Source organism: Marmota monax, unplaced genomic scaffold (genome assembly GCF_021218885.2).
Source record: "Marmota monax isolate L192 unplaced genomic scaffold, Marmota_monax_Labrador192_F-V1.1 WCK01_AAM20220418_F8-fsc00031, whole genome shotgun sequence".
Lineage (NCBI taxonomy): Eukaryota > Metazoa > Chordata > Mammalia > Rodentia > Sciuridae > Marmota > Marmota monax.
The window spans coordinates 10,571,010-10,715,188 of record NW_026695197.1 but is presented as its reverse complement, the minus strand read 5'-3'; positions in this window follow the sequence as shown (position 1 = coordinate 10,715,188).

Sequence of the window (144,179 nt, the reverse complement as noted above, 5' to 3'; positions counted from 1 at the left end):
AGGAAATGGAGTGAGAAGTCATGTCTGCCCAAGGGATAAGTGTCTGGGGAAGCTATTGTGGTAAGATGTCAGCGAAGCAAACTACTGAAGGTCAAGTTTGTTTCAATTCCCAACCATGAGTCACATATTCAAGTGAAAACCAAGACAAAAACATAGGAATCTAGAATGTGATGTCTGGTAGAAACTTGACAGGAAATCAAATTATGAAATTAAGATGAATCAAACTTTCATGTGAGAGGCAAATATTCAAGCAGAAATTACAACATAGTGTGATAAATGATCAATAGTTGTGTGTGCAGCAACAAGAAGAGGAACTGAATAATTTAGCACATGGGGATCTGGGATGGCTTCAACATGGAAGAGGAGGTGTGTCTGCCAAAGTTTCCAAGGAGTTCCCAAAGAGAAGAGGGAACTTGACTCAGGACCAGGGAGACCTTAGGTTACTTAAGGGAATGATATTTCCATATGTGCCAGTCAGAAGCATAGACAGAGTTTATTTAGGAAAGTAGGGCACGCATTCAAGGAAGAATAGAGGAAATTTCAAGAAAAAAGATAACTTTAAAAATAAAGTATTAAGAAGACAAACAACAATAAGTATTGGCGAGGATGTGAGGAAAAAGGTACACTCATACATTGTTAGTGGGACTGCAAATTGGTGCAGCCAATGTAGAAAGCAGTATGGAGATTCCTTGAAAAACTGAGAATGCAACCACCATTTGACCCAGCTATCCATCTCCTTGGTCTATACACAAAGAACTTAAAAACAGCATAATACAGGAATACAGCCACATCAATGTTTATAGCAGCACAATTCACAATAGCTAAACTGTGGAACCAATGTAGATGCCCTGCAATAGATGAATAGATTTAAAAAATGTGGCATATATACTCAATGGAATATTACTCAGCAATAAAAGAGAATAAAATCATGGGATTTGCAGGTAAATGGATGGAGTTAATGGAGATAATGCTAAGTGAAGTTAGCCAATCCCCAAAAAACAAATGCAGAATGTTTTCTCTGATATAAGGTGACTGGCTCCTAGTTGGGTAGGGAGGGAGAGCATGGGAGGAACAGAGGAACTCTAGATAGGGCAAAGGAGTGGGAGAGGAAGGGATAGGGAGGGGGTTAGCAAGGATGGTGCAATGTGATGGACATCAATATCCAAAGCACATGTATGAAGACGTGATTTGGTGTGAATATACTTTATATACAACCAAAGATACAAAAAATGTGCTCTATATGTGTAATAAGAATTGTAATGCATTCCGTTGCCATTTATTTAAAAAAATGTAAAAAAAATATATGTATATCAATTAAAAAAATAAAAATAAAGCAAGAATTTGTGTTCAAGAATGAAAACTATCTCAAGAGTGAGTGACATGCTTTTGAGATTATTGACTCTTCTTTTAAAGGAAACTTGGTGAGGGGCAGGTATGGGAAAGTATGTGGGAAAAATGATCTCAAGACAGGTTAGGGTGGTCTGGTCATTCTCAGGATTCTCAGGTTGATCCTCAGTACCCTCATTATCTGATCAACAGACAGCTCTGGAAAGTTCTCTGAGTGAAAGTTTCCTTAAGATGTCATATCTCTCTTTCCTTTACCTATTTATTGGGGTCGGGGAGATTAATTAACAGTACACAGGTAGTTGTATTGATTTACCAGGAATTTTGGATTGACAGAGTTGGAAAAGAGACTGGATTAGGAAGTAACAGGACTGAAAAAGTATGCAGAATTGCTGAATTAATTGTTTCCTTTTATTTCTTTTCTGTCTCCTTTTACTTATTCTTTCTTAGTCAATCTTTATAGGAGAGATAACAATGGTCTGGATTTTGAGGGGTACACAGGGCAATAAACATATATCACAGGATATCTGCAAAAATTACTGATGAGTAGGCCACAAAAAATAAGCTTGTAGCAATACCGAGCCCAAATAAGGAATGCTTATGTTAGAAAATGATCAGACAAGATTAAGCTGTTCTCACATATCATATTAGCAAGATAATTTTAATAGGATAATATATTATCCTTGAATCTGTTGGCTACAAATTTCACCAGTTGAATTCTTTCAGCCTTAACAACAACAACAAGAAAAAAAAAAGTAAAAAGAAAAATTAAGTCACAGAAGGAGGTTGATTTTGTTTTCTTCCAACGACCCTTCATGTGTCCTTCTTGTTCTTTATAACCCACTCTCTTCAGATTACACAACCCCAAGGAAGATGATACAATTGCCAGATAAATACATACTCCCAAGCATTGAATAATATTTAATATTTCTCCTCAGGTGGTAAGGGAAAAAAAAAAAAAGTCAGGGTGCCGCTTGTCACTATTCAGATCTGAAGAGTCAGGGAAGCTGTTTACACCCGGGAAAGACAAATGAGGTCAAAACAGCAGCTGAAAATAGCCAGAAGTTAAGAAGTCCCATAATAGGAAGCTGTAAAGTGCTACCCAAACAGATGAACAAGAGAAATCAAGCAGAGAGAGAAGCCGAAATGCTGCTGATTACTTTGCCCTAATATAAATCATTCTGCGTGGGGCTTTGTTGGTATTATGGTCTCCAGTGAGTGCTATGCTGGGGACCTGCGGTAGCATCTGATTAGAAAGGTGCAGTTGTCAGTGCTTTTCTACTCTTTGGAAATGTGAAGTGATGAAATATCAAAGTCAATATTTTTGCCAATCTTCCCTGCCCTTTGCAAATCTCGCATCTCTCCAGGGGCCTGAAATCTGCCGGTCCTGGAGCGGATCCATGTGTGACTGCCAACAAAGCCTCTCTGAGGAGAAGCCGAGTGTTTGATTCCACATTGGGCAGACAAACATGCTCCCCTGTGTTCTCCCCAGTGAGAGGAGGAAACTCCAAAGGCAGAGGCCGCGATGGTCTGCTGCAACAAAGCAAAGGATTCGGTTGTGATTTTTATTTCCTTAATTTGTTTTGTTTTCCACTTTTATTTTCTTTTTTGAAAATGTTGAATATAAATATGTGCTCAAGGAAATGATAAAAGAAAAAGTTGGTGCTTGGCACAACGCAGAGGAAGAAATTCTGGAAAATTCAAAGGGGGTAAAATTTGGCTGTCTTTTCCTAAATAATAATGCTAAAACCTGGATCTCTTACCCATAACCTTGGACCAGGGGTACACGCAGACAACTGTGACTTTTCTTATATTGGTCATTTTAAAATGTTTCCACTTCAGTGTTAACTTTTTTCCCCCTAATTATTTAAAATACTGTTTCTAACAATTTCATGATAATTGTCATTTTCTGCACTAGGGGGCTCCTTATATGACCTGTAGAGAGGAGGGACTCAAGTTTTCTATAGTAATTGAAATAGATGTTGAGCACAGACTCAACAAGGGTGAGTAAACAACATGATTATAATTCAAAAGTTTCCCTTAAGTATACATGTTCCCAGGAGAAGTCCCTAACATTCAGATTAAATATGCCTGTCTCAGAGCTCAGGAATCTGATTAGTTGCATCTACTCTAATTAATTCTGACACAGGTAATCCATGGATCCTAATCAAGAATGCTGATCTACAATGCCCAAATACCTTAGTGAGTCCTCCAAGGCACCTCATGATTGGCTGTCAAGTGTTAGCCCTGTTGACCGGTGAGGAGTCCTTGTTTCCCCAATGCTAAAGTATAACACCAGAGAAGCACACCCAGGCAAGTGTGGAATGGGAAGTGGAAGGCTTTATTAAAGGATAGCAGAAAAGACTTCTGCCTGGAGGAAGAAGGGGACCCAAAAGGCAGGCCTAATGGAGGAGATCTTCGCTTTTTTATATCTAAAGTCTTCATTTATTCCTCCCACTTTCCTGTCCTTTGTTTCCCTCTATTCTGCAGTGATAGAATGCAGGTGGGAAGGTCAAAAGGTTGGAGATAGGTAGACTGATGGGGCAGGGAGGAGTAATCTGGGAAGGAAGGGCCTGGGGTGGTTTGATTAGCACCTCTCTCTTTGCTGGGATCTACTTCATTAACACTTCTTTAGGATGGGTTTAGGGCCTTGGGGACATTAACATTTCAATTTCCCCAGGTATTGTTCTGGTTTCCTGGATTGCATTCTCCATAATGGTCTCATTTTCTTTATCCTAAAGATTTACCTAACTACACTAACTACCTATCTCTAAATCTGGCTTCAAAAGCTTGGATAGTTCTAAGAGATTGAAGACAGTGGGGTGAGGGGTTCAGAGCCATTTGCCCATCCTCTTATCCTTCCCTACACCTTCCTTATTTTTTTTCTGTTATTTTATCATATAGTATGAGGGTTAAAATGCAAGTTTTAACAGGAGGTATTCTTAGAATTTTTTTTTTTCCCACAACAGATTCAAACTTTACTTTTACAACTTTATAGGAGTCTCTATATACTTTTATTCTCAGTGTCCTAATTTGTAAAATGGGGATCATTTAGATTGTCATATGTGTCCAGAGCCAGATTCCTGGGCATACAACCAGTACAGTCACATGGATACCCATTAGAAGAGCCCACACTTTATTCTACTTTTAGTGTCATCAATTTCTTTTAATATATATTTTTAAAGCCATGCCTTTTCACTTTGAACAGGATCTTAAAAATGTAGTAATTAGTTCTGTATGAATTAAGAGATAACTCAGTGACATTGAAATATCCCTGATGCATATTTAGTTGTTCTTACTTGTCTCTATATCTTAACTTGGATCATGTTGTAGCCAGTCTTGCTTTGAGAACATTGCTTTATGAATGGTCAAGGAATGAAATGCTGAAATAGTCAACACAAATGATCTTCAATATTTTTTTTGGGGGGGGGGTAATGGGGGATGAACTCAGGAGCACTTGACTACTGAGCCACATGCCCAGCCTTATTTACTTGTATTTTATTTAGAGACAGGCTCTCATTGAGTTGCTTAGTTCCCCCACTTTGCTGAGACTGGTTTTGAGCTAGTGATGCTCCTGCCTCAGTCTCCTGAGCTGCTGGGATTATAGGCATTTGACACTGCACCAGGCTGCTCTTCAGTATTGATTCAAAAAACAAATTAAATAAATAAATACATTGCCAACTTTCTTTCTTGAGAATAAATTATCTGTGTATATATGAATGCAGAATATTCTGTTTTAGATATTTGATCTTGAACCCAATAAATTCCTTATGTAGAACTATTAGTTTCCATGAAATATATGGGGTAGAGGAACAAGCTCAACAACACTTAAAAGTCCTGTAAAGGGGACTTTAAAAAGATGTAACAACCTAATCTAATAATTGACCGAATTTGGATGTTAATTCCATTAAGCATTAAGGACAATGTAATTGATGTAAGCAAAAAAATACAACAACAAAAACAGAATGGAGAATACAGAAGTTAGACCAATACATACATGGCCAAATGATTTTATGACAAAGTTGACACAGTAATTTAATTACAAGTGAATACTTTTGTCATCAAATGATACTGCAGTATTTGATTATTCTTTAAAAAGTAGCTAAGTCTTAATGATTACCAGATAAAAGATCTACAGGTAAAAATCAAAACTGTGACATTTCTATAGTATACTAGTTTCTAATTACTCATGGGCACTATCTTCTAAGACCCTGTCATGATTCTTAAACCGAATTCTGTGTATCTAACAACCAGGATAGCTACTAAGTGGACAAATGGGCAGGTCCTGTCTATCCTACAAATGCAGTGTGCAAGGGGGCGATTCTCATCACAGGAAGTTGGGCAGCATGGTTTGAGGTATCATTAGGTTACTCAGAATAGCACATCGTTTGAAAATCATGAACTGTTTATTTCTGGAATTTAAGTTTAATATTTTGGACCACAGCTGAATCTGAGTAACTGAAACTGTGGAAACAACACTTGTAGAAAGTGAAGCTGTGAATAAAGGGGATTACTATAAAACATGAGAGAAAAAGGTGACTTAGGACACAGAAACTCTGAACCATAAAAAAAAAGTGAATAAATTAGACTCCATCCATTAAATTAAAGACTTCTGTTCTTTGAAAAAACTCAATGACTTAAGATGAAAAAGTGACCTGAAAAACTGTATCAGTAATGATCTTTAACCCCCAAACAAGAAGACAAACTAAAAAAAAATTGGCCAAATGTATGAGCAAATGCTGCATAAAAGAATATGTTCAAATGGCCAATAAGCACTAAGATCTCATCATAATTAGTAATCAGAGAAATGCAAATTAAAACAACAATGGATAGCACTATACAACTACAAGAATAAGTTAAATCCCAAAGATTCGCCATATGATGGTCAGGGTAAGAGTTAAACAGATCTTTTATATTTTATTGGTGGGAAAGTAAAATAGGTAAAACCATTTTTGGAAAACTACTTAGCAATATCCCATAAAGTTAATTATTCATTCAGCATATAATCCAAAAATTTCTTTTAGGAATGTACTTAAGAGAAATAAAAGCAGCTTTGAATGTTTACAGTAGTTATATTTATAAGCTCCCACCTCAAATATACATCAATAGGTAATTAGAAAAAATATTGTACATCTACATGGTGGAATGCTACTTACCAATAACACATCAAACCACTGATACATGAGGAAATATGATTGCATCTTTAAAACATGGTGGGAAGTTAAAGATGCCAGATACTAAAAACATATATATGATACAATTACAATTGCATGAAATTACAGAGAACATAAATTACTGCAATTAGATCATTATTTGCTTTGTGCCAAGTGTCCAGGTGAAGTAATTAATGCAAAGATGTAAAAAGACAATTTGGGGGTTGATGGAAATGTTCTATAAATTAATTATCATTAAATATATGTACACAGTTGTCAAAATTCACCAGATGTATACTTCACTTTATTTCTAATTTTACTTCAGTTAAAATGAATTCTCTGTAATTGAGTAGAATTCAAATAAACTGAATTAATTGGCTGTTACTCCAAATCAAACATTTTTATATAACACATAGATTGTGTTAGTCCAATCTTTTATGTAGGGATAACTATGTTAAAGACCTTAAGGGAAGTTTGAAATTAGTTCTAAATATAATCAAGAATAATCAGTTTGGTAAAATTTAAGGCTAGGTGATAGTACAATAAACTTTTCTTCGGGAGTCTGGTGCACATGTGTTGGTGGGTGCCCGAGCATGTGTATTCATTTACCAATATTTTAGAAATTGGTAATGGAAGAAAGTTTATGGGAATTATAAACTAGAAAAGGATTAGTGCTGATAAATAAGGTGTCAAAACAAGGAGAAAGCAAGTATACTCTAATAGTTGAAGTTTAATTTGGATTAAAAAGCACAATTTGAGGTACCAATTTTACCCATCTGCAACCATTCACACTGTATTATCAATGTAACTAATGGAATCCAAGCCTGTGAATGTTATGTGACTTAGTGGATGAAAATTCTGATCATGGTAGTTGGTAATTTTGTAGCTGTGGTTTTAGGTGCAGATATGAATAGAATGGCACATAGTTTGAAACTCAGGAATTCTTGTGAGCAAAAGTAAAAGAGAATTATAGGCTGTACTGAATGAAACTGGATCATCAACTTATGGGTGTTTAATTTTGCTGATTGAGAATTTCTTTTACATACTTACACTTTTCTATTTAATTGACCTCCATCTAATTTTTCTCAAAATGTGCTTCGTACAGCACCTGCAGAGAATCACATGCCTGTTAAAAATGGGATTCCAAAGATTCCCCCAAGCACATTCAATTGAAATCATGAATTTTATATTGGGGAATCCACAAGAACCCCAATTAACTGATTTTTGAGTACCCTAAGGTTTGAAACCTCAGCTAAGAATACATCCATTTAAATACTGGGGGCATTCTGTCAAGTTCTGTGGCCCACATTATACAAGTTAAGTCCTAGTTTTGGTCATTTAATTCATCCAATTTCCTGCAAAAGAAGTGTGAAAAGGAGATGAAGGAACCCTAGGAAGAACACCGGAGGAGCCCTTACGGTTAGAGAATGACATTGCAATTGTTTAATCTTGAGGCATGAAATGGCCTCAGAAAAGGGGTAACAGATGAATTATAGTTTCTGAAACTGCAAAAACAACATGAAAGGGAAACTAAAAGTTTATAATATATATACATATTCTTTTAAAAACTAAAAATAAAACTCTTCCAATTATTACCTGCAGTACAGCCCTATTGGTGAATTCATTCTTTGTTTCAGCCATTCCTCATACATTTCCTACCAATGCTAAGATTAGTATGCTGAGGATAAAACTAGATTCATATCTCATGACCAGCAGAGACTATACTCCTCCTGATGAGACCAGGCTGATACACAGGTCTTAGAAGTTTGTAGAAGTCTGTATAAATCGTATACAAATGGAGATGATTGGGAGTCAAAACACTGGAGAATATTTCATAGAGAAAATGAAGGATGGCCTAATCTTTAAGGTTGGGTTGAATTCAGATCAAGCTCTGTGTGACTGCTAATACTTGGAATGGGACATATGAGCAAGGTGTGGAATGAAGGTCAAAGAACATGCTCTGTGGATTTTATAGGAGCAAAGGGTGAAAGGACACTGCCATTTTGTGTTTAAAATAAGACACCAGCCTCTACTGCCCCAACTTTTAACTTATTGGAGAATCAAGTGGGTAATAAACGTGAATAGTGAGTAATCCTCTTCAAAAGGAATAAAGTTATCTTGGAGGAGAAATCTTCAAAATAATGAGATTACAGGTGAATCTACAGAAAGGAATGTTGGGGGACAATGGAAAAATTGGAGGGCAAACCAGATAAAGACATTAAAATAAACCAAGTCCTGGAGATCTGAGTAGGTCCCCAACATAAGTTGTCACAGAGCTCATCCTGAAGAGTTTTCTCTTATCTGAAAAACCTGAAGAAGCTTGATTTTTTTTTCATTAAACATTAAAAGAGACAGATTTTGGAAAGACAGTTCTTGATGAAGCCCAGGTGGAAAAACTAATGTGGCATCATAATTCCTATCAGGAATGCAGTGATTTCACTAGGGGGGAGATAAACTTTAAGGGGAGTGGGTTGTAAAGATGTAGGGATGGAGAGAGAGCCATGGGAAACAACAGCAGTGATGTGTAGAATTTCCTATCATCCCTCTGCCTCCACCCTGAGAGACACTTAACAATCCTTATTCCTCCATTTTTTTTTAAATAGTGTTATCTCTATTAAAATAGGTAAATTATCTCATTTGTTTAATTTGTGGTACGATTAATTTCCTGGTGCCCATACTCAGGGGTGTGTGTGTGTGTGTGTGTGTGTGTGTATGAGAGAGAGAAACAGAGAGACAGACAGACAGAGATGGGGTAGGGTGGGGATATCTCTTCCAAGTGCAGGGGCATTCTTAGACTGGGGTAACATCTTGTTGGCTAAATGGAGATGCCTGTCATCCTTCATTAATAAAAATTAACTGTAAATCTCCCTGCTTCCCACAGGAGGGCCTTTTAAACATTCTATCAGGGGCCTGCCGAGGACGTCTGGCGGCGAGTCAATCAAGAAGCAGCAGGAACTGGCAGCAGAAACTATGAGGATGTTTTAAAAATATATATTTATATATGCATTTGTATACTCTTTTCTGTCTGTGAGTCCTAGGCAACCCTCCTCTGAATGTATTTCCATGGTGTCTCCACAGACAGCCAATGTTTCTCCCCCCTCCCGCCCCTATCCCCTAATTCTCCCCTCAACACCCTAGCACCCCACCCCCGCAGTCCCCCTAGTGCTGGAGACCTGTGCAATATCATTTTCCGCATAATGAAATCTGGAGTGACATTAATATAAGTGTAATTTTATAGAAGGGAATGGGCCTGGCTGATAGTTTCTACCTGCTGTGTTTTGATGATAGACATCGGGATGTCACCATCTGTGTAATGAAATTTCACCTCCGTAATGGTTCAGATTATCAAAAGTTCCTCCAAGCTGGCTCTGGGAATCACTTATTTATTTATTTACTTATTTATTTATTTTTCTGCAAACAGGGGCTGTAGATCTGCTTATCATAGAAGGTACTGGTGAAGAGGGTATTGAGTGCACCAGGCAGAAAGTGAAGAAGAAGCAAATCTAAGCATTTGCTATTGTACCACAGATGCTTTGATCAGGAGGAAACGTTACTATTTTCAGTCTTGGAAAGAAGTTTTTTCCCCCCATTTTAACCCCATAGCTCTCTATTGAAATCTATCATCTAGTTTAATTCTAGGTGAGTGTAAAATTAAGAAATATGCGTGAAGTGCCTACTATGTAGATGTTTACACATCATCTCAGTTCACTTCCAAGCTATGTTATCAAGATGCAATACGGTGGATAGGTCTAAGATTCTGGAACAAACACAAGGCAAACAGATCATACTCACAAAAAGTGGGTGCCTGTTTTATTAAGTAAAGAGCAAGATTCAAAGATAATTAACAAAGGGATAAAACATACTTTTACTCAGAACTGTCTGCCCCAGAAATTCATGGTTCTTCCATTACACTATACTCTATTCTAGGCACTGAAGCCATACTGCGCCAGGTGGGGTGGATTCAGAAAGGAAAATCTCAAATACTTCCAGCTGCTTCTGTAAGGCTCAATATATCCAAGTTGTGATACTATTTGTGTGTCCACTTGATAGCAATAACCTATACTTTTCTTGTTTTCTGTTTCCTGAATGCCCAGTTAAGATAATGTTATTAAGAAGATAAAGAAGAAAGGACAGAGAATAAATATTGATGTGTCAGTTAGATTGCCTACTGCTTCTTCCATTATATAACAAATCCATTTATGCTTGAATAGTTAGAACTACATTTCAGCCTATATCAAGACACCAAATGATATTTTTGATGATCAATTTTCAAATTGTATGGTTGATTATGTTCTCTCTTATTTTCATAACTGCTAGAAATATTAAATCATGATTACTCAGTATTTACAATCTTTATTTATGACCTTTATTTCTAAAGTAAGAAAAACTCCAGACATTCTAAACCCTGTCTCAAGTTTGTTCAAATAGTGGGAATTTTTAATTCTGAAGTGTGTCACAAATGATAAATCATCAAAATTGTAAATCATCTACCCCTAATGCAAATATGTTTGTACAGATTCAAGAGGACACTTCTTGAATTCCTTAAATTGGAATTCTCATGTGACTTCTTGATTAAGTAAAAAAAAAAAAAAAAAAGATAGTCCGTATTGTTTGCTATGTAAAATCCAAGGTCTTTCTTGTGTGTCATGGCCTATGAGGAAGTGAAATCCACTTAAAATTTGCATGTGTCCTCACAAAAGCTTGAGAATCTTGTATCCAGTTAGTTAAGTGAAACTGGTATTCCATCATCTCCTCAAAAAATGTCAGATTGTTTTTCCTCCCACCCCTTCTGCTCAGTTCTCTTTTTAGGTTGGCTTTGTTTATATCCCAGAAGGTGTATTTGTTTCACACCCTGATACTATTGAAACTTCTCCTCAAAGTGAGGGACCAATTGTACTCATCTTTTTCTCTTATAACACCTAGTATAGTGCATTGAAAACTCAGAGACTCCACTTACATGTGTTCAGTCACCGTCTTTCAACCATTAAAGCTAAGACTACAAATTTAGGGAACACATTTCAACTTAAACTCAAATTTTCGGGCTTTGATTGTAACTCCCACACGGTCTTTCTAGTTTTACATTATTCCTGGTTTCTAGATTCTTTGGCATTAAAGCATTGAGTCTTTCTTCACCACCTTAGTTAGGAGTCTCTGTGGTTGGAGATTCAAAAAGATCATCCTTGATTGCCATTTCATGTGGGTTGAAGGAAAAATCAAAATACTAATACCTGGACAGATGGCCTAAGAGTCACTGGAGTGTGACACTGGCAATGTTTCATTGGTGGTGAGCACATGCTTATCCATTTCCGAATAAACAAACCCAGTGGTATAGGTTTGTTTAACAACAGGGGGTAAGGATAGAGGTGGGGGACAAGTTTATTTTCTTGACATCTTCCATCTGGGTCTTGGGCAAAAACCCCTGCTAATTCAAGATTAGCATATTTCCCATAAAATCTGTTTTGTAGCTCTAAAACCTTTGCTTGAACCAAAGATCAGAATTTGGGGCACTTACTCTGTGTTAAATATAGCCCCTTAATAATTTTGCCTTTATTATGGGCAGCTATTTATTACCTTTAAAGTCTCTCCTTGCATTTTATATTACCCTGTTTGCTCTCCTGTCCAAATCATATTTAACTCCACCCAGGAGGATGACAGACATACATTTGATTGTCATTCACATTAAACAAGATGAATTTATCCTGATCAAGATTTGTTAACAGATGCTTAATCTTATCTACCATCCTTTGTCTTAGTTTACCAATTCTCCAGAACCCCTCATCTTTCCCTTTTGGGAAAATTTCACTTTTCAAGATTGAAGAAAAATTATTTACCAATACTTCATCACCAAGATCATAAGAGTAATGCTCATTGAGTTTCTAATACAGAATATTCAAGTTTCAACACTTACATATGCATAAAACACAGTGCAGACTCACACAACATCTAATCTTTACTTCTGGCTATATTTTTATGGAGTCACTCTCAGTAAAACTTCTTTGACTGTGTTGACTTGGTTGTCTCTTTAGAGGCTAGGATAGGAAAGATGAGCAGTTCAGGTGCAGGCAATTTCCCTCACACTGGATTAAGAGACATATCAGGAAGAGAATTGAAGACAAGGGTTGAGTTTCATTTAATTGGAACTCTGCTCTATAAGTTAACAGTTATAAAATCTGTCTTTACTAGAGATTATGAACAGACACAATCAGGGTAAGTTGGGAACAGTTAGGAGGAACAGAATGAATCTGTGGCCAAAAACTATATGAGCAGATGGGCTTCTAAGGAACAAGAGGCCTCAGATTTCAAAATAAGCAGAAGTCCAGGCAGTAACACAGGTACTGCCTGTGACAATGAAGGTGAAGTAAAATGGTCATAGAGGGAGAATCTTTAAGTTGCTGGAAAGTGGAGCAAGGGCCAGTGTCACAAAGGTCAAATCTTTGGGAGTTTCCTAATTATACAAAGTGTATTCCCTTTAGGAATGATGCAGTCACTTTCCCCACTGCTTTGTATCTACAAGTCAGTCTGAAAAATGTATTCAGGTTTGGCATAGCCTGTTCTCACCACTTTATTGAGTATGCAATCTGCTCAGCCACCGATTGGTACTAGTTTCCTGTTTTTCAAAGGGAAGCCAGCAACCTAGTTATAACCATAATAATGTGACTTTTGTATATCTGAGTTACAATGGAGAAAAAGTTCAGACACAACAGAAAGATAAAGAAAAGGGCAATGACACACATTGTTTCAAATTCCACCATGTGCAATGAATCTTGATTAGAAGAAAACTAGAAAATTAAGACTTTAATTGGTCTGTAATTTTTGAATGTTGTTTGGACTTAAGAAGGCATAGATAAAATAGGTACTACAATAGGGGTCACTAAGAGCTTCAAAATCATCTTTCCAAACTGTTAAAACTATGGAAGTCCTCATACAGAAATCCCTAGTGATCTCAAAAGAGCGCTGTGTCCAACCAGAATACAGAAATGAACAGATCAGATTATAAGAGTTAGCAGTCTATAGCTTCTGCACCCAAACCAGTAAGCGGACTGCTTTTATAAATAAAGTATTATTAGGACAGAGCTGGGATTATTTTTATGTATTAACTGTTAAAGTTGCAGAATTAAGTAGTTAAAACCTTTGCCCTACAAAGCCTAAATTATTTGCTATTATACTTTGGCAGGAAACAATTTGCTGAAGCCCAGGTTAGAGAATATGGATATTAGAAAAGGGTGTCATGTAAACATACTTTAGGTGACTATATGACATAAAGATAATATCTAAATAAAACCAAATAAACAAAAATTGCATATCCTTTGCCATCCAGGTTTTATTTATTTATGTTAGGTTTTTTATTAGTACATTATAATTATACATAATAGAGGGATTTTTTGTCACATATTCATTCATACCCTGAACGAATGTAATTTGACCAGTTTTGTTCTCATGTGTATTGTTGTATAAAATAACTAAGTAATAAAACTTTGTGTCATCTGACAAATAAATTGACATTAATTATGAAGAGGAAACAAAATGACACTAAAATTTTTAGTTTCAAGGTCTTCCACAAAGATAGAACTTTGACAATTTGTCTCAATTTATAGATGCAAAAGAAAATGCAACTTAATTTCTAGAGAAAGGAAGAAAAATAATTTTGAGCTATTTTAAAGGAATAAGAAAGTACTAAAGACTTATTATCTTCATAGTGACCAAAAATTCATTCATGATGAATGGAACATAAATGTTACATACACAGAAAAGAAAAGAAAAAAAAAGAATTTGGAAAATGATGGGTTTTAAAGTAATATTCTGCATCTAACTGAGTGCTTTTTGAATAATTTTTGCATTATTAGATGATCAGAATACAGTTATAAACACTGCAAAACCACTTCTGAGTCCTTCTATCATAGTAAACAAATGATGAGCTAGAAATAGCTGCAGAGATTATTACAGAATGCACAGGCACCACATTACTGGAGGGATGATCACTGAGATGGTTTACATGTTACATGTTACATCATGTCTGCTAGAGACACTCATATAAAAAGCAGGTACAGGTTTGGGCAAATGGTGCTCTCTCTACCTGTCACATATTTTTCCCCCTGTACTGGGGATTTAACCCAGGGGATCTTAACCACTAAACCATATTACCAACCCTTTTTATTATATATATATATATATATATATATATATATATATATATATATATATATATTTTTTTTTTTTTTTTCTTTTTCTAAGTTGCTTAGGTCCTCACTAAGTTGCTGAGGCTGGCTTTGAACTTGAGATCCTCCTGCCTCAGGCTAAGGGGCCACTGGGATTGCAGGCATACATCACCATGCCTGGCTGTGTTTTTAATAAGTGACTTTTCTTCCTTTTACTTTTAAAAAGCAAGAAGAACTATCCCAGAAGAGCTTCTCAGATATCACCTTCCATTTCACCTGCCAGTTCTGTCACTCTCCTATTTTTGAACGAATCACCAGCAAGGGAATGGAAATACTATTCTTAAAATAATCCAAATTCAAAATCCAGCGCCTGGCCAGGATCTGGTGAGAAACCCATCTTTTCTAAAGCATGACATAGAAAGATACCTGATTTGCAAACAAGGAAGAAAGGCAAGGAGTGTTGCTAGGTAAGAAATCTCCTTCTAGCCTTCAGTATCTCTTACATATTACAACGTGCTGAAAGCAATAGTGCCAAGTTCACAGACATGGCTTGCACTGGTTATGACATCTGCCTGTTTTTCTCATTCTGTAGATAAATAAAAACTTTAAACTGTGACCACTTTTGATTTACATGTGGATTGCACTTTTAGTTTTGTTAGATTGGCTTTTAACAGACATCATACTTCAGAAAGAAAGGAAGAGTAAAACGCTAAATAAAAAATGAAATGGGGGGGAGCAGGTATTAAGAAAATAATCAGAAAATAATTTGAAAGCTTAAATTTTCCTGAGTTTTTTAAAAATGTTCTTTCCATCTAGTGACATCATGTGCATACTAGTGCTTGAACCTAAATAATGTTAATTATAAACCTGTATGTCAGGAACTGCAATAGAAACTCTATGGTCTTAATTTCCTTTAAACCTCATGATTAATCCTGTACAGTTGATATAATCGGTTTCATTTTGAGGTTTAACAGGGTTAATTTAAGTATCCCATGTCAGAGTTCATAACTGGAAGAGGTAGGGTTTAACTCCACAAGTTCTTGTTAATTCTAGTTCTTGTGCTTTACTATTACTTTAATAAGATGTAATATAGTTGGTCAACATCTACTTTTGAGTAAATGCATTTTTTTTAGCTGAGATCTTATGACTTTACAAGGTGGTAAAATTTCAGAAATGGTTTTAAGTACCTACTATTAAGATTTTATGTACAATTGTTATTGACTTTAAATATTCCACACTTGCATCACGTAAATAGGTCTAAGTCACAATTTATTAAATTCCAAGCTATTCTGGCTCCTTTTCCTGTGCTCTCTGGGTCATTAAAACATGTCACTATTCACCTGGTTTCCTATGTCCCATTTTAGGTTTTCTCCCTCTGCCCATCCTATACCCATAATCCATTTTCAAATCATGTAATTTCCTATGTGTGGAATCACAAACCCACTTATATTTCTCCCATCACCAATGTCCAACATGGCTTGAATCATCACTGTCTTTCAGCTGGATTACCATCACAGATTCATAACTGCTTTTGCCTATTTATATTCATTTCCCACAGTTTTGACAGAGTGTCCCTTCTATGCAGATTTGATAGCATCCTACTTTTACTTAAAATTGTTAAAAACCTTCCACTTGCACTGAGGACAGAGGTTAAAATCCTCAGCCTGACCTACAAGGACCTTCCTCATCTTTCCTTCTTTAGTTCATATCCTGGGTATAAACATCTGTCATATCAACATTCATCCTTATCATGGAAATAATTAACTGCACTTTTACAAATGGGCTGCTCTAAGGTCTCAATGCCTTCACAGTATCTGCCTTTACATGTTCTTCTGCCTGCATGTCCCTTTCCCTCATCTGGTCTAATTCTTAGTAGGGCTGAGCTAGATGTGAATCTTCCAATAAGCTTTTTGTAGATGCCGACTCAGTTTTCCATGAGCTCCTGAAATTTTTCCTGTTATAATATTACTATCCTGCTTTATTAATTGTTCACTCTGCTCCCAGTAAGTAGAATCAATTGAGAACATAAATCATGGCATCTTTATTTTTTCTGATTAGGTTTCGGTATGCCTCACACAAATTCGATGTTCAATAATCCATATTTATTATGTTATCAAATAACTTAATAAATGAATAGATAAACTAAAAGAAAGAAGTAAGGAAATGAAGTAGAAAAAAGAAGGAAAAGTTTAAGTCCTCTTATTCAAGAAGAATATAAAAATAACACATTTGGTTTTCGGGGTTTAGGGATGGAATCAAGCACATGCTACTGTAAGATGCAAGTGTATTTTTAGAGAAAATAAATTATAGTGTGTTTCTTGTATAGAAAACTGTAAACCTATCACCTCCTGCTGTAAATCTGACCCTCCATGGAATAAATCTGTCCTATAATCTCAGTGTCTTTCATAAAAGAGCATTCTATTCTTTAAAAGAGTAAAATGATCTAATCGGCAATTCCAAAACTTCACTTTTCAAAAAAAAAGAGAGGTGGGGAGAGGATTATTGAAATTTACAGATTTGGCTATGACAAAATGGCATTTATGTTTTTCAGAGTTAAAATGAAATAAAATATATAACTTGTTGGGTTTTGCTTTCATGACAAATAGGCACTGACAAATACATACCACATTACCATCCTTGATTGCTCTGATGGAACTCATTTTCATCTTGTGTTCCTCTAATTACATGAAAATTGCATACTTTTTATGCATGACACATTTTGCACAGCTTTAGCAAAGGTTGTGAAGAGAGAGGGGAAAAAAAACATTTATCAGTTTTTTCCCCGTTCACAGTAGCAATTGATCATCTTCCCAGCAATCAATCTTGCTTTATGGGCCCACTTTTCTCCTCTATTGTTGTAACCAAGTGGCAGCAGAAAGCCACTGTACACAAAAAAAATATGGTGGGGGTTTTTAGGTGTTTTCCTCTACTCTTAGTAGATGAGATTTAGGATGTCCTGCCTTTCCAGTGGTTGTTCCTATGTTTTATTTACTTTTTATACCCCTTTCTACTTGGATTTCAAGATTTTCATCTTAGACATCACATTCAAACCATTTTAAATTTATAGAAAATATTCTAAATTTTTAAACGCTTTTTTTGTTTTATAATTAAATGGGATATATTTTTTGAGAAGGTAACTTTAATCCATATTTTAGCAGATGGGAACACTGAATGTTCTGACTCATGTTCTGTGGTTTGCCTACACTGATGTCATTTATTCGTTTTGAATCCTGAAGCTGATTCAGAAGTCCTGGCTCCCTGGCCCAGCTTTTCTCAGACAGAGTAGCTTTTCTTTACTGAAGATCAGGGAAAACAGTTTTTCCTGCTATCTATCCCTAAAACATACAAAAAGAATGCATCAATAACAGATACGGGAGCAAATTATAGCCAATCAATTGGGTGTTTCTTTTTCCCATTCTTTATTTCTATTCTCTGAGAGAAAGAAGACATTGGCATTCACAGGAAGCTCAGCATCATTGTATTTAACTCGAAAGGGATTGTAGAAGGCACATCTCATTCCTTAATGACAAATTATGCAATTTTTGTTTTACCCAACTAGATTGAAAACGCCTGGGGAATAGCCAAGCTGCCTGGCAAAGGGAGGCATTTGATGTTCGGGGCTTTGGAGCTGAGGGAGCGACATTGCTTTTTAAACAGGGGTGGGCTCCTAAAGCAGTGCTTGCTTCCCTTTTTTGGACAGGCACAGCACCTGACCAACTTCAGGAGAACAAAGCCTCCATCTGGACGGAAGGGAAAGAGAGCTGGTTGCCTGTGGAGCAGCAAAGAACAAGGCTTTGCTTCTCTTTGAAGCTCTGGCGTTCTTGTTAATCACCTGGCAAAGTCTTAATTTAAAGAGGGACTTTTAGAGAAAGGGGAATCTCAAGAATATTTGACTTTCATATCAAATCTACTTACCTTTCATCAGGTTTATTAAAATTGGTGGTGCCTCATGTATTAATTGTGAACCCCGTTTGTATGGGAATATAAAGTATTGCCTTTAGGGCTTCCCTCCTTTGGTCCTGGGATACACTAGTGTTGCTACCTTTGTTGTGGAAAAATTGTTTCCAGGAATAAATACTGTAAGGTCAGGCACAAGGATTACAGTTGTTTCAGGATAAATATAAGGGGACTCTATGTTTTTAGAATTCTTAATTAGAGCATAAAGAATGCATTTGGGGTGGTTGAAAGTTCCAACCCTAGAAAGTACTGCATGCTTCACCACTGGGTGAGAAACTGATGTGACTCCATTTTTGAGAAACCAGCCTCTACCTCAGAGCAAAGCCTGTCCAAGGAAGGGGCGTAGCCCTTGTCCTTGGAAAAACCCACAGAGCACTAGCTAGGCACATACCCACCCTGCTGAATTGTTTGTCTGCAAATAACAGGAGAGTTCTGCTGCGCCAGGTGTCCCTGACTCAGTCAGGCTAGGTGAGGACCCATAGCAACCCCCTAGAAACCACTAATCAGCATGAGATAGGAGAAATACCTGGGATGTCAGATGACCCTCCCAGTAGTTTATGATGGTTGATATCACGTTGGGAAACAATGCAGTTCAGTATGTACTCCCCTCCTGACTTAAATCAATCAGTTCAAATGAATTCCCCTCTTGTACTAACCAATCACCCTTACCCAACTTGTTCCCGCCAGTGAATGTGCTAATCATGTTTTAGAGTTGTTTTATGATTTTCCCCTGGTGTGTGATTATTTGCTAAGAGATTCTATGATGTATATGAAGTCCCTCCCTTCCCCAAAGAGTGTATAAAACTGCTGCAAACCCTGGGCTTAGGGCTTCTCAGCATCACCAGTTGCTGTGTGCGCGTGGAGGACCAAGCTAGCTCACAACAAACGCCTCTTTCCTGCTTACATCGATCTCGGTCTCTGGTGGTGTTTTGGGGTCCCAAACTCGAGCATAACACTGGGGACTGGAGGCCTTGATGCAGTTGCCATCTTACTCCTAAAAAGTAAACATTGTAAAGGAATTCCACCAGCTTTTAAAAAAAAAAATCTGCAATAGTCAATTTATAGAAATATATGAAATCCATAAAGTCGTGTTCTTGAGAGGAAAATTCAGCTCCATGGTATAATATTTGATTTCATGTATTTCACCCAACTTTTGCATCAGAGTACTATTCAAAACAGATAACTAAAGCATACATTTAATACATGTGTCTCTGTGAATTTAGATGTATATACATCTAAAACATAGGGAGTGAAAGATTTCTTGCTCAACTACTTGGTATTATGTGCTGATGCAGTCATATGATAGAAATACAATAGAGGTAGCATAGACACTGCCTCAAAAAAGATTGTAATTCATCTAAGAAAATAAAAATAAGCCATGAACTCAATTACATAAGTAGAATTAAGCATCAATATGTTGTCAATAGGAAATCAGGGTAAAGTCATTTTAGTCAAAAGAAATGGGTAAAGAGGTTCATGAAATTATAGTTTAATAAACTATTTAAAAGATGTATATCACCAGGAAGGAATGAGACTGGGCAGAGTGTTCTGAGAATCAATGAACTGAAGAAAAGAACATATGCAGGAATAAACCAGCAGAGTTTCCAGTACAAACTTTGCCATGACATAATGAGAGTTTTGAAATTATTTCTGAATGACGGAGATTGGACTTCAGCCAGTTATCAGATTGGGAATTAACCTAAAGATAAAGGTAGGCTTTTGATGAGTGGCATTTCTGTTTGTACATGCTTCCACTAAATCCCTTTCTAACTTTTCTTCTACATCCATAGGGTGTCATACTCAAATACAGAATTCATGGTCTGTCTTCCAAATCTCCTTCTCTTTACCCATCATAGCAATCATCTTTCCCTTTACTGTGTGTTGCTGACAGTCAGGGTAGGAGAGTAACCAACAAAATAAATTTACACAAGTTGCATATATGTGACTGCAGAAGTAGATGTTACTTCTTCCAAGACTCTTTATATTTTCCAAGGATGCATCTAACTCAAAGAAGCAGTAGAATCTCTCTCCAAGGAGTAGACAAAAGAGTAGCATATTTGGGACAATAGGGGGACACCAGGGTCCCTCAAATCCCTTCACATAATTTTCAGTCTCCTCACTGAAATGCACTCTGGGACAGAAAAGGAATTGTTCTTCAGGCCTACAGACATTTCACCAGCCCGTAAACAACTGTGCCTGTCACATTGGGGGCTGGGAGTGGAAAGATGGGTGGGGAGGTAGCACTCGCAAAATCCCATTTAGAGAATTATTTATTATTCTAGTTTGTAGTTTATGCTTATAGCATCTGTAATAAATAAACACGCTCCAGAAGAAGCACAACTTAACAAGGAATAGATGAGATTGAATGTGACGACTCTAGCCCTGTACAAGAGGCACTGGCCCATTAAATGAATGTGCACAGCTACTTCTTAATGCTCTCCCCAAGTAATCAATTTCTGAAAATACCAAATAATTTTAAAACCGCCCCGTCTGACCTCACTCTCCAGTCATGTTGGACCAACCCTTGCTGATTTGCCTACCCAGTTTTTAATCAATCAGATTTGACATTTTGGGTTTTTGTTTCTTTCTTTCTTTCCTTTGTCTCCCCCTGTACCTTTTTTCTCTTCCCTCCACAATATTAAATGGTAGCTGCCCTCGCTCAAGGTTAGGGCCCCACACTGTAGCTTAATATTTATAGGTTTGGGCATCTTTTGAAATAACAACAGGGGAATCTAAATGTCCTTGCAAGGGGCTAGAACACTCTGATGCTACAGTAGGATTTGATTTCGATCCAGATAAAAAGACCTGGGATGCCCAGAGCCTGAACACAAATGGGACTTGTGAAAGAGAAGCTGTCAGACTGAAATATCTCCTATCAGACTTTCAAACAAGGTGTGATTCAGGCAAAAGGGTTAAAAAATCCAATTTGAGCCTCCTTTGCCTTTTTGACTGATTAAATTCTCCAGGTCAACCTAAAAGTAATTTTTTCAGTTTCCATTCTAATATGAGATAATATTTGTAAAAGGGTTTTATAGATTCTAATTTTTAATATATGTTACATAGGATAGCTCTCCCCCCATTCATTTGTTCATTTCTTTCTTTGTGGTCTCAGCTTTCTCTATTTGTTTTTCTCCCTGCTTTATTCTCTGCATTCTTTAACTTATTTCCCTTCCTCTCTGTCTTTTTTTTTGGGGGGGGGCATCATTTTTGTTTTGAATATAATTAGATGTCATGATGTATCTTGGTAAGTATAGAATTCTGGCGATGTAAGGGAGTTCCCACAGAATATCAGAGTTGTTCATGATTTCATATGGGGGAAGAGGAGACAGAAGTGTTAGTAGGAGTAATTTAGAAAGTTTAGTGAGATTAAAAGTGATGCTCCATTAAAAAATTAAAGAGCTTTAGATGAGGATAGAAATTGCTTTGACAGATGAGAAGACGGCAATTCAGGAAAAAAAAATGATTCTCAGGAAGTGATTTAATAGTTATAGAAAAATTCACTGTGATAATAGTGGATTTGCCCAAGGAGTAAATGGCTGTAAAACAATGGATCCCACAGAAGCTCTAAAGCTGATAGGAAGATTGGACCAATATCTTTGTATGCTCAGTATAAATCATTTTAATAAGAGTCAGTGGTCAATAGGCTAACTCACTAGGTTTATTTAAATATGTGAACTGGGAGAGTTTTGTCTGTTAGAATAATACAATGCCATTGAAAAGTGTTATGGTAAATGATAAATACACCAGTCAAAATGTAGTAGGGAAAATTCTAAATGTGATACACATAAAAGTAATCAGAATAGGAATGGCAGCAGGTAATGAGCTAGGTAAAGAAATCAAGAAAGAACTCCCAATGAACAAATCCCAAAAGGCTAAGAGTGTTTTTATGGTTCTTGAGCTAGTTATTTCATCAGTTTTAAATCTTAGAAAAAAAATTCTATTTCATGATCACTAAAGTGTAAATGAAGTTCAAATTTCAATGTCTAAATAAAGTTTTATTGGAACACAGCTGGGCTCATTCTTTTCTGTCTATGACTGCTTTCATGCTATGTGGAAGAAATCAGTTGTTGCAACAGAGATCATATTGTCTGCAAAGTCAGAAAAATGCACTATCTGGTTCTTTATAGAAAAGTTTTCTACTCCTAATCTGTAGGTTCTGATTTTGGGGAAACTGGATCTTTGTTTACATGTTTATTTCAATTAAACTTGTATGAACTGGTCTACTATTTCCAGTGATATTTCCCAATGACTGAGATTCCACTTAATGTCTTTTTCATTTAGGATTAATTAGTAAGCAAAAATTATCATGGAACTTTACCAAAGCCCAGCATTCAAACTGATATGAAGAAATAAACATCAAGACTCCACAAGAGTTACTCAGATTCAGAAAATGGGAAGGGCATTCAGAAAGGGGAGCTTTGGAAAAGAAGTGTCATCAAACACAGCAATGTTCCAGGAATGAGGATAGGTTTAATGGCTGTGAGCAAATTGGTGGCAGAACCAAGGAAAAAAAGAAAAATTGATTTGATCAGATTATGAAGATCCCTTATGTAATGCTAATAATTTGGATTTTTCTCATGAGGAGTGACCATGAACTTTTGATCTCAGATTTTATAAAGAACACTGAGTTTCTTAAGACTGAAAGAACCTAGATACCAACTGGATGTGGGTGAAGTAAGAAATAGTGAGATTCCAGGAAAGGGTGCTTATGTATATGATGATTGCCCTAAGGTGGTGAATAGAGGGGTGAGTAAGGGGGTGGGCAGGCTGAGATGTGAGGGTGCATTTGAATAGCCTGTGGAGTAATCAAAGAAATACACGGAAAGAGATGTCTCTGAGTGGTAAGAAGGGTTTAGAATTGTCAGTATCCAGGGAAAATGGAGGCCAAGGAGTGAATGGTAGTAAGCATATATAAACTAAGGGGACCAGGGAACAAGACTTAAAAAATATGCTCTTTTAAAGGGTCTTCAAAGGGATACAATATCCAATCTTTCTTAGGCCTCCTTCAAACTTAAATTCTTTGTAGAATTGAGAACTAGACTGTATACCCAAGAACATGAGAAAAAGGGTAAAGCGTTTATAAAGAGCTACTTACATAGTACTAAAGGTGACCCTGGTCACATTCATAGTTTTGTAAGCCTTCCTTGTGCCTCCAATTTCTAATTATAAAACTAATTCTATCAAGTTAACAACAACAAAAACCTTTCATAAAGCAGGGTGACGTCAACTTTCTCACTGCTCCAGGGACAGCAATTCCTCCTCCATCCCCAATTAGTTACATTGTCATTCTGTGATTCCTCCCCCTTCTCAGAGGCTGATCCTATTTTGTTTTCCACCATCTCCCTTTATTTCTTCCTTTGCCAGTTGCTAAGCACTCCCTTGTTGCTAAGTGGGATATGAGCACTTAATTTACTCCATTCTTTTTTCTCGTACCAGATTTTAGAAATTGCAGATCCTGTTTAATCAATGTGTAAATGCAATGCTTTTGATGTATTTTTCCTAAGAGCAATATTTTGATCATTCTTAATGATACTTAATGAAGTCACCGCATGATTTCTGATTGTACCTAATTGAAGCTTGTGACTTGCATTTCAATATTATCATCTTACAGCTTTAGGTCTATGAGATGAAATTTTTTCTAGGGCCCAAAAATATTAGAAAACTTAAAGAACTGATGTTTTATTTTAAATCAAAAATTATTCTGGAATATATGTGTGCACACGTGAATGTATACATATGAAATTAACTGAAAACTGAAACAAATTTTCTAAAATGTGTTTCATATGCTGATGACAGAGGAAGCAATCTCAGTGATGGTACAGTTTAACCACTGGTTTTAAGTCTTGTAACAGAATCTAATGGACCTTAATATTGATAATTTTTATTAAAACCACATGCTGAACTACACACAGAATTCAACATGAAAGTAAGGCCTGTCCCTTACAAAAGATAATAACTTGTTTTTTTTTTATTTTTCTTGAAACATCTTTTAGAGATACAATCTCAATGATTTAGTGTCTAAAAGCCATGGTACGAAAATTTTAAGTGGAATAAAACTTAGTCTCATTCTCTTCCTTTTGCTTCTGTTTTATCAAAATGTGTCCATCATGTGCCCCATTCCCCAGGGTCCCTTTCTTTGTTATAAGACAGTGGGTAGTAATGGCTTAATCAGAGACAATAACCCCTGCTAATATGTTAACTAGCTAATATATGAACCCTCCTAGGATAACACATTAGTGTTGACCCAGATCAGGAAAAAAAGAAAAAGAAAAATAGAACTATAGCTCCACTAGAAGCCCCAAGGGAAAAATACCATTACAGCAACTTAACCCCATAGGAGGCCAGTAGGGGAGGTACTTAAGGGCAGCTTTGAACATCCTTGGTATCATGTAGCAGTCTTCATGTTGAGTCAATGGTGGAAATAAATAGCAATTGTAGTGCTGACAGAAATCAATTTCACTACTTACTACAAATACTTGTCTTAGGGATTTCCATGAAAAATCATAAAGCAAGCCAAGCATAGATTTTGCATAATATAAGAGTAGAGAAGACTCTAAAGTGAGAGGGGGGAAATATTTTGGTCATTGATATTACTTTCATTTCTTCATAGTTATTGTGGATATTAAATGAATTTATGAAGTCATTTCTAATAAATTGTTTATTTTTATAGTCACCTGGTGGGTATTGATATTTCTTCCAGTTTTTTAATAATGAAATGAAGACCCAGATGATTTAAATTAAATAAAGGCGAAACATTATTAGCTATGAAAGCTAAGACTCATGTCTATGACTTTTTAATTTCAAGGATGGGGTTTCTCTATATACAGTTACTCACCACCCTACTTTTTCAGAGAGTTTGGGGAGGCCAAATATAACCAGTTGTTATGGTTTGGATTTGAAATATTTCCCCCAAACCTGTATGTTGAAGGCTTGGTCCTCAATGTAGCAACATTCAGTGATGGGGCTGTTGAGATGTGATTGGATGATGAAGGCTCTGACATCATCAGTGGATTCATTCATTGATAGTGTAATGGACTCCTGGGAAGCAGTGGAACCTACAGGCAGCGGAGCATTGTTGGAAAAAGTAGATCACTGTGGGTATGCCCTGGAAGGATATTTCTTGGCTGTGGCATCTTGCTCTTTCTCTGCATCCTAGCTGCTATAAGTTGACAACTTTCTTCTATGATACCCTTCTGTCATGACCTGCCTCAGGTCCAAAGCAATGGAGCCAGATGACCATGAACTGAAACCATTTCAAAATAAATATTTTCTCCTCTAAATTGTTTTGTCAGTTATTTGTTACAAAGTGAAAAGCTGACCAACACACCAGTGCATATATGAACTCATATCAGCAGGATGTGACCGGCTTCTGGAGCACTGAGCACCAATAACATCCTCTTCCCTCTCTGACCTCACAAATTCCTAGAGAAAGACACCAATTCTGTTAAAGTAGAGAGATTCCAAATGACAAATGAGAATGAACAGCAAACATGTTTTTAAAGAAATGTTATCATAAAGGTGGTGATTCACTGTAGTATGATTTCTAGTAGCAATACCAACTGTACAATGACTGGTACAAGTATCAATCATTATTACTTGGGTGTACATCTGTGAATTAAATTATGGTTCTACTGAAAAATGCATTCCAAATGCCAAAGTTTCTCAGGAATGGATATTAGACAAGCAGTCCATTCATGATTGAAAGAATACTTGTATAAAACAGCACTCTTTCAGCAAGGCATTGATATATTTAAATAATATATAGAGTCCATGAAACTAAAGCAAACTGTTAAAATAGCAGGCATAGTAAGAATTCAGAAAAAATTTTGTAAGTTTTGTAAGTTATTCTAATAATTAATTAATTAATTATTAATTAATTAATTAATAATTAATTCTAATAATTAATCATTTTGTCTGATTATCTCAACAAAGCATGGACCTCGTAATATTTTAATATTATTCTTATTTTAATATCATCATTTTACAAGTAAGAAAACTGAGATGTAGAGAGGTAAGTGAATCACTCAAGTCAAGGTTTGGATTCAGGCATTGACCTTCTGAACATAAACTATATTTGGCCTCCTTTATTTTGGTCCATATTTACTTATATTAAGAGATGAAACCAAATGAAGAAGAAATAAAAGACGGCATTTATTTATTTATTTTTTCAATCTATTCTGGGGAACTAATTTGATATGACTTAAATTATAATAGTAGTGGCTATGTTGTTATTTCTTGAGCCTTTGTTTACAAAGAAGTTATTAACTGGTAATTACTGACTTAGAAGCGATTTTCTAATGGGATTATATTGGTTAATATATTTCTCAACCCTGTGGGTAAAAATTATATTCCGATTCAACATAAATCAGAGGTAAGATCCTGAGAGTGTGCATTTCTAATAATCTTCTAGATGATGCATGAACCACTCTTTGAGTATCTGGAATGGGGAATATTGGCAAATGGTGAAATTCTCTTAGAAGAGCAAATGCTTGAACCATTTTGATATTTAATGCATTGAATAGCTTAACTAAGATTTTAAAATGTCAAGTACCCCAATAAAGTACCCCAATTGGTAAGATAGTATTTAACTGAGAATAATTCATAAAGGAGCCTTCAGACCATTAAAACCACAAACACACACACACAAAAAAAAAAAAATGGAAAAACAAATGGTGACAGATTAATAAACTTTCTTAAAGTCCCTTAGTTGAGAAAAGTCAAGCTACAATACAAACCCATTTAGACTGGGCTCCAAAGTTCATTATTACACTGACCCTGCAGACTGATTCTGGCAGGATAGAAAGTAGAACATGTGTACAAGGTACATTTTAGGACACTGAAGTTTATTTGATCAAAGCCAATAGTATGTGAGAGAAGAAATGAAATAGAATGCCAAGAAAAAAATTAAATAAAATAATAGATCTGTGGAGCCTTTGATCTCATCAGACTACACATGAACAATTATATCTAGTTTGAGGATCACAGTTTAGGTGTGATAGTGGCAATTTAAAATACATTCAAGGGGCTGGGGGTTGTGACTCAGTGGTAGAGTGCTCATGTAGCATGTCGTGAGGCACTGGGTTCAATCCTCAGCATCACATAAAAATAAATAAAATAAAGGTATTGTGTCCATCTACAACAAAAAAATACTTTTTAAAAAATAATACATTTTAATAAAAAGAAAAATAAGGGTTCTAAGAAATATGTTTTAGCAGCTATTAAAAGAACTAATGATATTCAAAGTGGAGTAGATACTCTCTTAAGACAATATCAGTAAGTAGAAGACAGTAAGGAGGGAATGGTATTGTTCTCTCCATCTTCTGAGAACACTGTTCCAACAAATGGAGGCAAGTTATAGCAAAGCTTTTTTTTCAATTATATATGAAATATTGGCATTAGTATATTATACTGGAAGCACAGCAAATATCTTCCAGGAATCCTGCAGCGTCCCAGTACTGTGTGCAGCACAGAAGTAGATGATCTACCTTGACATCTCTGCTACCTTAGTAGTTATATGGTCATCTCTTTGCGTTGTTGTACACAAGAAGCAGCTCAGGCACAGGAAGAAATTAAATAAGTAATTCTATTATTTAGGTACACGTTTCAAAGGACATACAGACAATCTAATTTATGATCCATTGAAAATTTTGAAAAAATTACCCCCTCTCTTCAGTGCTTCCATAGACCATAGATGTTTCAGCAAGTCCTGAATCAGAGAAAATTCTGTCCAGATCAGCCACATAGAGCATTATTTTCCCCTTGTCTCTCCTCCATTCTTCCAAGAAAGAAGAGGAAAAAGAAAAGGGAATCTTCTTGAGGAGGTGAAGAAATAGTTTCCTTTAGTGGGTTGGAGGGATAAGTGGACATCAGTTTCTAACTATTCTTAACACATATCCAGAGGTGGAAGACTCAGAAAGCCTTGACTCTGCTTCCCACTGATTGAAGTCTATCTTGGATCCCAGTATGAGTATATTTGGATAGAGGACTAGCATCACTGCAGATATCAGGGAGAGGCTTGTGAGGGAAAACTAACTTGTTTCCTTTCATATTTATGGGACAGAAACACAATTATCACTAAGGAAATAGAATCTCCATCCCCTTCAACTATACCACCTTATACACGACATGGGGGGAAAAAGACAAAATAGCAATCTAAAACCCAGGAACTGCCAAATCACCTTCCTTTCTTTTAGGATCTAACTCACTTCCTTGAAGAAATTGATCATTGTATGATGACCATAGAGTTCTGCTGGCTATAAAACAGAATCTGCAGAGTTGTTGACAGTTTGAAAAAAATCAATAGTCTGGTCAATTTGCTGAGCACCAACTATGTGTTTGGTCATTTGATTGGTGTTCTGAAAGGATGGAAGAGAAAAGAAAGATATGGCCTTATGAGGGCTGTATTCTGTGTTCCATACTAGCTAGCAGACTTAAATTCTATTTTTAAGACTTTGAAAGTGGCTGTGTTTCTATGTATGTTTGTATGTACTTAGTCTTATATGTGAATATGTTTAAGTATGTTGAATGGTGTTATTTTAACAATGACATAAACATTATAGGATTCTTTTATTAATGATTTGGTGCAAGACTTCTGTTTAAGGATTTGCATTAGAGACACTGGTTCTGGAAAATCTATTTTTCTCTTTAGCAAGAAGGTTCTAGTGTTTCCTGAAAGTATAGTGATGCCTAGTAAACTGTTGCAGAAATCTACATCCTATGCAACTATTTGGTAATGTACCCATGTGTGCCTCTCAGCAGGGGATGGGAGAGTCTTTTTATAATGGGTCTATTGATAATGGCTAATGCTCTATCACCAAAGCATCATATAGACCGTGATGGATACACCTACAGTATACATAATGCTTATTGGGTACTGCACACTGTAAAGGAAATGGCTCATAAAAATCCCAGATGTCTTTTTTGTCCTCTCCTCTTTCTCTTTTTCTCGTCGTGTTTGCTCAGTGTCACTGTGCTATGTAAATACCTGCACTGGGGTATGTGATGGATGAATGAGCAGATGGATAGATATCCCTGTCATTTTTGTTGATAGTTCTAGAGACAATTCCCTTGAACAGTGAAAAGTAGAAGTTTAGATGGTCCAATGAACAAAAATTGTGTGCCAAATTTAAAAGAAAAATGAAGACAATAGAAAACATATAGTATTCCTGCAGTCTAATTTGTTAGGCTCTGTGAGACAGCTCATGATATAATGGAGGATACTAGATTGGGAGTGAGACCACCTAAGTTCTTGTACTCAATGTCTACCAACTACTGGTGTGACCTTGAGCAAGTTGCTTAACTTTTCAGAATCACTGAGTCTGTGTGTGTTTGTGTGTGTGCGCGCGTGCACACATGCACACAAAAGCATGAGTGTGTCTGCAGAGAAGTCATATCAGTTTCTCAGCCTACTTATAGTTTTCTCATTCTTTGTTTCAATTTATTCATTTTATCAGGAAATCATTCAGGAAAGACTTACTGACTTTTAGAGGAAGCTGTGTTACTTAATGCGCTGAGAATATGAAGAGATAAGAGGCATTGTCCCTGTTTCACTTGAAATCTAATTAATTAGAAAAAATATAAATCCACTAACTTCAATGTATATAAACAAAAGCTTGTTCATGAGCTCAGACAGTATGATGAGAGACATGGACAGACTGGGATTCTGTGTCACAACTGGTTGAAGAGAATTACTCAGATGTGCAATTTCACTTTTCCACAAAGTCTCAACCTCTCTCTCTCTCTTTCTTACCTGCTGACCAAAACACCTTGATACTAATCACTAATCATGCATCCCTTATCTTGGAGGTTGGGGAAAATATTTCTAGTCTTATGTTAAGATACACAAATTGAGATAGTAGTAAATAATTAAGATTGTGACTTGGGAGCCATGAATCAATGAAGTTCTAGAAACCACACCATGAAGTTAACAAAGTATTTTTTTTAATAATCATGATTTATATTTGTTTATTAGAATATAATTTCAAATTGTGGGTGCAAAAACAAATCTTGTCCAGGATTTCTGTTCTCTCCCACGTTCAATGGCTAATCAACAGAGGCTTCCAATTTAGAGACATCTTATTACTTGGTAGAGTACCAGAAAGCTCACCCTGTTGACCCAGCACCATTGCAAGGCCTTCAGCATGGCCCTAGAAGACATATTGTCATGACCTTTTGGTGAGAGGCTGGTGGAAGCTCCCTCTCAGGACCTGTCAGAATGTTAGGCAACTGTGCATGTCATAACCATTAGTTAATAAAGCTGTACTGTTCATGACAACTCTTTTCTCCTACTGACTAGGAATGTCACCTAAATTTCATCTCTTCTATCATCTTATTCCTGGTTGGAGCAGAGAAAAAGGAGCAGAGAAAAACACCTTCAGAGGTCTCACAATAGAATTTCTAATAATATTTAGGGTCTTTGTCTTTGTTAAACAATCCCATGAGCAGAAGAAAGTGGTCCCATACAAGATCTCTGACATTAGCTCAACTTCAACTCTTGGCTCCTACCCCTTACTCGCCATGTGATCTTGAGGAAGTTATGTTTTCTACATCTCAATTTATTAATTAAAAATAACAATTACACATACCCAACTGTGATGAGGATTTGAAGAGGCTATTTAAATAATTTATTACAGTGTCACAAATATTGCATAACTTAGCAGTAAATGCATTAGAGAGGGTTATAATTGATTTGTAATCTATCCTGAGATTAGGGAATAATGAATCAAAACAAAGATTCTTTTCACATAGCAAAAGACAGTAGGTCATATTCATGTGGTCACTACTACTAAACCTTCTTTGTTTTTATAAATGTCACAGCATAATGGTGCTCTTGAGATGGATGGATAGCTTAAGGACGATTCTGAGAAGGGATAAACCATTATAAATGGCCTGAGAATCGATATGGAGAATAAACAGATTAAGGTTAAACAAATACAATAAATCAGATTAAAAGAATGTGCAGATATCACATGCTATGGTACTCAATGTATTAAAATAAATGATAAATAGGGGTTACATTTGTTTCTCTAATTTCTGATTGATGCTAAATGTGTTTGAAGGCAGGAGATAATAAACAAATACTTACTCAGGTAAGGAGGCTGAGAAAAATTGGGGGCATGCAAAAAGTGTCCCTGCAAAGATTGTTTACACTTCTCCTAAAAGCAAATAACCCAGTTACTTCTATGAAGTTCCCCAACTGGAATTTTCTTCAAGATATTAGAAAAGATTCTCCTGGTTAAAAATAATAAATAAATAAATAAATACACACACACACACACACACACTTGATATTTGATTGCAAATGAGGTCAGTGCCTCGTAGATTCCAGTTATTATAAATATAACATTAATACAACACCTGTTATTAATTTTTTTGTTTTCCAAATAATTAAAAAGAGAAAACTGTTATTCTGTTATGACTTCACAAGGTTTTTTGTTTGTTTGAGTGCTCTGCTGACATACAACAGTATATAAAAGGGAAGATATGGCTCATCATCTCCATCCCTGTATGGATAGTCCAGGAATGGAATCTCGAAGGATATGGCTAGAGTAAATGAAACACCACACAATATTATGATCTCTTAAGTAGAATCACAATTTTATCACACAATTTTACTCATTAAAATCCTGAAGCAAGAGAATAGAACTGACTATAATAAAATAGACCTAGTAAAGTGTACGGTTTTCCCACAAATTTGTTGTTCTGCTCTGAATCAAATGGTGAGCCTTCTGTTCTTGAAGGTATTCAAGATCAGATGTTCTGAGGATGTTGGTAAAAAAAAAGCAAATTTTATTACAATATACCCTGTACTGGATGACACTTTAAGTTGGATAAAAATATGGTGAAGGGATCCTGAAGAAACCTTGATTTTTCTGACCATGTTGAACTGACCCTAAATGGGAGATTTTGCAATAACTATTCAATTCAGGCAGCATTAACACAGCATGGGGAAAATAACCAACAAAATTTAAACAAAAATATAACACTGTTCTTAAAAAAACTTATCAAGTTGCTTACATTTTGATCTGATTTATTTAGATTAGATGATAGGCTTGAATTTACCAAATGGTAGTGTAAGATCCTTCCTTTGAAGAATGTAGACTTTAATAAATATTTTTGGGGGAGGGAAGTAAGGGCATTGAACATAGTAAGATATCAGAAGTCTCACAAATGTTCTCCCAGCTATCTTGAATCCATGTGTCCTGCTTCTCTTTCCTCATGTTCTCTGAAATCTGGCTGTTTCTTGTTGACCCTTAAGGTCTCACCAAAGGTCTTACACACATACAGATTATGGCACACTATACTTTCATTGGTTCTTAGTTCACAAGGCAATTATTTTCCATAGAGGCAGTATAGTTACTTGGGGGGCAGTTTTGGAATTTGGTTTGTAAGAGGAACTTTTATTGTTAAAAGTACTATCAGGACACTATTAGAATTTGTTGATTGGAAAATAAGAGACTTATATTTTATATATGTGGGAAACCTTGCACAGAAAGAAATTATCCCACTCCCTACACAAATTTTCATTGCCTAATCAGTCATTTATTGATAAAAGGTGCTGTTGGTTGATGGTGTCCCCAAAGTTTATGAACTGGAACATCAATCTTCAGTACAACAGTCAGAGCTAAGACCTAGAAGAGGTGATTGGTGCTATTTCCACAAAAGTGAGTTAGTTATTGCAGAAGTAGGTTCCGGATTGAAGGATGACACGTACCCCCTTCTTTCTTCTCTCACTTACATGTTTTCTTTTCCTTTTACCTTCACAGATACAGAACCCTCAACCTTGGACTTTCCAGTCTCCAGAATTGTAAGAAAGAAACCTCTGTTCTTTATAAATTACTTTTACAAGTATTATATAACAGCATCACAAAACATACTAAGATATAAGACTGGACTATAATTATTTTACACACAAAGTATTAATATACTCTTCTTCTATAAATACAAATGTATTAAATTTACAATGCTGTGTTGCTTTTTTGCGTTAGGGGCTGCAACCAAGTCAAGATAGCACCTGGCAATTTGCCAGGAGGAGTGGTTTGTGAAGCAACACCAGCGAGCCATTAAGATGATGAGGATTCCTTATTGGCTGACTGCTGTATCTAGATGATGTTAATTGAGTCAAGCTGTGTGTAATTAGTTAGGTATATATACCCCTGCTGCCCTGCAATAAAGCAGTTCCCGATTCAATCTTCAAGTTGCTTGTCACCTCCCAGTTATTTGCCCAGCTAGACTGTGGCATTTTTGGAAAAAAAATATTATGACAAGTTATTCATGAATTTCATTCCAGAATGCTATATCTGAGGCCTTCAAATATTAGTTAAGAACAGGGAACACTTTTTATTCTTAGCTTTGAGCATATCCACTCCAAAGGAGTCTTTGTTCCAGGTACAGGGCTTTCTGTAATCTTCAAACATCTAACTTCTAAGCCAGGGCTTCTTGGTCTATGATAATGGGAATCATGATTCTTATCTTAAGAAATAAAATCATGGAAAGGCTTCTTACACTAACATCCTGTCCAAATGAGCAGTCCTTGGAAAAAATATGGTATAGTCAGGCAAAGTAAATCCTGTACATACACACCACCCCCAACACATACACACAAAGTACTTTTTGTTGGCATGTTGTGCCTGGGGCCCAGTTATGTTACAGCACCAGTTTCAGATGAATCAGCTTCATTCCTGTTGATTCCGGAAAAAACAAACAAACAAACAAACAATGTCTGATATGGAGAAAATGATTCAGAACCACCAGATCTGAAGCATCATCTATCACTTTCTCCATAATTTGGGTAAGGTTCAAGTCATTTAGCAGTTAGTAAATGACATAAAAAAGAGAAAAGGGTGGGAAGGAAAGGAGAAATCTTCTTTTATGTGAAAATTTAAAGTGCACAAAAGCTTTTGTTTTCATGAGCATGGTAGTCCATGCTGACAGTGAATCTGTTTGAATTCTCCTCTTTGAATTTTGCCCCGGGGGGGTTGAGGGGGCACAAGAAAACATTGACTCTTTGCACTATTCTCTTATGATGAATCTTAGGAGAAGTCCTTCTTTCATACAGTTTTGAAAATCAGATTTCTCTCTTAGCTTTTATTCCTTGGTTGGTCTTCCTCCCTCCCCCACCCCTCTCTCATTTTTTTCTATATACATACACATACTAGATGTTCACATATTTTTACTTTAAAAGAAGCTTCATTCCCTTGCTTTGGGAAGTCTTTGGGGAGATTTTAATTTCCTTGCCCACGGTATATTTCCCCTTATGGTTCTAACATCCATGAATGGCCATGCGACCTCATTCAACATGCATCTGTGTTCATAAAAGTATGTGTTCAATAAATCAATAAATGACCAGTAAATATCATTTGAGGACCTATTAAGTACAGAACATTCTGCAAGATGCTAAAAGACTGAAAGATACACTTTATTTCTTAGAGACATTATGCTTAATTTGAATAGAGCTGAACTTATCTAAGAGAAGCAAATCCATTTTGCTGGTGATCAGAACGTTCACAGATCTTCTCTCTGTACATCACACAACTGTGAGGTAGGCAATGTTATTATTATGGTATTCCCCTACCGGGTAATATAATGAAGCTCAGAGAGGTTAAGTGAGTTTCTCAAGGGTGATGGACCAAACAGCTCAATCCCCTGTCATCTGATTCCAAGCTTTAAGTTAATCCCTCTTTTGAGGCCACTTCTAGAAAATAATAAACTACAACAAAAATCATACCAAAATGCACTCTGTATTAAGCTCCAGCTGAGGGATCATCAATAAATACTCTAAGAGCTCTGAGAGGAGAGGTATCACTGTAAATTCAATGGTTTCAGGGAAAGTCTCATGAACCCAAAGGAAATCAAATAAAGCATTAGTTCCAAGTGTACAAGAAAGAGAATTTTACAAAAATGAGAAGAGAGTGCAATAAAAAATATGGAGGCAAGAATGCCTGAGATTTACTTGAGGAAGAACGAATATCTAAAGGCAATTGAATCTTTACCATGTCCAGGCAATGCACCAAATACTTTACCTGAAATTATTTGTTGAATCCTTCCAATATGATCGCCTTTCTACAAATAAAGGCTCAAAGGAAAAACATCTTATTCAATGTTCCAAAGAAGAGAGTTTGAATTTCAGAAATCTGTCCTGAGAGTCTGGGCATCTGTTCAAATTGGGCAGGCCAGGCCAGAGTGCTTCTCTATCATTTTGGTGAGGAGGAAATGACGTACATATAATATTCTTCCTTTTGCGTTTTTAATTTATTTTGCCTTTTAGTTATTTGGACTTTTTTGTTTAAGATGTAGGAATGATTGGTTGGTTGGCTTTTGCAATCACCTACCCATCACATGAACGTATTATGCTTTGGTTGTTTCTCACTAGAATCCTGCGATACAGCCAAACCAGGTATATTTATATTTTAAATACAAAATAAACAGATACTCCCAGGGTGTTCTGCAGTTCAACATCAGTGGCTTTTCTGCTATTTCACACACTGCAAGTTGAGCTACTTGAAGATATCAATATCCCTAGTGTCTTTCATTGTCTTTTCATTCTCTATAGCGGGCTTATACATGGTCCTTAAAATGTACTGTGTGTCTAAAAAAAAAAGAAAAAAGAAAACATAGGTAATATATTCACTTAACATCTAACTCTGACATGTACATAACAGGAGAAAATTGGGGAAAATGAAACTCCACCTTCCAGAATCCTTTTGCTGATATTTAGGGGATTCAATGGCCCTAACATCCTCATGAATGTCAAGATACTACATCCCATGACAGTTATCTCAATGGGGAGGGCACAGCCCATAGGGATTATACAGAAAAAAAAAAGAAAGAAAGAAAGAAAAAGGAGGAAAAGGAGGAGGAGGAGGAGAAATAGAAGAAAATCTACTATTCATGACCAAAATAAACTGGATGGATGGATGCCTGAGTTTTTGACTTATGGTCCCAACAGCCTATATCCCCTACAAATATTCATATTTTAATTAAAAACTGAGAGAAAGATAGAGAAGGGGGAAAAGTATGAAACCTTAGGGGAATTTCAAGTATAATAGGCTTTTATCCTATGAGCTGCTCTAATTTTCAGGAACTTTATCATCTCCATAATCTGCGAGGGCTGTTTTCTTTCCTAAGCTGTTTTTAAACAATTACAGAAAGGCAGTCTGGAAGGGTGGCCAGGCCTGGTGGAATTGCACAAGGAAAATGAGGCTCCTTGTTCGAGGCTAAGCCCTGGACACTCAGCACTGGGCAAAGGTTTTCACCTTCACATCATAATGGCATGAGTCTCTTTAAAGCAAAAATGCCCGCCAAGCCCAAGTACACACGTCCCCTAATGAAGACAAATGTCCCCTTGAAGCAAGTTCAAACCGTGGAATTCATTTTGCTATGGAACTTTATTGCCTTCTAATTAGGGTGACATTTGGTCAGTCCAGTTATGTCTGATCTCAAGCCAGAGATTTGTAGGTGAAAGGGTGAAAGCCCCTCTCCACACTGCCTCTTTCTTCTAGAACAATTTTTCTCTTCTCTTCTCTTTCTTTCTTTAAAAAAAAAACTAATTCTGGATCTGAAAGCCTGATAATTTGGGGGGTTGTTTCTAGTCATTGATGCCAGGACTGAAAGTTATCTGCAATATTCTATACAGTGAGTTGAGTTTCTCTGTCTGCTTTCTAATCATCCTATGGGCTGCTTCCCTCTGCCACACTCTTCTGCCATGAAGTTCAGCCTCACCTTGAGCTCTAGGAATGGAGTCTGATGACTATGGATTGAGACCTCTGAAACCATGAGCCCCCAAGTAAACTTTCCTCCTCTACAGTAGTTCTGGTTGGCTCCTTTAGTTGCAGCAGTGAAAAAGCTCTGCAAGACAGGTAATGGGCAGTGCCCAATCTGTTGAGGGTCATGGTAACACAGTAGACATTTAATTTGGTGGCCTGTCATCTGTAGAACTAAATCACAGTGCCTAATTTATGTGGAAATAAGTATATAGAACCTTCCCACTGTGCAAATGTTACTTGACTTGTGACTCAACAAACCCATTATAATTTGCAATTGCCTTAAATTGGAAATACATATGGTGTTGAGAATACATATCCAACTACCTATCAAAACATCATAGCTTAGCAACACCATGCATAGTACAGTATCAATGGTTCACATTCATAAGCCTGTCATTGACTAGGAGTAACATTTCCAGCATCATGAGGGGATCATATTGCCTATCACTCTTTGAGTAAGTGATCAAAATTAAAATAGTCAAGTATGGTTTCTACTGAATCTATATTGTGATTGCACCATGCCAAATTAAAAAAGAAAACCAGAAATCAAGCCATCATAAATAGAGGACTGTCACTATTCTGTGGTATCCCAAAGACCATGGGGCCAAGTAGTAAATCTTCATCTGAACCTGGTAAACTCAAGACATGGAAAGGAAACTCTCAGAGGACAGAGGTGAAGTGTGCACCTTACAATTCCTGTACCTGTGAACCTGAACTCTTCTTGCTCCTAGATCATCCCCTCATGGCTGTCAGGTGACAGGTATCACTTCTAGACATAGGTTGTATTTAGCAGGATGATTTTATCAGCATATCTCTGGTGTATGGAGCCCATCTTATCTTGGTACCTTCACAATCTGGGATGATTTCTTCTCTGCCCAGTCTTAAGTAGCTCTTCTCCTTCCTCATTCTCTCTCTCTCTCTCTCTCTCTCTCTCTCTCTGTATATATATATATATATATATATATATATATTATATATATATAATTATATATATATATAATTATATATATATATATATATAATTATATATATATATATATATATATATATAATTTAGTTGTCAATGGACCTTTATTTTATGTATTTATGTGTGGTGCTGAGAATCAAACCCAGTACCTCACACATGCTAGGGAAGTACTCTACCACTGAGCTACAACCTCAGCCCATCCTTCCTCATTTTTCCATCTTCCTTTCCCTCCATAATGATATTTTGGAATTCAAGGTCTATCATATATACATATTGTAATAATACAATAGTTTTAGGTTACCTAACCAATTTCTAGAATAAATTATCAGGTTATTAAGCAACATCCTTTTTCATTAATGCCCTTGTCATATTAACTATAGACAAGGGTAAAGTTGTGATATGTTGATTTCTGCCATATCTGGTTCTGATGCTAACTTTTTCTCTCACAACTGTGTTTTCTTTCTTACTGACATACTTTGAAATAATTTTTTTGTGATTGTTGAAAACTAAATACGATATACTATATGAAAAGGAAATATTATAAAGATGCTTTTAGTGATATGCTGGTAGAGTAGATATCCTGGATACCTATATCTAAGACAAGGTGTTTAAATGAGCCTGTGTCCCTTGGCTATAGGCTTCAAAAACGTTCTAAAATTTTTTGGTTAATTTGAATTAATCCCCTCCACACCATAGGTGGGCAGGATAACTAATGTGGATTGAAGTTGGTCTCCAGGTGGTCTCCCAGGTTGGTTAGACTCGAATAAAACCATAGTAGATTGGGCTCTGGTACACAGTTTCTCTCGAGGAGAGAACTTATTAAGAAGTTGCTATAGTTTGGATAGGAGGTATTCTCCAAAAACACCTGTGTTAATGAAGGAAAGTTCAGAGATGCAATGATTGGATTGTGAGAACTGTAACCTAATTAGTCCATCCTCATTTGAATGGACTGGGTAGTAAATGTAGGCAGGTGAGGCAAGCCCTGGAAGGGTACATCTTCCCTGTGGCTCTGTTATGGTTTGGATGTGAGCTGTCCCCCACAAGCTCATGTGTGAGACAATGCAAGAAAGTTCAGAGGAGAAATGATTGGGCTATAAAAGTTAACCCAATTATTTAATCCCTTGATAGGGATTAACTGGTAACTGAAGTGGTAGGGTGTGGCTGGAGAAGGTGGGAATTAGGGTGTGACTTTGGTATATATATTTGTGTATGAAAAGTGGAGTCTCTCTCTCTCTGCTTCTTGATCACCATGCTGTGAGCTGCGTCCCTCTGCCACCCACTGCACCATGATGTTCAGCCTCATCTCAAGCCCAGAGAAATGGAGTCACTCTTCTATGGCCTAAGACCTTTGAAACCATGAGCTGTCAAATAAACTTTTCCTCCTCTGTAGTTGTTCTGGTCAGCTCTTTAGTCACAGCAGTGAAAAAGCTGATTAAAACAGGCCCCTCTGTCCCCCTCACCTTCCCCTCTCTGCTTCCTGGCTGCTATAAATGGAGCAGTGCTCCTCTTCCACACCCTTCCACCATGATGTTCTGCTTCACTTTGGACCTAGAGCAAAGGACTTAGCTGTCTATAAATTGAGACTTATGAAATCATGAGCTTAATAAACTTTTCCTCCTCAAATTTGTTCTTGTCAGATATTGTGGTAAGGTGATGAAAAGCCGCCTAACCAAAGAGCAGAATGCTCTGGAATATTTCAAAATGGTTACTTTTCCCCTTCTGCTGCAAAAACAAGAAACGTTTACTCCAACTTTTCCTATGAGAACTTTGTATAGCACTTCGATGTAAAACTTAAAAAAAGCAGCTCCTTTCACCAATGCTGGACCTTCACCCTAAGGTTTTTAAGTCCCAAATTGTCTAGACTGAGCTTCCGCTGATCTGTCAATTACAGTTCAGGCTTTTCTCTCCTGGTACTCGCTCCTGTGAAGGTTTCTGCTTATTGGTTTCTGCTCTCCTGAGTCATGACTCTGTATCTACTTGAATGTCCAATTTGACAGGGAAGGCAGTGGTTTACCCTGTGACCTCAATTCTCTGATGGATCTAAGAAGAGTTGTTGATTTTCAGCTTGTTTAGATTTTCACTTATTATTAAGAGGCTGTGACAACTTTCACCTTCCGTCAAGCTGATCCAAAAACTCCAAGTACAATATTATCTTTGAACAATCTAGCTGGATTGATCCTACAGATCCTCCACTATTCCTGCATAAGTTTCCCTACTATGGTTACACTTCTTCACCTTAAATGAGTATCAATAGACTCACACTAATGGTGATCTTCATTTTCTCCTCACTTATGTCTGTATCAGCAAAACCAGAATTCTTTCCATGAACAGAATAACTTGTCAGAGTCAAATACATTTGAAGGTGTGGGAGGAAAAAGGATGTGAGAGATGAATTTTCTCCAGGTATACCACAGTATTATTATTATTAAAGCACTCATCTTACATGCTATTAAATATAGACCTTTGACACTAAGACTCTCTGTGAGTTTGTACACTTGATTCCAGTTATGGCAAATTTCAACGCCTGGTTCCAGGCAGGCAATGAGTTATTTTGGCCAGAGGAGATCCCCAGGGAGAATCGTGGTACTCACATACTTTTGTCTACAGATAGCAGTGCTACTCTGCTTCCAAAGCTGTTTTCATGAAGATAGGTGGCCATCTCTGACTAGATTGCCAGGCTTTCAACAGAAGTTGCATATACACATTTTTGTATTAAATTTCTAATTTAATTAGTGATAGCAGCTGTTTTAAAGACATTTTGGTCCATGAAAACCAAATGTGCCTGCAGGCCAATGTGGCCTGGTGTGCTTTCTATCCCTGTGTGTGTAGGTACCATAGCAATTATGGAGAGATGCTCATTACCTATACCATGGAAGAAAACACTCTCCAGCTTTAATATATCTGTATAATTAAATCAGTCATCTTTTATTATGCAGCACAGTACTTAAGAATTCACCATCTGATGAGCGCCAACTCACGTAGACAAAGAATCATGTCACTAGATCATTAGATTGGTTGGTCATTAGAATTGTTGCCCATTCTGAGTAGGTCAGCACATATTTACCTAAAAAGAAATTTTAGGCAATAACTATGCTATACATAGCTGATTATGGTGAGAAATTAAACACAAACTCTTACTAAATATTTTATAAAAACTTATAGAGTGGAATACTACATAGGTGCAGAAAAGAATGAGGGAGTTTTTTATACCTTGATGTGAGACAGTTTTCAAAATATAATGTCAAAGGGGAGAAAAATAGCAGATTACAGGGCAGTAAGTTTACAGAAATTTACATTGAGAAAGAAACACATATATTTGTTTTTATAGATAAGAAACATTTCTTAAAGTGCACATCAGTTAATAAAGTCACAGTGCCGATGAAAATTAAGAGGAAAAGAGAGCACAGAAGGAAGAGTTTTTATCCTTGTTAGCTTTACTATATTGTTAATTATCCTAATAAAATGCCAAAGACAAGATATCCTTTAAAGTATTGATGGGGGTTCTTGTGGTTGTGCAATGAGTCACATAACATTGTTGCAGACAAAGAAAGAAAGAATAGCATTATATGCCCCCAACCAAATTCAAATTTTTAAGTCAATAAATAAATAGAAAATTAACACTATGCAAATGTATTTCAAAAGGAAAGCTCTCCCAGGGCCAGGCAGCTTTTGTTTGCAAGAAGCCAGCATTGTAAACTATGAAGCAAATCCCAAATTGAATTTTCTTGGTCCCCCCAAAATGTATTCTGGCTGCCCTGCTGGTGAGAGACCAGGAAAGCCACAGCAGAAATCTCTTAGTTATTCATAAATTCTTTTTCTTTCTTTTTTTTCTTTTTAAAGTTGTTGTTTTAAACAGAAGAGTGGAGATGAACTCCAGAGCCCAGAAACCATTTTCATGCAAAACCAGGCATCTCAGTATACAAATAAAGACCTAGCTGGGAACCCTGAACAGAGCAACATAAATACTCACATCTGGTATAAATAAACAACAAGATACATTGTTTTACGATTAATGCCCAGCTCATGAATAAGTACACACAATGGAGATAGAAATATTTAATTTTGTGTTGTAGAACATAATTAGAAATTATTAAACAAAGTCAGAACACAGAAGAGATTTCTCAAAATGCACAGGACTGGTACAGTCTTGGTGTGTTTGGAACCAGTTTTGTCCAACATAAGAAAAAAAAAAATTTTGAAGACAAATAATCAAGAAAAGCTGCAAGTAACAATGTTCCATTAAATAGTTCATGAGAGTCTCATTCACTCTCTTTTTTTTTCCTACTTCCTTCTGGGAGTTTAATGCACTGTGATAAGATAAATATCTGCCTTTTAATGATGATCACACCCTATTAAAGTGTCTCACCCTGTTACCGATAATGCATGAGATTATGAAAGATGAAAAAAGTAAAAGTCGCATTTGCTCCTTCCTGCTGATGCCATTTGTTTACCTTTAGCACTTCCTTGGCTTAGACAGGGAAACAACAGCAGCTAATTGTACTAGACTTCTGCTTATTTCACTTTGATTTTTTACTCAGATGAAATCCCTGCCAGTTGTATTTATTATTTTCTTCTTAGATGAAGAATAGTAATTTTGTTTCATTAAAAATTAACTGGACATATCACCACAGCTTGCTTTCATCATCCAGGACAGAACTTGGTAGAACTAAGACAAATTACCCAGGTTCATTAAGATATGAGAGAATGCCCAGTCTTGCATCTGAGCCCCCAGTCTCATGTAATTGCACGAAGTGAACAACACACATAGATATTGGGGTTCAAAAATCAGTGGGCTGATTTTCTTCTGATTCTAAATTTTCAGGACTTCTCTGAATCCAAAGAGGGTAGGAAATTTATGCAGACTGTATTTTTAAGTTTTAGGAGTAAGTCAAGAAGAAGAAAAGCTGAAGAATGAACAGTACAAAGAGTTCTATGCGGAGATAAAATAGGATCAAACCGGTGTGATTCTTGGCTTTGCTTTGTCCTATTATAGAAAGCAAAGACAGGGCTTTTGTCCTCAGAGAGTATTGTCCCCTGCTCTGACTTTCTGTCTGAATAACCTTTCTCGCTGATTTATCTCCTTCTTAGAGACCAAAATGATAGGGATGTTGAATCTCTTCATTCTGGCCTTTTCGTCCATTCCCCTGCCAGCAACTTAACTCTTATTTGTTTTGAAAATTAGCCATTTAACAAAGCATTGCCTTTCCTGGCTATTTGTTAGTCTGACCTGTGGGGAAAGCTGGAATTGTCGCTGCAAATGTGCTCCTCTAACAGGTCGCTTATTGCATTATTCCTTTATGGGGGCATTGACGGAATTACTCCAAATGTTGTTATAAATCCCACCGGAAGCCACCTCTCAGCTGACGTCTAGAGGACACTTGCAGTGTATATCTCCCTCGTTTGCCATTAGCACATCTCCATGTTCTTCCCAGTATGTTAGAGGACACACTGAACAGGGACAAGGACTCCATGATCCAAATGGAGAATGAATGATTTGACAAGAAGCCAACCAGCACTTAGAGTAAAACTAACTACCATCCGAACACTTCCTTCACAACAAAGGTTGAATTGAAACCTTATTCCCCTAGCATATGAATTAGAAGAACAATTGTCTGATTATGATTAAAAAAAAGAGCATTACATTTTATGTTCAGCCATAATTGGTATTTATGACAATTTATGTAAACAGTAATGAAGCCTATGTGATTTTTGCGGGGAAATTGCATTATGACACCAATGATCGTTACTGTTAATTTTCCTGAAGATGATGGCAATCAGCAGGCATAGTTTCATTGTAAATAGGTTAATTTAAAATTCAAACACTGCTGGTATTTCAAAATGAGTTCACATTTGATGTCTGAAAGCTTTGGCCCAGTCTTTTTCCATGTCAAGTTAAAAATGCACAAATGACATATGTCAATACATACAACTTTGTCATTAAGGGTTTGTGTGTATATAAACACGCATGCAACCTATATGTAAACGGGTGTATTATATATTATGCATCCTTTGAATTCTTGTGCTCGGTTTTGTTATAGAAAAGAGTTTCAAAAATTTACCACTTATGTAATCACAAAATATAGTTATCACAATCTAATTTACTAGCTTTGTTGAATAAGTGAGGAGTGACATATCAGCATTTTCTATTATTTCTAATGTGTATTTGAAAATTACCTAATCAAAATTTTAACAAGAAATAAAAACATAAATGTATCTCTCTTTATTGACCTTGGGTTTCTGGATAGTTATTGAGTTAAATTGATGTTCTGCCAGAACATATTTTTGGTTCAGTCCAACCAGTTAATAATTTCTTTTTTTCCTTTTAAGATATATACTTCCTGGGATGTAGATCAATTCCTGCCAACTTATCCAAGCCAAGTGAAAGTGTCTAATTTTCACCTTTTGATGCTTTAAAAAATGATAAAAAGTTTAATATTCTTTTATGTATTTATATTGTATCAACAAATGTCTGAGTAAAAAGGCATTTGGAATTTCAGAAAAAGTTGGTCAATAGTCTACTTATTTTTAAATAATGCATGAATAATCTCATATTTTCATACCATTTGTAACTATAATAATATGAAGACTATATGAATATAAGCTACTAATTTTTCTCAAAAAATGCATGGAATATGATTGTACATCACTGTAAGAGTTTATTGACAACAGAAATGAGCCAAGCTTATACAGAGCTCTCTATCTCTCATTTCCTTTATGTCTCTGACTCTTTATGTCTCTCTAAGGCTGATTTCTGGGTTGTCAATCATTTATTCAGTGTTGGTCATTCTGATGAGAGAATAGGTAAGCATAAATATTTAAAATATCTTCAAATTTTTCTATAAATTGTGCAAGCTTGATTATGAAAACTATTATTTTTTAAAAAAGTTTTAAAAGTTTTGTGAGTATGCATATTTTTATATCCAGCACTTTTAATTAAATGCCATCTTCAAATATATATATATATATATATATATATATATATATATATATATATATATATATATATATATGGAGGGTTTTACCCTGACCCACTCATTTGAAAAAATAGTGATTGGAAGATATTTCTCACATAAATAAATACATAGAAGTTCAGAAGCATTGCTTTCAAACTTGGACGTTAAAAGCCTTGAATTCAAGGAATGTGTTATCAATTTTTTTTTTAAATTCAATAATTACATATGAAGTTATATTTACTTGAAGAAAATATACATATGACTATAAGTAATGGAATTATAATCTCAGTCAGGTATACATTCTTCACCCAAGAGAGAGAATTATCAGATGTTGAAGAGGATTTTTCTGGTGTATTCTAGTTTTCCTTTTAATATTCATTTCACTCTTGTTCTTTCACTCAAATAGCTCTAGTGGCATACCAGTAGAACCTAACTCTGATGTTTTAGGGCAGAAATTAAGGAATACATTTTTAAATTCAGAAAACTATGTATATTTATTAAGTGTCCTGAGAATTAGAAGAAGGCTATTAGTTATTTTTTTTTCTTCAGTAGGTATCTATTCTATAATGAAGTTTATTTTTGAGAATTACTATCCTAAAACATAATTAGTGTGATGTAGGTTTGCTGATTAATGGATCTCTTTTTCTTACCACTTTAAGTTTGATCAGCAATGGTTTGCTATGAGGTCAAATACCTGTTTGGTTTCTAGAAGATTTCATTTAGTTTTTTTTTTTTTTTTTCACTCCCCCTCAGCAGAATAATTCCTAAAAGTAGACAAATCTTTTAGTTAGAGAGAATGAAGTACTTAATAGAAACCTGTCCTATACTTGGAAGACAAAAAAAATCAATACATATAAACAAACATACTGAAGTATATATCGTATTACTGAGAATTTGATAGCATTAATCTTTATTTTCCAATGAACAACAGGGGTTTCAATTATCTAGTTACCTCTCCACAGAGATTAATTAAAATAAAATCTCATATTATTCTTCAAATTTCAAATCTTTTGAAACTGTACATCTCATATGGGTCAAATATTAATAAAACCTACTTATGCAACCAGATTTGATTCAGTTAATGTAGACAAACACTAGTTGAATTACTAATAAAAGGATGGGATTCAATTTACCTGTTAAGTAAACATAATTTCATTTTGGGAAGAAGATATTGATTTCAAGTTGATTATGAAATTAAAAAGGAAAGGAATGGAAAAGAACACAAAATAAAAACAAAATAGGAAAAAATAAAGGCAAAACAAGTCATTTTCAGCAAAATATCAAACTAATCTTGGGAAGGGATCATTGGGCCAGGGTTTTCCTGGGTATTCCTGTGACTGATGAGTTGGGTTGGTTATGGTGCAGCAGGCATGGGTACTGATTGTTAGTTTAATATAGTTTCGGTGACAGTAATTATTTCATAAACTGTATCTCTAGTTAAGCTAAAGGTAGTGATACCCTGCCAGTCATGGGTGATGAGTTCTGATCCTTCATATCTCTCTAAGCATAACATTAGAGAAGCACACAGAGGCAAGCGTATAAACCAGGGTTGGTCAGTCGGGGTAACATAGACTTCTCTCAGGAGGAAGAAGGGGGAGGTGGCGGATATTGGCTGATATCCTGGTATCCCCAGAAGTGGGGACATTCTGCTTTTTTTTTTTTTTAATATGTCTGAAGCTTCCATTTTCTCCGGTTCTTTCTCCCTTCTCTCTTTCCTTCCTGCACCTGTGACTAGGCCCTGGAGATGTTCTGTGGGATGGCCAAAGGTGAGACGCAAATGGCCTGGAGGAGCCAACGTGGAGTGATCTAGGCAGGAAGGGGGCATAATAATAACTCCCTGTAGGGAGGGACAATCCTTGAGACAGGTTACTTTAGCAACAGGTTGGAGCAGGGGCAGGTTATCTTGATTAGGGTGGAGGAAGGGCTCTGAAGGCACTAGTATTTCAGTCCCTCTCCAACTTCCCAAATTGGCCTCCTTGATGGGACATGACTTTATTTACCTAACTAACTCACTGCCTGTCTAATTCTGGCTTCAATAGTTCTAAGTTTATACACCATTCTCATAAAACCGGTTTCTTAGCAAGTCTGAAATGTCACAGATTGGTCAACAAAAGAAGAAAGGGTGGCTTAATTATTCCACAACAATAGAAAAGAAATAAGTTATTTGAAAACAGTTAATGAAAATAAGTAAAAAACAAAATAACATGAAATTTAAAAAAAAAATTAAAAAGACTAAGAAGAAAACTTCACTGCTTGTGCTGTGTAGAATATAACTAGATTGCTTCTGTTAGATTTCACCTCCCATCCTCTCTATCCTTGTTCGTATTTAACCAGAATCCCACAGGGTGCAACTAGGTTTGTTTATACAAAATTAACAGTTCTTACCATAAAAAAGTGGGCCCTTTCAGGACCAGGTAGCTCACACTCTAATACCAGAAACTCAAGAGGCTGAAGAAGGAGGATTGCCAGTTCAAAGCCAGCCTCAGCAAAAGAAAGGCTCTAAACAACTCAGTGAGACCCTGTCTCTAAATAAAATACAAAATTGGGCTGGGGATGTGGCTCAGTGAGTGCCCTTAATTCAATCTATGGTACCCCCCCCCAAAAAAAAAAAAAAAAAACGAAGGTGAGCACTATGATGTGGAGCATGTAATCAAATAGATATTCATACAGTTGTCACTCATCAGTATATTTTACAATGATTTGTCCATATTAGCATTCAGAAATGTCCCCAAACAAGTCTGATGAATTTCACAGGTTCTACAGGATTTGGCTCATGATAGATCTCTTAAAATTCTGTATTTGTTGCTGGGCGCATTTAAACATGCTTGCAATCCTATGGATGGAGGCTGCGAAGCTAAGGCAGGAGGATTTCAAGTTTGGGGCCAGCTCAGCAACTAAGCAAGACCCTGTCTCAAAAACAAACTCAAACAAAACAAAACAACTGCTTATGTAGCTCAATGGAAAAGAACCCTTGTATTCAACCCCCCCTTACAAAAAATAAAAAATAAAAAAATAAGAAGAAAATAGAGAAAAAAATCATTTTTTGTTGGAAAGATGCTTGCTTGCACTTTTCCATATCCTCACTTTTTCAAAATGAGTACATAATCATTAGATACAGCATGTAGAGAGGATTACTGACAGCTTCTACTGATCATGTCTACACAGTAGAGCTTATCAGCTGGTATTTCAGACTCCTGATTATGTTGGTTGGGGTAGGAGCTTACTAACAATGACGCAAACCTTATGCTTTGTGTCCTGGTGTGGGAAAATGGCTAGCAAATTGATTTACCTCTAGAGTTTTTGATCTGAAGATAGGCAGGAAACTCTAATTCTATTTGTTAGTATCCATCTTTCATCACTCATGGCTGATGAGAAAGAAAGAAAATCGTACTCAAAAGAGCATTCTTTTATTTCTGAAAGGGAAAAGGAATTTGACCACAAAGATAACAGAGGTACAATTCTTTACTTTTAAGGGGCAACCTTTGGAGGATGGCTCTCTCATTCTAAAAATGCAGGCATTGCTTTTTTTCTTTTGTAGCCTATTAAGAATTGTGCATGAAACCACTCAGAGTAGATGGGGCTACGGGTCAACAGAACAGTTAGAAAGGTGACAAATAGCAATTCATTTCACTGTTTGTTTTCTTGATGACGGCTGCCTCTTTCTCCTGGTGTTCCCATGTTTCTGGGGTGCTACACAATGAGTTCTCTGTCCTTTTAAATGGGGGCAGAACTGCCACAGTGTAAACCAATAAATAGCACAATTGAAGTTTTCTTGGTCATGAAATACAATGGATTCCTCTCAGTTACTTTATTCATCCTTACAATTCTCTTTCCTAAAGGGGGAAAAAAAGTTATTTTGTGACTTTATTGTGACATTTATGGATTAATGTTTTTAAAACTAGCACTGCTCCTTTCTATCTTTCTTGCTGTACAAATTTAGACCAAATTTAGGCTTGTATTGTTTGCTTTGATTTACAACCTGCTATTGTGAAAAAAAATTCTAAAGTTAGTTCTTTATTTAGTAACTGGATTGTTCTTGGTGTATTAACCTAATATTTTACTTTCATTAAATATTAAAAAGCAAAATTTGATAATAAGTGAGAAACAAATGGAGAACTTTTATAAACTAGTGATTATAGAACTTATATTCTAGTGATTTCTATATGATCAACTCAGGATACCAAATCTCCATCAAAGATGAAAAAGAACTCTGCCTGATCAATACACTAATTTCAGTTGTCTTTACAATTAATATCCATCAATCCACTCAAATAGATATTCAGTGATCTATATTGATCTCTAAGATTTCCCGAAAACCACTTGGGGAAAACAACAGCATGCCAATAGGTGATAATTACACTCACATTGACATTTTCTAAGTGCCAGAATTTCTACGATAGTGACAAGTCAGATATTAGAATGCCAAACCCAAGAAAAGTAATAGTGTGATATTGATTTAATCAGAGAAAATTTCTTCCCCAAATGCAAATCATCTTTTTCTCTAATAAAATTCTCAAACATTTTCCAACTCCTTTGCTCAAATATCCCTATCATAACACATGCTGATTTTAAGTTCCCCTGTAGTTCACAAATACTTGGTTTAAGAATTCTCCCTCTGCTCACATTATACCTTTTCTTACCTAGCTTAAATTTCATAATCTGTCATTACACTCATGTGATGCTCTCTTTTTCCATAATGTTCTGAAGTAGAATGCATAATAGTTCAAAAAAATTGGCTTATGTCGCGTGAGGTTGATTATATTTTTCTTCCTCATTGGTGTCCAGTTAAATTATATGATTTCTTGCAGCCATTGAAATGGAAACTGAAATGACCTGTAGCACTTAGTGAAAACTTAAAAAAAAAACTGGTTTGAAATTATATTCTCTCCACTCCCATGAGCCTGGCAATATAACAGACAGAGGTCGCTCTGTCAACTAAGTAAGAGAACTTGCGATACACAGCTATCTGCACCCATAGTAAGCTTATACACTAAGCAAGAATGAAACCTTTGTTATTGTAGACTTATGAGCATTTAGGAATGGTTGCCTACTAAAGCATAACTTAGCGTAAGTTAGTGCTATATACACTGACCCCAGGATAGTTATATTCCTGTGCCATAATAACCTAAAAGATTGGGTATTTCTTTTTTTAATCTTTATTTTATTTATTTATTTTTATTTGGTGCTGAGGATCCAACCCAGAGCCTCCCAGGTACTAGGCAAGTGTTCTACCCCTGAGCCACAACCCCAGCCCTAGATTGGGTATTTCTTTTATGACAGAGTAACAAGACAAGGAAAAAATTATTGAAGGTATACTTTAGAAGTAATACAATTTTTGATAAAACTATCACTGGCAATAACTTAGAAGGTGAAATCTGTCCAAATGAGCCTAGATTTGAGCCTAACTTATTTTGGAAACTAGGATTTTTATTAACAGGCTTTTATTGATATGGGCTAAATATGACAAGTAACTACAATAAAAAGATCACTTAAAACCAAACAAGCTTACAGATAAATTAGAAAAGGAGAAGAAAAGAAAGGCTTAGAAGGCAGCCAGAAGTCAGGATCTTATAATATTAAAAGCCCAAACTGGTTATCAACTCCCACCATTATAAGAAAAAGCTGAGCAAGCCTTTGAAAAGCCAAATGTAAAAAGAGAAACCTCAAAAAAAAAAAAAAAACACACACACACACACACAAAAACATAGGTACAACTGAATTGTTGGTAAACAAGATTGTCTACAATTGAAATGTTAAGAAATAGAACACAAGTTTGAAAGGAGCAACCACTTAAAGAAACCCTGATAATTTGAGGTTGAAAATGACCATTTGCTCCCTGGTTTTGTAAATACAAAAAGCAGGGTAAGAGCACATAACATTAGAAATAAGGACATATTCCCAAAGAACAGTGTATTGACACTATTTTTAATGCAGTAAAATCTGCTATTTAAGGGTGCTACCACAGCTCAAGGTAGAGTTCATCATAATTCTGCTCAGGATTTCAGGAATAATATAGATTAGTGACAATGACATACCTTCCACCGTTCCCTTTCCAAATGGGAGTGTTTATTGCAGTCATCATAGCCCTGTCCCAACAATACATGTTGCTATAACAATGGACTAGATAATATGACTTTGGGGGATAGAAATTTCTGCAGACAAAGACTATACCTGGATCTGATATATAGGTCATCATAAAATCCTGGATTGAGTCTGATATTGTGTTTGGTTGGAACTATTCTGGTTTCTTCCTTGATGTGAGTTTAGTAGAGTGTTATTGTTTGGATCTGGAATATTCCACTCAAAGATTGTGTTTTGAATGCATGGCAACCACGCAACAAGATTCAGAGGTGGGCTTTAAGGCACTGATTGGATCATGAAGGCTCTAAACTCCTCAATGGATTAATCCATTTGGTGGAATAATAATTTGAATGGAACCTGGGGTGGTAACTGTAGGCAAGTGGCATGACTAGAGGAAGTAGGTCACTGAGGGTGTGGCCTTGGGAACTCTGCCTTGTCCTTCCCTGACTCCTCTCTCCCTCCCTCTGCTTCTCAGATGTCCCAAGCTGAGCAGGTTTTCTCTGCCATGTTCTTCTATTATGATGTGCTGCCTCACCTCAGGCCCAGAGCAATGCAGTTGGTTGACCATAGAATGAACATCTGGAATTCTGAATCCCAAATAAACTTTCACTACTTTAAGTTGTTCTTGTGAGGTATTTTCTTCACATTGATGAAAAGCTGACTAAAACATAGAAAGGTAAGACTGGTAAGACTGCCAGGAACTCTAACTGATTCCATCTCTCTATCATACAGGGTTTGCTGGACTTTTTCTGGTGTCCGACTGTAGGATTGCAGTTATCTTTCCCCGTGATGTAAGGCTTATCCATATGATCTGCTATAGCAAATAAAATAAGAACAAAAGTAATATTAGCAGAATATGTCATATCTGTAAAATGATGGTAAATCTCTCCAATGGGATTTCTTCATCACCATGATATTAGAGTAATACCAACTGATATTATAAGACACTGATTTAGATCTATCACCTTTTCATCCATATTTCTATTGACGCCATCTAGTTGCACATGATGGTGGGGTTCCTTGTTACATAGTCAATCATGTACACAATTTAGCAATATAAAATGGCCAAAATAATTCCCCAGTCTTTCCCTTTTCCCTCCCCTCCTCCATCCACATGCTCCCTTCTTTACTGATCTCCTTTTGATTTTCATGAAACCCCCACCTTTCTTTTTCCATCAGCATTTTAACAACCTTACCTGTTTTTTTTCCTCTTTTTCTCTTTCTTACTGTGTGTGTGTGTGTGTGTGTGTGCGTGCACGCATACGCGAGCACGTGTATGTCTGTGTGATTTCTGTTGAGATCACATTTAGATCCTCACACAAGCTCAACTATGGAGATACTTCACCAACCTTTTAAAATTGGAATGCATTGCCCTTTTTCTTCTCCTTTCCCTTTTTTTTATGCATTAATTCTATTCTAGAAAAAAATAAACAATTGTCTGATTTGTTATCACTAAAAAGTTCATGAACATCCATGTAAATGTCTTATAGTCTCCTTCTTCCATTTTTCATAGAAACTGCTATTCTGTGTATTTCTGTTTTTCAGCAATGGCTTTATTGAGGTTTAGTTGACATACACTAAACTATTCACAGGGAGCAGGTACGATTTGACAAGTTTTGACATATGTATACACCCTTAAAGCCCTCATCACTGACAAAACAGTGAACACATCACTCACAAAAATTTAATTTTTTTTTTCCCTTTCCCCCATTCCCAGTCCAAAGGCAACATCGTTCAGTCATCTATATTCAGTCAATAGATATTGGTTGCATTCCTTTAATTTATGAAAACAGAATCATGCAAAATAGAATTTTGTCTAGTTTGTTTTGCTGATAATTATCTTCAGATTTAATTATGCTATAGTTCCTGTCAATCCTTAGTTATATTTATTGGGGAATAGTATCCCATTGCATAGATATTTCACTTTTTACTGTTCATGTGCTGGTCAACATTTGTTAGGTTTTCTTCAGTTTAGTATATTAAAAATAAGGTAATTGTAAGAAGTCATATACCATTCTTTTCAAGTGTTTTTATTCTTATGAATTATGTGGAACAGTTGAATCATATGATAGGTTTACTTTTTCAGAAACTATAAAACTTCTTCACAATAATTGTAATAGTTTCACCAATTTACTTTCCCACCAGCAGTGTTTGAGAATTCTGGTTCCTCTCTATTCTCATCAGCAGCTGGTATGGTCAGTCTTCATTTTAGGAATCTTATTGTGTGTGTAGCAACATCTCATTGTGTAGTAAATTGCATTTCCCTGTTGATTTTGACAATGTGTTTTATTTGGAGTAGGGTTTATTGAAACCTTTTGAGCATTTATTTATTGGATTATTTGTTTTCTTTTTGTTGAGTTTTTATAGATCTTAATGTGTTATGATTATAATTACTTTTGATAGATACATGCTTTGCAAATATTTTCTTTCTATCTGAATCTTGTACTTTCATTTTCCTAATAGTGTCTTCCAAGAGCAGAAGTTATTAATTTTGATGAAGTATAATCTTTTCGGTACTTTTTAAAATGTATCGTGAGTTTTGTGTTACACATAAGAAATTTTTTCTTAGACCATTGGTATAAAGATATTTTCCTATATCTTTCTAGGAATTTTATCTTTTAGTTTTACATTTAGGTCTATAATGCACTTTAAGGTAATATTTAGCGTGTTGTGCAAATTATGAAGTTAAAATTCATTAGTTTGCATATTAATAACCAGTTACTCCAACATAATTTGTTAGAAGAATCATTCGTAGAATCATAGACCCACTGAATTTGTTTTGCAGCATGGTTAAAATTCAATTGTCTTGTATGTGTGGGTCTATTTCTTAACTCTGTGTTCCTATGCTGCTACCCAATGACACAGTTATAGTAACTTTATAATAAGCCTTGAAATCAACTGAGGTTAACCTTCAAATATTTCTTTGTTTCACATTTATTTTGAATGTTTTGTGCCATTTTAAGTTCCATATGTATTTTAGATATCACTGAAAATTTTCTAAAAACAAAGATTGTTGGAAATTTAATTGGTATTATTTTCAATTTAGAGATCATTTTGAACAGAGTGAACTCAAAACAATATTAAGCTTTGCAGTCCATGAACACAATACAGCTTGCATTAGCTGATAAATTATTTTGTTCCTCTCAGCAAAATTTCAATGTTTACAGCGTACTTCTACATATTTTTATATAGATGTGGAAATTAATTTTTTGTGTAGTAATCTTAATTCCTATAACTGTATTTATTTCACTTATTAGTTCTAGTTACTTTCTTGTAGTAGAGTCAGATTTACTATATATATATATATATATATATATATATATATATATATATATATATCATAGTTTTTGGAAATAAAAATAATTTTACTTAATCCTTTCCATTCTGAATATATATTCTTCCTTTATTGCAATGGACAGAGCTTCTGCTACAGATTGAATAGTGAGGTGAGAGCAGACTTTTTTTTTTCATCATAACAGGAGGAAAAAATTAATCTTTAAATGCAAAGTATAATTTTTCTGTAGACTTTCTACATACTAATCATTAAATTGAGGAAATGTTTTTCTAGTTTGAGGATGCTGAGATTGTTTTCATTATTTAGGACATTGGCCTTTATCAAATACTTTTCTGCTCTTAGTAAAATAATCAATTAAGTTTTCAAGTGTTAAATAAACCCAGAATTCTAGTAATAAACCCCATGGAATTATGCTGTTTTACAAATTTTGTATGTACATAGGTATTTTTCAGTGTACTAAAATTTAGTTTGGAAATTTCTTACCTGTGTTCATGAGGAATGTTTTTCAATTTTACTTTACTGGTAATGTCTTTGTGACATTTTCCTAATAATTATAGTAATGCCAGCCTCATAAAATAAGTTAAGAAATCTTCATTTCTTTTATTTTTTTTCTGGAAGACATATGTAGCATCAGTGTTATATTTGTTTTAAAATTTTTGTAGATTTTACTAGTTAGATCTGAGTCTGCAGCATTATTTGTTGTGTAATTTTAAAATAAAATTAAATTTCTTAAATAGAGATGGAGTTAACACATCAAAACTTTCTCCTTTTGGTTTTAAGTGATCTTTAGTAATTAGTTTTTTCAAAGAATTCATTTTATGATCTAGACTGTTATGTATATTTGTTTAAAATCCTCATTGTGTTCTCTAATATTTAATAACTATGAAGTCTTTATTGATGGTGGCTCTTACTACCCTCTTTAGAAAAATATAATTGATGTATTTTCTGAAATTTTTCTGATAAATCTGGCTAAGTGAATATTACTTTTTAATCCTTTTCAAATTATTAGCTTTTGGTTTCATCATTATTTTCTCTCCTTTTTTTCTGTTTTATTCTTTTAACTTTGCTTTTTTTTAATGTTATTTCCTTTCATCTGTTTTTCTTTTAATTTTTTTTTCTATATGTTAAAAAGAAAGTGAGACCATTGAGTTGAAATCATTTTTTTTTCTCCAATACTATATAGTCATTTAGTGCCGTAAGCTTCTGCATTTTAAAAACCTTTTTGTTGATTAGATAATTTTAATTGGGTAGTATTCTTACAATATTTCAAAGATGCTTATTTTTATTTTCTCACTTGCATTGTTTGTAGCAAAAAATATCTCACATTCTTTTATTTTTCTCTGTGCAAAATATGACATCATTTTGGTGGCTTTTCAAATTGGTTCTTATATTAATTTTGAACAATTTGATTATCATATGTCCGGAGTAGTTTTCTTCACATTTCTTTTGTTATGGTTCAATGAACTTTTTGAATTTGTGGCTTTATAATTTTCAAGAAATTGAAAAAAAATGGTCAAAATTCAAAAAGTTCTTTTATTTCCCCCTCACTCTTACTTCCTTAGAGGATTTGAATTACATATATATTTGTACACTTACTCTTTTTGCCAGTTTGTACTCTGTGTATTTAATTTTTATTTTTTATCATTATTTATTTAACCATTGAGTTCTTTCCACCCCATTCTTATTTCTCATTCTTATTTTCCTTTCACATCTTAGTTTAAGGCCAACTTTTACACAAACTTTATTTCATTTTCTGAACTCAATCTCCTAAATTATTATCTTTTATTTTGGCTTCTATTTATAATATAATATTTATCATGGCTTATATATTAAAGTAATACATTTTGTCTTATGTGTTTATATACTTATTTATATTTATATATTTATAAATTTTATTTTACAATAAAATATAACACATCAAAAGATAGAAATTTAAAGACAATTTGACCTTGTTTCACAAGAGAAATCTTTTATTATGACTATTAGCACATATAAATTATACAGATAAATGAGTTTTATTGTGACATGTCCAGTGATTTATTTATATCTCTCTTAGTCAGCTTTTTCACTGCTGCAACTGAAAGACCCTACCAGAGCAACTGTAGAGGAGGAAATGTTTATTAAGAACTTATGGTTTCAGAGGTCTAAGTCCATAGAAGTCCAGACTGGAGGATACGCAGAACAGCATAGTGAAAGAGTATGGTGGAGGAAAGTAGCTAACATGATGATCAGGAAGCAGAAAGAGAGAATCCAATTACCAGATACAAAATATATACCCCAAAGACACTACCTACCCACCTTCACTTACTACACAGTAAAACCTATTACAGGATTAATTCATTGGGTGGGTTAAAGCTCTCATAACCAAATCATTTCTCCTCTAGACCTTCTTGCATTGTTTCACACATGAGATTTTGGGGACCATCTCACATCCAAACCATAACATTATCTACCTTCCTACACCTCTTTCTTTCTTTCTTTTTAAATTTATTTTTAAAAATAAATGACAGCAGAATGCATTACAATTCTTATTACATGTATGCAGCACAATTTTTCATATTTCTGGTTGTATATAAAGTATGTTGACACCAATTCGTGTCTGCATATATGTACTTTGGATGATGATGTCTATCACATACCACCCTTTCTTAACCCCTGAACCCACTTTCCCCTTTCCCAATAATCCCTCTTCCATCTTTATGTTATAGTTTCTTTTCTAGATTCCACATATGAGAGAAAACATGTAATACTTATCTGAATCTGGATTATGATCAATTTTTCTATAAATGAGATAATTTTAGTCTCGATATTACTACATTGTGCACATTTACCACACTTTCTTTAACCATTCATCTATTGATGGTCATCTAGGCTGATTCCATAATTGGTTCTGGTGAATAGTGCTATTTTAAACATGAGTATGCAGATATCCCTTTTTTATACTGACTTTGACTTCTTTGTGTATATACCATGAAGTGATATAGCTGGAGAAAACTCCATGCTATTTTCCATGGTGTCTGCACTAAATTAGATTTGCAACAACAGTGTATATGGTTTCCCTTTTCCCTGTATTCTGGATACATTTTTTTTTCTTGATAATAGCCTTGGCACAATATTTCTACTTTATTTTGTGTCTCCTATGACTACTCTGGGAGACAAATCTTTGTTCATTAACTTCTGTAGTCATATCAGAAAGTATTTTGTAAAAAGACCTCTTGAGGATGCTGTTTTTGTACCCTACAAGTTTGATAGCATAAGGTTTATGGCTGATTATATTCAATTGGTTTTTGTATTTGGTAGTTTGTTTATTTTGCTTTTCCTTAATGCCTCGAAAACGTAAAAAAAAAAATATTTACCTCAAATCATAGCTTCTTTGTTAATAAATTCTGTTAAGAAAAAAAATGTAGGCTTCAAATCTATTTGCTTTCAAGAAATTTTATGTCTTTACATCTTGGTAAATGCATTTGCATGATGTCCACACAATTATACACATCTTGCAACCATTGACACTGGCTGCCTCTATCTTCAAGGATGATTGTATGGCAAAGTACCTTAGATAATAGGAACAGTGTTTCACTCTGGATAAAAAAAATTGCTTTATTTAAAGCGTTAAGATAAAGATATATCTTTTTCAAGCAGAAATTCAGCATGCTTATTGTGTATTATAAAATACTTGTAGTTCCAAAGTTCAGTGTTTTGCTACTGTGTAACTTACTGGGTGTGAAGATGTTTCTAGATTGCTCTGTGAAAACTAGAAAAGAGGAAACTAGTACACAACAAACATAACCAAAAATCCAACTACTCATCTATTGCTATTTCTGTGAGTAAACACTTTTGTCTCTGACCCAGGATTCTTGTGCCTGTTTTTAGGGTTCATAAAATTCTGTCAGGCCAACATTTTAGCTTGCTAATGAAGTAAAACCCCAGACCAGTTAGAGTTCTAATAGTACCTATACTCAATATTTTCCTTTAAAGTACTTCTCAGGCTTGATTCATTTTTTTACTTTATACCTTACTTTTTCCTCTTGGTCATTATGACTTTGACCATTTGATCAAAATATTTATTGTGAAAAGAATGTCTTTTTTGATCTTCATTTTGATCTTTGATATAGAACTGAATCATTTAGTTCAACCAAAACTAATTACTGTGCCATGTTGACTTTTAGTTCTTATTTTTATCTTTGTGGTCCAGAAATAGTGGCTTTTCCACTTTTTTTAGGGTTGAAATCTTTATTTTTACTTCCAAAATCATTTGAAAATCATAATGTTTTTCTCTTGAACTCATCGTTTTAATAACATCTTCTGAAAGGTAGACAATAATTACCATGTCATTATAGCTTTCTGGCTCTTTTGACCACTTGTTCAGGAGGTGGAGCTTCAACTTGTATTGTCTTCTATTTTTTCAAAGGTAATTATACCAAACATTATGCCCTTGCACAGTGTGATTTTCTATCCATGTAGACTGTGATACGTATTGCCTCAACTACTCAATAGTACAGCCAATGTCATACATTTTTAATTCTTCTTTCTCTTTCATAGCAACCCCTCACTTGAAGGTTTAAACTTCTGTATTTGGTAGGTAATAATAACTACTGTATCAATTCAACTCAAAATTTTGGAATAATACTTTCTCATGAATGTTCTAAGTGGATGATTCTAACTCCTGAGGGTATCTCCCAGATGGTGAGAGTGACACCAACTCCATCTACTTGTAATCCTATTATTATGACACGGGACTTCCAATATCACTCTTCTCATCAGTACCAACATAAATATTAAGAGATTGCAAGAGATTATAATCATTTATGGGAGTCTTAATGGGTCAGACCTGAAAATTTCATATATTACTTATATAAAATTGCTTATACTTATTATATTATACTTATACTTATTATATTACTTATTTATTATTACTTATACTTATTATATATTGCATTGACAACTAAGGCCAATAGAAGACATAGTTACTTTAGTTGTTGGTCTAGGAAAAATTAATATCACTAGGTCGATAATACATATATATACATTTATTGAAATACTAAATGTCTTCATCACTAGATAATAAAGAAAAATGTTATGCATATTTGTGTAACAATTGTTTACAATGCTTAGTGTTTCAAAAAACATTTGTTATAAATGAGTAAAACAATTAAGGAAATTGAATATGGCAACAGGATTTTATAGATAAAATGGGACCATGGTATATTTTACTTTCCCATTTTATATCATTCTAAAGGGTAGAAGGATACCAAACCCATTTCTGAAGACTATTCAATGTGTTTTAAAATTTTATAAATATTCATCATGAGGTCTTTATGGCTAAAGTTATAAATCCATTCATATGCACATTAGTCTTTAGAAATAAAGCAACAGGAAAATAACATATTTAAAAGCACTCACCATTTCTATTTACAAAGGATGTTTTTTTTCAATTGGTTATATCATGCCTCAGATTCTGCTTCATCTAAGGCATATTATAATGCTCTTTGACCAAATCCTTGAATGACAGTCATGTGGAGTCAATATATACTTGGTTTCTTGTTTCCTTTTAATGCTTGTTCAATTCGTGTGTTGACCATCTTAAATTGTATTTTTTTCTCTAATAAACTTCTTTATCATCAGGCTAATTCAATGTGTAAATTTAAGGGTTATTTGCTTTCATGATATAATCATATTATATAGTACTCCATATCTGACCTACAAGGCTGCTTGTTTCTCATAGTTAAAGTTACTAAATTCAACAATGGTTCACAAATTTTAAATAAAAAATTCCAGAAGTAAACAAGTCATAATTTTCATGTTGCATTGCCATTCTAAATAATGTGATGAAAAGTTGTGTCATAGTGTTCCATACCCTGAGTCTTCCTTTGTCCAGTATACAGAAGATATGATATTAGTCACTTGGTAGTATGGAATCAAAATTCTTGTGTTTAAGTCATATGTACATGGTGGCCCAATGTTGTATCACAGTGCCTATGCAATTCACATCACTTCATCTAATTATGAAGGTACTGTGTCATCTCACATCATTACAAGAAGGATGAGTATGGGACTGTAACATTTTGAGAATGGGAGAAAGTCTACAATGGCATAACCTACATTGCAGTATGTGGTTATTACTGTTCTATTTTACTACTAGTTATTGTTGATAATCTTTTGTGTCTAATTTATAAATCAAACTGTATTAGATTATTTAATGTACAGTAAAAAACAGCATATGTACTGTTCTGTACTAGCCACAATTTCAGGCATCCTCTGAAGCTTTTGGAATGTGTCTTTCATGGATCAGGAAGGGATACTGTGTTTCAAAAGTTTTCTACACCAGAAGAAAGTTTTATTATTTTGACCATTAAGATGTATACTCCTCCAAAGAGAATGTCACATCCTGGCCATTGCATCCAGAGTGGCAGTCCTGGTAGAAAACAGGTGTGCAATTGAAATTCTTATCCTTAGGTAAACATAGTGCTATGTTTCTAATCTTGGAGGAAAATGAGAAAATGTGGAAGAGTGTTCAAACTAAAGTTTGTGGAGCACTGTCTACCTTTCTTTATGACAAGTCAAATTCAAGGACACCATTAGCAACTCATTCTCATTCTAACGAAACATTTAGATTAGAGCATCATGTACACATTCTCAATTTTTTTTTTGCTTTTGCTCATTCACATATAAGAAGCTTGATATATATTTCCACTATAACTTTTCAGAATTCATTCATTTGGAGAAATCAAAATAATGAATACCAAATGAATTAAGAATGATTTTTACATCAGTTGAAAACAATTTAAATAGTCCATGTGCATAATAAGCTCAGTGACATGAATAATCTTTTCTTGGTTTAAAATGTGAAGAACTTGTTAGTCACTATTGCTATGGTTTTGTGTGTAGTAGGGGAAAGAAGTGACTGCAAATGGGAATTCACAGCCATCCTTTTCCCTAGGAGTCTCATTAGACCTAGCATAAACACTAATGCAATAAGAATATACATCTGGAATGTTTATTTACAACTCTTATGTTTAAAAGCACAATTAAAGAAAGCTTTGCTTTCTTTTCTTTTGAAATCTTTCAGCTTGCATTTCGGGAAAATGTACAGTGAAAGCAAGATCAATAGTTCTAAATGTGTTCCCTTTTTGTGATTTGCACAAAACTAAGGTATCATTACGTGCATATTTTCCTTTTTAGCCTGGTCTTCCTCAGTACTTTTACCCTAAAGAATCCTGTCTAGGAAAGAATGTAACTCAGTAGCTGCCTGCAACTAGATTTCTGTCACAGGGTTTCCTCTCTGCAAGGCCTGGTAGATGTATTCTGTATGAATTACCTTTTGGTGAAGTCCCAGAAAATGTATCATGGATTTGGGGCCCTTGTACATTGATCAAATTGTTCACATGTATGTATCTTTAAATCCTCACATACATTTTCATAGGAATGAATTATGTAATATCTTTCTTTTAAATGCATATGGTATTTTAGTATAATGCAATCATTTTAGTGCATGGCAAGCATTCAATAAAGAAGGACTGAATTGGATCAGCTAAATAGAATTGCTGCTTGTGAACCTGGAATTGCTGACCTTATTGACAGGAAGACACTTGTATGAGTGAAGTCTGGTATTTGTTGAAAGGTTGCTGAATGCATTTTTTCTGACTTTCCATTTATTCAAGATGGATCCCAGGCTTCTCCTGTGTTCCGTGGCTAGCTAACGTGGGACTACAACAGAGAAGCGTGGGCAGATGAAATGCCATACTCATTATCATGTGTAAATGTCAACAGAGTTCATGTTTAAAAAAACACCTTTTAATGTGAGAATAGGCATTGGGCCATGCTTCCTCATGTACCATCTGTCACATCACCTTTGAAGTCCTACAGAATCCTCATCCTTTGAAGTCAGACACTCATCCTTCTACACAAAGGAAGCTGCTACATGCAGCAGCAGCAAAGAGATGAAAGAGCATGCCTCAGCTATCCTGAATACACTGTCGGTGTTTTAATTAAAGAGCTAATATTCACCTTTGACATAGAAAATTAGCCTCTGGTTATAGTTCTTCTAAAAGTGTATTTGGAGCACACAGATGCAACCTTGACAGATATTTTCTTCCCATGTAATAGTTTTAGCTGTAAACTTATTTTTTTATAGATCCTCATTATAATGTGATAGTTGCATGAAAAATAACAATAAAAAATTTCATCAAAGTTGAGAAAGGCTGGATCTGACCACGCTTTGGAGAGGCTCCTCTGAACCTCTTTTGGTCTGTGCCATGTTCCTGGGCCCTGTATTCAGCCTGCTAAAGCCTGTGTAAACAAAAATTCATCTGAGTTAGTTTAGCTAAAATATTTCACTCTTGATATCTGATCACCATGGCTGGCCCTCAATAAGGACTCAAATAAGTGAGTTTGGAAAGAATTCTCCTGTCCTGATATCTCCCTTTAAAAATTCTCTATTCACTGTCTCTCCTAATTCTACTCCTTGACTGTAAATCCCCATGTGTCTTTGCTGTAGCTGGGATTGGTCCAATTATGTACTCTTCTTTCTTTCCTCCTATTATAAGAGCTCCTAAATAACATCTGTTTTTTGTTTTTGTTTTTGTTTTTGGTATTATTGAACTTGTGATCCTCCTTTTGTAGTCTCCTGAGCTGGTGGCATGCACCACCACGCCCAGCATAACAACTGTTTAATTTAATTTATTTATTTATTCATTTATTTATCTTTTTTATAATTGTAGATGGACAGCATGCCTTAATGTTATTTATTTTTATGTTGTGCTAAGGATTGAACCCAGTGTCTCTCACATGCTAGGCAAGTGCTCTGCCCTGAGATACAGCCCCAGCCCATAATATCTGTTTTTAAAGCAATTTAGTCTTTAAACTGCTGCTATCTGACTCTGTTTGATGTTTTTGTTTCGTTGTGCTCTGTTTTAAGAAAGAAAGTTTTCCCAATGCATAGGTGAGATGACTAAAGAAAGTTACAGTGCAAAAGATTATGATCAGCTTCCTAACCTGTGTCTGTGGTAACAAAATTATTGAATTTGGTAAAAGAGAAATTGGATTACCAAAGAAAAGGTGTTCTATGTATTTTGTTTTTCTATCAGAACCATTATTAATGATCAGAATATTTTTATTGAATGTCTGCTTTGTATCATGCAATGAGGTCAGCCCTAGGTGTAAGTAATTGAATACAAGGAAATTCACTCCTTCTTCAGTTGGCTTGCTGCTGAACCAAACTAATAAACAAATAAAAATATAATTCTTTGAAAAAAAGAAACAGTAGGTGCTTCAGACCTTAATATTATTTTTTGGAAAGAGTTGAGTTTCCTGGAGGTATTAGAATTTGAGCTCAGGTGTCAAGTAAGTAGACTTAACATTTAAAACTGGACTATTTATGAGGTAGCACAGAAAGTTAAGGGGGAGGGATCCAAAAGTGTCATAGTCACAGAGAAGGCAAGTGATAGGCAAGAATATCCTGGTGGTGACTAGACACACTTTGGATTAGAATCACCTAAAATGGAAAAAATGCACACATTACAAAATATGCCTCCTAAATGTAAGAACATTTCCTAGTTTATTGTTATATCAATTAAAAAAAACTTTGAATCTTTATATTAAGACATAGAATGTTCACTGTTTTTCTCAACATACTTTACAATAACAAACCAGTGTTTTTTTCCGGTCATCTCTAATTAGACACACAAAACAATTCATATTTCAAAGACCAGGAATGGTGGGAGGGGAAGCTTCCATGTTTTAGAAGAAATGATGAGACTGCATAACAATATGGCAGAAATATGGAAGACTCAGAATTATGAGGAACGTGCTGAAAATAATTCGGTAAACATAACTCCCAAAGCACGGCTGAGCTCACAAGAAAACAAACGGAATCTCTAAGGAAGAATAAATAAATTTAAAAAATAACTACATAAATAAATGATTGCAACTTGAAGGAAAAAGGAATTTTAGACAAGAGCCAGTAACCCTAGGATAATGGCAATGGTGCTGGGCTCCACAGGGGGGAAAAATGAATTTGAAACAAAAAAATTAAGGGAATACAAATAGTGTCAGGTCACTGGGAAACCCTGGATCCCTACAGAAACAAAGGAAAATTTCTATGAGTTAAGGTATATAGTATAATTTCAATAAAATATACCTCCCAATCACGAATCACTGAACGTTCAAGTAAATAGGTCACTAATACTAGGAGTCAGAACGGAAGTAATTCAGAAAGAAACAACTTAGAACCTAAGATCACCAGGAATTGACAATGTAAGACCAGATCATAAAGTAATTATGTGTAATATGCTAAAGAAAAGGATATATCTATTCTACATTATTCTGTCGAAGCAAATCTTAGATGACTGGAAAAAATAAGTAAAATAATTAATTATAAGAATTAGCAAAGGAAAAAAAATCCATATATTAAAATGATACCTACATAAAAATACCACAAATGGTCTATAGAAAAAGAATGACCACCAGGCGCTGTGGCACACACCTGCAATCCCAGTGGCTCGAGAGGTTGAAACAGGAGGATCACAAGTTCAAAGCCAGCCTCAGCAAAAACGAGGTGCTAAGCAACTTGGTGAGACCCTGTCTCTAAATAAAATGCAAAAAAAAAAAAAAGAGGGGTTGGGGATGGGGCTCAGTAGTCAAGTGCCCCAGTACCAAAAAATAAATAAATAAATAAAAACAAAAAAAAAAATTTAAAAATGAGAAAAAAAAAGAATGGCATTAATAAGATAATTTAGCAAAATGCCTAACTCAAAGATCAATTACTGAATTTATCTGTATTTTAATAAATAGTAACAATGTAATTGATAATGATATCATTAACAATAGAATTTTTTTTAAAAAAAATAGGGACACAGATGTAGGAATACTTTATAAGAAGTGTATGACCTTTACAGTGTTTTTAAGTTCAATGAAAATTCTTTAACAGAGACCTAAATAAAGAGGCATATTATTGTTATAAGGAAAAATATTAAGAAATATCATTTCTCATTCTGAATTAACTATGCCAGGAAAAATAGACAGAGGGCTGTCCCATGCTTTCTGAGCTATTACTAACATACATGTATAGGAACAAAGTCCCCCAAATAGCCAAGACCCTCTCAAAGGAAATAGCAAGACAGTTATTATGACAATGTTTTTCTGTTGCTATAGACAAATTGATGAGTGGACACAATGACCCACTCAATAGAGCTGAGGTGTCAGAAACCCAGACAGAAATGGAAACTTCACTTATGTTAGATGATCTTGTTTATACCTGGTGAGAAAGTCAAACTCTAAAAACACGGGTAGTTATAATATTTTTTTCGTGTTTTAAAAAAAAATTAAATTTTGACCTCTTGCTATATTTATTTTATATATGTTAAAATATTAACATATTAACTTTAAAAACTATAGGTTCCAGAAGAAAATATAGAAGTATAGTTTTATGACTTCCAATTACAAAAGCATTTTTTTAATGAAAGACAAATTCCACAAACTACAGCATAAATGGCCTAATTGATTATTTTAAAATTTTAAAAATGAGAAAATTTTCTTTATTCAAAAATCATCTTTAAAAAAGTAGAAAACCAAAACCGCAGAAAATAATTCTAACTCATGTAAATCATAATGTATTTGTGTTTAGAATATAAAATAATTACAAAAGACTGGGAAAAATAAGTCAGAGGCATTTCAGAAAAGATAAAAATAAAAGTGGAATACAGACAGATACCATTTTTATACACACAAAATCAACCAAAAATTGGGTTGAAACTTTCAAAAATTCATGAAAATAGTGAGCAATAAAAAAATATTTCACCACTGGTAGTATTGGTGTTTAGTCAGTACAACACCTGCAGAGAACCACTGGATACTCTCCTGCAGTGTCAGACATGTGCTAGGATATTTATTACCTATCACTTCCTCTCTGATGTGTATACAACAGCCTTGTTAGCCTGTGAACACAAGAGATACACAAAGGAACATTCCATTCCATAAAGTGCAACATCAACATATGAGTAGAAAAATGAGCCCACTATCCATAAGCAAAATAAAAATAAACATGGCTTATGTAATATGGAGCAGAGAAAATGTGCAAACTAAAAGAACTAACAAATGCAAAGACAAAATTTAAAGACATAATGTCTAAGGAGATAAATCACATACCACATAGGATCCACAGGTTTAATCACATGGCATAGGGTCTATTACTGGTGAGAGGCCTTCGTAGTCTCTATTTAATTGAATTCATAAAACAGTTGTAAAGTATGGGCTTTGTATGAAGCTTAATTCTTGATTCTTAAGCACACTGGTGTTTGATCCTCTGTCCGTGGTCTACTGAGACCTGGTTAACACAGACTTCTGACAAATAATTTCCTTTAAAACTGAAGACCAGAATAGCTTGTGTAACAGGGACAGAACTGAATGCTCCAACCAGATAATGATCTCCTATGGTTATTGAAAATAAGTATCAAGGCAAAGCGGACACATTTATTTTCAAGGCGGGAGACTACTTTTCAATCACAATGTCCAATTTCATTTTCATTAATGCTATTAGAATGAAACAATTTAGGACAAGAAATGAAAAGTAAATAAACAAAATTAATGAGAGCCCAGTGTTGTTGAGCTCTGTGAGTTGATTTTGATTTAGGCTTTAAGTGTGTCTAGTTGATAACCATCCTAGTTAGTAAAAATAGAATTTCAGAGGTCTATAGTTTGCTAGAAATTTTGCATTTTTTTATAAATATTGTGTTTTGAGGCTCCTTTTGTCTCACACTTTTTGTAATAGCTTTCAATGTCTTTGTGTTTCCACTGGCTAGTGGTGGCCTATTTTTTTTTAACTTCACTTTATTTATATTTTACTTAATTTAATTTTGAAACAAGGTCTTGCCATGTTGCCCAGCTAATCTCAAACTCCTGGGTTCCACCAATCTTTCTGCCTCAGCTTCCTGTGGGTGGCAAATAACCAGTTAGATGGTAAAGGTTAGTTTGTACTTATATGAGGAGACAGAATTTACTTCTCCATTGAGGAAATACATAAATATCCACAGTGATAAGACAGCCTAAAATTTTTGTTTACAACTCTTTTTACTTTTCTGATCTTCCCTTTGTTTTGTCTCAAACATTGGACAATTGATTCATTTTTCCTGCATAGATATGGTCTTAGATAACAGACTCCCAGAAATGCTGAGCATTCTGAGTCACAGATACAACAGAACAATGCAAAGTGTATTCTTCCTCTGACACAGGTAGGTATTGTACTGAAAAGCATTTTTATTCTAATATCTATATCTCACTAATGTTTTTCCATTGTTAGCAGAAGCTGTGGGATTTGGAAATTATTACTAAGTTTCTAAAAATCTAAATCAAAATGCCATAGTTCTGAATGGCTTATTGTGTTGCATGCAAAGCTAAAAACAGGAAATATTTCCCATTCTTGGAGAAGATTCCACCTGTCATCAGCCCCTATATGAAAAGATATAATTATCTGACTCTCATGCTCCATGTTTAATTGCAGAATTCTAAGGAACAGCTCACTATATTTTTTTTTTAAAGAGAGAGTGAGAGAGGAGAGTGAGAGAGGAGAGAGAGAGAGAATTTTAATATTTATTTATTTATTTATTTTTAGTTATCGGTGGACACAACATCCTTGTTTTGTATGTGGTGCTGAGGATCGAACCCGGGCCGCACGCATGCCAGGCGAGCACGCTACCACTTGAGCCACATCCCCAGCCCATCACTATATTCTTAACTTATGAATTTCTTTTCAGGTGTATACGAATGTGTACGTGTGTGTGTGTGTGTGTGTGTGTGTGTGTCTTTGAAATATTTAGTTTGACTTTCAGTGACATGTGGAATCCTGCAAAGCCACAGTTTTTAAACTTACTTTAACATATACACACTGTTTCACACTCTCATTCCTGCTTCTGATTCATACAAGTTGGTCATGCTGTCCTCACTATCCAGAATGATCTTTATTCATCCTTCAAATCAAATCTGCCCTTCAGAGTCAGCTTGAGGTCCACTTTCTCTGTTGTTTATACATTACTTCCCTGCTATTGGCACCTCGTTCTTCATTTACAGTTTTGACTTCACTGTGTCGGGGCGCTACTTAGTTTGTCTGTGCTTATCATATTAATTAACCCCCCTTTCAAATGTAGGTTTTAGCTGAATTCTGTGTAACATAGATATTGTCAAAGAGCAGGACATATCTAATTAAGAAACTTAATTGAATTAAAATGAATGGAATAAAATAGGATTGAATGGAATCATATTTGTTTTCAAATTACTGGAAATTTTTCTAATAGCATATTTTTTTGGTTGTGTTTTCCAGATTTTATTTTCTATACTAATAATGCTTCTTTATATAGGTAACAATATATTCTTACCAGTTGATATTCTGAGGGATTTTTGAATTGATTCCTTTACCATAGGATCAAAGTCTCTAGAGAAATCCATACAAGTGAATACAGCAAAGCAAGAAAATATTTCTGTCAAATAGAAAATCTTACTAAGCTCAAACATCTGTGTATTATGTGAGATTTAGAAGTCATCTGGTCTGTCCCTTCATTCCTCTGATACTTATTTGAGATGACCTTTTATAGGATGCCAGTTTCTTAATGCCTCTTTGATGATCTCCATCTCCCCAATATGTGGCCTCTGATCTTTCAACCTTGAATGCAGCTGAAAGCCAAAGGGGAGGCTCACACTCTTAAAAGCTTTCAGTAGTTGGTTTCTAATATCATGATCATAGGGTGTTTATACAGAGTTCCTTTCATCTGAGGCTCTTTCAAATACATTATAAACCAATTACTAATTATAAAGTCATCATGAATTACTTTTCAGACCCTCTGTTTCTGTTTACCATTTCCCATCTTTGCATTGCACTAAATTATCATTTTTCTTTCTCTCTATGCCTTTCCATACTTGTGTTAGAAATATAAAAGGAGAAACCAATTTGAGAAAAAAAGACTTCTCATTAGATTAATGGACAGAGATGGGTGGAAGGACTATGAGTAGCAGAATCCCTTTCTCTGGGCTCTAGCTAAATCTCACCTTGGTGCAGTTAATATACCTTATGAGAGTCTCTGGTTCTTTCTCTCTAGTTACAACTGAGTTTTATGATCTCTACTGTCATATTTATCTTTAATGGTCCATGAGTCTACCTGCCTTTTTGTTCTAGTGTAGGATTTAGAAGAAGAGTATGCCCTTAGGAAAACCTGAAACTGTGTGGGATTTATTTTAGGGGTAGCATCTTCCTTTTCTGTTTCTGAATCTTGTTCCAAGATCATTGTCTTAAAAGGAAGGGATACTTCCTTTTTTAATTCTGCTCTCTGTCCCATATCTTAGCCTCAGAACAGGACTCGTTGTCTCTGAGCATGTTCCATTTCCCTCTCTTAAGTAGTTCAATAATATTCCCATCTTTCATTTTGTTACATCAGTTAGTTTTAGTACCTTGCTAAACTAAATCCTAATGTATGATAGAGTCATGCAATACAAATTCCCATGAGACAGTGTATAATCAGTATAGCCAACCAAGCAGAGGAGAAGTTTGCAGATAGTATGTACTTCCCTAAGAGCCCATCCCAGCTGGTGAATTTTGAAACATTGAGTCAAAACAGTGGGGGAGATGGTTTTGCTAGCAAGTGTCTTCCTCTGAGATCACTGACCTCTTCTACCAACAGATCAAATCACAAGGGTACAATTTTGCTACAGTCACTACCTAAAATACTTTAGGACCTTTAATGCATGCAGGGAAGACCTAAGGGCACAGGTGCTCTCAGAAACCTGAGAACCTCTGAAAGGCAATATTGGAGTCAACTTCACCCAGTGAAGAGATGTGCTTTTATCAGAGATATTTTTGCAGTAGTTAAGTACATGAACTTTGTAGACAGATCTGGATATAAACTAGACAGCAATAGCTCAGGGGGTGGCTTTTGGCTTTGAAAATCCCCAAATATCTACCAGTTTTTACTTATAACCAAACTGACCCTAATAAAAACACAAGCGAAGAAAAATCAGTATAAATATTCTTCAAAGGCAGCTCTAAGGCATATGCACAAGTACATTACTCCAACCAAATTATCTTTGCCCTATATAGAACCATGAAGTCACAATTAAACCTATATTCTGATTGCTTCCAATGTTGTATTCATACCTGAATTCTTGCCATTTTGTTTCCTGTGGGCTGATTATTATCTTCCAGGATCTGTGTCATTTGCCTGGGAGTTCTCTCTAAAACCTAGGAATTTTACTCTGTTTGTGGCTATGGAAATTTATCACTCCTCCCAACAACCCTCAGTTATTAACTGAGCAGAATTGATGTATACATATCTCTCCCACTCTCCTTGATTAGGATATAGTCCATTATTTGGGAGAGTGTCTCCATGAGATAAAGTTCCAGTCAACCATGGTGATAACATTCTGATAGATGCATCCAATGCTAGCCACATATGCTCCAATTTTTCTTTTCCCTCTCTTCTACTGTTTTCTACACTTCATACTTCACTACTTTTACTCAAATCTTTGACAAAGATCTCCTTTAATGGTTACCTCTAAAGTAAGATACCCTGGATTTGCCAGTAAACAGGAGTGAGACTTTAGAATTATTATTTACTCTTTTTTTCTTCCATTTTCTCATACTTAAAATGGGAGCAAAAATAACACCTGCTTCAGAGATGTATTGTAAAAATTCAAAGGAATAAAATTTTAAAACTCTTGATATAATAAATGGCAAATAATTGGTAGTGGTTTAGTGAATGTTAGCTGGGTAAAAATTATTATTGTAAACTTCTTATGATTAAAAATGGGCATAGTAAACTTACTAAGGGCATGCCAAAGTACATCTAAAATATCCACTAATATAAATGTGCAAGTCTTCATCTACAGGTTTTGTTAAGCTTAGTTATTATTCATAATCTCCATACCTATTGTTTAATGATTGCATTTAAGATGCAAATTTTTCTTCCTGCATCCACTTTCACTAATCTGGATATCAGAAAAAAGCAGTTTCCCTAAACAAGGATTCCAGGAAATCAATAAGCACTATATTGTGACTCTAAGGTGTGTGTTCTCAATACTTTTAGACAGAAGTGAGATACTATGCTGGTTTTAATAAGAATTAATAAAAATATTTACAGGTTCATGAGCAACTTTTGTGCTCTGGATACAATCTCTCAGATTTACAGGTTAGAGTATGTTCAAAATGGTTATACTACCTGGAAATCAGGAAAATGAAGGAAGAATCTCCTTCCTGGTATATTTATCCTACTTAGCAGTCTATTGTGAAAGTATAGACAACCCAATGCAGTAGCACAGCAACGGGAACAATATTGGACTGCTAGTTTTGTATTAGAAATTGTAAAAATTTTGAGCTAGTACAGATAATCCAAATATATGTGTACATGTGTGTATATGTGTCTGTTAAGATTTCATAACATTTTTACAAAAAATGGCATTTAATTCCTCATGAAAAAAGTACTTCTGCTTAAAATACTGGCTATTACTTTTTTTGTGTGATTGGTGTAATTCATTTGAATTATCCAGATGAGTGCTCTGATTTTCCAGAATCATCCTCTTATAAAGATGCACCTATTTAAAATGTCCAAATGGAGTATTTTCAGTTGTACACAATTGAATTTATGTGGCAGTACATGACTGTAGTGAGAAGATCACTGGTTGGAAATAATAATTTGGAGCATAATTTTATTCAAAAATCATGAGCACTTATTCAGAAACAAGTTTTGGGGTGAAATGGATTATCTTTCGAATCAAATATTAATTTAATTGGTGAATTTACTTGTCAGTGTGATTTAAATACTTTTTGTGAGTGTGTGTATAGTGCTAGGGAGCAAACCCAGGGCCTTACACATGGGAGTAGGTACTTTATCTCTGAACTACACTGCCGGGCCATTAGGAATTTTTCCTAAAACATGAAATAGAAGATTTCAAACTGTACTTTTTTATTTTAATAAATGCAAATCATTACAAATTGCTTTTTAGAGGACTGCTGCACTGATATATGTTGAAATATCTACTACTTTTATTACCACCACTTCCTATGTCATAATCTCATCATTTTAGAGCCAGGTATTGGCTCATGATGTTTTAAAATGAAATACCGGACTACTAGGGTATGCTCACAGACAAACGTTATTTCTGTGAAGCTTATTACAATTTAGTGTGTGGGCATGTATTTGACAGAAATGGACAAAGAAATCAGATAATGTGAGCTTACACCATGGTAAGCAAACAAAGAAACATGAAAAGAAAATGACAATTGAGTATTGTGGATATGTAGCTGATAGTTCCTCTTTGTAGCCATTTGCAAAATCAAAGAGAGAAATGAAGACCACTTCCAGTTTGAGATACGTTTTGACCTGACATATTTAGGTCAATCACTGAGCCAAAAAGGTGTGGTTTCATTTGAAAGATAGAAAAAATAGTATGGACTTCATACAGGGTCTTAAGCATGGTGTGTGGGATTGATAGGAATGCATTGGAATTATATGTATAAAGCAAGAATGTGAGGTGGGTTTTGTATGTCTGTAGAGCATCCAGTTCTTTCTGTTAACATTGTCTTCACTATTGTGTTTTTATTTGCATAAGTTGGCTTATGTGTGTGCGTGTGTGTATGTTTTATGGGGATGAGGGCAACAGAGTCGTTACAAAAGAAACACATGTGTTTGTGGGTGATTAGATGAATAATAGTTTTATTACTATCCGTTAGAGAGAGTTCTCTGCCTTGTCCCCCCAAGGTGTGAGTGGGAATTAAAGCGAGTTGGCAATTACAAAGCTCCTGCTGCTGAATGTGAGAATAGGCACTGCAGTTATTGGCAGAGATTTTCCCCCCTTTCTTTCTTGAGGCTTAAGACAAGTTTGGAGGCCAGTCGTTTCTCCTCTGCACTCTACTGGCTGTTGCAGCCTGAAGCTAGCTTGTTATAACCTACTTAGGCGGTGGGGAACTGTCACTCACCACTTCAGAATCAATGGTTGCAGATGGAAGCTTGGATGCAGTGCCTTTTCCCCCTGCAGTAACAAGCAGTTAATAGATTTTATTATAATTATTTTAACTGCACAAGCTCAGAAGGAAACTTAGGGAGGTGTGCAGTTTGACTAATCAAAATCACACACTCGCACACAACAAAGGGCCGTGGAATCTTTTGAAGGCATACTTCTCAGAGCCGAGTGCAATATTAATAATGATACAAATAATAAATTCACTCTACGGGGAATTTGTTTGCATGAACCTGAAATGTCAGTTCATCAGAATTTTGCTAAAGGAAAGAAATATTCACCAAGCTGTCATCAAGGGAGTGACGTTTTGTTGGTGTGTATATATGTACACAGGACTATGTCTCTATGGAGCTGCTCACATCTCCTTAGATTGCATTCACATAGCCAAACTTTCTCTTGTTTTTCTCAGGGAAGATAGAATGCTTAAATATTTTCAATAACTGAAGGTCATATCTCAACTCAAAGGCAGAAAATTCATAAATTCTGTTTCTTTTTGTTAAACACACCAGTTATACTTCCTCACCTAAAATTTGCCTTAATCCAGAGGTTAGTTGGGGAATACAAAGGTGAACTTTGGCACCTTTTATAGTCTGTGTCTACCTGTAACTTCCTGCAATCCTTTGGTAATTCCTTATCACATTGTATCTCCTCTGCTTTTTAATGTATATGGTGGGGATTAAGAAAAATTCCCAATAATTCATGGAAGTCAATATTACAAATAGTCTGGATGCATACTTTTAGGTTATTAGGAAGTCCCTTTTTTTTTTTTTTTGGAGTGAGTTTCATTATGTTGTCTGGACTCTTCTTCACACATCCAAGCTCAGGGATCCTTCTTCAGCCTCACCAATAGCTAGGAGTATAGGAGTACAGGCTGGGTAGGAAGTATTTTATTTATATATATATATATATATATATATATATATATATATATATATATATATATATCTCCTAGTCATAGAACTTTAAACCCCTGATTCATTTTTTTTTAATTAGAGCACTATGGTTTTTAAAGAACGATGTCACATATTTCCATTATGGTTAGAGTTAATAGACATTGTTCCCTTCCATCTTCTCCTCAAAGTCTGTCTTGCCACATGGAGCCTGAAAACGCCCCATGTGTTCCTAGCCTTTCTTCCCCCAGTGATGGTAATGTGACCCAATTCTGGCCATGAAGAAGGGAGCTCTTCCCCTCTGTAGCTTTCTTCATATTTTCATGAAGCTCCCAGAAGGTTGTTGCAGAATCTGCCTGGCTGTTCAGCGGCATAGTGACCAAGAGAAGATGTCTCCCGCTTGCTAATTATGACAAATGGAAAGATGGGAAAAGCGCTTAGCAAGGATGTTAGCTTAGCTAGTCAACAAGCTCTTGGAGACTTCTTGGCAGGAAAAAAAAAACCCTCTGGGAAGCTTTTCCAGATTTTTTTGAAAATCAACAATTCAGAAAAACGACCACTACCATAACTTTTAATAAATATCAGTCAAAATATAATAGCACAAACTCTTAATAATAATATAATTTAATTAAAAATTAATTGAGTTTACATGAAGTCAATAACTGTATATTAAATTAAATAGCAATTTTGTCTGACTATGTTTAATAATAAAATGCCATTCTCTCTTCCACTATTTTTTTTTTGACTTAAGGTGATGCTAGCTAGTTCATAATCAACATGTCTGAAAAATTTGGGAAAAGAAAAATTCAATTGAGGAGCAATAAACTTAGTATTTATTACCATAATTTCATTACATATTAACTCTTACATATAATTCCCCAGCCCCTATCTTTCTTTTGTGTTTGAGGAAGATAAGAGACTATTGACAGTAGGATCCATCCATGATTTGATTGGCTAGCATAAGGTGACTCTTTTCCCTTCCTTATAGAACCTGACAAGTCAATTAGTTTCCTTCCAACAGTGAATAAAAACAGCCATGGTATGAACATATTAGGATAATAACATAATAATTTGGTTGGGAAATAAAATTTTTCTTAGTAATATTTCTTTTTGTCCTGCCTTTTGAGAAAAAGTGTTATAATAAATTGAATATATTATGTTTTAAGTCTCAATAGATATTGTTTTATTGAAAGTATGCATTTGATTTTTAAAATGGAGCTTCAACTCTATAATAAAAGTTACATTAAATAATGCATTTAAATTTTACATTACTAAGAGGAAGTTATACAGAGCTTCATTCTTGACAAACAGCCCTGGAAAATGTGACTGTACTGGGCATCATTTTTCATCTTTGAGATTTCTCATGTCATGCTTCCTCTCACGCTAGTGACACACAATCTGGACAGGGGAATGAGAATAGAAGCCCAAGATACATGCTTTCTGATTTACCCTCAGGAGAAGAAAACTCTTAGGCTAACAGTGACAACTTTTCTTGCATTTATTCACAATTTACCTAGCCTCAAATATTGTCATAAATAGACCATCAGCTCCAGTTGATGGGAGATGTTTTCTTTGCTTCCCAGGAAAGTGATAAGTTCAAAGGAAATTTGTCACTTATATGCAGGATTACTCACACATTCATTTATTAATTTATTTAATTGTTTATTTGATATTTTTTAATGATCTGTGACTTTTATAGCATGAGGAATATAGTAATGATTTACAGTCCTTTTTTTGTCAAAAGCTTATCTTTTAAAAGTAGAGAATTATCTCTGAAAATATAATTAGATTAAAACCCTGAGAGTGATATAGATAAGAAAAATGTTAAAAGGGACCTGAGAAATTATACTGGACCAAGTCTTGCTAATTTACTTTGCAGTCATTTCCTTGCAGAGCTAGAAAGTTCTCCCCTGGTAAAGTTGAACAGTTCTGAATGATATAAAAATCACCAGGGATTCTCAAAAATTAGTGTGCACCAGAACCTTCAGTGTTTATACACAGAGTGCTATGATTTTCCTCTTTTCCACACCCTCCAAATTTCTAATTCAGCAGGTCTAAGGTGACCCCGAGTTGAATTTCTAATGAATTCCAAGATGCTGCTACTGATGATCGGGGGACCACATTTTGAGAACCATGTCTTGCTTCTGTCTGCTATTGGTCTTCTGATGATCTTAGGATATCAGAGACAAATGGTTATATGTGCAGGGTAATAAATCCTGTATAAAGGTTTTTCTTGGATACTCAGGTTATATCTGTATACTCATTTTGTTTTAAGTAAATTTCCCAATTGCTAGTTTGGGCTACTAGAAAACCATCATGATGATGAAATGGGCTAGTCACCTGGTGGTGCCCCTACAAAGATGGCCATCTAAATATGCCAAAGGATGTCTATATTTTTGAATTAATGTTATTAATATAAACTATACTGTATGAATATCCCATATTATTATGCTTTCAGAGAGAAGTCTAACCACTCTTAAGCAGTCTCTTGCAATGTAAAAGAAACATAAATCCACTTTTTCTAAAAATGTCTGCAACTAAATAATTATTATTCAATATTTCTGTTTATTATTTCTTTTGAGTTTAGATGTACATCTAAAGAAATGTTAAACGTGTATATACTGAATTATTATGAATCTATGCATCTTCATAATCCAAGCCTGTATCAAAACATGGAGCATTACCTGCATTCAAGAAATTTCCCATTCTCAGGAACATTACGCCTCTGTCTCCTCCCTACCTCCAGCCCCAATAGGTCAGGCTGTTCCACATTTTTGCTGACATTTGTAGCTATTTCTTTAATGTCAGCACTTAGGTACCAATGTGTGATTGTGGTTTTAATTTTAATTTCTTAGATGAAAAATTGTATTGATTACTTCTTCATGTGCTTATTGGCCATTCACATATTTTCTTTGGTTAAAGTTCTGCTGAAATATTTTGCCTTTAAAAAAAAATTAAGTTGACTTTTTATTCTGAACTGTACAGAATATTCTTTACCTATTCTTGATATATACCAACAGTTCATAAGATATCTCTCTAGTGCATATTGTTCCTACCTTGGGACCTTCTGATTTATTTTCTTAACAGTGCATTTGGATGAGCTATATTTCTAAATTTTGACAAAATATAGTTTATCATTTTCTTTATTTTTTATCTTCTAGTTATTATTGTATGTAGTGCTTGAGAAAATTTTGCCTATTTCGAAGACAGGAAAATAGTATCTTCTATTTCCTTGTGATTGTCAGCTTTATGTTTAGGTCTAAGATCAACTTTCCATTAATTATTGTGTATGGTTTTAGGTAGGGATCAACACAAATATATCACAGACACACACACATACACATATCACACACACACACATTATCTATATTTTCCCTTTTCTCTTCTGTAAGGATATCTAGTTATTCCAGCATCTTTTTTTTTTACAATTTTTTATTATGTCTTCCATACATCAGTTGCAAAGCAAATGACCATATGAAACTCTTAGTGGAGTCTCTCCTGTGCTACTGTTTTCTATTTATCAATGCTTATGCAGTTCATCACTGTCTGAGCTGCTGCAGCTTTATATAAATTTTAGGAAAAAGGAAATATACATTTTTCTACTTCCCTCCCCACCAAACATACCTAAGATTGCTTTGGAATCAAAGTATATTGTATTTCCTTGTTAATTTTGGAATAATTGCTAATTTCTACAAATTATATGACTGAATATGATTAGGATTGCATTAAGTGTTTCATTCAATTTGGACAGAATTGGCATTTGGAAAACATTTAGTCTTTGGATCCTTGAATGTAGTTGAGCTCAATACTTATTTAGGGTATTTTGATTTATTGTAGCAATATATTATTTTTAACAGCTTAGAGGGTTTATGCATCTTTTGTTAATTTTACATATACATGCTTGATGTACTTTAATGGTATGTATGTGATAATTTTGTAATAGCATCTTTTATGATTTTACTGTTAACATAAACATTTTAGCTTGATTTGTGCATATATCCTATGACCTTGATAAATTGGTAGTTCTGGTAATTGTTTAGTAGAATCCCTTGGGTTTCTACATTGATAAGTTTATCATATATAAAAGAGACAGTTTGATTTCTTCCTTTCAAATCTTTATGCCTTTATGATTTTACATCTTTTTTTCTTGTCTTATTGCAATCTCTAATACCTCCAGTACATTGGAGAATAGAAGCTGTGTGAGCACTTGTCTTGTTGTATATCTTAAAAGAAAGCTTCCAATATTTTAGCATTGGTAAAATACATGGAACTCTTTTTACTCCTAGTGTACTTTTTTTTTCTTTCTTTTGTTTGGTACTGAAAATTTAACCCAGAATTGCTTTAAGACTGAACCATATTCCCAGGGTTTTTTTTTTTGTTGTTGTTGTTGTTCCTTTGTTTGTTTTTGTTTGTCTGTTGTTGTTTAGACATGGTCTTGCTAAGTTGCTGAGGACCTCCTCACTAAGTTGCTGAGGATTCTCTCTAACTTGTAATTTTCCTGCCTTAGCCTCTGGAGTTGCTGGGATCACAAGCATGTGCCACCATATCTAGATAGATTAATCATTTTTTATTAAGATTTGGTAGAATTTTATCAAATTTTGATAATAAAATGAATTTTTAGATAGTCATATTAACTCTTTTGTATTAGTGCATTTTCAGAAACATGTCTCCTCCTTATTTTTCTATTGAAAAAATAGGTCAGGATTGCAGTTATGATTAAATGAACTAGGAGAAAGGAGGATGAACTTCATGATCCTGAGTTCCTTAATAGTAAAAGATCTTTCATAAGAAAGGATCGATCATGGGGATGGGAGTGTGCAGTGATAGAGTGCTTGCCCAGCATGTGTGAGGCCCTGGGTTTCATCCTCAGCACAAATATGAATAAACAAATAAAGTTAAATATCCATTGGCAACTAAAAAAAAATGTTTAGAAAAATAGAAAGGGTCGATTATCCCTATCCTTGTAAATTCCTTAGGCGAAACAGCACCCAAACAAAGTAGAAATTGCTGCTGATCTTCCGAATTAGAATTATTGCTGATCTGGCCAATAGAATTATGAAATAAGATGATATTGATATTTATATCTAGCATATTTATAAGTTTGATTATGGATGATAATATCATCTTTTCAGTAATTGTTAAATGGTTACTAACCAAAATCAATAATTTCATACATTTCAGAGCACTGTGTTCATGTTTATTGTGTGACATTGTTTTTTTTTAAATTTTTTTTTTTTTAGTTTTCTGCCGCAGTCCGGCTGCAGCAAAATAACCGTGTGGGTGACGAACGACTTGTATAGATTGATACAGCAGGAGTGGAAGCCATTTATTGTAGGACAACAGAGGTATTTATACATTCCACACAGCTTATCTAATTAACATAAACTCGATACAGCAGTCAACCAATAAGGAATCTCCACACTTAATGGCTCGCTGGCGTTACTTCATAAACCACTCCCTCTGGCAAAATGCCAGGCACCATCCTGACTTGTTTACAGATTCTAGCTTTCCCCCTTTTGTTTAATTTAAATAACGACCATAGTGGTTTTTACACAAACACCATAAATAACCTGCTACAAGCAGAAGGGGAGAATACAAAATTCCACAATACCAAGCCAATTGATGGTTCCATGCAAGAAGCCCTTGGAAAAATTATACCAGCAATGACACCGTTTGCAAAGATACCCAGTTACAATTTGTTGTAGATTACAGTTTGTTGTCTCAGTCCAGGTAAAGCAGTATCTCAGTAGATTAACTCACAGTCCAGGTAAATCATAGTCCAGGTAAGTTCTCCAGGCAGCTAGCTTAAATCACAGTCCAGGTAAGTTCTGCAGGCAGCTAGCTTGATCTGAAGTCTCGTCTGGTTCTCAGCAACACTGGAAATTCTTCCACCCTCGTGGAAACAGCTATTAGGAAAAAGGCTACAACAGGAGGCTGCTACTAACTCCGTTCTATCACCAGAGGGCGTAATTCAACCAACAGTTCCACCTATGGAGATAGCTGAGTGGCCCTCAACCCCCGTAGTTGATAAATGGGATCCTGAGACAGGACCTCAAAGATTAGCATGCCCTATACTTGAACAGGTAGGAGGGCAGCGAATTCACCGTGCTTTAGATTTCAAAACAGTGAAGCAGTTAAAGGAGGCTGTAACAACCTATGGTCCCCAAGCACCCTTCACGGTAAGCATGGTCGAATCCATTACCAACTTGGACATGACTCCAGCAGATTGGGCTAGCATGTGTAAATCTGTGCTAAATGGAGGACAATATTTGTTATGGAAGGTTGCCAATGAGGAATTTTGCACGGAGATAGCTAGGCGAAATGCAGCAGCCGGTTACCCTCAAAGAAATCTAGATATGTTGTTAGGAAAAGGACCTTATGAGGGTCAACAGCAACAAATTGAATATGGTCCTGCTATATATGTACAAATTGCTGTAGACACAGTTAGGGCATGGAAGACTTTACAAGGAAATGAAGATTTACAAGGTCAGCTATCTAAGGTAATACAGAGAGCTAATGAACCTTACGCTGAATTTGTAGATAGGCTTATTCAAACAGCTGCCAGAATTTTTGGGGATACAGAACAAGCAATACCATTAATAAAACAACTGGCTTATGACCAAGCAAATCGTTGTTGCAGAGAGGTTATTAGACCATGGAGACATGAAGATTTAAACACATATATTAAATTATGTAGAGACATTAATGAACAAGGGCAAGTCTTGGCAGCTGCAGTACAACAGGATTTAGATGCCAGGCCAAAAACATGCTACAATTGTGAACAAACAGGACATTTTAAAAGGAATTGCCCCATAGGAAAAGGGTTTAACAAAACTAGGTATCAAAGGAATAGAATACCGGGTATTTGCCCACGATGCCGTAGAGGGAGACATTGGGCTAATGAATGCCGTTCTCAAACCACCATAGAGGGTACTCCCTTATCAAAAAACGGACAAGGACCTGGTATTTACCCACGATATCGTGGAGAAAGGCATCAGGCTCCATTGCCAAAAAACAGACTGGGGGGCTCAATGCTCCAGGGCCCACAACCACAAATATACAGGGCAGTGGAGGAACCCAGCAACACCATCAGGGTAGTGCCCAGGACACATTGTCCATTAAATCCCTCATCAGACAAACCAGAGGGAGCGCAGGGTTGGACATATGCGCCTCCACCAGAGCAGTACTAACTCCAGAGATGGGAGTTCAAATCATTGCCACAGGAGTAAAAGGACCTCTTTCCCAAGGAACAGTAGGCTTATTATTGGGACGTAGTTCTTCTACACTAAAAGGACTTATGATACGTCCTGGGGTAATTGATCCCGATTATGTAGGTGAAATAAAAAATATAGCTAGTTCTCCAAGAGGTATATCAGTAATTTCACCAGGAGTTAGAATAGCACAGTTGTTAATAATACCCAGCCTACATGATAAATTTTCTAGTCATAGTGTAGAAAGAGTTTCCAGGGGATTAGGCTCCACAGGTGTAGATTGGGCTATGCTGTCTTTAAATTTAGATTCTTGCCCAATGCTAAAACTAAATATTCAAGGACATGAGTTTAATGGCCTACTGGACACAGGTGCTGACCTTAGCATCATATCTCGCCAAGAATGGCCAAAACATTGGCCATTACAACAAGCCACTCAAACGCTTCGAAGCCTAGGAGTAGCAACTAATCCCCATAGAAGTGCAATGGTATTAGATTGGAAGGATCCTGAAGGATGTGAAGGAACTATACAGCCATATGTATTGGATCATCTTCCTATAAATTTATGGGGACGAGATGTCCTAGATCAGTTAGGTTTGACGTTAACAAATAACATCAATCCTAATGCGCCCACTACTAGGGCTAGACAAGGTTTTAGGAAAGAAAAAATATTAGGAGAACAAGAACAATGTATAGCAGCACCAATTCAAATAGATCAAGGAATAAATAGACATGGATTGGGTTTTCAGAAGGGGCCACTGAGACAATCAAAATTACTTGGAAATCAGAAAGACCAGTATGGGTTCCTCAGTGGCCCCTGACTAAAGAAAAGATACAAGTAGCCCATGATCTGGTCAAACAACAATTAGCGGAAGGACATATACAACCTTCTGTATCTCCCCATAACACTCCCATTTTTGTCATCAAAAAGAAATCTGGTAAATGGAGATTATTGCAAGATTTAAGAGCCATTAATAATGAGATGGTTATTATGGGACCTGCTCAATCAGGGATTTCTCAATTGTCTGCTTTGCCAAAAACCTGGTATGTTTTAGCTGTAGATATTAAAGATTGTTTTTTTTTCAATTCCAATTCATCCCGAGGATAGTCCACGTTTTGCATTTACTATCCCTGCACTGAATCATGAAGGACCTGATCAGAGATATGAATGGAAAGTACTCTCTCAAGGGATGGCTAACAGTCCAACTATGTGTCAAATCTATGTTAACAAAGCAATCCAGCCACTTAGAAATCAAAATCCTGAACTACAAATATTTCACTATAAGGATGATGTATTATTAGCACATAAAGATAAAAAAACATTGCTGGAATGTTATGCCACACTTACAAACTTATTAAAAAATTATAATCTAGAGATAGCAATAGATAAAGTACAATTAAATTTTCCAATTAATTATTTAGGAGTTCTATTATCCTCAACCATGGTCCGTCCACCAAAAATTCAAATACGAGTAGATCAACTCAAATCACTTAATGACTTTCAAAAGTCATTGGGAGATATAAATTGGATAAGGCCTTATCTAGGCATACCAACAGGAGAGTTGGGACCTTTATTTGATATTCTAAAAGGTCCATCAGATCCAAATTCACCCCGCATGTTAACCCCTAAAGCAAGAAAGGCATTAAAAATTATTGAAACATATATGGAAAATATGCATTTGGATAGAATTGATATAAGTTTGCCTTCGTTATTTATTGTACTACCAACAAAAAATATTCCTACAGGAGTATTTTGGCAACAAGTTCCATTATTGTGGATACATTTATCTTACTCTCCTAACTATTCTTACTAGGTATCCTGAGGCTGTAGGACAATTAATACTCAAATGAATAAAAGCAGCTAAGGGAGTGTTTGGAATTTCTCCCAATAAAATTATTACTCCATATACTATGGATCAAATTGATGAGTTAGCTAATGAGTTAAATACTTGGGCAATAATCATGTGTAAATCTAATCTTTCATTTGATAATCACTTACCATCTAATCCTTTGTTGTCTTTTTGGTCTAAGCATCCTGTAGTTTTTCCAAAAATGACAAGAAAAACCCCTATCATGAATGCTCCAAATATATTCACTGATGAGTCAAATAATTGTACAGCAGCAGTAGTTACCTCTGATCACACTTTTACATTTTTAGTACCCAAACAATCAGCTCAAAAGGTAGAGCTTAATGCAGTATTACACGCTTTTGTGATGTTTAAAGATTCTGTATTTAATTTATTTTCTGATAGTCAGTATATAGTTAATGCTATAGTATCCCTTGAAGTTGCTGGTAGGATTTCTCCTTCCTCTACTGTTTTCTCTTTGTTTTCCTCTATACAAAGTCTAATCTGGGACAGAAAAGATTCATTCTTTATAGGACATATCAGGGCACATACAGGATTGCCTGGAGCCCTTAGTTTGGGTAATGATTTAGAAGATAAAAGTACACATGATATACATATTTTCTCTACACTAGAAGAAGCTACAAATTTTCATAAAAGGTTCCAGGTTAATGCTAATACTTTACAAAAGTGTTTTAAAATAACTAAGGAACAAGCCAGACATATAATAAAACAATGTCAAAATTGTGTGACCTTTTTACCACAAGTTAATCTTGGAGTCAATCCTAGAGGACTGATACCTAACCATATTTGGCAGATAGACGTCACACACTTGCCAGAATTTGGAAAATTAAAATATTTGCATGTTACAGTTGATACTTCTTCCGGATTTTTGATGGGCTCCCTTCATGCTGGAGAAAAAACTAAAGATGTTATAGCTCATTGCTTACAAAATTTTGCCACTGTGGGCGTTCCAAAACAGTTAAAAACAGATAATGGTCCTGGCTATACCTCTACCTCTTTTAAACAATTTTGCTCATCATTTGGTATTACTCATATAACAGGAATCCCATACAATCCACAGGGACAAGGCATAGTTGAAAGAGCTCATCAAACTATTAAAACATACTTATTGAAGCAAAAAGAGGGAATTGGAAAGGGGTATATATCCCCCAAAGATAAACTTAAAATAACACTTTTTACTCTAAACTTTTTAAATTTGGATTCATCAGGACTTAGTGCTGAGGAAAGGCATATGTATCCAAAAAATGTACATAAGCCTAAGGTACTTTGGAAGGATATTCTAACAGGACAATGGAAAGGTCCTGACCCAGTGATTGTCTGGAGTCAGGGTTCTGTTTGTGTGTTTCCACAGGGAGAACAGCAACCGATTTGGATTCCAGAAAGACTAACCAAAGCAATTTCTACAGACCAAAAAGAAGATGATTTGACTCAAATCCATAATAGCTGATATCCAGAGCTCCAGCTTGGCTATTCTTACATCTGTGACAGTGATTAACCAGGATGCTTTTTTCAATATCTATTTTATTATTGCATTTTCCCACATCATAAAGTTCTATTTTATTATTTGAGCTCATACAAACCTAGGTTAATGTTTTTCTGATCAGTTTTATTTTTTGACTGTGGAGTTTTTAAACATTGCAATGGAGATTTCACCTAGGTAAAGCTACAAGGCCTTTACTATTGTCTTATGTGTTGTATGTTATGTGTGCACACTTCTGTTTTGTGTTGTATGTCTTTATGTGCGTATGTCCATATTTCATATATGAGGTGCCCTCATGAAAAAATGGATCCGAATTTTTTTATTCACATGATTTAAATGGTTTAATTTAAATTAGGTAAACAGGTGTTAAGGATTGTTTTTAAAGGAGGTTAACAGATCTGTTTGTTTACTTTTCACCTTTACTTTTCATTATATTTAATAATTCTGTTCAGGATAATGTCTCTTTAGCATCATTGCCAGAATTCCTATCTTCATCCCAGTGCCGGTGAAGACAAAGATAAAACCAAACTACAGCTTCTATGATAGCTATAACAGTAAACTGTATAAACTGATGCATCAATGAATATAACTCAACAAGTAATGCTCAATCAAGGAGTCGATTTACTTTGGTAGGAAATGAACATGTTGATAGATTCCTCTGCTTTGAACTGCTTGCAGAACTTGCCTGGACTATGTATCACTTGTATGCATTGTGAACTATCGTTTGGTGCAGTGAATTGTGGTAGTGCTGGCATATCTTTGCTGATGGTGTCACCAGTGATGCAATTTTTCCAAAGGAGCCATCAATCGGCTTGGTGTCATGGCATTTCTGTATCCTCCTCCCTTCTGCTAGTGATGGTCTAAAATTTGGGGGCCAACAGAGGTGAGGCAAAGAACCTCACCCCCCCACTGGCACCAAGGCCAAATTTGGGGGCCAACAGAGGTGAGGCAAAGAACCTCACCCTTCACTGGTGCATAGGCCTATCCACAAGTATGGCTGTATGCTGGACCGGTAGTCAGTGACGGGTATGATCCAATTGCAGTGGTACCAACCTAAGACAGGAGGCTGATGCCTAGAGGTCAGTTCATCCCATGATGGGTAAGAACCATATGTTGAATTGGACAACCTACCAGGCACGGTCCCTAAGCCACATTGCTTGTTGTTTAATTAATCAGAAGGGGGGAGATGCTGAGAGCCATAGCTAAGTAGGTATGACGCATGGCAATTTCCTTGTCAGCCTACCCCATGTGGCTTAGAGGAAGGACTCTCCATTGTGGAAATGGGCTTGCTTTGGACCCAGGTCATTTGCAGTGACATTGCATGAATGTTTGAGAAAGGTGACCCTGCTCAAGGACCAGGGTGGATCTGGGTTTAGGAAGGATCCTGCTGGATTAGGGTGGATCCAGGTTTAGGGTGTATCCTGCTGGGAATAGGGAGTATCCTGCTCCTTGGGTTTAGGGCGGTTCCAGGTTTAAGGTGGACCCTGCTGGGAATAGGGCGTATCCTGCTGCCTCAGGCGCCCACCCGCTCCTTGAGTTCCTGTTGAGTTCTCATGGGATTCAGGGAGTATTTTGGGATGCAGAGCAGAGTGGAGGTGGATTTTCCCCAAAACGTGCGTGTAGAGTACGGGTGAGAGGTTGGGAATAAAGACTTGCTGTTTGAATGTACAAGGCTGTGAGTGGCTCGTGATTTTGTGCCCAGCCAGACTGCGGCAGTTTTAAGTGGACACAATATCTCTATTTTGTATTTTTGTGGTGCTGATAATCGAACCCAGTGTCTCATGCATGCTAGGCCAGTACTCTACCACTGAGCCACAACCCCAACGCCTAACATTATCTTTGTGTGTGTGTGTGTGTGTGTGTGTGTGTGTGAGAGAGAGAGAGAGAGAGAGAGAGAGAGAGAGAGAGAGAGATATTGTGGATTTTACTTAGGGCCTCACGCATACGAGGCAAGAACTCTACCACTAAGTTGCACCCTCAGTCCTTTTTAAATTTTATTTTGTGGCAAATTCTTGCTAAGTTGTCACGCTGACCTTAAACTTGTGATCCTAGTGTCTCCAACTCCTGAATAACTGGAATTACCATAAACACACCATAACTGGATTCTTAACATTGTCTTTAAAAAAAAAAGCTGTTATTCCTAAATTGGCGCTGTTATTCAGCAGTAGAATGCTTTTGTGTAGTGTGTGCAAGGCCCTGGTTTTCATTCATAGTACTGAAAAACAAAAGGAAAAAAGAAAAAGAAAGAATAACTTGTCCCTGTATTTATTTATAGATAATTTCTTTCCTTTTTGTGTTGTCTTGGACCCATGCTGGAATTGCAGAAAACAATCTGCACTATTGTTTTCCAGATTATGCTTTCCCTCAAGTGGAAGTGAAGCAAATCGTATTGGGATGATCTTCCCTTTATAGAAGCACAGATTTCAGTGCATGTCTACTTTCACAGAATAGTGATACTAGAAAGTAAATATTTATTTTTGGAGATGTTTAAAGTTTTGTTTCCATCATTAGCATATTTCAGAACATTATTTCTTAAGCCAAATTTGTATTTTAAATTATTACTTATCTTCTCTATTTGCAGGAGCAGATGTTTTGGTAGTCATTAGGATGTTTTCCAAATGCTGGCAATTCTCCTTGTACACAGAGTAGGGTTGGGTAGTTGACCTTTGGATAAAGTGGGGACATGTGACTGGTGAGGTAGAGAAGCCCAGAACACACAGTGATACAACCTTTACCCTACAGGGCTTTTATTCATCTACTGTACTATAAGAATGGCAATGTTTCAGACAGTGACTTTCCCATTAGTCTCTATTCCAAATGGGGACAGAACCACTAGCGGAAATGCTAGTCATCAATTACGAACATGGATAAAACCATATAAAATAGATCTGTGTTGTTTTAAGCCCCATGATTTGAGGATTGTTTGTTGTCACATCATGATGTAGATGATTCTGATTAGTACAGATGGAGGCTTAGCTTATAATTAGTTTATAATTGAGAAAGGGAAAGTGCCCTATATATTTAGCCAAAATAAATAAATGTTTATTTGCCATTTCTACACAGGCAAAATTAATGAGATAATCACAAATTTTTCTCCTAATTTCTGTAAACATTCAAGAACTTTTTAAACCTATTGTGTATAGACACAATGTTAGAATTTTGAGACAAGAGTACTGAACAAAAATCACTCATGGTACCTTGCCCTTGGGAAATTATAGTCTGGTTAGGAAACAGATATTAAATCACATCATATAATCATAATTTTGAGTGTCCACTTATAGTTGGGCTGTGCTCCAGTTGCATTATATCAAGGAGAGGACAAAAACTTCACCACGTTTACTCTATTGAGATAGGCATGGCAGAAGACTGGCAATTCAAATTCATATGGAAACATGTTACATGGAACCATCTTTAAATGAATAAGTAAACTTCTAGTTCTGGATGATAAGTTTACATTTAAATAACGAACATGAGTTTTAGGAAGCCAGTTCAGATGTCAGGAGGTATGTCAAATTCACTGTGTTCCCGTATGGGGAAGCAAGTCAACCAGGTATCTGTGAGGTCTGTAGAAAACTGAGGTAGGAGTAGGTATAGCAAAGGCTACAGAATCCAAGAAAACCTCATGCTCAAGATCAACATAGGTTCTAGGTTTTAGGAGGCAGCACTTATTCAGTTTCACATATCATTCATTATCATGTTTCCTAACATAGATTTTTTATAAGGCAGGACAGCTTGGGGCTTCTTAATGTGAATCAGGAACTACACCCAATAGGGTTGGAGAACTGAGGTTTACATGATCAAGTTGAAGTATACTGAAGTCTTCTCCTGCAAACTACTGTATAGATTCATTCTTCATCAAAAGTTGCAGTTCCTTATATATTCATTGAAGGAGTAAAAAACAATCAGAAAAATGGAACCATGTTTTTCCAAAAACTATGAATGCAATGGGATAAGTTTATTTCTCTCTTTGACTGGTGAACTAGTACACTATTTTAGCTTAGCCTAATATTCTAAGTACAAATATATTACTGAGAATGGCCAGCACTTGAAATCACACTTTTGAAGGTGAAGGAGTGCAACATCTGGGATAAATTTTCTATAATCCATTTTCTTTATCTTACTTCTAGATATTCTGTTTTAGTAGATTTGACCAAGGGAAAAGAACCCTTCAATGTTAAAAGTTTTGCAGGTGACTTGAAATTAACAGTCATATTTAAGACTTGTAAAATAGTATGATTTTCTATATTCCATTTATGGAGAAGTAAATTAACTGTCAATGGCTGATATTTAAGTATCAAGAGGGCTTATATTCAACTTGTGGTGTTTTCTTATTTAAAAACAAGTAGCAAATTATAAACATTTACTGATCTTCTTTTACTAGAAAAGGATCATATGGTTAGGGTTGGCCAAACTTTATAAAATCAGATTGAAGGTTATCTAAAGGGTCACTAATCTTACCAAGAACAATAGAAACTTTCTTGACTATCATTTGTTCATGAAACATTCTAACAAAAAGGCTCTTAGTACATTAACCATTCACTCTTACAAATTGGAATACCTGGTGGGGTGGGAAGATCATAACTTACATATTTATTACATAAAGTTTTTAATTATCTAATAATAATTTGGTGCTGGGCTGGCAAAGGTTTAACCACATATTTGTCTTCCTTCTTTAGAAAATCCTTTGTGTGTGTGCAAACATGGGCGTTTATCACCAATTTACATATTTCCTATATATTTTTAAAAGTGAAAAACAGCATGGCACACCATTTTACAATACTAAAATATAACATACTCTTTGCAAATTTCACACAGCCAATTGGTACTCTCAGAGTTTTGTTATTTACTTATTTATTTATTTATTTATTTATTTTTATTGAATGCATATATCTGAAGTCAATCTATGATTACATTTGGCCAATAAGTATACTTTGGATAGTAATTATGGGAAGATATTGTATTTGTTTATAAGAGGAAAACAAAACCATGAAGATGTGCACATGATTTACTCACTTAAAAATGATATTATTTGTTGAATTATATGACATTTTCAAATAACAGATAAATATTTTCTCAGTCTTTGTGTTATTAGGAGGTACTGACACAACACATTTCTGTTTGATCTGCATTAATAACACATTTACCATCACTTTCCTTTAGTCAAGATAATCAACAAAACAACAAATAAAGCCCTAATTTGCAGATTTTGTTGATTTCCAAATATTTCAAGCTATCAGCATGTAATAGATGAATATAGTTTTGGGAAGAGATATGAAGTAGCCACAACTGTCAATATTTTCATGAGACAGACCAAATGGATGGAAGTAGCCTCAAAACATAGGTAATATAGTACACATAGCAAAATAGGAAGATATGTCGGGTATTCATTGTTTACTTTTAAAATGATATATTTAATAAGCGATTGCAACTTAAATTTTAATAATTGTGAAAAATATTTTGCAAAATTCTTAAAAATAAGTTCTCATGAACCAGGGTTCCAAACATACCACAGATTAGGTAAAGGGCTGAATGTATAAAGAAAGGGAGGAACACTAATAGGAAAGGTGAATCTACCAGAGGAGTAAAATGATGCTCCAATTAAATTTTACAAGCTTTAACATGTTGAAGTGAAACTCGGGAGAAAGAATTTCTACATAAAACTTTCTCTTTTAATCCTTTTTTTCTTTATGTTTGGCATTAAAGTGGGGTCATTGACTAAATTTAGAAAATCACATTTCCTTTCTGGAAGAATGATTTCACAGCAAGTTGTGGAGGAAAAAAAAAAACTGTTTTTAATAAACTCAGAGATAAACCTGATGCAAATAATGACTATTGATGATAGGTTTAATAAGGTGGTCCCCCATGTCCACCCTGCCCACCTATTCCCCCCACACTGTTTTATTCTTGTGATCCTTTTCCAATTTGAAAAATAAAACACTTTGTGAAGTTCAATTACTGATGAATTTTTCCAATTCCCACCACTCCCTTGATTTTCTTTCTGGGCCAAGTCTGGCAAAATGGGCCCTGCTTATTAAATGGCATTTTTATAAGGGATATAAAATTTAAAAACAGTGCTTATGAGCTTATATTCCACAAAGAGAACATTAATAAGAACCAAAATGTAAAGATAAAAATTTTTAAAGTTTCCTATCAATATTTGGTCTCTATATAAGAAAATTGTTGTAATCTATAAAGTTCACTTAGCAACTTTGTACATAATTCTAGAAAATTAACGGTAAATTTTTAACTAATTAAATCCTAAACATTTAATCAAGACAAAAAAGGGAGTGCCTTTCATATAGAGAAACTTTGTATGTAATGCTCTTGGGAAAAGTAAGGACAGTTTGCTTTCATCTTTGTTTTCTACATCAGCCATAGTTATATGCTTATTCACTGAAGAGTTTGAAATGCGTATTGGCAGAAATTTCAGTGGTCTTTGAAGGTTCCTAAAGATGATACAACAGAAATTAAAATCATATTTTCTTCTATGGAGAAGCTAACAATCTGGTTAGTGTACTAAATTAATGCATGTGAAACTACTAGAAATATTTTAGGATAAGATATAACTGTATCTAAATTAAATTCTGTAAAGGCAGACATTATATGATACAAATTATATGGTTTGAAATATATCACCATTATGGATCCTAATAAAGAGAGAAAATATGTAAAAGTGTGGGAGGGATAGCATTGCATTTCTATATTTTATTATTTTTAGATAGTGCATAACCTGTAATCCTGGTAAAAAGCTATATGGGGGTTAACATCTAAAACAAGTTCTCTGTCTTTTGGGATGTTACAAGATGGTTGGAAGAGGAAAAATAAATAAAATAATGGAATAGTTAAGCAGATGCACATACCCCTTACATAATGAGAAAGTGGGCATTGAGTATGTCATCAAGGGAGGCTCCTTTTCACTGGGATTGAATGGGGAGGTCTAGCAAAGAAGTTAAGTTTCAGTTGTAGAGTTGTAGTTAGCACTCTGGTTGTTTCTTCTCTGCTCAATTCCAAAAATATGATTCTGAGGAATTAGAACAAGGGAGTCATAAACTTGAAAACTGAATGGGAGTAGAATATCTGAGTACACGTGATAACTAACTGAATGGAGATCAGTTAAGGATCTAAGAATTAATACTAAGGAAGCAGCTTTGGAGGAAGGGATTTTGAAAGTTAGGGCAAAGAGTTTGTACTGTACATTTACAAACAATGAAAGGCCATAGGTGGTAGCCATTTGTCCCAGACAGGGGCATAGAGTTAACTATGGTAAAGGGTAAATATTTTTTTCTCAATGCCCTTGGGTGCCAGAGTACTTTCTAAGCCATTCAAAATATCCAGATCATTCAGTAGGTCCCCTCACCTTTCTTTCCCCTGCTATATCTGGTTGGTTAAAGCCTTTTACTCCTGTACTGTCATATAATGCCTGCCTAGGCTGAGGAAAGCGTGAGGCTGGTGAGATGTGCATTTCAGAAGCAAATTGAAGGACCAGGATAAAAATTCAGCAATAAAGATAAGCATTTATTTTAAAGCAATATTTGAAAATCAAAATCAATGCAAAACTCCCTAAGAATAAAATACCAAATAATAAAATGAAGGCATTATCAGAATGTATTTGCATGTTTGTCTCATTGGACCTAACAATCATCAGGTGAGGACCACAAGACTCTGATTGTTCTTCCCACTTCATAATCATGAATGATTAAAATTCAGAGAAGTTCACTGACTACCTTAAAACATGGAGAATTAAAACTCAAAGTTAGATATTCTTTATCAAAGATAGTACATTTCCTGTTCTGCGATGTTAGTGTGCCTTTTTATGGAGATTCAAGGAAGGAATAATTTTAAGAACTCCCAATATTTACAATTCTCACAGATTTAAACCTAGACTTGGTGAGTATGTGATCCATTTTTCCCCTGTATTTCTGTTAAGACTAAAGTGGAAAATAAATAAATAAATAAACACTTTGGGAGGAGATAAACATGATCATCCCCAAATAAAATAAAATTAAAAATTTTCACATGAAAAGAAACTGAGAACAAACTGCAGAGTGTAGGTGGAAGAGTGTAAATTAAATGCTAATCATATGCAAATAATGTATAGCCCTGCTATTTCATACACCTGCATATGACCCTCAGGGATTAAAACTAGCTTTGAATTCTTTGCATTTTAGCACAGTCCCTGAATTGAATTCATTTGTAAAACCAACTCAGATAAATTTTTATTGACTATTTAGCCAAGGAATATGATTCCAAGGTCACTCATTAGCAGGTTTAATCTCTCTAAACCCCCATCATATTTGGATCCAGGGTTCTGGTCTCCATCTTGTGTTCCCATCTGCATTTACTTTGATTTGTCACTTGGACAATTCATACTGACCCCATCTGTACAGTGGTCTCTGCCAGCTCAAAAATGGTCAGTTGCATTAGGGGTCTGGATGCTGGACCTGAGGATGGTGATGAGGACAGTAGGCAGCAGTATAGAGTATAGGAGGCCAAGGCCTAAAGCCAGAGCAGATATTCAGTTGATTGGGCCTAGGAGTGGGGACTGAAGTGCTAGGTGCACGGCAGGTGGACTGATGAGACGGCCAGGCAGCAGCAGTTTGGAGTTGGCAAGGTTCTGCTCACAGTTTGAGTGCAGCAGCCTTATTAGCAGGGTTGAAACAGTGGCTTAATCCACTGAAGTTTCCTGACAAAAACATTGTCCCACTTTCAAACCTCAAATAAAGTCTCAACAGGAAAGAAAACCTCCTGCATGTGGAAAGGCCTTGCTCTTTGACCAAGCACTTTGTTTCTAGTGGGAGAGAGAAGGAAGAGAGGGCATTAACCTGCCCACCAGATTAGCAATGAGCCTGTTTATCTAGGTTACCTAACCTGCCGCAGTCAGGCTGCAGCAAAATAACCGGGGGGTGACAAACAACTTGTGTAGATTGATACAGCAGGAGTAGGAGCCGTTTATTGTAGGACAACAGAGGTATTTATACATTTTACACAGCTTATTTAAATTAGCATAAACTAGAAACATCAGTCAACCAATAAGAAATCTCCACACTTAATGGCTCGCTGGTGTTACTTCACAAACCACTCCCTCTGGCATTTTGCCAGGCGCCATCCAGTCTTGTTTACAGACTCTAACACTAACCCAAGAAATGGAAATAATAGCCATCTTACACGTAGCACAGACATTTTATTAAAACTAAATGAAATAAAGTGCATGAAAGAGATTTGATAAGAACATATCCTTATATCCTAGAATCTGTTATTTATTCATATATATATATGTGTATATATATATATATATATATATATATATATATATGCCTTCAAATAAATATGCTTCTGATTTACCTCAGAAGGAAATTACAATTATCTGAACTACTATTAATAATTATTTTGCTCATAAATTCAAGCTAAGATGGACTTTGAATATTCTCTAATGATAATTCTTTGTATATTTTCCTGTTCCTCTGCTGCAACCCATGTCAGTGTTTTTCCTACCTAGAAAATGTCTTATATTTCATTTGTCTAAGTCAGAACTTTATCTGTCATTTCAAATCCCACTTTAAATATCATTTTCTTTATGAAAAATTTCTGTTGTCTTCTGGCTACCTCAGACTTGGAAACACAATCTTTGAATTTTATTACACTACAACCTGTCTCTTCTTTACAATAGTCATTTCTGTCCTTGAGTTATTCCTCCTCACAGATTTTAATCTTCTTTTGGACAAGGAGATCCACATGGCCCAGGGAAGGGCTACACCCATATAACTCTTCAATAAGAATTGATCAATATGAACCAAAGACTCACTCTGGATATTTGCTCCAAAATTTTCTGGTGGTAAATTATAGCTGAGCAAACCAGAATGTGTCTTCACTGTTCTGAAATAGGAATGCTGAAGTACTGCAGGAATTACATTTTTTTTGCTTCCTTTTTTGTGCACAAAGTTACTAATAGAAGAGTTTTCTCCTTTTGGCCTCTGTTTTTGTTGGTACATCAAAATGCCCTTAGACAGGAAGTTTATTAAGAACTAACATTTATTTTAACTTATGGTTTTGAGAACTGAGAAGTCCAAGAGCACAGAAACGACCTGGTGTTTGGTGAGGGCCTTCCTGCTGTATCAAAGCACAGGGGAAAAGAGCACCAGGTAAGATAGAACATGCATGCTCTTTGAGATCTCTCTTCCTTTTAGGTCTTAATGACATCATGGGGTCCCCACTCTAATTACTTCCAAGACTCCATTGCTAAGTAACCATTAATATATTAATTTGAGGATTAAGATTTCAACACATGGACTTCAAACGACAGTTTTTGCAATAACAGTAAACCTTTCACCCACCATGAGAAACCTGGCAGAAAGTGTCTTGTAGAGTGCTTACTCCTCTAACCTAGGACCCACAGTGAAGCAAAGAACCTATAAACGTAGAAACGATTTCATCTAAATCACCTGGTTCAAGAGAAATTATTCAAATCTCAACATATAACAAATCACACTGATGTATGTAAGGCCTCCCAGCATGTTTGCAGTATGCAATACTGAAAATTCTATATGCTAAAATTTTATATGTTCATTTTATATGCTAACCTAAAGACAAAAGAAGAATAGCAAACATTATTTGCAGATACTTTAGTGCTAAATAAAGCAACCACAATCATAATTGGCAAAACCACCTCAGTTAGTCACTTCTCCCCAGATCAAACTCAAGACACACCTGATTACACCCGGGAAGTTGGTGAAAGGAGTACATATGTGCAGAAGGACACATTGCACCTTTCATTGACAAGTTGCCCAAATCAGAGAGGATCATGTCAGCCTGGTTTTGTTTGCCTGAGGGGAAGTCATGCTGTCAGAATCCTTTACCGTCTCAAGTCCAGTGAGAGTTAGGAGAATGCAGTTGCAACATTAATTCCATTTATCTTAGGTCAGCTGTTTGATGTGACTCATTGTCAGACCTTGGGCAAAATGATCAATGCATATTTCATCATGAAAGACCTTTATCTGCTAACTCATCTTTACAGTGCATTCTTAATGAGACACTGGTTTCTCCTCTTATGTAGCACTTACCAGACATGTGACCAAGCCACTTTAACTACTCTTTGCCTTGACACTAGGGTGACTATTTTTCTCTCTTTGCCTACCATATGCCGGTTATCCCTGTCAATTTTATAAATAACATCCCTTTTCATTCTCAAAATTTATCAAAGTTTGGACCATCAATTTTATTGCCACCTTATAATCAAGCAAGGATTGTAGATCTTTAAGATCTTCTGCTGATGTATATTTCTGCAATCATAACTAATTGAAAAAAAACATATGAAATGAGACATAGTAAGTATGCATATATTTGAGCATCATATTGTACCTATGTTTTATATTATACTTTATCCACAATACATTTATCATATCACAAACACATTTGCAGAGTCAGACTGAATTCAAAGACTTCATTGATATCCCCAATCTTCTCCTGGTGCTCTTTGATAGAGAGATGAGAATAAACACCATAACTTCCCAGACTGATGTACAACCTTATGTCATTTATTCTTATTTTTATTTATTCTCTTCTTTACTAGTCTATAAAGGAAAAGAGTGATTTTTTTTTCTTCCGAAAGTCTTATCTTTGGGAGTTTTGGGGCTTCAGTCTTCTTGAAGTAATGTTTCTCAACAAATAATAAAATTTATAACAGCAAGAAATGTAAATTTAGTTTGTGGATAACAGTAAGAACATTAAAATAGGAAGGGTTGCCGCGGATAGAGGCAAGATGACAAATGCTATTGAATGAAGAAGAGATAAACGTTAAAATATGACAAAAATGAGGGAGTGCATTCAGACTTGCTAGGTCATATCCTTGGCTATGGACATTTGTCAGATGCTGTGACAACTGTGCCTCATAGTATGGCTTTTGGAAATATGCTAAAGTATTTGTTTAAAGAGGAATTCATATCTCAGTCAATATACTGAAGGTAGATATATCAAAGAAGATTTAAGGTAAAGCAAGGAACTCTCAGGAGATGATGAAGCCAAAGCTTCTCTTTCCCCAGTAAGGAGCAGGAGCATCACATGCACATACACCCCTGTACATCTAGTGCATGCTCCTTGTATATGAGTTTTAATGGGTGAAGGGTGATAGCCTTTAGTAAGTTAGGTGGAAATGTAACAGCAAAGACAATGATGGATGATGTCTTTCAAATTGCTTTGACTTTAGCCTGTGTCTTTTGTCTCTTAGATTGCTGGGTTTAATGATGTTAAGTAATCTCAAGTACACTTTGATGTTGGGTAACCCACAAAGCTCTTCTGAATGGCTTTGAAGTGAGATTTTGTAAAGCCTCAAATTGGAGTGCAATTCAAGAATCCTGGGAATGTGGAATACATCTTTAGGAACTGTGATGTGAAAGAGTCAGAGAGGCTGCATCTCAAAAGCACAATGTCAAACAGGAAAGGGAACAACTTGCTTCTTGATATGACCACTTTTCTTATGTCAATTGAGTATTTTCCACATTATCTTTGTTATTGAACATGTAAAAAATTCTTATTAAGTTTAATGTTTTTTGTTGATATTGTTTTCACTTTTTCAGAGTTACACATATAAATGGCAGCATGCCTCTTCTTTGGCCAGAAGCGAACAAGAGCAAGAGGTCAAAAGTAAGTAGAAGTGATAAGAAAAATGGCAAGGGCTTAATTCAATGTGATGATATGTTAACAACTTCAAGTTCCTAAAGAGAGGGAATTAATAAAGTGTATTTATCATTGTTTTGTGTCCAAGAAAGCACCACATAAACTTTAAATCTTCCTGTAGTCTTTCCCATTGAGGAGACATAGGAAAATTGAGAAACTATTTATCCTATGGAGGAAACTGCTGCTGGGAAAAGATGTCTATGGATACTATTTGGGAGAATCCAAACAAACAAAAGTTTTTTGTGCCCCCGCAGTAGGCCTGAAAACAATCTGGCACACCCATTAAAAATAAATGCGTATGAGGAAGGACATATGGTCATTAAATATACGAAGAATTTCCCAAACACTTTAGTTATGAGGGTCATGTGAATATATCCAAAGTAAGGATATATGTAACTTGGTAAAATTTAACAAGTCTTTAATATCAGCTGTTGAAATACCAATAGGCAATTTTTAACAGTTAGTGTGTGTATATTCTGGCATAATCACACTGGGAAGTAGTTTGGTATGAATATTTGTATAACCTGTAACTGTAATAGTTTGGTTCCTGAATACACACACACACACACACACACACACACACAGACACACACACTGAAGAAAATACTTGTATATGTGCAGAAGTTATAAAACAGAATTCATAGCATATCATTTATAATAGCAGAAATCCATAAGAGAAAAACAGCAACGATAATAACAAAAAATATTCATCAAAAAGAGAATAGTTCCTTAGTTTGGAAAACTTTAACACCATGGACTAGCATACATTTGTGAAAATAAGCTAGTCATCTGCAACAATTTGGATGTGTCTACATAAGATTAATAAATAAGACAAGTCCCTGAAACTTATGTATTAAGTCTAGAAAATAGTTAATGGATGAGGTTATGACTCAATAATAAAAAGCACTCGCTGAGCATATGTGAGGCACTGGGTTCAATCCATAGCACCATATAAAATTAAGTAAATAAAATAAAGGTATTGAGTCCATCTACAACTAAAAAATATTTTAAAAATAGAAAGAAAGAAAATAATTAACACCGAACTTCACATTGTTAAGGGATGTATAGTCGTATCTGGTCTTGTGCTTATGTATATGTATTCTCTCATACACATAAACACTACACACACACACATACACAAGTAAAGATGAATTCCTAGATCCTAGTTTCTTTCTGTTGTGGTAGCAGGTGGATGGCCAGAAAAGCACCCTGAAAGATGAACATTATTTTTAGGGGGGGTATTGGTGATTGAACTCAGGGGCACTCAACCACTGAGCCACATTCCCCAGGACTACTTTGTATTTAATTTAGAGACAGGGTCTCACTGAGTAGCTTAGTGCCCCACTTTTGCTGAGGTTAACTTTGAACACATGATCCTCCTGCCTCAGCCTCCTGAGCCAGTGGAATTACAGGCTTCCACCACTGTGCCCAGCTAAAGTTATTTTCAATGATCTAGTTGCCAATTTGGCTGAGGGATTCATAGATATTCATTATATTTTCAAAAGAAAACCTCTACTTTTTAAATAAGTAGCTAAATTACTGCATTTCAATAGCTCAATTCATCAGAGGCACATATGTATTATATATACAATTTTAATATATATACAATTTCTATATATATAAATTATAAGACCACTAAAATGAATGGAGTTGATAACCCTTGCCTTATATTTTTCTTAGAATTTTCATACATGTGTCCTTTCAGCCTTAAAACTTATCTAGTGTTCAACATCCATGATACAGTTGAGGAAACTTGAGATTCACTCTGTATTGCCCATTATTGAATCAAAGTGAAAGGGGTAGTCCTAGAAGATGACCTTATTAAAATTTTAGTGAACTTGAGTCCAGTCTATTTCCACTACTTTAGGCCACGTGTCAATGTTTCCAAGAAGTTTTAAAATAGGAAGGATTTAATATTCTGATGATAACATGATCCTTAGTGAAAAAAACACTCACTCTTATACACTATTAGGCAACAAATACAATAGTACAAGTGCAAAGTGAAATATGATCTCCATTATCTTTTGCTGAATAAGGAGACTTTTGAGATTCTAATAGATGGGATTCCAGCTCTCTTAACTTTGGCTAGTCATGTCATAAGGGTACCAAATATATAGGTGGGACACTTTCCTTTTAATATTTTTAATTCTTTGACTTATCAAGGAATGGCGTTCTCTTTCACAGAATACTTTGTACCTTCATTTGATCTAATATGAAAGAGAAGAAGAAATATTTTTCTTGATCCCAGTAGAAAATAAAAAGCTTCTATATTCCCCAAGGGTAGGTGTCACTGAACGTGCACATGCAGAAATAAGAGTAGCACAGACTTTTCATTAATTATTTCAATCCTTGTGAAGTAGATACCCTTCTCCCCCCAGCTGTGCATTCTTTTTAGATGTCTAGATAAAGGTGGTGCCATCATCTACAAGAAGATCGAAAACATGGGGGCAATATTTTTGATGCTTTCAACCTTGTAAACCAGTAGAGAAACTCAATCTTCCTACCTTCATCTAGAGATTCTTCTTTTTCAAATAGCTGAACCTAGGAATTACTCATCTTCATTGATGCCCTTTGACTAATTTAGGAAACATTAAATATATCACAAAGACCACCTTAACAGACAGATAAATAGTTAGTGGGTAAATGGGACTGTAGAACTTTATAGGTAAGTAAGGTTAGAGAAAATCTGGCATGGCCAGGGGAAATCTTAAGAGAAGAAGGAACAATCCAAGGGACAGAATATCACAGTGGGTCAACAGAGTCTGTGCAGATATGGGAAACAAGAAAGACTTTTTATGGGAAGGAAAGTGGGGAGGCATGGGTTAGATGATGGTGGAATGTGATGGACATTATTATCTAAGCACATGTATGAAGAGACGAATTGGTGTGAATATGCTTTGTATACAACCAGAGATATGAAAAATTGTGCTCTATATGTGTAATAAGAATTATAATGCATTCAGCTGTCATATATAAATAAAAAGCAATAATTGAAAAAAAAGGAAAGACTTTTTAATCAAAGGAAGACACAGCATCCCTATGAATTTTCCCTGGATACAATGTTATCACATGAGCCTCAAGTTCTGGGAGTACACATCAGCTGGAGTAGATCCATAAGAAAAATGGTGTGCTTTTCTGAGATTGGCAGTCATTTACTAGAGGATTCGTCTGTGAATCTGTGGGCAAAGCTTCCTTGCATTAAGAAGAGTTTGGGTAGGAGTCCACATAATTAGCCAGTGTAAAGTTTGGTAATACGACCGTTCTTCCCCATACAACTCTTATTATCTGTTTAAGATCTGGTATCAACTCTGTGTACCTTAGAAAAGTTTCAGTCTCCAACAGGCCTTGTTTATGTGAATGAAGAGAATCCAAGACCTTAGCTGGAAGTGACATTAAGACAGCTTAAATAAAATAATGGCTAGTTGGAATAAGGCCAGTAAGTAAAATAATCATTCACTGGAGTACTCATCCCCTAGAAAGTTAGAGTAAACTCCAGGAAAAGAAATTTGGAAGGGCATCATAGTCAAACATTCTGCCTGTTTTTATTCTCATAAGCACTGCTCTGAAACATGGCTTTAAAGAGGTGATCTTGGATATACTTCAACAGTCCAATCTCTCCCCACCAGGTGAGCCAGGCCATTTCCCTCTTTTGGTGCTTAACCTAATTTGGAATCCTTCTTTGCAAAATGCCTTTACCACCTGCCTGAGGTGAAAGGAACAAAGCTCATGCCAACTGACAGGAATGTTTTCTGCAACGCTGAGTTAACAGGGCATCCTTACATTATCTTTTGCTGAATAATGAGATTTTTCCCAAAAGTGAAGGCTGAGAAAGTACTTTTCTTTATTCTTTTAAATGAAACTCAGGTTAAGTGGAAAGCAGCCAAAGCAGCAGATTTCACACTTTGGGATAACGGTGCTGCTTCCACCTTTCAGAGGAATGAAAGGAAGCATGGGAAAGGAAAGTGTGTCCTTCCTGTAGTCCAAGCTAGAAAAGCAACACAAAAGCCATGTGAAATACCTGCTGGTGTTTCATCTATCTCTTGTATTAAGCCAGTTACCTCCATGTGACAGTAGTATGGCATTAACTCTCATTATTGCTGTGAAACAGATGCTCAAAACTTGTCTAGATCATTGAAACAATCTTGAAATTCCCATCCATGAAACATAACCTTTGCCACCAAGATCACTTTCACCAGATTATTTTATATATGATGTCACTCTGGGGCTCAAATACTTTTAGAGCCTATCCAGTACATTTATGATGATGCTTGAAATTAATTTGACATTTTAAAGTCTTCCCTATACAGATTCTGGCTCACCATTATAAATCCAAACCTACCTATTCTCTTCATAAATGCTGTTCTAAGAGTAGACCTCTGTGGTCAGTTGATTCTACTAACTGTGATTTGTTTCTGAATTCTACTCCTTTATCATGTAGTTGACACAATTTGATACATCAAATATTCTTTCCTAAAATCCTGTCCATTTTCTATGTATGTCTTCTCCTTCCTAAAATCTTCCTGGTTGCTTAGAATATACTTACATTGTCTATCTTCATATCATTTGCAATATTTATTGCTAAGAGAATCCCAGACTGTGCCCTGAGTCATAATATATTTTGACATGTGTGCATCACGTAAATTCATCTCATTCATTTAATCAATGACAGTAACTAAATTATTACTTCCAAAGTGCAATGGTGGATCTTAGGCTGATTTCTCTCCTCCTACAAACAATCAGTGCAATGGTCACATTCATGAAGAAATTTTAAAATGATTTTGCATTAATTTAAACCATCAAGAAAAATACTTAAATGAACATTATCCCAATTAGTTGCACTGTAAGTTTCTATACTGACTTCAAGAAAGAATAGGGTAGGGTGCAGTTTTGTTGTTGTTGCTGTTTTTAAATCATTTATGCTTCCAACTTCAGGAAAGTACCCTCCAAACATGTTTGTCTACCATAAAAATAAGAATGTGATATTTGGAAATAGTGTCTTTGTGGCTGTAATTAGTTAGGTTGGGAGGAGGTCACAATGGATTAGATTAACTGTAAGTTCAATGATTGATGTTCAAATAAAAAGAGGACACATAGAGATATACAAAGGGAAGAAAGTCATGGGCTGACAGAGGTTTTTTTGTTCATATTTCTTAGCTATAGATGGACACACTGTCTTTATTTTATTTATTTTTCTTATGTGATGCTGAGAATTGAACCCAGTACATGATAGACAAGCAATCTACCACTGAGCTACAACCCTAGCCCCAAGAGACAGAGATTGGATTGAAATTGACACAAGCTAGGGAGACCCAGGATGGCAAGGAGCCCCCAGAAACCAGGAAGAGGTAAGGAACAATACTTCTCTAGGTCCTTCAGAAGAAGCGTGGTCCTGCTGACATGTTGATTTCAGATTTCTAGCTTCCAGAACTGTGAGAAAATATACAGACAGTGTGTGGTGATTGGTTATAGTGGCCCAATGAATCTCATATGGAAGTAGTGTTTCAGTGTGTGTTCTGGACGCAAGTTAGGAATATCATTCAGAAGAGAGATTTTAATACTAGCTGAAGAACACTTCTGACCAAGTAAAACCTCCTTCTATAGATAGCTTTAAAAATAGAACTGTTTCTCATTTCTCTGGGATGGTTTTGGTGTGATCCTACTTGAAAGGAGGTGAGTGAACTAACTGACCTCTGAAGATCTTTCTGAATCCTTTGATATTGGGATTTCATGAACTCTGCTCACTTGATAATCTGGGCCAGCTTTACTTATGTGTTTGTATGTGTTTGTATCTAGAACTAAAACTTCTACTGAAGGCCAATAAAGTTCTTTATGACCGCTACCTCCTCTTTCTATACATACACACTAAAACAAGCTATATCTCTGTTCACACTAATATATTTGTTTTTACTAATTTCTTTTAAAGGATGCCTCTAGTGTATGCCCTCTGAGTTTTACTGTTTACTATTTAGGTGGTATTATTTGACTTAAGACTCCATCAGGATAGATAATCAAACATAGTAAAATTTATATGTTGGTCATAATTGAGTAGATTACAATTATAAACAACTCAAAATTAATATGATTTAAAATAAAAATTTCTCCCTCCCTCATCCAACATGTATAATCTGGTTCATTGGGGGCTCTGGTCTACATCCTACTCATTTTAGAAGGCAGATCAATGGCAATTCAACATCTAGGACATCTTGGAAGCTTGAAAGGAATACTGGAGGAAATGGTGCACTAGTCCTTAAACACTTCTCATTCAGCATGACATGGAAAATTACCATTACATTTCATTGGTCAGAGCAATAAGTTTTCCATGCAATCCTACCATGTCTCTAGAATAAATGATTACCAGTATTCCCAGAAACAATTCTGAATGTTTGTTATTTATTTCACATACAGCTTTATAAAAGATAATCGGTTTTGTCCTACTTAGTCTAATAGGAATTAATATTCCCACCAAGGTAAAGACCAGTTCTTCTTGAGGGAGGACTTACATAGATATGAACACAGAGTTTGAGTTGAGGCTCCAAAACAGAAGCAATAGGCTCAGAATGGCTTTGAGATGGAGAATGTTCTAGGTATGATAAAGAGACAATGTGGAGATCTCAATCTAGAGCCATGGAAGGGCCAGAAATGTCTGAGGAATTTCCAGGAGAGAGGGAAATGGGAAATCCCATGTGAGTAGATTATAAGGTTCTAGGAGAGTTCAAAAAACACACTCTATTCTTCTGGTATCTCTACATTTGCATTTATGGGTGTGTTACCTTATGGAAGCCTGATGTGACTGTGCTCCTGCAGTTTTCACTGAGAATTTCTCTCCCAGATCCATTGCAGCTTGACTGCTGCTCATGCCAAAGGTCAGCAACAAGGGTGAACCAGGCACGACACCTAGCACACCATGTTGAAAGACATACTCACTCTCTGATGCTGCCCTTGCAATGGTTCAAACCACAGAATGTCTCCTTAGAAGTGAAATATCAAAGTCAGTGTGTAGATTAAAAAGAAAAACATAAGAAATTTATTACTTGAGTTTCTTTTTCATATAGACCATAGAAATCTATCTAGAATCCTACTATTCCATAGATCTATTTCTTGAGAACAAATTGCTGTCCCTTAGGCCTCAATGCCCACTCTCATCCCAGGCACCATGCTTCTTGACTTAACTGTCCCTGTTATGCTCTTCTCTAACATTTTTCATTCCCAATGGACCCCGCTAGCACTATGCCTTTGTCAAAATCCTTTGGCCTCAAGAACGGGAAAGAGTTTCCTCCACTGATCACCTTGCTGTCTTCTCTTTGTTTCATAAACCTGCTGGCACCTCTATAAAAACTCCCATCATTAGTTTCTTTTAACCTGAGGTGAATTTTGTTTAACTTTTGAGACTCTCAGATGCAAGCAATTTAATCCCAAATGTTCCCCAGTGTATAGAAATTCCATATTTTACATAGAAGAAACATGAAAGAAAGGGCAGATTGCTGTTGTACCTATAGATCATGATTCAAGAAGACCTTTGCCTGAGGCAAATTCTCAGGGTGATCACATTTGTATCATCCATTGTTATCATATCCTCATTTTAATATTATGTCTTATTTTTTTTAATCTCACCCTTTAATAGCACACACATCTGAGATATGAAATATTATTTAAAAAAATCAAAAAGTCCGTGTTTTCTACAACACAATCCTCAAGTTTTTCATAAGAGAAAAAAGAAAAGCTATTTCCCTAGTGATGGGAGCCCACCAAAAAGTTTATAAAGAAAACAAACTCCCCTCAGGCAGTAATCAGTGGTCAGACAGTATCTGACAAGCACAGCGGAATTTTAGCTATTGCTCTAGGGCTGCTCTTAGTTCTGGTCAATTCCTTTGCTAACTGGGATATGAAAGGAACCCAAGTGAAAATAGTCTGGAGGAAAAAAAAATAAGCAAGTTAATGTAAAACAAACTCATTATATCTGGAATATTAAGGCTTTTCCCTAGAAGATTTTCTTCTTTTTGCCCTAGAGCACTTGCAAGTTTTGAAGATCCATTTAATGTAAAGTCAAAATAATATTTTACATAATGCTTACTTTAGGTTTAAAGCCTTGCTACAATGAAGCTGGAACTATAGCAAACTTGAAGTAGCAAAGTAAACTGAAGAAACCCCATAAAAGTATATAGACAGTAGTCAACTGAGACAAGCAAATAAGCTTTATGGTATCAGACCACTGATTTGCGTTAACACCTCAATTCTTTCTGTGTCATCCTGAAGTTCTCTTGCAGCAAAAACATCTCTTCCTAGATTTGTTCCTCAGAAAGCAACAGCCGTCCGACTTCATGACAAATTAGAATGGTTTATAATTAGGTTTTGGCCTGTAGGAAGGGATTAATCTCAGTAAGAGTTATGGGAGATTCAGCAGCTTCTATTAGCAAGGCTGTGCATGCCAACTTTTATTTATTATTTATTTTTATCTTGACTTCTCATTTAATAGGAATCTTCATGCCACAGATTTAATTTTGATGTCAAATAAATTTTCATGTCCACTCTCCTCCATATACAACTCTCCAGGTTCAAAGTAGCCATTGAAGACCTCAAGATTAAGAATCTGCTGATTCTCACATTTTCTTCAAGAGCAAGTAATTTGGGCACACCTTGCAAACCCTGGCACCATCAATCAGTTCTAAGAGGTACTGGGATTCAGAGTCAGCTAGATGATGCAAGGTATGAATACAGAAAGGCAGAGTCTTTCTGGGACTTTACAAGATAGCTGAAATATCTCTGGATCAATTACAAAACCAGTTTAAACTTCACCAGGGTCATTATACAAGGGATGCATGGTTAGATGTCACATGAGCTCTCTGTATATTAAGAGTTATACTTTTAGAGAAAAGTGTTCCAGTCATTCCATTTCTACCCACCAGAGCTAGAACAAGGGAATATCTTTTTCCTCATTAATATAATAAATACCATTACATTGTATTATTCTCCTGGCTTAAACATTTGTGGTTGCATTTATTATTATGAGCATGGGGCAGACTCTATCATGCTTACTTGGCAACATGACCACAATCTCAATAATAAGGTTAAAGTGGGTGAGAATGTCTTTTAATATGGAAACCTCATTCTAAATAAAAAGAGCTATTCCTTCTTTCCCCACTTGGATATATAACACGGTACATAATCAGCATTTTGAGGACTTTTCCTCATTTTGTATTTGGAACCTCTGCAATTAGAAGTTCAGAATAAGTCATTTATTATTGAATTGCACAAAGTAGAAGTGAACATGGTGGAGCCTGTAACTTTTAGTATTCCAATTCTCAGGAGTCAGTTCCTTCCTTCAGGATAAGGAGGTTGGACACATGTTCTCTTACTCATCCTAATTTCCCACTTTAAAGCAGCTTACATCATCCACATGAGTCAAACCTTCCTTTTGTTGCTGTGACTGGACTTAGACTCAGTCCTAGAGGCAGGGAAAGAGGACAGAGGAGGATAGATAGTCAGATTTCAAAATGATGAAATCAGGTTTGCTGAAAAATTGTATCCCTCCAGTTGTCCCATTCCTATTTTGCTTTTCAAAACACAACTTAAGTTAAGTATCCTTAAAAGTCCAGTGTAAATTCTTCTTTGTGAAAAACCATTCATGGAAGACCTGGTTTACTGAAACCTCATATTTTGGATTTTTAAAGCAGACATTGTCTCTCACATGTATGAAATTAGCTAAGGGCATATGCACTTCAATCAAATTTTCTTATATTGTAAACTAGTTAGTGTATTCACTAGCTGTGGGCCTTGGGTGTTTTGTTAACACTGTGTATTGATACGTTTCTTTTTGGTAAAATGAGAATAATATTACCTACCTTATAAGATTACAGTGAGAATTAAGTGTGATAATGTTTTATTTTATTTTATTTATTTGTTTGTTTGCTTATTTATTTATTTGTTCCAGGGATTGAACCCAGGGAGATTTATTACTAAGTTACATGCACAGCCCCATTTTTTAAATTTTCTATTTTGAGAGAGGCTCTGACTGTGGCAGACAATGGTCTTGAACTTGAATTCCTTCTGATTCAGATTTCCAAGTCAACTATTGGTGTTACAATTATGTCCAACTGAGTCTGGAAAATAATACTATTTTTTTATGAGACAAAACTCTCATAAAATAGAATTTAGCACATAGTAAGCATTATATATACAGTAGTATTAGCTATCATTATTTGACAACTAATAACATTTCAAGTTTTGTATCCTTTTGCATAGTGTGACTATAAAGTCTTGAAATCAGTTAGCATATGTGTTTTGATCAGTTCTTGTGCTGCTGTGATTAAAGGATTTGGCCAGCACAATTTCAGAGGAAGAAGATTTTATCTGAGGGCTCCTTGTTTCAGTGGTCTTAGACCAGAGAAGGCAGGCTCCATTCCTCAGGGCTTGAGGTGGGGCTGAATGTTAGGGTGGAGTGTGTGGCAGAGGGAAGCTGCTCACATCCTTGTAATCAATAAGCAGAGAGAGATTCAGCTCTCTGGATACAACTATTTATACCAAAGCCACACCCTAATTCCCACCTCCTCCAGCCACACCCTACCAAGTCAGTTACATCTCAATTAGTTCCCATCAGGGGATTAATTCACTCATTGGCTTAAGATTCTCACAACCCAATCATTTCTCCTCTGAGCCTTCTTGCATTGTCTCACATGTAAGCTCTTGGAAGGTACCTCACATGCAAACCATAACAATATCCTATTAGGTTTCCCTCCTAGCATGCAGTAGAATACTGTGTAAAGACAGATTAGCACTAAGTAAGTATACATCAATCAGTATTCAACAGTGATGTCTGGTTTCCTTAAGTCAAAGGCAAATTGCAAATGAACAAAAATTAAAATATATTCATATTTTAGAATTGTAGCTCAGAGATAAAATGAGTTCAAGATATGGAGATGACATCAGGCTAGGGCTGAGTACACTTCTACTGAATTCCCATTGGCAGTTATATTCTGGGCATCTGAGAAGGCAGTGGTCTTCAGAGCATTCTAGTTGTCCTCCCCTTTGGGACAGAAGTCAAAACTGCTTAAATCTGGCCCTTTCCACAAATGTATAAGCTAAAACTCACACTAATTTCTACATAGTCTTCTTCTAGTAAATGCACACTGTTTTTTCTTGTCTTTGCCACAGAAATATTACAATGTGTCAATTTTGTTGTTGTTGTTGTTGTAATTTGCCTCTTAAAATATGTTTTCTCCTGGGAAAGACAAACAACATATAAGAGTACTTTTCTGGAAGCACACAACCTAAATGAAATGTCCATGAAGGTCCAATGGAATTGACTCCTGTCAATGTGACCAGAGAGGACTCATGATGGCCAAATACTGAAAAGCAAAGATAAAGAAAATGAAGCAACTGCACAAGTAACAAAATTAAATGCTTTATTTTACAGAAATAATCTGTAAAATAAAACCTTGTGTCTACATGGACCCAGTCACAGGCCTCCAAATATGACTAAAGCTGGGGGGGGGGCATTCATTTCCAAAAATGCTAAAGATTTATTCAGAGTTCTAATTAGGTATAAGACACTTTTGTGCTTTAGCTCTAATTGTTAAAACAATCTTCTAGGAAGCTGACGTTGTCTTTGTCCTATGAGCGTGATAGAGAGCTCAGGCCCTGATTCTGGATCACTGTGTGCCTCATGCCACTCAGGCAACTAGCTCAACAGCAGACATCTGTACCTTCACACTTAGTCATCCTTTTGCTTTGATTGTCTGTGATCTACAGATCCACCCACAAGGCAGTTTGAAAAATAAGTGGCTAACTTCAGTCAATGAGCCTATTATTCTAACAAACACTCAAATACCTCAGGGACAATAAGCCATCACAGACTACCCCATCATCCAACCCCACAGATTTTTTATTAGAAACCTAAAGATAGTAACACTAGCTCTTTTGCTCTCTTTCTCTGTTAATCTGCATGTATGTTCCTCTTTGTCTCTCTGCCTGTATCTATCCATTTATCTCTCTTCCTACCTACCTACATACCTATTTATCTAATGTTCTCTGTATCTAGAGAGAGATATCCCCATTTCTATATTTGTCTCTATATTTCTGTCTTTATCATCAATATTTGTTTAACTATCTGGGATTATTTGTTGTTCTCTTTGAGTATTATAATCCATTGCTTCATCAAGACTGCAAATGATCTACATGTGTCCTTCATGTGGGGTTGCAAGACAGATTAATGATCTGCATCTGCATTTCATCTGGTTTACAAAATGTAACAGATATTAAACAATTACAAATATATATAGTTTTTGAAATAATATTAGTATCAATCCCCATATTTGAGGAGTGTTTATTTTTTCAAGTATCATACTAAATTGCCACCAATAGCTAAAACGTTGTTACAAAAATATGGTGATATTCTGAAGGGGAGACGTGTTGGTTGCCAAAGGTAAATAATCAAGGGTTACCATGAAGAAGAAGAGAGGATATAAGATAAGAATAACAGGATAACGTGATAAACTTAAATAAACAAGGACCAATTAAAATCATCACAGGGTTCAAAAACATCAGAAGAATTATCAATACTGCTAGTAATATTTTTTGAAAAATCAGGCAGGATAGGTAGAGCCTATTTAAGGAATAGATTGGCCTTTTAATAAGGCCAACAGGACACTCAGTTCTTTCTGATGGAGAGAAAACAGTGAATACAGATGCCCCCAAACAGTGCAATGTTTATTCTTAGCAAATCAAGTTTCCAACTAACAAAGTTAATGTTTTCTAATCACGTATCAGAAGTAAAAGATTTTCCACACTTCATTAAATAATCAAAATGATAAAGTCTTCTTACATAGTTTCTTTTCATTACTACCAGTATTGTTTGTTGTAAAAAGTCCTTAAGAAATAACAAAGGGCAGATCCAGAAATAATGAAGAGTAGCATCCAGTATTTGTCTAGCACCATGAAAACCATATTCAGAAAAGGATAAAATCAAGACTTTCATACAGATGTCAAAGTAAACACATTAAAGCTTTTACATTCTCATGTAAGAAAACTGCAAAGATGTTATAAGCTTCTCAAAGGAAAAGTAAAACAAAACAGAGTTACGTGAAAAAGCAAAATTGAATTGCAAATGAGGACAAAATGGGTTTAGACACAAAGTGGGGGCTTGGAGAGAAAGTCAATGATATATCTCTTTGAAAAAGATGTTTTGTGTATCAGTTTCCTACAATCAATAAAGGGGTGCCAAATAATTGAATGTAGTGAATAGTCATAGAGCCTAGACAGTTTGGAGAAGGTGTGCTACAGATAATGCAACTTTTCACAAATGTAATTTTTTTTTCTAATTTCTTTTCACTTTTGATTTTAAAAAATCTCATTTTTTTAACCACAAAGTAGGGCTTACTTCAATAGTCACAGACTGATTATTAACATAGATACATATAGCGAGATTGCTAATTTATCACATAGGCCCTTTTATGTTTATTTTGCTGGGAAAATTGGGTGAGGAATTTCAGATGGGATTTTTCAGTCATTTTATCCTAGGAAACCAAGCCAACAAATTGTCCACCAGATTTCATTTATAGTGCCTACAAATGGGACGAATTTCTTCTCATTTTTAATGGTCTCCAAAGTCTTCTGAGTTTTCTGGGAATGCCTAAAATGAAATTTCTTAATCACTTTTAAGGCTGAGAACTCTAAAAGCTAGGAACAAGGCCAGTTTTCCAAAGAGAGCTTTGTAAACATTGGTCCCATAAAGTCAAAGTCAGTCATTCAAAAATAGCCATACATGAATAAATGATCACCTCTTTCAAAAAATGACATTAGATAAGAAGCTGACCATGTAACTAACACTTTCAATTATGCCTTGGAAAAGGATGGCAAATTTGTGTTTAACCTGTACAAATATATTGCCTTGAAAATAATAATACACATTAAGAGATTTCAAAGTTCACAAGACTCAGGCAGGAAGAAAAATAATAAGATACATTGTTGACTAATATAAGGCAAAGCCAGACCAGAACTCAAAAAAAATGAAGACCCTATCTGTATGTGAAACAGTGATGATGTATCACCAGAAATGTTTCATGGAACATACATTTTCTCTACATTAATAATAGTATAGTTATGGAAGAGAAGAGTGTCTCTTCAGATTTTACAACTTTTCCCATAAAACTAATTAAATTAATATACAGGATAAATCTAATTATTTCTGGAACCTCTTTTTTTATAGAAAAGCAAATCTTTTTTTATTTGGTAGGGAGGATTGTTAGAGTCTGTAAACAAGTCAGGATGGCACCTGGCATTTTGCCAGAGAAATGTTAGAATCTGTAAACAAGTCTGGATGGCGCCTGGCAAAATGCCAGAGGGAGTGGTTTGTGAAGTAATACCAGGGAGCCATTAAGTGTGGAGATTCCTTATTGGTTGACTGATGTATCTAGTTTATGCTAATTAGATAAGCTGTGTGGAATGTATAAATACTGCTCCTGTCCTGCAATAAACTGCTCCCACTCCTGCTGTATCAACATACACAAGTTATTCGTCACCCCCCAGTTATTTTGCTGCAGCCGGACTGCGGCAGAGGATGTTCTGGGAAATCTCAAATATCTTTTGTGTTAAAAAAGGAATGAGATTTTATTTAATTTTTGTTTTGATTTTAAATGTAGGATTTAAATATAAGAAGGCAAAACACATGAGGGCTCATACACAGTGGCCAAGAGACTTTCCCTTGTAAAAAAAAATAGTACTCGTCTTATTTGAAAGTAATGCTAACATTGGAAAATAAACTTACAATGTAAAGGGATTGTAAAGAACCCTAGCTCTTTCATTAGTGATAAGCTTTTATTTTCTTAATTATTCAAAGACAAAATGAAGGATAAATAAATATATAGAGAATATAGTAAAGTAAACAAAGCACAGAAAATTATTCTAGTAAAATGGGAAATCTTTGTAGATTACACAGAATTACATACTGTATAGGTCAAAGCAATAAACAATAATTGAAGAATGCAAGCCCATCACAATTGAGCAAACTTTGCTCAGATTTAACATATTTCATAGCTTTTTCAAAATCCACACATTATAATTCAAAGCGAATAAAATTACCTTTCCATGAATGTTCTATAACTTTCTATATTCATTCAGGTTTTGTCCTTTTCCACAATCTATTTTATTCTGGAACAACTGGTTACTTTATTTTAGAACAATATTGTTCTCTTTTTCCCTTACTATACAAAAACACATCTCAGCACTGCATGTACAAAATTATGCTTTACTGCCACTATCACTCCAAGTACACTCTCATTCACTTAAGCAACTGTAACTTTTAACCATAGTAACTTGTTTTTCACAGGGAAAAATAGAAGGTACATTATTGCAAAATATCTGCCCATGGACAGCTATTTGCAGCAGACTTTCAGAGATCATACACACATACAACCTAGCTTTTTGTAGATACATACATAACTTAATAGAGTGACTTCTCAAAGTAGCAAAAGGGACATGTTCCTTGAAATACCCAAAGATGTAACCTTTATGTAGTTTAAAAAAAAATAGAAAGCAAAGGCACATAAACTTCAAATTTTGCTTAGTAATCAACATTTCAGTTCTCTCTCACTTAGGAATAATGTAATATCCAATGAACATTTTCTAATTCAATTTAATATCATCTAGAATTTAAGTTACCTAAAGTTATATTACAAGTTATATTCAAGCTGACATAGTACAAAGTATAAAGTTATTCAGAATAGCAATTTTAACCACAGATATTTTTAATATTATTGTAGATATTATACAGAAGTAATATTCATTTGTTTGATTAATATTTTTATATGTTTAGGGAAAACATACACAAAAAATATAAGCTTAAATGTAAAACTGTTAAATCAGAACACATAATTATCTGAATTAAATGAAAAATATTAAACTATTAAACTAGTTTTGTTTGCCAAAGACTTATCTGTATAATGTTTCTTTGAAATCTTAAAGTATGTTTAAGCTGGTTTATGTAAAAAGTACATTTGTTCTGCACATTTTAAGTATTAAAGTTAAATTTCCTAACTTAGAAGTATTTAGTTAATTGTTTATTTCTCAAAATCAACCAAAACAACATCCTTCAGGAAATATCATTCTCTAATTTACTGATGTCATCTGGAGGTTTTTTTTTTTTTTTTTTTTTTTTTTTTTAGTTGTTGCTTTTGGCAGCAGGGATTAAACCTTTCCACCTATTTTTCACTTTTTATTTTGAGATTGGGTCTTGCTAAGTTGCATAAGACCTTGTTAAGTTGCTGAGGCTGTTCTGGAATTTGCAGTCCTGATGTCTCAACATCCAAAGGTGTTGGAATTACAGGTATGCGGCACCACACCCAGCTCATCTGGAATTTTGAAAATATTATACAGTTACACAATTTGAAGTGTTAGTTTCTCTGATTTATAGACACATGAATATGCCAATAAAATCTGAGAACTTCAATTCTAACTAAAGTCTAGAGTCAAGAGTAAATAAAGAACCACAAAGTCTTACTGGTCTATCAAAAAATGATCTTCTTCCCAGTGGAAATTTTCTTAGCTGCTTGGAGCTAAAAACAGTCAAAGAGGAAAGACCTACAACTTGGTTCCTATCATCTGGTAGAAACTAGAAACCACCAAATAGTCAAGCCAAGAAACCCAACTATGAAGCAAAATATTAATACTTAAGAGTGTCCATAGACTTTCATACAATTAAAAATAGATAGATCTCTTTGTATAATTAATTCTTATACAGAGATCATAAAATAATCAGTCTATAAAGGCAAATTCTATTCCATTGATGAAAACAATGAGGAAAAACTCATTGACCAATGCTGAACCAAGAACAAATGTAAAAGAGAAAATTAGTATTAGAGTGATATTAACATTAGAATAATAGAGAGTCATGAAAATATTATGTCCTCTTGGAAGTCGTCTTTGGGAGCTAAAATGTGCTTGGGTTTAAACTGCCTTCAAGATGCCCTCCCTCCTCTGGTGGATGTTATCTGATTCGGGTAAGAGAAGCTGATAAGAATATTGGCAGATTTTAAAAACTTTTGAAAGACAATTTTTATTAAAATTATTATTACACTGATATAAAAATGAACATGAAAAAATATCTGATACTTCACATATGAAATGAAAACAATGTAGATGCTTATCCCCCACCCCAACCCCCCGAAAAAAAACACAAATTTATATTCAGTCACAAATGGATGTAAAAATTTTCTACAGTTGGAAGGAAGTCAATGAAAACTCTATTGGAAGAGAAGGTTTTCCAATTTATTAGTTGTCTACAATTTAAAAAGAGGCATAAAGGAGATAAAAATAATGGGTAGAGTTATAAGCAGAAGAGGTTGTGTTTTTGGCAGTAGGTAGTTTTAGGCACTAATGTACATGCTTACATGTATTATTTTATGACATGCTATTAGACAGTGTGGTATGAGGAATGGTCATTGTTATTCCTATTCTATAAGTACTATAACAGGGTTAATAGAGGAAAAACACATAAGTAACAGAATACAATTTATATCTGTATATGTAACCACCATGATCAATGATTTCTTTCCCTTGGTACTAGGCACTGTGAAGGACACTTATAAGTTAAAATTCTTGATCAATTAATACTTCAAGAGAACATGTATTAAATGCCAGCATTGAAGGTAGCAGAGAATGATATGATCACTTAAAATTTAGAAGCACATTTGATTTGTTCATATGTATACCATCCTACTCTGCTTTAAATATTGTCCTAATTTTTGTCTGGGGCTCTAGCATTTAACCAGTCAAATAAACTTTCATTTTATTGCAACTAGGCAGAAATATGTGGCAGTCTCGGCTATATATTCAGTTATTTAAGAGAACAGCAGCAATCTCCTGTGTCCAATTGAAGCATCATGAGCTTGACCTTAAGTCAGCTTGTCCTATATTTGGTCACACGGTAGGTAAAAGGGGCTGCTTGACCCAGAGGTCATTGAAATTGGCATCAACCAGGAAAAAATCTTTTTTAGAGGAATAAATGGTAATATGGAGAAAGACTTTAAAATGGAGATTGTGCAAAATGGCAAGGTAAACTTGAATTGTCAATGAGTTCGCCTCTCTCTTGCCTTCTTTCTCTACAAAATAGGTTTAGTATGAAACCTATATTTTTATGTTCTATTAACAAGACTGTTTTCTATGATTCTTTAAGATTTTCACATTCCGGTACCGGATGGTTCTCATCACAAAATGGAAAACAAAGAAAGTAAACTGCGAGAGACTTGCAAATTGTATTTTTAAAAAGACTCAAATTGAAAAGAATGAATGGGAGCAAGTGTAAAGATAGTCCTGCAAAAAATAACACAAACATAGCCAATACAAATTGAACACCAACAACACTGAGAATGTGTACCTTTCCTCAACTCTAAGTCCTCTCTTTCCATTTTTTGTATGCTTTCTCTTTGTGGTTTAGAGATAGATATTTATTGTTCCTACAGCTTTCTTGTTTCTCGTTAAGAAAAAGTTGTGCGTTTCCTTCTGGAACATCCCTCTGCACTGCTGATGTGACTATTGGGAGGGACACCTTAATACACACAGCCATTAAGGGCTGACTGTGGAATTCCTAGTTGAATAAGTCCCATCTGGACTTCCAGCACAATGGTGAAATCGGATTATTTTCCATAGGAATTCTGGGGTCCTGTTTCCCTGTTGGAGAAGCACTGGATGCTGGCCAGATTAAAACCATTCACTGTCTTCCAATTTGATTTTAGAGAGCCATGATGGAGTGGAATGCTTACTTTCTGTGAATCAGAAGCCATCAGCAGCAGTCCTGTTGCTGTTGCTCACAAGCCAACATGAAGTCATGCAGTCTTCCTGTCCACGTATCTTTCAAATAGAGGTAATGCTACCTTTTAGGAGGAAGGGATAAACAATTTGAAAGCTTTTTGTTTAGAAAGCTTTTATGTCCATGCAAATTTTTTACTCTGGTTAAGAGGCAATTGTTTTCTTTACTCCTCTCTCTTTTCTCCATTTAAGAAGACTACAGCTTGTCTCTGTGTGGTAAATTTTGCAAATAATTGTAAAACTAAATCTACCTGCAACCAGGCCTTTTAAAATATGTCAGAGAAGGTCTGAGGGACCTGAAATAGTAAATTTCTGGCTTTCTGATTTCTTCTCACAGTGAAATCCTGATGGCCCTAATAGAAGTGTCTCAGACATTCAGCCGAACTAAAATGTGGACTCCAGCTTTGGTCATTTGGATTGCACATTCTTAACAATTTACAAGGTAGTTTTTGATCAGAGAGCCTTTAGAGATTATTTGAGAGATATTCTTTTCAATTGTCTTCATTGCAGAATTAGACACATTTATAGGTTGCCAGAAGGCATCCTCTCTTTTTGTTTGCTTGTACAATCTTATCTCTAAGTGTCCTGGTGATTTTTAAAACAAATCCCCTGAATCACCAAGTGAGTCTGATTGCTAACACAAAGCTGTGGAACTGACCACTAGCTTAACCTGCAGTTCTGTGCTGATGACATGTTGGGGGCAGAATAGTGATTCTGTCCTTTTCAAAGTTACTTTCTGCACTGTGGGGGAGGAATGAGTTGTAGTGAATCAGTTGGAAACTACGCTGATTGTGGCTTATTTACAAGCAATGAACCTCCTTAAGCGGGTACGGGTGACTCACACTGTTAGAAGAGAACATGGTGTAACGTACTGAAAATGCACCAGGGAAAATGTTGGTTAAATATTAGAAGCAGCTCTGCACAGCTAAGCTCTGATAGGCCAGAGAAGATGTTGCCAAGGGAAGCAGGGAAGAGAGTCAGCAATGAGTCGAGAGAAACCTCTATCATTGCTGCTGCCTGATGCTTAAATCTGATCTGCCAGGACACCCTGGCTGAGATGACTCACTCCTGAAGATTCCTGGGGATTGCCAATGTCACAGATCTTGGCTTTTCAGAACAAGGGGTAAGAAAGACAAGCAGATTTATCAGCTTCAATTAAAAACTTAAGCGTACTAGCTAATATATGAACAATGAAGTTTTCTATAATTCAAACCCCAAAGTACATAAATCGCTGTGTTTTTTTTCCCCCTTCTAAAATAATGTCAACCAATGGAGCCAGAACTATGGTATGGAGAGCTCCACTACACAGAAGGGCTTCATTGCTTTGCTCAAATTATTATCCAATTACAGGTACTCATTGGAGAAAAAAAAAATACAGGGCTGGACAGAATTTTAAAAATCTAAATTGCACAATATTTGTGTCTGAGTACTTTATAAAGAAAGAATGTGTATTTTAGCTCACTACATTGGAGATCCAAGATCATAGCACGGAATCTACATGTTCTGATGGGTCTCCTGGCTGTGGGACAACAGGGTGCTCAGAAAGATTGAGACAATTTATTCCTTCATCAAATGAATAATTTGCATTTATCAATGCTATATTTTGGTTATGGTTTGTCCTCCAAAGGGTCATGTGTCAGAATCCTGGTTCCCACCACTATGATGGTGTTGAAATGGTGAAATTTTAGAATTGGAGTCTAGAGACAGATAATGAGGTCCTTGTGGCACTACCCTGATGAAAAGATTAATGTGTCCTTGTGGGAGTAAGTGAGGTGTGGCAGGAGTGGATAGTTCTCATTGTGAGTGCAGTTTGTTATAAAAAGAGCAAGTCTGGCCCTATCTGAAGGCTTGCTTCCTTGTTTGGCACTGTCTATTTCATGAACAGCTGAATAAGTTGTTTAGCTTAATCAATATGGCAGAAAAGAAAACTTCCCTACAGATTGTTTGATAAAACTCAAATGAAACTCAGAGCCATTAATGGGATTTCCATTTTGCGATGGTAGCAGTGACATCTTGCTCACTTCCACAGTTATTGCCTTCACTCATCATCAGTGTTAAATCTCTCACTGGGGTGGGGGCATCACCCTTATTTACACCTTGCAGCAATGGAGCATGCATGAGGAAAATAAAACCCACAATTTTCTTTTTCAACTGACACTTAGTGCATTTGAAATTCTAGATGTTCACTGTGAAACTCTTCTGTTTCCTTTGAAGGTTTCTCATTTTGTCTCAAGCAGAAATTCAAAGGAGCATCAGGAGACAAAAGACGGAGAATTTTCTAACCAATGACAAAATTCTGGGGTTTGAAGACTTTGTTCTGATATAAACATTCAACAAAATGAAAATAAAAGAAAGAAGAAGAGCAAAAGAAAAACAGGCAGACTTACAAAGATGCAGAGATTGAGATGCAGAGACAAGGAGAAAAGAAAAGTTATCCACCAAGAAATGATATGTCTCATTGAAATCAATCTAGGTTGATTTACTGCAATTATAATAAGGGTCTACATGACCTTATAAAGGTTATTATTCTATTTATAATAAATCTGGACAGTTAAAATTTAAATAAGCTATAGAACAAACAATTAAGACAACACTCTGAAATCATGCACGATTTACTTCTGTGAAAGTCTGTCCTGCCATTGATGGACAACCTAAGGATTAGACCTATTGGACTTGTTTCTTCAGGTACTTGGGTCATATTAATGAGTAGACTTTCCTCCTTTTTTTTTTTTCATTTTTGTTCTGTTTCTAAATGTTAGAGACGCATAAAGGGCCAGGATCAGCAGCCATTGGCTCCTCACCAGCAGTCACTGTTATAACTGGAACTGAGTCCATCTACTAGTGTGAAGCCACATATCCAGATCCATACTGTAAACATGGATGCCATCCATGATTACTGATGGGGAAATCATCAAGTCAGCCAAAGTTGTACATTTTAAGAAATTAAGTCAACAAGTCAACCATTTATACCTGGGTGGAAAATAATAACTTGAAGGCCATGCTTGGGAAAGATAGTCAATAAAGGATTTATCTGTCCCTTTCTGTGTAAATGAAGTTTGGTGGGAAGGAAGGGAGCTGGCACATACAAGTGAAAAATGAGGTTGCTTTGTATTAATTAAGGGAAAATGTAATTTTATCCCATGTGGTATGCTGGACTAACATTTAAAACATGTGCTCCATACGTTCTCTTGAGAGAGTTATATTTCCCTTTTTCATCAATATTAGGAGCAGCATAGAACCTGCTTTGGCAAATGAATTATGAAAGAAGTAATTACACCACTTTTGAACAGAAGGTTTAAGGAACTTCATGTGCTTACACCATTTTGCTGTGTCCTTCTGCCAAAAACTAGCAATATTCCAGGTAAGGGCTGCTACTCCAGCCTGGATCTGACAGTTGAGACCTACTTGAAATATGGAAACTTTATTATTTAATAACTTAGAATTTATTGTTTTGTTGTTGTTGTTTTGTAGCAAAATTGACTTATCATGAAGGATAGAGCACTGTGCAAGTTTTTGAGGATCCAAGGGCAGAAGAAGGGGTGGATGGCTAATTTCTTAGGAAAGAACATCAAGGTCATTCAGTATCTCCAAATGTAGGCCTGAAACTAATCTGGGGTGAAGGATTAATGTTTTAACTTTAAAAATAAACAGAAATTTTTATTTCTCATGTGAAGGTTAAAATAGAGAAGGTGAGAGGACATAGAATCCCAAATTCAGAGAAAAGAAGATAGAAGATGTTTCTAAGAAATTAATAGAATCACAGGACAAGACTTCTAAGCAAGAACGAAGGAGGGCCGATAAAAAGTTCAGTAGTGAATGACATGTTACTGAGAGAGTGACATCTGATACTGAATGCACAGAAAAGGCAGAAAGCCCCCGGGTAAGTGCTGGCAACCAGCTTACAAACCCAAATATGGGCAGCTTCAGAAACTGGGGGTCATAAGGAATTTGAGCTCAAGTGCTTGTGTTTGAGCATTAGAGTGCTTTTGTACATGGCAATATCAATATTAAATGGACATACTCACATGTAGACTTTGGGGAAAACTGACAAAAGGCATGTTATAAAGGCCAATCTGGTATAATGTGTTAAGGTGTAAGCTTGCTACTAACATGAATATGGGCTTAAGCAGTTTTGAGGAATGCTCTCACACCCAGGGACATTATGAAGGTAAGAAATATCATGTTCCCTAGCCCCATGGAAGTAAGAGTTAATACTATCTACTATCAGAACCAGTACTACTAAGGCAAGGCTGCTTTATTCTTTAGCTTTATTTCTTGGAATAGAAAACAAGATCAAAATACCTCAAATGTATGAAGGTACAAAAGCAAAATATTCTTGAATTGAAAATTATGGAAATTTTACTAATTAATTTTAAATGAATTAGCATTTAAGATCTCAAATATATAGATAGATAAAGATAAACCTATCTATATATTTGTACACAAAAAATTCATATTCAACTATACATACTTGTATATATTTGATATACATATATGAACACCTTTATTAAGCAGGGTTCCCCAATAAACAGAAAATAAAATATGTATGTGAACATATTTATTATAAAGTATGAACTCATAAGATTGTGTAGGCTGAAGAGTGCCACAGTCTGCAAGCTGGGGAACTGGGAAATATGGCAATATTTCCATAATATGTAATATGTAATATTTGTAATATGAATTACAAATATGTAATTCAAAGCTTGAGAGTCAGAGAGGCAGTGATATAGTTTCCAGACCAGGTCCGAAGGCCTTAGGACCAGGAGCCCTAAAAGCATTAAATCCATATTTAGCTTAATCTATCATTTAGAGTTCACTTCCATGGCCATTTTCTTCTACTTAGGTATTAGAAGTTCATTATGCCTCATCACATAGGGAAGGGCAATCTACTTCCTTTTGTCCATTTTTAATTTTAGAGTACAAGACTCTTTAGAAGGGACAGAAGAAAGAAAAGATACTGAAACTAAATAACCTCAAGATAATCAGAGATTATTTAGTCTAATTTATACTTAATCCTAACCTTCCACCCCAGACCTTTGATTTCAGAACTTTCTAGAGAAGCTGTATTAGTCCATTTTTCTGTTGTCATAGCAACATATCTAAGGCTGGGTACTTTATAAAAGAAAGAAGTCTATTTAGCTAACTGAGCAAAATCTCCAAGATCCTGAAGCCCCATCAATTTAGCCTCTGGTGAAGGCCTCATGACAAATGGCATCAGAACAGCTGGAATGTGTGTGGAAGATATGAGACAGGAAGCGAGAGTCAGAGGTTAGATGCACTTTTTTTTTTTTTTAATATAGCAAGATATTCTCATGGGAACTAACAGGAGTCCCATGAGAATTACATTAATTTTCCTCACTGCTTTTGCTTCCATGACCTAGTTACCCTCCATTGAGCCTCACCTCTTAAAGGTTCTACCACCTCTCCCATCACTATACTGGGGAACAAGATTCCAGGACATAGGTTTTTGAAACTGTGGAAGGATAAACTCGTATCCAAACCATACCAAGAGGCATTCTCAAGAAGTAAACATTTCCCCACTGACACTGAAAATATTAAAATACAGGCTTCATGAAAGTAAAGTATATTTGATTACCAAGTTGTATGCTATTCAACAATTGAAAAAACTCCAGATTATACATGAAAACAATTTTATATGATTTAATTCAAAACTATACTAAAACTTGTTACAAATATTCATGAACATGTGCATATATATTTTTTAATATATATAGTGTTTTTAAGTAGCTTGAAAAAGTCACGGTGCCAGGCCTGTCTGAAAGTAAGAGGGAAACACACCTTGTATGCCCTCCATGGATTCAAACAATAAGTTTATTAACAAGACCTTTAAGAAATAAACCAACGCTAAGCTAATAAATAGAGAAACAAATAACAATTCCCTTTACTATGTAGGTAGTAGTCTTTTCTGAGACTTTTCTATGCCTTTCTTGGTTAGAAATTTCAGAACCATGAAAACATCTCTTGACAAGAAGTACAAAGTCATTGATAAGACAGCACTGCATCCTAGGAAATAGGAACCTCACATGGAATGCAAATATTTATTTCAGTTATTTGTATATCTTATAGTACGAGGCTGTCATTCATTTTTATTGCTGTTTAAAATTTTATCATATAAACATATCACAATTTTTTTATCCATTTTATTTTTCATAGATATTGTGGATGTTTTTGGTTTGAAGTTATTAATATCAAAGATTCTGTGAGAATTTGTTCACAGGTTTTCCAGAGAATTTGTCGTTCTGGTTTGTGGAGCCAGGAGTAGCAGGTTGGGATATAACATCTGTACATTTTCAACATAACTAGTTAATGTCAAACTATTGTCCAACATGGCAGTGCCAACTGACATACCCACTATAGGAAGGGATGCCTGACCATTTCACATTATGGCCAATACTTTGGAAGATGAGGCATATACAGCCTGTGTACAGTGTGTGCACCAGAGTCCCAGCATTTAGCATTTTACTGAGTACAAATAACATGGAAAAAATTATTATAAGATACAGGTCATTTAAATTTCTCTTTAAATAAATATCTACATTAATATTTTGCTCATTTTTTGTTAGCTTGTCTATATTTATTCTTATTAATTAGGAGAAGTCTACATATCTTAGATTACATTCTTGTGTTAGACATTTCCTGCTGTTGTTTCTTTAAAATTTTTGGTTTTTAATCATGAATAATTGAAGAATTTTCTTTTTAAAAAATAATTTCTCTTTTACTTAACATTTTTTGGTAAAATTATTACTTTATTTTAATTGCTTTTCTTAGCTATACCTAATAGTAGAATCCATTTTGATAAAATTTTACGCACATAGGATGTATCTTATTCTAATAAAGACCTGATTCTTGTGGGTGGGCACAATGGTGGGGGTTTTTCTTTAATCTTTTAATATGATAAATTACATGGAAGTATTTTGCTTTTAATATCAATTGATCTTGTATTCTGAGAATTAACACAAAATCATCATGATAAGTTATCATTGTTACTTTCTATTATTTTGATATCATTTTATTGATACATTTAATTTCTGCCTTCTGGGGTCATATTTGTGCATTACTTGTACTTATTCTGTCTTGGACAGATTTTGGTACAAAAATTTTGCTAGCGACAACAAAAAATTTAGTGAAATGATTTCTGTTTTACCGCTTTTTAAGTAATTTCTGAAAGATGGTATATTTGACTGTTAGTGTTTGCAAATTTTAGCTTTTTAATATTTTTGTAGGAATATTTGTATTACAGGTCTAAGTCATTTATTGCTCAGATATCTTTAAAATTTTTAAATGTGTTTTTTTTTTTAAGTTTGCTTTGGTAAGTTTTTTTTTAATTGATCAATGCTTTTATTTTTATTTATTTATTTTTTAATTTTTTATTGTTGGTTGTTCAAAACATTACAAATTTCTTGATATATCATATTTCACACTTTGATTCAAGTGGGTTATGAACTCCCATTTTTACCCCATGTACAGATTGCAGAATCACATCAGTTATACATCCATTGATTTACATATTGCCATACTAGTGTCTGTTGTGTTCTGCTGCCTTTCCTATCCTCTACTATCCCCCCTCCCCTCCCCTCCCCTCCCCTCCCCTCTTCTCTCTCTACCCCCTCTACTGTCATTCATTTCTCCCCCTTGTATTATTTTTTCCTTTCCCCTCACTTCCTCTTGTATGTACTTTTGTATATCCCTGAGGGTCGCCTTCCATTTCCATGCAATTTCCCTTCTCTCTCCCTTTCCCTCCCACCTCTCATCCCTATTAAATGTTAATCTTCTTCTCCTGCTCTTCGTCCCTACTCTGTTCTTAGTTACACTCCTTATATCAAAGAAGACATTTGGCATTTGTTTTTTAGGGATTGGCTAGCTTCATTTAGTATAATCTGCTCTAATGCCATCCATTTCCCTGCAAATTCTATGATTTTGTCATTTTTTAATGAAGAGTAATACTCCATTGTGTATAAATGCCACATTTTTTTATCCATTCATCTATTGAAGGGCATCTAGGTTGGTTCCACAGTCTTGCTATTGTGAATTGTGCTGCTATGAACATAGATGTAGCAGTGTCCCTGTAGCATGCTCTTTTTAGGTCTTTAGGGAATAGACTGAGAAGGGGAATAGCTGGGTCAAATGGTGGCTCCATTCCCAGCTTTCCAAGAAATCTCCATACTGCTTTCCAAATTGGCTGCACCAATTTGCAGTCCCACCAGCAATGTACAAGTGTACCCTTTTCCCCACATCCTCGCCAGCACTTGTTGTTGTTTGACTTCATAATGGCTGCCAATCTTACTGGAGTGAGATGGTATCTTAGGGTGGTTTTGATTTGCATTTCTCTGACAGCTAGAGATGGTGAGCATTTTTTCATGTACTTGTTGATTGACTGTATGTCCTCCTCTGAGAAGTGTCTGTTCAGGTCCTTGGCCCATTTGTTGATTGGGTTGTTTGTTCTCTTATTGTCTAATTTTTTGAGTTCTTTGTATGCTCTGGATATTAGGGCTCTATCTGAAGTGTGAGGAGTAAAGATTTGTTCCCAGGATGTAGGCTCCCTATTTACCTCTCTTATTGTTTCTTTTGCTGAGAAAAAACTTTTTAGTTTGAGTAAGTCACATTTGTTGATTCTAGTTAATTATCTATCCATATCATCTATTTTCAAATGAATACACATATAATTATTAAAATGTCCACTCATTAATGCCTGAAGAATATACTGTGGTTTATTATATTATTGTTTATGTATGTGGGCTGCTTGACTTTTTAACTTTTTCTATTTCATTCTTGAATAATCCTGGCAGAGTTTGATCAACTGATTTTTTTTTCAAAGAAATGACTTGTGGCATTATTAAGTACAAGAAGTATATCTCTGATTATATATAAAATTATTTTAAAAACTTTGAAATGATTGCTATCATCTGAATATTGCTTCTTTTATATAATAAATGAATTTGTTATTGCTATTTGTCTAGTTTGTTGAAAGCCAGAAAACTCATTAATTTTCATTCTTTTTTCCTCTAATGTACATATATACATATTCTAGTTAAATGGATGGATATGGATTGAGATATAAATATTTTAAGTTTGTATAGATACATTATCCATTTGAGTGCTTCAATAGCTGTGGGCTACAACTTTGGATATGTTCATTACCACTTAGTGTTTTATAGCTTCCATTTTCATTTTCTTAACCCGTGAGCTATAGAGAAATATTTTTATATTCCAAATATATAAGGGCATACTTTCAGTTTGTCAGTCTATCTCCCAAAGTGTCATAAGTATATAAGAGTTATAGAAAATATTATATATGATGTAAATCCCTGGAAATTTGATAAAGTTTGTTTTATGATATAATGTTCCACCAAATTTTGTAAATATTCTTTTTGAGTTTTTTTTAATCTGTTCCTTATTTGGGGAGATTTTTTATACAATTCTGTTTCCTCTACTTATTTTTGAATTGCTCTATTAATTGTAATTAATTCACAATAATCGTAAATTTTCTGTTTTATTAAATCTGTAAACTTTGGCTTACGTATTTGACGTTATATTTTCATTGTATGCATATGAAATGTTTGTATCATTTTGTTAAGTATTTTATTATTATAATCATCTTTATCACTAGTATGCTTTTTTTTCTATAAAATCTATTTTACCTGACAGGTAGTAATTGAATCTCAATCTTTCCTTATGTGTCTCTTAAAAATAGCATTTCCTTTTGCATTCAGATCCACATAGGATTGTCTTTTACTTGAATTATTGTGTTCAGTTCTATCTAATGAAATATATGTTTAAATCTATGCTATTTTCTTTAGTTTATGTTTTTGTCTTTATTCACTCTTTTTATTGTAAAATATGAAAATATACAAATAATACAAATTTCACATATTAAATTATGAAAGTATCAAATAATTTTCTTTTTAGATTATTTTTAACATATAGTCACATCAGATTTATGTCTCATTATTATCTGCCTCTATTATTCTATTTATTTATTTTTTGGCCATTCTGGAGATCTAACCCACCCAGGGCCTAAAAACAAAGTAGGACAGTAGACAAGTATTCTGAAACTCAGCTACACCCCAGCCTTCAAAATTATATTGTTATAAATTAACAGAGACAATAATATTATTGTTTTCTATAGTCAGTATCTATTTACATTATCCATTTTTTGATTATTTTCCTTGCTGTTTTTTGTATGGTTGATAAAATATCATGGCAATTTTATGAACAATCATATCTTCCCTGCCTGGAATTCATGCTTTATAAAGTACTTTAATAAATATCTTTGGAGGTTAAGTCATTAATTGCTTTAAAATGCCATGATTTTGAATCAGTCCTTACAGATATTTGAATTTCTATTTAATTTATCTTGCTTGGGGCTGAATCTGTGGAATGACTTATTATCAGCTCTGAAGAATCCTCAGTCATTCTCTTCATGCATATTGCCTCTGTGCAGTCCTCTCTCCTGTTTTCCTTCTTGGAATCATTCTATTCTCCAAAACCAAATTCGCTGTCTTGAATTTTATGTTTTGTTTCTCCCTGTGCTTTATCAAAACAATACCTTCTGATCTACATTCTATTTTACTAATTCACACTTCTGCTCTGTCAATTTTACTTTTAAATCCTTTCAACAGTGCTTTTAATTTATTTTATTGTAGTTATCATGTCTCTAGTCCTATTTTGTCCTCCTAAATTCCTCTTTGTTTATTTTGTATAGCCCTATAGATATTGTCAGGTTGCTGTTTACTTTCTCAAATACAGTATGCTTAGTCATTTTTAAATTCATCTTGGACATTTCTACTATTTCAAGCATCAGTTGGTCTCATTCTGCTTTCTGCATTTCTCCTTGCTCATGTGGCCTTGCTTTTTTGAATATGTCATTTTTTATTGTTTTGATTTATGTTAAATCTGTTTTTATTGATACCTCAAAATATAAAAGTGAACCTATTAATTAATATGATGCTTTAATATATGTATATATTGGGTAGTGTTTGGATCATGTTTAACTCTTTGAACGTTTAGCATTTCTTATGGTGAAAAGTTTCAAAGCATTTTCTGCTTACTTTTGGAATGTATGCTACATTATTATTATCTATTGTCCCCCTGTTGCTCAATAGCACATCAGAACTTCTTGTCCTTATCTCACCATAACTCACCACCCATTGGTCAACCTTTCCCCATCCCTCCCTCCTCTCCCCAAACTCTGGTAACCTTCATTCTACTTTAAGACTCTATGAGATCTACTTTTTTAGATTTTATATATGAAGAGATCATAAGGTACTTGTCTTTCTAGGCCTGGCTTGTTGAGTGATACTATTTTTGACTGCATGCTAGACACCCTGTACAATGAGTTTTTATGACATTTAAAATATTTTTCCATTGTGTTTCATTGTTTTTCAATACGGGTTTATTTTCAATAACCTACCTCATCATTACCAGGCAGGGAGCTCATTCAAGTTCTCTCTTAAAATTCAGTTTATAGATTTCAGTCAATAAGGGGAAAACAGTTAAAAACGAAAGAAAAAATGTAGTTTAGAGAATAATTTATTTTTTATTATGTTTCTTTGAATTTAGTAAACATGGTTATTTTCTAAACTATGTTCAATACTTATAATATCCCCTTAAAAGTATTTTTAAAGCAGTACTTAAATATGAGCAAAAATACATAAAAATATTGTATATTTTATTTATATTATATGACAAAATTTTAAGACAAACTAAGTATCTAATGTTGTTGAAAAACATAATTTGGAATATGTACCAATCAATCAAGATTTATAAAATGTTCTTAGTGATGTAGAGAGCTATTTGTGGTATGATATTCTGTTTAAAAATGAAGCATATAAAAATGTTTAACCAGTATCATTTGAATTATGCATAGCAATGCAAAGAACTTGTCTTTGGTGGAGAAAAATGAAATTGTTTTCTCTCTGAATTGAGAAATTTTCCAAATTTCCAAAGATTGTATATTACTTAAAAGCAAAGAAAAATACTTGGAAAATAAAGTAAAACAAAAGGGAAATAACTAAGTACTTCCTTCCAATTCCTTTAAATAATTGTGTATTTTTCCTTTACATTTTTTTCTAAGAATTCTAAACTTAAAACTCGTTATTTGAGAAAACAACAACAATGCAAAACAAAATATAAGGACTGCAGTAATAACAGCAATAATTCAGAAAAAAAAAATACGGCTCTGTAGTTCTATCTTCTCTCTGTCATCTGTCAGCATTATGCCAACTGCCTTCAGCCATAGCTTATTCTCTCCTGTTTTGAAACCTGGTTTCAAACATCCTCCCATCTTGGGATCCCAGCACACTTTGTGCTGCAGCCTTCTCCACATGAGCTTCATAAATTGGAGGCAACTTGTTTGTATCGCTCTCGGTTGAGTGTCCTTCCTTTCATCATCTGTGCAAATACTTTTATGAGTCAAAGCCCAGAAGAAAGTTGTCTGGGCCACAAAACTGGCTCCTGTCAAGTGTCATTTAACTTCTTCCTTTCAACTCTTGGCAGAGATCTTGTCAGAATATCTTTTTTAGATCCTTATCTGCTAGCCACTTATAGAACAGATGTCCTTGGGTTAACAATGGTCTTTTCTCCAAACTTATTAAATTTAGTGCTCCTCTCAAATAAATTTCTAACTAAATCTCAATTATCTTATTTTCCCCCACTATTATGGAATCCACAGTGGCACCCCTTCTAAGATTCTTAACATTTCTACATAGATTCTAATTCTTCCCCACTGGTGCAAATTGGGTTCAGAATACAATGCTTCTTGTTGCTTTTGCCATCTACCAATGATTAAGGTTGCTAAGGTGAGTCTTTCAGCAGATGTCAAGATAAAGGAACAAAATCAAGGCTGTCATCCTGAAAGTTTCAGGACAACGTATCCAAAATGGACAGAATGTATCCTTTTCTTTATTACAGTTGCCTGCAATCCCAATATTATCACTGTTCTGCACTTTCCTAAATGCAAAAAGATTCCTCCAACTTCCTCTCTTCTATTTTCCATAGTTTTCCAGGAATTAAATATAAGTTCACAGGCTTTTGTGTAGGTCAGACTAATTTAGAAATTGTTCTTTATTCCTTTGATACATCAGAACTAGAAAAATATTCATTCCTCAAGGATATTTTAAATACCACTATATACCTGTCTATATGTGCAGCCAGTCAGGATTATGCACAAATATTGCCATTCATATGGTCTCTGCTCATTAATTTAATTGGCCTATAGTTATCTAGTCTCCCACAGGGAAACAAAATAGCGTGAAACCCTTCACCATTTGTATTTTAAGAGGAGGGAAAAATGCTTTATTTGGAATATTGCAACTTTTATTTGATGAAAGTTACTATTAACGTATTTTCATAATCTTCTCAGCCTAGCAACAGCAGGAGTAAAAGGTGTGAGGGCCATGTAATATTCATGAAATTAAGACGACTTGAGATGAAAGGGAGTTCCATTAGAGAGACCAAGTGTGACAATATGACACATATTTGCATATTTTACACTTTAAATCTTTTCAGCACATCCAAGTTGATATATGGATGTAAACATGCATTGCCAGTTTTTAGCATATTATAAGCCCTCAAGACTTTGCATGCATTTTAATATGTTTCATTATTGCTGTAGATTTTAATTTCCAAACTGCACGGCTTTGATGGAAGGAAGCTGGAAGTCAAGGCATCTGGCCTCTGCCCCAGGCAAGCACAGTCTTTTTCTTGAATATTTTGGGCAGAAAACAGTCTGTTGATTTGTGGGGCAGTGGGGAGAAATAAAAAAAAAATTGTGCTGCCCAGAGCATGATTTGTTTGGTACACATACTAATTAAGTGTTAACTTAACCATCCTGGCAAGAAAGCTAAAGCATTCAAGTGTAGATGTGCCAAAGGAGACAAGTTGTGTGGGGCTTTTAAAATCCATTTTCTCTCCTCTCAGCCAGTCCCAGTTCCTATTCTTTGAGCATAGAGATTATTGAAAAACTGGTTTATTAAAAATAAAGAAAGAAAGAAAGCAAAAGGAGTTTGAAACTGTGTTTATTCTTTAAAACAACTGAAAAAATTCTCAGTTGCTCATTTTATTTTCCGGAACAAAGCATTTCTTGCTGGTTAAGGTAAAGTTTTCCCAAAAGACTGACTGGCAAGGCCATGTTTGGCTCAAAGAACATAGCATCCAGTTGATTTTTTAAAGTTTTTTTTTTTTGTTTGTTTGTTTGTTGCATGTATCAGGCTAAAGCAGTGTGAACTTAGTTTGTGGATTATCTCCAAAGAAAAGTTAAAGATAAGGAAACAATGAGAAAATTTGTCTCTTAGTTCATTACCTTGACCTTTAAGAAAAATGGATGACCTTTAAGGACACTTTCCAATAATAAAAATCAAAATTCATTTTTATTGGTATGGAACCCTCATACTCACTTAGTAACTTCTCCCAAGTGTTCAATAGGATTTTATTTTAATTTTTCAGTGCTATGCTAAACGATTTAATGGTAGGGATATTCAGGTTATGCATTTTCTCATAAATGGGGAAAGTACAGACTAATTATCAACTATTCAGGAATATATTTGGATAACCCACAAATATGAAAATGCTCTTAGAAACTTTACACCAACAGAAAGTAAATCAAATGTGCATTACTATTCTAATGAAGTTTATAAACAAATGAGAGAAAGATAATGTTTAGATTTCTGAAACACATTTCACTACTTTAAAAACATTGTCACTCATTTGCAAATTTAAAAATTCTTTGTTTTTTTTTTCCTGACTATTCTTTTCTAGAACTTCATATGTAATTATAAAATACCTAAAATAATGCTAGCCCAAACTACTTTTGCATAGGTTATGGTAGTGTATGTAGAAATAGTTGAAGCTATAATTGCATTTTCAAGATAAGATGCAATCATATAATGTTGCAGTAAAATATCCCAATTATTAAAAAGTATCCCCAATACTTAGAGCACAAGATGGTTAGATAATAGTTGTTGCCATCTCCTTCTCTTCAGCAAATAATTTGATATTAACTTATAGAATGTAGGTCTAATAATGCTTACTTAGACTATCAAGATTTTTAATTGCTGGTTTCTGTTCATTGCACCTTTTTTCAGCTCTCCACTTGACCTTTCTTATGGGTGGAAACTTTGGTCCATGCCCCTATTCTTGGAGCCAGTTCATATAATGACTAGAAGTTTATCTGTTAAGGATTGGGAGGTGAGCAAATCCTAACATATCATTGGCACTTGGTAATTGTACTACCAAAATCTTACGCTGTCTGATGTAATAAGGATGAAGTTCAGCTTCTGTGAGGGTACTCTCTTGAACTATGTCCTATCCTTATATTAAGTCACATTTATACCTTTCTTTTCTATTTCATCCTGCCTAATGAAAAATGGTTTCTTCCTGTAGCTCAATCAATGTGACTGCCATGCTATTTCCCTTTATAGTTCCTACTTGATCTATTCCCAGTGGCCTGAAATCCTATCTTCAAAACCCTAAGTACAGGCTGAGTCTTCCTTAAATGTATTCCTCTCCCACAAGAAGATGTCATTCTGCTTATTACAATAAACATTGGTGTCATTGACTCTGCTCTGTACAACCATTGGGCTCTCTTACACTGATGTTCACTGACCTGTGGCTGAGCTAGTTACATCCTTTGGGAACTTTGACTTGGGAAAAATCAACATCTTTGTCAGAGCCAAATCTCTTCTGTCAACTCCATTTCCCTTGCTCTTCTGGGTCCCAACCTTTTTTTTTTTTTTCTTTTCTATAAAACCTCTGGCTTTGCAATGGCCTGACCCAGAGTATGCTTCTGCTGATCCATCTGTATGTTGCCCCAGATGTGGCTCAACTGTGAGGTCGAATGGGCTCTGCACGTGAATCTGCCATCCCAGTGTTAGTGTGACTGTGTGACTCACATTTGTCACAAATGAATAGAGAACATTGGTTGATTTGTCATCTTTGAATATTTGACCAAATGAGTTAACTCTCTTACTAATTCACAAAGTATCAAGTTTTTCTGAATGTCTCACAGTCCTTCAGGTAAATTAGTCAGTGACACAAATGGTAAAATTCCCCCATTTATGTTCTCTGGTTCTTTTGTGGTATAACATCTTGTCTGCCTGATTATTTGTTTCTTCTTTGAATCTTACATGACATTTAATCAAAACCCACAATCAGAGAACTAATTTAACAAGGGCACATAACTCATGCTGAATCTTTCTACCTTAGAATAGAAACTGTGAATACTAAATAATAAAAAGAAGTACGATAATACGTATGAAATACAAAGTGATAGTGTGAAAATAATAGGGACTTTCAGGGAATGTTTACTGTGAGTCAAACACTGAATTACATTACTTCTTCCTGTGACAGGCTTGGAGGTAGATGATTTCTATCCCCATTTTGAGAGAAGAAAACTGAGGTTTAGACAGGTTAAAGCCCTTTATTGATGCTTTGCACTGGAGACATAGAAGCATATTTCTTTAGACTTAATCATCAAATTATGGAGCCTGTGAACTTATGCTTTCTAGCATCCTCTCTGCCAACTACAGTTAACAAAACAAAAGTCTTCTTCCAATTCAAACATTGAAGAAAGATGGGGCTCTTGTTACTCCAGGATTACAACAAGAAAAGAGGACTGCTCATTCTTGCTTCACACTAACTTTCCTCTGTGGGCCTAGGGAAGTGACTCGATGATGTGTTTGGTGTGTGAGGGCCATGGTTTGGTGCCCTAGCACCACACGAAGAAGATGTCTGCCTAAAAGAGCAGACTTTAAGCAGATGATAACTTTCTTTGGAAAGGTTCCAGATGTTGAAATAAATATTTGAAATATTCGATATTTATTACCTTATCAAATACGAAGGTGTCCCCTGTCATTAAGTTCTTCTGCACTCTTAGTTCTGCCTCCCTCCATGTAGGTAAATTTCCTAATTTCCCAGTGTTTCCATCATCCCAAAACAGCTTCTGTCAATTGGGTAGCCTTGTCACTACCATACCAATGTCCATTTTTCCTCATGTGATTTCTCAGAATGAAGTGCTTTCTGTGGATCTCTCAAACCATAGACTTCTTCAATCTTTTTTTGGTTTTGATGATTTCTAGATCCAAGTTACACTTTTCTTACAGAACTTTATATTTCTCTTTATTCATTTCCAGACTTATTCATTCAATTATTGATAATTGACTGCTTAATGTCGACACAGTCTTAGGGTCAGACAATGAAATAATGAATAAATCAAATTGATCCCTGCTCTTATTGAAGTACAGAGATAATGACATAAAAATAGAAAGAATAAACAACTACAATAAAGTGATGATTTTTATGCTTGATGGCAAACACAGTAGAAATCCAAGTAATGGTACAAATATTTTTTTTCAATGATGGAGATCATAGGTTAATAGTGATGGGATGTGGGAACTGGAGTTAGGAAGAGGAGGAACACAAGGAAAGTCAGTGGATCCTGACTGAATATTCCTTTGGAAAGTGGTCAGGGAAAAATTCTGTGAGTCAAGTCAGGACCAAAATTGCAGGTATTTTAAAGTCATGATGAAGCCCCCAATCTCTATGTTAGGACCAAAATTGTAAACAAGAGTAAAAATAGGCATAAACTCATTGGTGTGGGTATATGTGTATGAAATTAAGGACATTGTTATAGCTGGCTTTTAGGAAGATCACTCTGAGTCACTGTATAGATTCGATTGGCGAATGGTATGACTATGAGTTAGGAAACAGGTTACGGAAGTATTGAAGTATTTCAGGTGAGAGTGGACAGTGGCCTCCACAAGATGCTGGCAGTGGAAATCAGAGATAAATAAATATAGTTCAGAAATATTTATGCAAAAGAGCCATAGGTTGAGAAATTGAAGAGACCTGGGAAGTCAGATCTCTGATTATGGGAGTTACATGAGTGGATACAGGAGAGGAAAAAGTAAGGGAGTCGATATAAGAAGTACAAATAGCACTTAAATATTTCTTATATATTATTCCTTACTGTCAGTTTCACAGTTGAACTATGAGTTTTCTATTCAACAGAATGTAAACCCTTAAGTCAATAGGTGTCTTGCTTTGTTTCTCTTGCATTTCTTACTTAGCTCAGGATCCCAGTTAAAAATTCAATGATGGATCAATAAATAATTTTCAATACTTGCTTAATGCTTACAGATAAGATATCAGATTCTACCTCAGATACATCATTATGGGATACCATGTCGCCAATTATAAAATAGCATTTTTATTTAACAGGTGTAACGTAGAGCTTTTCTTCAACATTCCTGTTGTTGAACTGGGATTTCTGAAATCTGCTTCGTAGAATACATACAGCTATGTAGCAAAAGTAAATGGGGGAAATCTGTTTTCAGAAACTTGGAAGAAGGGAACATATTCAAAATATTCCTATGAAATTGGAGGAGGTAGAAAAAAAAAAAACTAACAAGGCTGGCCAAGTTTCCTTTTGTAGAAATTCACTCAGGCATTACAGTTCTTTTCCCCTGAGTTTGTGCTTTTCCTTTCTTCATGACTATCTATCACTGCTTATAAAACTCCTTCACTAAAAGATCTTAAAGTTCACAGTAAAGCAATGCAATTATTCTGAGTCATTCCTTCTTACCTTTTAACCTAATCTTCAGAGGTGCTGGGACTGAAGAAGCACTGCTCCTACCCAAAATGAGCCTAATCTTGTCTCTGAAAATAGCACTTCCTTGCCAAGAAGAACTTTCTCCTTTTGAATGGCTGCAATGACAAGAAAAAGGAGCCAGGCTTCATTAATGGCCCTGGGCATGGTGGGTGCTAAGTCAGAGCGCCCTTCCTCTCTACAGAGAATAACAGTCTCAACTTACTAAAGGTTTTCTTTCTTTCTTTTTTTTTTCCTTTTTTCTTTTATCCTTACAACAGCTGTTGGCAGATAGCTTTGAAACAGCTCATTACTGACTTCTAATTCAATAAGCTAAAAGGGTGAGGAGGAGGGCAATGAAGATTCAGATTTAACTATAATTTTTGGAATGCCTACTATGTGGTGGGTTCTGGGACTGATGTTGCCATGACAACCTCTAAGGTGGCAGATATGAGCCTGGTCTAGTATCTAAAAGGGGACTTAGAGTTGCTGTAAGAAAATCATCAAAGCTGAGAAATCTGAACCAGGACCTTAACATGCCACATGCAGTGATCTTTTCACCACCTCTTTATACCTGATTCTGCCAGCTTCTAACTCTCAACCAACAGGTTCACCTTCTACTTATCAGAGAAGCCATTAGAAAGAAATGGTCTCTTTTTTTCTATCTGTCAACTTTCAGTCAGTTCCATGCATTCTTCTGGTCCCCGCTCAGGCAAAAATGTTCTTCTTGCTATTTACCTAGTCTCCTCCCTCCCCTTGGGCTCTGCATTTATTTCCTTCTGCCTACTTAGTAGAACTCACTCTCTGCATCATCTGTCTACACTGAAACCCCGGATTCTCTGCAATCTATGTGTGCTACTAAAACCAAATATCATAAATTTGGTGGCTTGTAAAAAGAACAAATTTATTTATCATAATTCAGGTAGCTGGGAAGTCCAGGACCAAGGCACCTGTGAATTTGGTATCCGGTGACAGCCAGTTTTGTGGTTCACAGGTGAGAATTCTTGCAATATCTTTATATGATGAAAAGGACAAGGTATCTCTCTGGTACCTCTTTGTATAAGGACACTAATACCATTCATAAAGACTCTGGACTATAGACCTAACCACCTATCAAATATCATCATATTGGTGACTGGGTTGCAGTGTATGGATTTAGGGGGAAACATAAATATTGAGACTCTAATAGTTCATTCTGGCCTTCCAAACTTCATTTCCTTCTCACAGGGAAAGCACATTCATTCTATCCTTAAAGCCCCAAAGCCTTAACTCGTCCCAGTATCAAACTTTAAAGTTTAAGTTTATCTAAATATCAAAATCATATATAAATGGAAACTTAAGGAAGAATTCGTCCTGAGGCAGATTGCTCTCCAACTGTGAACTGGTGAAATCAAACATGTTCGATGCTTCTAAAATATAATGGTTGAACAGTCATAAGATAGACATTTTCATTTCAAAAGGGAGAAATAGGAACGAAAAAAAAAAAGTGACAGGTCCCAATATGTCTTAAATTTTAAGGTTTGAGAATAATGTTTCACTTGCAGATCTGCCTTCCAGACTCCCTGATGCAGGAGTTCCACCTTAACAACTCTTAGGGAGGGATTGGGTACTGAAGACTCCATTGGTCCAGGCCTTATGGTTTTGCTTGCCAAAGACCCCACTGTAGCTCTCATGATTTGTGGTTGCATTCCTGTGCTTTTCTCAAGCTGAAATCATAAGTTGGTGGCTCTACTGACCTGGAATTGTAGAGTTTTATCCCCTTGGATTTTGTAGGAATTGCTCTAGTCAAATTTCTCTGCAGTGGGCCTACCCTTGTGGTGGGTCTCTGTCTGGGTTTCATGACCAGGATCCAGGGAGAGCCATGCTTGAATTCTAGGTGGAAGTAGTCAAAGCTTCAGCTTGTGCACACTGGATGCCAAAAGAAATGTTACCACATGGACACTGTCGAGTTTAGCCGCAACCAGATGCCACAACCAGCACGGTCCAACTAGCAAGTTCTGGTGAGGAGCAATGGGAGATTGGAAGAAATAAAGAGTCAATGCATGCAGATCTTGAAGATAAAACATCTGGGGTCATATGGAGCACTGCTCTCTGATGGAGAAGCAGGTCTCAGGAATTACACCAGCAATCTTTATTATAAATGTCTCTAAATCAGATGAAAGACTATGCAAGCATTATTCTTGGTATTCATGAAAGTTACAGTTAGCAACAGTATGCAACTATTTCCCCAGTCACATTCTACAGTTGCAATGTGCAATGTTAGAAGCATCTTGTAGCTCTCAAGAAAGTCCATTGTTTAAAGTTACTAATTCCTGGACAGATTCAGTAGCAGAGGAACTGGTGAAACATTGTGGTTATCTTAGCAAGGAGACTCCTTCATTCCCAGGAGCTACTGCGCCTGAGAATAAGGAAGAGGCTGATAAGACTCTAGCATGGAGGACATCTCCATAGCAACAGGGCATCCTATGCCTTTGCACAGAAACTGTCCCAGTCACCAAGTATGCCATAGCCACGAAGTCATCAGGGACCCCAATCTCAAAAACTGGTCTCCTAGTCACTAGCACCGCTTTCCTCAATCAGTGTCTTCTTGAGGAGAAATCAGCCTTCTGGGTTGTGAGATATTTCAGTCTACCAGAGTAAAAAGTGGAGCATTAGGGAAGTATTGTGCTAGAATGCAGCAAGAAGATCCTTGAGGTGTTGCCAGTCATTGAGCACTGAAATCCTGCAAGTGCTCCCCATTTGAAATTGCTCTGCCCCAAGGCCTTTCCACTCTATGACTATGATGAGAGTGACAGCATCAGTGATCTTAGAAATGCCTTCCGGTCCATTCTTCCATTGGCCTTGAAGAATATTACCTGGCTGAACCATAAGCATCTCCTCAGCCGAAGGTCACTGGCCTACACTTTGATATTTCCTCCAGAACATGCTTTCTTATGTTTTACAATTTGAACAGTTTGGGGATTTTCCATAGCTTTGATTTCTGCTTCCGTTTTAATAAAAAATTCCATTTTAAAACATTTTTATCTTTTCATATTTTACTATAAGCAGTCAGCATGAGACATGTGGCACCTTCAACACTTTGTTTCAAAATTTCTTTAGCCAAGCATCTTGTTTCATTGCTCACAACTTATATTTTCTTCATAATTCTAGGACACAAACACAATTCAACCAAATTCTCTTCCAATTTATGGCAAGAGTCAACTTTCTTTTGGTTTCCAAAAAGAGCTTCATGTTTTCATCAGAGACCTCATCAGAATAATCATTTTTATCTACATTTCTATGAACATTCTATTTTTATTGACTTAAAAAAATAAATGTCAGCGGAATGCATTACAATTCTTATTACACATATACAGCACACTTTTTCATATCTCTGTTGTATATAAATTATGTTGACATCAATTAGTGTTTTCATACATGTACTTTGGATAATGATGCCTATCACATTTCACCATCCTTGGTAATCCCCTGCTCCCTCATTTTCCCTCTCACCCCTCTTCCCTATCTAGAATTCATCTATCCCTCTCATGCTCCCCCTCTCTACCCCACTATGAGTCAGCCTCCTTATGTCAGAGAAATTATTCAGCATTTGTTTTTTGGGGATTGGCTAACTTTACTTGGTATTATCTTCTCCAACACCATCCATTTACCTACAAATGCCATGATTTTAAATTTTTACCCCTCACACATCTGATAGAGCACTAATCTCTAGGGCATATAAAGAACTCAAAAAACTAAGCACCAACAACAAAACAAAACAAAACAAAACAAAAAACAAGTAACCCAATCAACAAATAGGCCAAAGACCTGAACAGACACTTCTCAGAAGAGGATATATAATCAATCAACAAATATATGAAAAAATGTTCATTATCTCTAGCAATTAGAGAAATGCAAATCAAAACTACTCTAAGATTATTTCACTCCAGTCAGAATGACAGTTATTATGCAGACAAACAACAACAAGTGTTGGTGAGGATGTGGGGAAAAAGGTACACTTATACATTGCTGGTGGGACTGAAAATTGGTGCAGCCAATATGGAAAGCAGTATGGAGACTCCTTGGAAATCTGGGAATGGATCCACCATTTGACCCAGCTATCCCTCTCCTTAGTCTATACCCCAAAAGACTTAAAAACAGCATACTACAGGGTTACAACCACATCAATGTTTATAGCAGCACAATTCACAATAGCTAAACTGTGGAGCCAACTAGATATCTTCCAATGAATTAATGGATAAAAAAATGTGGTGTATATACCCAATGGAATTTTACTCAACAATAAAAGAGAATAAAAATTATAAAATTCTTTATCATGACTCTTTCAGTCAGCTTTTTCATCACTGTGACCTAAAGGCCTGGGAAACACACAAACACACACACACACACACACACACACACACACAGTGAAGGGAAAGTTTATTCAGGGCTCATGTTTTCAGGGATCTCAGTCCTTTTGATGACCGATTCCATTGATTTGGGCCAGAGGCTGGCAGAACATTGTAGTGGAAGGGTGTGGTGGAGGAAAGAAGTTCAGAAAAAAAGATGATTAGGAAGCAGAGATATTTCTTCTTACCAGTCACAAAATATATACACCAAAGTCATGCCTTCACTGACCTACTTCCTCCAGCCAGTCCCTACCTGCCTATGGCTGTGAATTATTTAATCCTTATCAGTGAATTAATGAACTGGTTAGGTTACAACTTTCATAACCCAAACATTCCACCTCTAAACTTCCTTGTGTTGTCTTACACTTGAATTTTTGGGGGATACCTCATATCTAATCCATGATAATGACTATGTGGATGGTCTCTAAGAAGATTAACACTTTCTCTATACCACTGCCATTTTGAGTCTTCACAAAAGCAATCATTATGGTGTATTCATCATGGTATAGGAATTTTTCCTAGTATGAACCTCACAACTCTTTTTGTCTCTATCATTTACCCAGTTTCAAAGTCATTTCCACATTTTTAGCATTCATTACAGGAGTATTAATACTCTTTAGTACCAAATCTATCTTAGTTCAGTCAGGCTGCTCTAGCAAAATACCATAAATTGAGTGGCTTAGAAATAATACAAAATCTACCATTCTAGAGGCTGGAAATCCAGCAGAAGATTGGGGGTACATTGGGTCTCTGGTGGGAAACAACTTCCTTGTTCAGAAAGTGGTAACATCTTAGTGTGTACTCAAATGTTGGAAGGGAGAAGGTGACTCTCTGAGGTCGCTTTTAAAGGGAACTATTTCCTTTCATGTGGCCATCATCACTTTTTGTGATTGAGTTTCAACATATGAATTTTGGGAGGACACAAACAGAGCACAGCACTAACCAATTAGCATTTATGTTTGTTCAAGTCTCCACCAAATCAGAAAAGAAAAATACAATACAAAACAGAAGATATCCTCTTTGATTCTTAACTAGAGCCTCTCATTTTATCACATTTGCAGGACAACATCTTCCTCATTAAAAACATTTAAATATACTATCTTAACCAAGTATTGTCACATGGTAAATGCACAATAAGGTTCACCTGCACTTTTTCATAAGTACACATGCACTGCATCTGAGCCCTGATTTGCACTGAATCTGCTTTCAGGATTTGGCATGTAGACACTACTTCTAGTCACTTTCTTTTCTTGGCTCTCAGGATACTGCATTAGTTTGGTTTTCCTTTCTTTCTGTGGCTACTCTTTTTAGGAATCAATTTATGAAGTATTAGATGTCACCGATTTTCTGATATATACCCTCTTCTTGATGCCCTCCCCACTCTCTTACTTGATCCTGTCATCTATTTCTATGAATGACAATTCAATGATGACTAAAAATGTCTTTTTAAAATGCCAACATATGCATATTCAAATTCGTACCCTGAGTATCTGTGTAGATAACTCAGAAGCACTGTAAATGCAGCATTTTATTTAGAAAATCAAAAGGGATAAGAGCAAGGTAAGCCAGTATCCCCCAAAATAGTGAATGTTACTGTCTAGTCTCTAGACTTGTGACAAGAAACAGAAAGACAAATATGCAGATTCTAAAGATGTTTAGCAGGTAGATTTGTCAGGGTTTCTTTTGGCTGGTTATATGTACAAATGGAGAGAGAAATCTAATAGCAGAGTGTAAATATATATATTCCCTTAAAATTTAAAAGAGGAAAATAATAAGCACATTATAAATGAAGCTAGAGAAATGTGCAGAAGTCAGATTGTGAAGGGTCTTACTTGCATTTGGCCGTAATCCTAACCACAATGAAAAGCTGTTAGAAAGTTTCAGACATAGGAAAGATATAAACAAATATGTCTTATAGAGAGCTTACTCTGACTGCTTTGTGGGACTTACCAGGCAGCTGGGTAAACAAAGGAGATGCATATGAAAAAACAACTAGAATCACTAATGATTAACTTGTGCCAACATGATTAATTCGAGTAATAAATGTGGCTGAAGATAAGAAGAGGGAAATTCTTTGAGATTGCAAGGGATGGCTTCATAGAGAAAGTAAAAATTGAAAATGTGAGTTAAAGACATGGATGATGCATTAGATCTAAGCAGGGGTAAAAAAAAAAAAAAAAGAAAAAAGCACAACTTTCCAGGCCCACACTACAGAGTTGATATATGCAGAAGCTGAAAGTCACTCACAAGGGATTTTTTTTGGTAGAATAGTAATCCGACCAATCTGAATGTTGCAAGGGATTCACCTGGAGGAACAAAATAAGAACAGATACAGGTAAGAGTGCTTGTGAATGACACTGATCCCACCACTGCCCAGATTTTTCTTAGCAATTGGAAGCCATTTCTGAGTCCTGAGCAGAGAATTTGGATGAACTATCCTGTGCTTCAGGACAATAAGCATGGTGGGAGATAATCCTGTAGTGAAGACTCGGTGGATGAGACACAGAAAGCTAAGTACTGAAGGGGTTTATGAGATCTAAGGTCAGGAGGCATTAAACTAAAAAAAGCTTTGAAGGCAATGGAATGAGCCTGCTAGATATGATGGAGCATCAGGGGAAACAAAAAGCATATGAGGACTTTCAGAACATGAGACAGACACAACTACTCTAGTGTCTCTCCAAGATGTAATCAGGAAATACATTTGACGACAGGATAATACTGCTCAGTGTCTCTTTATGAGGGAGGCTTGTATTCTTTAGTGAGAAATGAGGTGTTATTGATTCTTGTACCAACGCCTGTATCTTCACCCTGTAAGGTATGATATTTAGAAATGATTGCTCCAAGATGAGGGCAAATTCTACAGTAGGTCCATAATTACCTCCTGGTATCAATAGAGACTCCTTATATACAGGAAATGCTACCAAGGAAAACAAGAAACAATGGAGAAGTATTGCCATTTTGATGAGAGAGATGTAGTAGAGGGTAGAAGAAGTTGGAGAGACAGTAAGAATAAAAATCAGCTTTAAGTATGGCATGTAAGTTGGATTTAATATGTTTCAGAAAGTAGACCCAAATTAATCTCAAGGAATCAAAATATTTTACTGGATAAAATAACTTCCAGGATTAGTTAGGAACTACTTGCCAGGTGATTCTAAGACATTTCACATATACTTTCAAAATAAATGGAAGAAAGTGTTGAATCACAGTATGAGCATTAGGGACTCAGATATTTCTCATTGAAAGAATAAGAAAAGAAGAATAGGAGCCCATTTAGAGAATGATAAAAACAACCAAGAATTTGGGGAACCCAAAGTCAAGCAGTTTTCTATAAATTATCTACTATCCTGATAATTGCTAGAATAAGAAAAAATAGGTTATTACTTATGTTTCAACAAATTTGCCAAATGTTATGTATGTGTATGTCATTACTGGTGATAATAGTAAGTATCATGGTTCTTAAGACCGAGTTATTCATAAGACTTTAGTAAAACATAGCAAATATTCTAAGTATCAGGAATCACAGACTTTTCAGAAAATGTAGTATTTGCCTTTGGACTGTGAGCCTCTAAATGAGAATATATGGTAAAAAGAATGATATAGAAACCATAGTTAATAGAATACATTCTTCCTCCTTATCAGAATTTTAATTCTTACTAGTATGCCACTTCTGAACAGAGCCTGATGGCACCCTTGAAAATGCCATCCCAAAAAATTCTCCCTTCAACGGAAAAGAGTGTCATCTTCCTGGAACACCATGCAGTGAAAACACTCTGGAGCAAAGCAATCCTGTGAATTTCTGAACACTTGGAAAAGTCAAACAGCCTCTTCCTGCCCCCCATGAAGAAGGCTGGATGGGCACAAGAACCTTGAGAATTCAAGTAAGTTGTAAAACTGGGGAAGACAGTATGCGAAGAGGAAGTGAATTCCACACTTCTACCCAGGACCAATTCCAATGGTTTTCCTCTAAAAAATGTTGGGTGAAGAAGCCTCATGCATGTCTCTCTGTTACTGCCTTATCCTGAACTTTAAGAAGGGTTTTACAGTGGAATTGGTGGGAATGCAGTTGTGTGTCAGTGTGTGAGTCAGTAACACTTCGAAATGTCTTCATTCTGCAACAGAAAAAAAAAAAAAACACACTATATTGACAGGAGCTTTGACCGTCAGGGAAAGATTAGAGGATAATTTCTCTTTGTGAAAAGTGAAGCACCCAACACAGAAGCACTGGACTCCAAAGCCGGTGGGGTGTGGCATGGTATGGAGAGAAGGAATGGAATAATGGGAGGCACAGTTGGGAGGCTAATCTGCTGGGTCACCCAATGATACTCCAATGAACTTTGGTAAATGATTAAAACTCTACGCAAGGGTTATATTTGATGATTTCTTACAGCTCTAGAATTCTGGGATCTTATTATCTCCTTCTCAGTATGTCTAGGATAATCCCACTGATGTATGTGTACACTCATATATAAAAGACAATATCGTGGTGTTAAAGCTTTGAGATGAAAGAAGCTCATTTTCTGAGTGTGTGTACCTACAAAAACAGGTTTTCTTCCTTAGAGAATATTGCATTTCATTCTGTCCTTTTTTTCTTTTTTTGGCATTATATTTATTATACCAAGT